Source organism: Saccostrea echinata, unplaced genomic scaffold, assembly GCF_033153115.1.
Source record: "Saccostrea echinata isolate AGI-Se365-2 ecotype Australia unplaced genomic scaffold, CSIRO_AGI_Sech_v1 ptg000022l, whole genome shotgun sequence".
Classification (NCBI taxonomy): domain Eukaryota; kingdom Metazoa; phylum Mollusca; class Bivalvia; order Ostreida; family Ostreidae; genus Saccostrea; species Saccostrea echinata.
In genome coordinates, this window is record NW_026889771.1 from 6,650,356 (window position 1) to 6,794,534 (window position 144,179).

General features: G+C 33.1%; 16 protein-coding genes across 18 annotated transcripts in view; 12 read left to right on the forward strand and 4 right to left on the reverse strand.

Moving 5' to 3' along the window:
* Positions 1–562: 562 nt before the first annotated feature.
* Positions 563–21,090, reverse strand: LOC133190316 (uncharacterized). Its single transcript, XM_061325862.1, has 2 exons — positions 20,636–21,090; positions 563–1,878 (listed from the first exon to the last, which is right to left on the reverse strand). Exon 2 carries the CDS (start codon positions 1,842–1,844, stop codon positions 1,044–1,046), a length of 801 nt encoding a protein of 266 aa, XP_061181846.1. The 5' UTR covers positions 1,845–1,878; positions 20,636–21,090; the 3' UTR covers positions 563–1,043.
* Positions 21,091–28,233: 7,143 nt separating this feature from the next.
* LOC133190663 (beta-lactamase domain-containing protein 2-like) lies at positions 28,234–34,505 on the forward strand. The gene is made up of 8 exons (XM_061326354.1): positions 28,234–28,379; positions 30,177–30,368; positions 30,946–31,045; positions 31,160–31,265; positions 31,465–31,587; positions 33,046–33,242; positions 33,787–34,038; positions 34,263–34,505. The coding sequence occupies exons 1-8, from the start codon at positions 28,234–28,236 to the stop codon at positions 34,449–34,451; spliced, it is 1,305 nt and encodes a 434-aa protein (XP_061182338.1). The 3' UTR covers positions 34,452–34,505.
* An 8,126-nt stretch (positions 34,506–42,631) lies between these two features.
* LOC133190664 (uncharacterized) lies at positions 42,632–43,914 on the forward strand. Its single transcript, XM_061326356.1, has 5 exons — positions 42,632–42,937; positions 43,026–43,104; positions 43,199–43,327; positions 43,603–43,763; positions 43,855–43,914. The coding sequence occupies exons 1-5, from the start codon at positions 42,632–42,634 to the stop codon at positions 43,912–43,914; spliced, it is 735 nt and encodes a 244-aa protein (XP_061182340.1).
* Positions 43,915–45,649: 1,735 nt separating this feature from the next.
* Positions 45,650–47,859, reverse strand: LOC133190665 (bile salt-activated lipase-like). Its single transcript, XM_061326357.1, has 2 exons — positions 46,388–47,859; positions 45,650–45,884 (listed from the first exon to the last, which is right to left on the reverse strand). Exons 1-2 carry the CDS (start codon positions 47,857–47,859, stop codon positions 45,650–45,652), a joined length of 1,707 nt encoding a protein of 568 aa, XP_061182341.1.
* Positions 47,860–55,255: 7,396 nt separating this feature from the next.
* Positions 55,256–56,594, forward strand: LOC133190666 (uncharacterized). The gene is made up of 5 exons (XM_061326358.1): positions 55,256–55,576; positions 55,668–55,746; positions 55,832–55,960; positions 56,272–56,432; positions 56,526–56,594. The coding sequence occupies exons 1-5, from the start codon at positions 55,256–55,258 to the stop codon at positions 56,583–56,585; spliced, it is 750 nt and encodes a 249-aa protein (XP_061182342.1). The 3' UTR covers positions 56,586–56,594.
* A 5,821-nt stretch (positions 56,595–62,415) lies between these two features.
* Positions 62,416–67,000, reverse strand: LOC133190312 (carboxylesterase 1C-like). The gene is made up of 3 exons (XM_061325856.1): positions 66,914–67,000; positions 63,216–64,708; positions 62,416–62,781 (listed from the first exon to the last, which is right to left on the reverse strand). The coding sequence occupies exons 1-3, from the start codon at positions 66,920–66,922 to the stop codon at positions 62,547–62,549; spliced, it is 1,737 nt and encodes a 578-aa protein (XP_061181840.1). The 5' UTR covers positions 66,923–67,000; the 3' UTR covers positions 62,416–62,546.
* A 2,321-nt stretch (positions 67,001–69,321) lies between these two features.
* On the forward strand, positions 69,322–76,082 carry LOC133190667 (carboxylesterase 5A-like). The gene is made up of 3 exons (XM_061326359.1): positions 69,322–70,451; positions 73,163–73,358; positions 75,390–76,082. The coding sequence occupies exons 1-3, from the start codon at positions 69,322–69,324 to the stop codon at positions 76,080–76,082; spliced, it is 2,019 nt and encodes a 672-aa protein (XP_061182343.1).
* A 39-nt stretch (positions 76,083–76,121) lies between these two features.
* On the forward strand, positions 76,122–77,741 carry LOC133190668 (uncharacterized). Its single transcript, XM_061326360.1, has one exon. It carries the CDS (start codon positions 76,122–76,124, stop codon positions 77,739–77,741), a length of 1,620 nt encoding a protein of 539 aa, XP_061182344.1.
* A 95-nt stretch (positions 77,742–77,836) lies between these two features.
* Positions 77,837–78,427, forward strand: LOC133190669 (uncharacterized). The gene has a single exon (XM_061326361.1). It carries the CDS (start codon positions 77,837–77,839, stop codon positions 78,425–78,427), a length of 591 nt encoding a protein of 196 aa, XP_061182345.1.
* Positions 78,428–78,520: 93 nt separating this feature from the next.
* On the forward strand, positions 78,521–79,294 carry LOC133190670 (uncharacterized). Its single transcript, XM_061326362.1, has one exon. The coding sequence runs from the start codon at positions 78,521–78,523 to the stop codon at positions 79,292–79,294; it is 774 nt and encodes a 257-aa protein (XP_061182346.1).
* A 705-nt stretch (positions 79,295–79,999) lies between these two features.
* On the forward strand, positions 80,000–81,408 carry LOC133190672 (carboxylesterase 5A-like). Its single transcript, XM_061326363.1, has 2 exons — positions 80,000–80,685; positions 81,204–81,408. Exons 1-2 carry the CDS (start codon positions 80,000–80,002, stop codon positions 81,406–81,408), a joined length of 891 nt encoding a protein of 296 aa, XP_061182347.1.
* A 6,198-nt stretch (positions 81,409–87,606) lies between these two features.
* Positions 87,607–89,684, forward strand: LOC133190829 (carboxylesterase 1C-like). The gene is made up of 2 exons (XM_061326513.1): positions 87,607–89,102; positions 89,410–89,684. Exons 1-2 carry the CDS (start codon positions 87,616–87,618, stop codon positions 89,612–89,614), a joined length of 1,692 nt encoding a protein of 563 aa, XP_061182497.1. The 5' UTR covers positions 87,607–87,615; the 3' UTR covers positions 89,615–89,684.
* Positions 89,685–93,296: 3,612 nt separating this feature from the next.
* Positions 93,297–95,203, forward strand: LOC133190830 (cholinesterase 2-like). The gene is made up of 2 exons (XM_061326514.1): positions 93,297–94,843; positions 95,002–95,203. Exons 1-2 carry the CDS (start codon positions 93,297–93,299, stop codon positions 95,201–95,203), a joined length of 1,749 nt encoding a protein of 582 aa, XP_061182498.1.
* A 7,755-nt stretch (positions 95,204–102,958) lies between these two features.
* LOC133190673 (carboxylesterase 5A-like) lies at positions 102,959–106,029 on the forward strand. The gene is made up of 2 exons (XM_061326364.1): positions 102,959–104,505; positions 105,828–106,029. The coding sequence occupies exons 1-2, from the start codon at positions 102,959–102,961 to the stop codon at positions 106,027–106,029; spliced, it is 1,749 nt and encodes a 582-aa protein (XP_061182348.1).
* Positions 106,030–113,902: 7,873 nt separating this feature from the next.
* Positions 113,903–115,272, forward strand: LOC133190674 (carboxylesterase 1E-like). The gene is made up of 2 exons (XM_061326365.1): positions 113,903–114,967; positions 115,138–115,272. Exons 1-2 carry the CDS (start codon positions 113,903–113,905, stop codon positions 115,270–115,272), a joined length of 1,200 nt encoding a protein of 399 aa, XP_061182349.1.
* A 23,186-nt stretch (positions 115,273–138,458) lies between these two features.
* LOC133190313 (uncharacterized) overlaps positions 138,459–144,179 on the reverse strand; it is a 14,697-nt gene continuing 8,976 nt past the window's right edge. The window contains exons 2-6 of one of the 3 annotated variants that reach the window (XM_061325859.1): positions 143,606–144,179; positions 142,636–142,757; positions 140,784–141,495; positions 139,979–140,603; positions 138,459–139,748 (exon numbers count right to left, since the gene is read on the reverse strand). The exon at positions 143,606–144,179 is cut by the window's right edge and continues 319 nt beyond it. In XM_061325859.1, coding sequence (XP_061181843.1) covers positions 139,545–139,748; positions 139,979–140,603; positions 140,784–141,495; positions 142,636–142,757; positions 143,606–144,179 — 2,237 coding nt within the window. In that variant the 3' untranslated portion in view covers positions 138,459–139,544. Of the gene's footprint in view, positions 139,749–139,978; positions 140,604–140,783; positions 141,499–142,620; positions 142,758–143,605 lie in introns of all 3 variants that reach the window. The other 2 variants (XM_061325858.1, XM_061325857.1) reach the window with 2 other exon arrangements.

Genomic DNA, 144,179 nt, shown 5'->3' on the forward strand with positions numbered 1-144,179 from the left:
ATTAATTGTTCACTTGCATCCAAGCTTTTTTTTCTATTAAAGAGGGAATGTACGCTTGATTAACATAAACACAATAATAGGGATGTTATTATTAAAAAATACCTTGTTTTTTTGTCACTTAGAAAAAATTCATTGTCTGTGATGGTGCTGTTGAGGTAAAATACTTGATTCAAGGACTACTTGTCCTCATTTCACTGTCGAAGAAAATGAATTCTTGGATTGCAGCAACTAATGAATTGGTCTGCAAATGTACAAAACCTATATCTGTTAGCGCTTTCACCGTTTAAAGTGTCTAGAATTCCAAATTGCGTGAAAACCATTTGAAACAAAATATATAGAGATATTTCATGTCAGTAACTTTCCAATGCATGTTTGCCGTGATATAGGATTACTGCATAGTAATGGTTGTATTTCATACCCCTTTTTAAACCAGAAAAAATTAAACATTACTTACATACATCGTATCAATGCATAATGTTCCACATATAAGTCCTCTGTCAATAATCAATGATATAATTAAGTAAAAGAATATATTAATTATTGTTATAATAGAGGATAATGGGATCGATTTGAAGATCAATGAATTTATGCAAACCATGTATAAAATTATATATCTCTTGGTAGTGGTAAAATTTGTATAATTTTCACAAGATCTCAATCTGCCTAGTTCCTTTAGCGTAAGACAATTTCGGTGACAATATCACTTTTACTTACAAAATCGTGCAAATGTCAATACTGTTTCACAAAACATTAAAAATAAAATACATATACAAAATAGGAGTGATTTCATCCTCTACTTGCTAATCGAGTTTATATCGTTATTCGATGAAATTTATGTCCGTAATTGTCTCAGAGAGGTCAACGTAAATACCACACAACAAACAATATTTCCTCTTACATCTGTACCTAATCAATACTATCAGCGTTCAGTTGAATTCATACGAGTAATAAAAACGTCATAAACAAATTACATTCCCATGGAATACATTGCATGATAATTGAATTTTCGAGACTTCTCGCATCCACACGTCTCTTTCTTCCTGCTAAACATTTGTGACGATACATCCTTTGATTTCCTTTTGTTTTTGTTCTCTAGTGTCTTCAAAAACTGTATCGTTTTCACTCATCAATTTAGCTTTTTCTTCACCAGACACATTTTCTTCACTTGCAGACGACACAGAGGAACGCTCACTTCGCCGAGGTTCCTCTTCATAATCTTTAATGGACTGCAAAGAACTCGAAGTTGGAATGCCTAGTTTAGCATTGTCTTCTATTGAATCCTCAAGGAGATACTTATCTTTTTCCGGATCTATTAATTTGGCAACAACTGCAGTGATCGATTCACCGTCCTGTTCGAACACATTGTAATCCCCTATCTCCTCATATTCGTCGACAAAATCACATTCCTGGTCACACATGTTAGGCTGATATCCTACTTTTTTATTATCCTCATTCAAATCCTTCACTTTTGTAGCATTCTCACAAGTCGCCCGCCTGTCGTCCATTATTGATGATTTTTTGTCTGTTAAGACCCTCTCCCTCTTTTTCTTCTGCTGTTCCAAGTAATTAAGTCTCGCCACTACTTGTTGTACCCTCGCATACCGCAAAGCCGTATAAGGGTCTTCTGCGTAAGATAAAAACTCGTCATATACTTTATCCTCTTCAATCTCCTGTTTCTCTCTCTTCAAATACAGAATAATTCCGATGATAATACCCAGCGAATAAAATAACAAGGTTACCACTATATACAGGACTGCTTCGATTTCCGACTCCTGTGGAGCTATATTGGCCTCTGTGGTCTGTTCGGTGGCACAGCTATGAGTCGTGTTCCTAGAGGGGACCATCTTAATTAGCTGGCGGAAAGAACATTTTCCCAAGCTGAAACAGATAATAAATCCATTAGTGGATAAACACGGCTCAAAGAGTATGTTAATTCAAATACAGAGAAAATTATCTTTTCGTTGAGATCCTAACATGTTCTTGTTTAAAAATTCCATCTTTAACGAAAGGCTTTAAGTTGAGCCATGTTTTTGTGACGAACGATATACTTATAGGTCTAAAACAAAGCCAAGCTTACATGTATGTTTAACAAACTCAAATTACTTTTTTTTTTTCAAAATGCAGTGTAGATCACGATTCATAAACTGACAAGGATGACAAAATTTTACACACCCATTTAATAAATAACAGATGATTGTTAAACACCTTTTACTTAGTATACTGTATTTTAATTATACTGAAATATACGGGTCGACATTTTATTCACTTTCCCCCATTAAAACCGTTATATAAATCAATTCCTCGGAATCCCAGTAAAAGTAATTGGTTTTTATTTACAAAATTCTTGAAAAAAATCTTCTCTTAAGCCTTATCAAAATTTTGTTTTTGCACCCTTTAGCACTTTTTCCATGGATTTAGTATACATGTAGTTCAGTATTTTCATTGTGAATATAACTGTCAAAAATACTTATGAGTTATAATAAAAATTAACTTTGTTTGTTTCGAGTCATAATATCAGTCTTGTTATTTCACATAGATTATTGTTTCCAAACAGTGTGTCCCTTAATATTTTCGTGAAATGTAAAATAAAAAATCTCAATACTTTAAGAGCGCCAAGAATTCCTGTTCATTTTGGGTATTCAAATCTATTCAAAACATCTCGAAAAATAATAATCGACAAAGGTTTGATAAAAAAAGCCCATTGTATGCTTTTCAAAATTCTTCGATCAATAATTTGATATTTTACAAAATAATTATGCATCATTCAGAATTATTCCATAGTAACACGATCTGCATATTATTTTATGTCAAACTTAGGCAAAAAAGCATACAATTAATAAAGATACCTCAAATGAAATGGAAAGTCTCTACTTCCAAACGGATTCAATCGCATCGGGCAATAACAGCCCTAGCATATTCTCTAACAATTAAACAAGGTCAATGAGTTAATGACTATCATACTGTGTTTCATTTGCACAAAACCAATACAAGAACTTGTCAATACAAAGTAGAAGAAATGGAAAATCCTCACACATATACCATAATGGTCAGCAAGACTTAACAAATGAAACAAAGGATCAATGGAACTTAGATTTGCATAGGATAATACTTTCGGCGAAATTGCTTTTCTTTTTTCAGGATTTTGGCGACAAGATTAATTAATGTAATTCATTAATCAAAGCTTAGGATGTGACAGAAACTATAGAAATTCAATTAAACAGCAACAACTCTTTATACAGAAAGAGAATGAAGCAAAAACAAATCTAATCAAGGCTGGTTAACGGATAACAAGACTGGCGAAAGTAAATATTCTACCCATTGTTTTGTAAAATGAACAATGTATTGATTCAAGAACGATGAAAAAAAAATCTGAACTAAAAGAATGAAACTCAATGAGTATTTAATAAAAGGGAAAATAACTAAAGCAATACTAGGGCCTCGACTTAGATAATCAATACTTTAGCGATATATTTTTCGTTAGTGAGAATCCATAAAATAAAAGTTTAACGGTGAAAGTAACATTAAGGAGGCATTGAAATACATAGTTAATGGCAACTCAAGAGAATTCCGCATCTTGCACGATTTACGAGCTGCATCATTACGGAGGAGCAACGAGGAAAAAAAAAACCTTTTCCCAGTATAAATGATAAAATATATCCTCATTTGGATTAAAGATTTAATGTATCAGAACCAGATCTCTCTGACGAGATTGTAGCTCTACTGGTTTGTAATTGTAATAAAGGAGGAGAAAAAACTTGAAAGTTAGTATAGCTATGGCATCACCAGTAAATAGAATCTTGGTTCAGTTTACTTCCATACCGAATTTAATTGTCTTCAGACCAAACATAGTAGGAAGAATAAAAAAAAAGAATTGGAAAGTTTTGAAAGAATTCCAACATTTACCAAGTCCTATTGAAAAGGTACCAAAACTGTAGGAGTAGTGTTTTGAAAGAATTTTACAGAAATTTCAATTTTAATAACCATGAGAAGACAGTTCGTAAATCAATAGAGAGAATTATGTATTTCAGTATGGTTAACTTTTAATGCCACGTTTTAAAAACTGTAGGAGGCGTAGCGTATCGAAAGAATTTCACAAAGATATATATTTTTACTACCCATGGCAACATCGATTGTCGAAATCAAAAAATGATACTTTATGTATCTTAGTGTAGTCTTCTTGTATATCAAGTTTATTGAAAATCTGTACTGTAGGAGGAGTAACGTTTTGAAAAAAATGTTGACAGACGACAGACAGACAGACAGACGGAACGAAGGACACTTTACCATCGCATAAGCTTTTCTGGTCTCTGACCAGAAGAGCTAAAAATTAACAGTATCAATTAAGACTAACAAGCATTCTGAGAGTATTGCATTAGCAATACTAGTCCCCTACCGGCAAGTGTAATCTGGTTCCCGTTAAAAATTGAAAATGCTATAATTCCGTCAAAAATCAATGAAGCGGGACGAAATGCAAACTTGATCTGAAACTAATCAAGGTAAAGTCACTTTTAAAAAATCAGCTCAATATCTGCAAGCGTTTAGAAGAAAATTGCGGAAAACCCCTAAAAATTGAAAAGGCCGTAATTCCCTCAAAAATCAATGAAGCGGAACGAAATGCAAACTTGATCTGTAACTCATCAAGATACACTCACATACCAAAAATCAGCTCAATATCTGCAAGCGTTCAGGAAATAAGTGCGGAAAACCAAGTGGGACAGACTGACAGACAGACAGAGGGACAGACAGACAGACGGACAGACGGACGGTCAGAGGAAACCTATAGTCCCCTCCGGTTTCACCGGTAGGGGACTAATAAAGTTCTGATCAAGATCAATAAAGCAATAGCAGTATAGTTTTATTTTGATCACTTAAGTAAATCATTTCAACATGTAGATCTAGCGATCAAAGAAATATTTAATCAAATATATAAATTCGAATATACACAGATAGCACTTTATAGGGATTTTGGTGTGTTGTCATGTTCTAAATCTTGAATTTACTGGGTGGGAGTAAATAAAAACATGTAGAACATTATGACAATAAATTGTATTTATTCCTACCCGTTAAATTAAAAATAAAACAAGATGTGTTTGTGAATCACTGATGCCCCCGTATTGCAACTTATAGCAAACATTAAACTTTCTCAAATGCAAATCAAATATGTTGGTACCCAAAGTAAGATCAGGGACCTATATACTAACGGGATTGGCAACTGTATATAGGTCCCTTGTAAGGTCTTGTCTCAAGGAATATACCTGTGAAATATGAAAGCCTGAGCAGCAACCATTGAATAGATATGGAAAAGTTTTTTTTTCAAAAGTATGTCAAACATCAAGGTCAAGGTCAAAATTAATGGTGCCCAAGAAAAGGCCTTCTCCCAAGAAATAAACAGGTGAAATATGAAAACCGAAGCACCAATCGTTCAAAAGTTATGACCAAGGTTAATTTTTTTCAAAAGTACGTCAAACTCAGAGGGTAAAGGTCAATGGAATACAATTGGTGGTATCCAAAGGAAGGTCTTGTCACAAGGATTATATATGTGAAGTATGAAAGCCCTAGCACCAACCATTCAAAAGTTATGACCAAGGTTAAAGTTTTTCAAAAGAAGGTCAAACTCCAAGATCAAGGCCATAGGGTCAAAGTTGTTGGTATCCAAAGGTAGGTCTTGTCACAAGGATTATATATGTGATGCATGAAAGCCCTAGCACAAACCGTTCAAAATTTATGGCCAAGGTTAAATTTATCCAAAAAGTAGGTCATACTCCAAGGTCAAGGTCAAAGTTGTTGGTATCCAAAGAAAGGTCTTATCACAAGAATTATATATGTGAAGTATGAAAGCCCTAGCACCAACCGTTCAAAAGTTATGGCCAAGGTTAAAGTTTTCAAAAGTAGTTCAAACTCCAAGGTCAAGGTCAAAGAGTCAAAGTTGTTGGTATGCAAAGGAAGGTCTTGTCACAAGGATTACACACGTGAAATATGAAAACCCTAGCACTAATTGTGTAAAATTTATGGCCAAGGTTAAAGTTTTTCAAAAGTAGTTCAAACTCCAAGGTCAATTCAAAAGGTCAGAGATATAGGTATCCAAAGAAAGATCTTGTCACAAGGATTACACATGTGAAGTATGAAAGCCCTGGCACCAATTGCTCAAAAGTTATGGCCAAGGTTAAAGTTTGGTAATTTTTTGCAAAACTGGGTCAAATTCCAAGGTCAAGTTCAAAAGTTTAAATATGGTGGTACCCAAAGAAAGGTCTTGTCACAAGGAATACACATGTGAAATATGAAAGCCATACAAAGTTTGTAGCTCCGATCAATCAAAAGTTATAGGCAAGATGAAAGTTTTTGTGGACAAACAGACAGACGGACGGACAGGGCATAAACTATATACCCCCGAATCTTCGATACGGGGGCATAAAAATTAGAACATGGCAGTTTTCTTTTAAAATATTAAACGTGATGCACGTGTTGAAAATCAAATTGTTGATGAAAACTAATTTTCATTTGAAAAAAAAAAATAATAAAAAATAAATTAGATAAAAAAGAAAAAGAAATATGGAACTATTCAGACATACTATTTCAATTGAGTTCAAAAAATATATAAGGAGATGCTTTTTTTATTACTCTCTCGTCTCTTAGTATTTATGGCTGATTAAAAAAAATGAAAATTTCCATAGCAAAGGACATTGAGCTCAAAAGAAGACGTCCAACGATCCAATGGAATAAACAACACTGCACATTGCAATTAAGAAAGTGAAAAGCAATTTTCATTTGACATAAAAATGAATAGGTTAATTTAATTTGATTATGACATACCTGGTACTGTTCTTGACAAAAAGATTTCTTAATTTGTTCCCAAGTTATACCTTGACTCCAACAATTACAAGTAGCATCACATAATATAGTAGTGGATGCTTCTTATGAAGCTAACAAATTTTAACATTATAGTTTTTGAACAGTTGAATTTCAAGTTTACAACCAACATATTTCTATCAAAAACCTTGACCCAGTATTTTGACCCAAATCCTAGTCCAGTGGGTCATTATTTGAATACTACTGTCTTTTATTAATTTTCAATCTAAAGTTGAAAATGATTACATGACAATATGTCATATCATTTTCAATTTTAGATTGAAAATTAATAGAAGACACTACCTATTCTGAAGATTTTTGTTATAACCTCACTCTTCCTTTAACAAAGTTAAACTCTTTACTCAAGGATGTTTTTTGGTAAGTTTGCTTGACCGGGTGATTTTTTTTAAAAGTCTAAATGTAAAAAAAATTAACAGACATATATTGACAGACCAAAAAAAAAAAGCTAACTTGCATTGCACATGTGAAGAAAAATATCTCTTATTAATATGGCAAAGCTCAAAAATGAAAATACGACTATTTTGCCAAGGTAAGTCGACTCGGTATAAATGATTAAACTCTACTTAATCTGATTAAAGAACATCAACGAAAACATGCGTCATTACGTTATTACTTTTTAATGTTTGATTTGTCGTTCATCATTCGACTATTAACGCTAAAAATATTTTAAAGATATAGGACTGATTAGCAATGCCATGTTCTAATTTATTTATACATGATGTAAATACCAAAAATGAAACACGGCAGTGATCTCTGTCAGTGATACCTGATTTAGAGAAACTTGATGAAACGAGAATTTGTATTAGAAACGCATCATCATATTAAAAATGGATCATCGAAGATGTAAGGAAACTCTTTAATAAGAAATATCAGATATTAACCTATTAACTAATGCCTTCTTTCACTGTTCTTTTGGGTCGCGACAGTATATACAGGTACATGTATAATCAATGAATGCATTAAGTATAGTAACACATAGTAACACCTGTAGACATATAATTTTTTTATTCAGTAAGTCAATAAACTATGTACAGAAAGATACTAATTTCCGGCGTGTGCCGTTAACTTCATGTTTTATTAATAAAAACAAGATTACACAAAATAGATTAATCAATGGATATACGGTTTTCTGTGATGTTTTAAAATTTCCCTTCAAATATAAATTGTTGAACCTTTTACTGTTTAGCTTTATAATCTTCACTTTCATGCTTAAGACTGCACATCATAAACATGAAATCCCCCAAAACTCGTCTTTTTCCAGAGTTCAAAAGAATTTTAACACATCGTTGAGTTGTAAATACTTCAAGCTCTTTGTAAATATTTTTCTTTTTTTCGCCATTTTTTATCATAATCAAGCTCTTCATTCTAACAGAAACACTTACATTAAACACGTATCTTTACACCACGCTAGAAAAATTTTGTTTTATTCTAACTATTGCATCCACATACACATATTCTCATTTCCAGCCACGCTCTTCGGACTTCTATTTCAGAACACAATACACAATTAACACAGTGTGTTTTACATTCAACAAATTAACCGAATATGCTGCTTAACCAATGCTCACAGGTAAACAGTTCGCACACCTGTTACACTTTGTTTAAATATATGTCAGTTGCAGAAAACAGTCAGCCTCTCAACCTAAGACTCTACTTCAAAGGAGAAAATGTTTTGCAATGCGATTAATTTTCCCAGGCTACATTCTTAATGACTTTAACGACCTTCTAAAAATGTAATGTTTCTATACAGATGACGTCTAAAGGTCGTCGAAAAGTGAATTGATTTGAAAATAAGGATAAAACATATATTCAATGCTCGTACATGTAAAGCCTTACTGAAACGAGGGAATTGAAATGTGAAAATAATGAACAGTGATCATTCTCTAAAGTTTATTTAAACATTACAAATTATGAGCAGAACCAACACGGACCCCAGAAAACAGAGGTGGGATCAGGTGCCCTAGAGGGTAAACACTCCCTGCCGACCGGTCACACCCACTGTGTGCTCTTTGTCATGATTGGGTAAACGGAAAATTCGTAGACAATTCAGTTTGTAAATAATGGCCTTACAATCTGTATGAAAAATATCAGTCAAAATTTGACCCAAGTTGCTGATACACTATATTTTTTCTATTTTTCTTCTAAGCATATCCAGCAAGAAACGACAAGAACATTCATTTAAAATCTAGAATATCACGATATTTATGACATTATATGTTAAAATAATATGGTCTGTAATTATGCATTTTGTCGAAGGTGTTTATAAAAAAATATGGTTTCAGATTGGTAGAAATTTACATTCCAAAGAAAATTATTATTGATTTCAATGCCTATGTTGACATCCACAAGACATAATTATTAAAGATATCATGGAGATCTTTTATAGGAAGAACCTCAGACGTCCAAATGTTTCGCCTATTTTTAATCCTATTCATACGTGAAATATTTTTCTGTTTACATTGTGCTATCATGCTCATGCATTGTTTTGCTCTCTAAGCCAGAGCTTAGGTCGCATAAGATATTTCAACTACTGTATAATCATCATACTTCGTGGGGGACCAATGTGGTTTACCCTTGCCCACGAATTTACATCCCCATAAAAACTTTTTTGTTATCTGATGATGCTTATCTGTTTTGGTATCTGATAATTGAATCTTCTTTATATAGGAATTAATAACGAAATGACATCCAAACAAGCCAGTGAAACCCTCGAATTATAATAATTCCACAGTAACTTATTTTTTGTTTTTTACACGAGGTCTGACATTTTGAATTTTGCAAATTTCGGAATCACCATAAACAAGGTAAACATTACAATAACTAACATGTTTTAAAATTTAAATTTACTAGGTGGAGGTAAATGCCAAATTTACATGATAGCTAGATATCATGTTGTAAATTTTGCATAAAATTACCTCCACCTAGTAAATTCAAAATTTACAACATGATATAACTAAACTACTCTTTCGAAATATATACCAAATTACAGACCATATCACTCTAAATGATTAATGCACTACCCTAGGTTAAAAATAGGTCCCGATAGCCTCTTGGCATAAAAATCAGAGGTACAGCAACATGTAAGGAATAAAAAAAAGAACATGAAAACAAATACCTGCTACACTTTCATGTCCAATGTGTTTTAGTAGTAAAGTTTCAAATGAAACGTATAGTATAGAAATTAGGGGTTAAAACCTGAAGTCATCAAATGTTTGTTTTTTGTAAATTGTCTAGTTCTTCGTTCTCGGTCATTCTTTTAACGAATAAGAGGGGATGAAGTACATATACATATAATCGATTGGAAAGCTATTCGTTCTTTGATCTTTAAGGTATCTACGCAGCTGCAGACTTAAACAGTACTGCGTTGAAGAGCTACATGATCTATAACAATGATCTATGTATTTATTGCATATAATTTAAGTCTATATGTCTAGTCTCGTTTTATGGCGTCCAAGCTTGTAACGAAGTGAAACAAACAAACAAAAGAAAATAACATGCAAACTTCTGAAAACCTCTTTACTTTTGTAAAATATTTTGTTGGCTTAATTAGATAAATCTTTGAAATTAAATAGGGCGAGTTGATTAAAGACTATTCTCGCACAACTTTAAATATAGATTGTTTGTATAAATTTTAAGACTTTCTTAAGAAAATGCAGTAAATTGGATACAGGATTACTAGTATTCTTGTTCCTTATTATATTGATACACGTTGTTTCTCGAGAATAAGTTTGGTTAACTAATGCTACAAGAAGTGTAACAATTTTGTACTGTTTTTCTACAAGCACCAACCTAGTGCAGATATTTTAATCACATCATCATCTGGCAGCTGGTTTCAAAATGCTCAATTATTCATGCGTGTTAAAAAGAAAATTTTTTTTATCATATTTGCCTATGACATTTTGAGTGTGATACTTATCAGTCGATATATTTGTATTGATTTGTCAACACCCCCTCTTTCCACACTCCCCAGAGGTTATCTATCATGATTAACTACTGATTAGCTTATTTCGTGTAGCCAGAAAGTACACAAAGTTGGATCTTTCGTTGTCTAATCCTCTTATTGCAATTTCACTATGCCAACTAATTACTTGATTATTCCTCTAGGGTAGACAACGACTTAGTACTTTTAAGGAAATGATTAATTGCGCTCTTGCATATATACTTTTACTTGTAAATATAAATGAAGTTTTTCCAAATAATTTCATATGATATCAAACTTCAAACACTTTAATTTCGTTCAGAAATGATCTTACCAAATCTTTTTTTGGTAAAATATAAGAAATATTCTGTATTCTTTGCAGATATACATGTAGTTTAAGATATAGTTTAAGACTATTGCACTATATAGGTGGATTATAATATATGTCTGCTTTTTATAAGTCTTTAAGAAATTTTGAATTCTTTTTTGGTTATATAATCTAGGAAAATTTATGATAACAAGCATTCTGAGAGTATTGCATTAGCAATACTAGTCCCCTACCGGCAAGTGTAATCTGGTTCCCGTTAAGAATTGAAAATGCTATAATTCCGTTAAAAATCAATGAAGCAGGACGAAATGCAAACTTGATCTATAACTAATCAAGGTAAGTCACATACCAAAAATCAGCTCAATATCTGAAAGCGTTTAGAAGAAAATTACGGAAAACCCCTAAAAATTGAAAAGGCCGTAATTCCCTCAAAAATCAATGAAGCGGAACGAAATGCAAACTTGATCTGTAACTCATCAAGATACACTCACATACCAAAAATCAGCTCAATATCTGCAAGCGTTTAGGAAATAAGTGCGGAAAACCAAGTGGGACAGACTGACAGACAGACAGAGGGACAGACAGACAGACGGACAGACGGACGGTCAGAGGAAACCTATAGTCCCCTCCGGTTTCACCGGTAGGGGACTAATAAATTCACATTTAAAAGAATGTAGTAATTTGAAATAAAACCATTAAGATTTTACGCTTTATTTTTTCAGAAATGTTCTGTTACACCTGCAATTATAAAAAGGTAATAAACGCGAGCCAAAAAGCTGATATTTTTTTTACGTTTCAGAGTCGATTACGACATGCCCTCAAATCAGTCTGAAGATGACTTAAGAAGATAACTTTATGATACATTCCGATGTGTTCCAAGGTTTATCTTAGGTGTATAAATTACATCTATCTGATAGGTAGATTAAAAGGAAACTTTAAACGTATTGAAACCTTAGGATGATGTAAATGCTATTGGGAAACATGGAGCATTTGCACTCTAGGCTAAGTTCATTTAGCTCATTAATATATTTTCAACAGATTCTAAAGAGCATTATCAGTATCTTATCTTACAACAAATTTAAAAGATTAGCCCAGTGTTGGTATATATATATCTAAAACAGCCATATTAACAACAGGGAATCATTGACGATAACGACACAGATATTTATGGAGGTCAGAATTAATTTTTTTTTCTCTCAAATATTTGCACATATCTTCAATATTTGTACCTATCATTATAAATAATTGAACCTATTTCCAAAGGAATTAAAGACAGGTCTAATTGAATTAAAGATATAAATGAATTAAAGGCAGCTCTAAATAATTTTACTACCCTCAATTAGCTGGATCTATTCAAATCAATTGCTCCTATCTTCAATTTGACAGATAGATTTGAAGTACTAAAAGGTTAGTTAAAATGTCCCTGTAACTGAAGTGAAAATCAAATTTTCAATTTAATCACAGTAGATAAACTTCCATGTCAATTTAATGAATATAAAGAATTCTCCATCAGACGGAAAGAAACTTTATTATTAGACAATGACAATCAAATATTGAAAGCAAAAGCAGAATTAATTCACAAGAAGGTACGATTGCATGTACATGTATTGCATGTCTGCGTAACATCGTTACCTAAAAAGAAAAAAAAAATCAACCGAATTTAATTTGGGAAGCAATAAAGATGTAAACAATACAATGGAGAAATAGTTTTCCCTGATCTGATATTTGTGTCTACTGATTTTAGGCATAAAGATCGAAGAATAATTAAACTTTGATTCACTTGAATATTTTTCTTGTCTTGATCAATGGACATGTAATCGCTTGAATTTTTTTAAAGCATACAACACGAAGGACACTGCAGGCAGAACATTTCTCGGCGTGATTGTTGTAGAAAGTAAAAAGTACTGCTAGCTACTTGTTGCATATTTAAAGATAGGTTCGATTTAGTTAGCTAACCCTTTTCCTAAATGAATTAGACCTATCTTTAATTCATGAAAAAGGAACCTTTATTCAAATCAATAATCTTATTTTCAATTTTTTGTATTTCTCTTCAAATAAAATTCCATACCAAATGTTTGGCCATTGCTTTTTTACTTGATTTAACCACGGAGTACTCTGCATACCTGGGCAATACATACTTGAAGAGCTCACTGCGAATGTGACAGGTCGACAGGGGATACTTACTCCTCATAGGCACCTGATCCTACGTCCGGTGTTTCCAGGGCTCCGTAATTTTGCCTTATTCGCGATTCGTTTTGTTTACTGGATTTCTGAGATTGATTACTCTTCGTTATCTTCATCTTTTACAAATAGACAGGTGCAGGAACCAATCTTCAATTCGTTTGAAAATTGCGGTACATTTGATTTGAAGGTACGAACATTTAATGAAAGGTGCAAATTATTTGAATATATGTTAGCTTGACGTCCATCGATTATTAATCTCATGTAAAACACGGAATTTTATGTAGTGTTCATTATTATTGTGAAATGTTTTGTAATATAATCACCGAATGACAAATGTGAATGATGAAGAACTATATTCTTGACAGTGTTTTTTCTTGTATGTTCAGTATTTCAAATGTTGAAATAGTTGATTGAAACTACAAATATCGTATAAGTTTACTTCACTTATTATTGTATTCAGTGAACTTTTTAACTTCAAATGTCAAGAAAATGATATCATTTCTCACATTAACAAGTTACATCATTAGATAAATCATTTATGTTGGCACTATTTTGCAGCCACGCGTTCTCACCGCAAAGATAACAATTTCAAAAACTTAACAGAAGCTTTATAAACCATCAGATTAGATATGCCAACATATTGTATACTCACAGCGTTAAAAGCTTCATCCCTGTCATCCGTGTAAGTACCCCCACTTAAAGGTGAACCGTCTTCATGAAATATTTACAGCCAATAAAATATAAACTGTTCTTGATGAGTAAGTGAAAAATGGCTTCATATAATGCATGTTGTATGCCACTTTTTCTACTTAGAAGGATCTAAAAACTAGTAAGATAAAATCGATAGGTACTTTGTCTTTGCAATCATTCCTTTAGGAGTTCCCGACATGAAAAGGGCCTGAAAGTGGTGTACAAAAGTCATGACTCATGATTGAAATTTCAGTAACCAGATCTCTGATGTGATTGTAGCTCTACTGATTAAGACTTGAAGTAGGCGGATGTATGTTTATATTACCTTTCTGGATTTTGAAATGACGATTACAATTAAGAATACTCTGTTAAAAAGATGTTAAGAGCGACAGCATTTAAAAATGATTTGCACAATTTGAAGGCATATTTGAAGGAGAAATTGTCTTATTTTCTACACTTATTGATGAAAAATTTAATTATAAGGAATGAATTTAATAGCTACCCAAGTTATACTTGTATAACGTGGGTTGGAACAGTTTACGCTTTTTTTTATAAACCGCTTTGGTTTATAAAGCGTAAACTGCCCCCAACCCAGGTTTCACCAGTATAACTTGGGTCGCCATTAAATTCATTCCTTAAATAATTTCAGGAATACTTATGCAAATGTCATGTTGTAAATTTTGAATTTACCGAGAAGCAGTAAATACAAAATTTACAACATGACAACTTGTCATGTTGTAAATTTTGTATTTACTGCCACCTGGTGAATTCAAAATTTACAACACGACACAAACCATATACAGAGATTCTGATTTTTAGTATTAGGCGATATAATGTTTATTTAAAAAATGAATATAATGTATTTTGAAGTAATATACATTTATGCATTTTTATTTAAAACAGACTGATACAGTAAGGAAGAAGTATTTTAACATATTAATCTAATAGATGTAAAATCTATAAAAAAAAAAACAAAAAACAAAAAAAAAAAAACGAGCGAGGAATAGCATTTTTGGCATTTCCAAAGCAAATAAGCTCTTTTGGTCTAGTGGGGAAAAATTCCAGACAAACCATATTATATGACCAGAGTACCTAAATGTATGAAATACATGGAGATAACGAACAGTATTCAAGCTCAAAAGTCCATTAAACAATACAAATTTTGGAGCATAGCAAACACGGACCTCTAAAACATCAGAGGTGGGATCAGTGCCATGGAGGAGTGAGCATCCCCTGCCGACCGGTCACACCCGCGGTGTGCTCCTCATCATGATCGGGAAATAACGGAAAAATCCGTCGACAATTCAATGTGTAAATAATGGCCTAACAATTAGTATGAAAAACGTCAGTCAGCATTTGACTTAATGATAAATTGTATTTGCTGACAAAGTCATTGTATCGACCATAGAAATTACGAAATGATGACTTTAAACGAGACTGCTGATATTCTTGTTTCATCAACTTGTTTGCCAATAACTTACCTCGTTTTAGAAATTGTTCATACGTAGAGCATGCTCTTGTGTATCGAATCAACCGAAAGATATAAACCCCGTATGCAGGTGATTAATTAAGTCATTAATTTATTTTTAAGTCTGAGAATTACTTTAGCTCTAAATTTAAGAAGGTAGTGGGATTAGGGAAAAGGTATGATTCATTTCAATTAAGCATTGAATTGAAAATTTTGGACGTTCAACGTGGCATAACACGGTCGTTTGTTCTAAATTGAATAACGCTCCTCAGACCCGCTGTGTTCCCTTTGTATAGATCAGTAGACGTAACATTCCGTAACCAAATTCAGTATAAAAGCAAAGGCATAACAATTGGTATGAAACACCTCAGTCAAAATATGTCGCAATGATAGATTATATTTGATAACAATGTCATTATAAAGACCATAGAATTTATGAAATGCTGACTTTAAACGAGGTTGTTAAAGTCCCTGTAACATTAATTTCTCTGATCAAATGATACACACCGCACTTGTAGAGCTTAATTTTGATTGACTTAACATTGCACCACGTTCCACGTTTGTGACGTCGAAAAAAAAATCATAACTTAACCTTTTGACCTCCCCGTCCATGATATGGTGTTTCTGATGCCCACACTTTACACACATCTTATAAAAATATCTGTGGAATGTAATTATTAACTGTTATACGGGTGAATTAAAAAAATGACCACCAAACTGAAATTTTTTTTGGAAAAATTCAACTACTTCTAACATATTTTTCACGTATATCTTCATATTGCACATGCATTCTAGTTTAAAATCCTGAAGTGGCAATAGAATAGACAATTGGATTAAAAAGTTTCAGAATTTTTATTAGTAAAATTTCTTTTGAAAAAAGAAAATATCATTAAACCTTAAAAGACTTTCTAAAATACATAATCACAAGAAATTATAGTTTTTTATGCTTCAAAATGGTAAAAGGGGTATAAATGACTAAATCTAGACCTTGATTGAGTATCTTCTCTTGTATGTGTGACAAAAAAATTGGCTTTTTGATTGTTATTTTACATTATTTTGTCAATTCTGGTTTGAAAAGTTTTAATATGAAAGAAATATGAAGCAATAAAATTTCCCAAATTTCACTTTTCTGTCCGTTCAAGCCAATTCTTTAAATCTAAGCCAAAAAAGAATTTGTATATACGAGTTCTCTTACAAAAAATACTAGATTTTGAAGTGACCCTATGTTACATTATTGTGTTGCACTCCTGACATCTGATATGTATTTAATTTAACATTGTTTTAAAAATTATAACACACAATAACCCATTCTTACTTTGTAAATTAATTTGTCGTTTTGATATTTTTGATCGTTTACAGCAGGCTTTTCATATATTGAAGACCTTAACACATGATTATTTGCAAAGTGTAATATATATAAATTGTATATAAAACTGTATGTGAAATGATGAAAACTATTCCCTGAATTGACTAGAAAATTTCTGTAATTTGTTGATAGACATAGTGTTTTGAACATCAAATAGTATAAAACATTTTTTTAAACTCATTTTTTAGTAAAAATAGTTGAAAAGCATTGGTAATTATAAAGCAGTTTTGTTGCACTCCTGACTGCAGTAAAATTTAAAATTAAAACCGTAGAACACAAAAATTCATAAAGTGTTGGCAACATCAAGTGGTAATGAAACTGTGCAATGTTTATAGTCCAATTCAGTTGAAAGTATTTGAAATTCGCATTTTATCTGGAATTATTCCCTATTTATGCCAAAAAACTAGCTTAAATGTATATTTAGAAGATAAAATATATTTTATAGCATATTTTCCTTTAGAGGACAAACACAGTAACCCACCAGAAAAATTCTACTCATCATTTTTCCTTTATTTTTATTCTTATTGGATGATTTATAATTCTAACATATTTGTTGCACTCCTGACCAAAAGCATTGGGACCTTTAAAGTAGAATTGTGAAGTGAAAATTGCATAAGGACTTGTTCTGTTGTTTCAGAGAAGTTGAGGAGGAATTACTTGAATTTCATGACAATATTTAGTGTGTTTATTTTTAACATTCATTAAAAAAATCACAAAAAAGATGAAAACAAATCTGAACTGACAAAATTGAGAAAGGAAGGATTTTAATAACAAAACTGTCAATAATTTAGTATTGAATTATACAAAAAGATCATTATTAATTAATGAATACGTCTAAGCATGAATATAAGTGTTTTCGTCACACAACTTGAATCTTTCAAAAAAAAAAAAAATGTGTTGCACTCCTGACCTAAGAAATATAGATCTGAAGCACAGACGGATCCGGTAATTGTTAAATCTATTTGATAAAAATGTTCTTTGTGTCTTTCGTTTCCAAAATGAAAATCAGAAAATCATATAATGATTATAGTTTTTTCATGCTTGGGAGCAAAACATCAAATGTTGCACTCCTGACATTATTGGGTATGCACATATACTTGACTCTAATTAATGCTGCTTGTGATTTATATAACATTTTTAAGTTTTAAAATGTATATCAGTTATTGTTTTACACTCCGAAAATTCTTTTTTGTCTTAATTTTCTTTCAGAATTTTACAATTGATTTTTTTTTCGCAACACTACATTTTTTCTATTGCACTCCTGACATGGTATAACATTTTTTAAACATCAGCCATGACCACAACTTGATTAAACAAAAGTTATTACAGCACACATTTAAAGCTCAATATACTTTGAATATTATCAGGAAAGTCTTTATTTTCAACATAAAGCATTATTATTTATTTCACAGATCTCCAAAGAATATTGAAATTTCAAAATGTCACAAAAAGATGTTGCACCCCTGACAATTTTAGCATCATTTTTGGGCATAACTTTTTTGTTAATTGGGATATCAACGAGATATTTGGCAGGTATTTAGACACTATCTAAAGACATATGCTGAGACATAGAAATCTATTTTCATTGCCTGTATTTTTATTGTGGGTTGATAAATATGTGTTTGGTCATTTTTTTTTTAATTCACCCATAAGCAATTGTTTCGGCACAATAACTATTATAACATTATCTTGAAAATCATTTTTAATCTATAATTTTGGTTGTAACTCTTATATAACCTTTGAATTTGAATTATTCTTATTTCACTGTCGTATAATCTTTAGCTATAAAAGTATCTCATAATGATCTAATATAATACTCAGACCTGCGTTTGCTTATTATCGATATTGTATTTTCTCGGTCAATATGAAATCGTATTAACCATTTCAGAAGTCGATAATTGTAGAATATTTAAGGAATAAATTTAATAGCTACGCAAATTAAACTGCATTGCATGGGTTGTATGAACCACGAAGAGGTATTTATAAACTGCTCTAACCAAGGATATATAACAGTTAAAATTTGGTAGCTTTTAAATTCATGACACATAAAATTTAATTCTCTTTCATCAAGTGTAAAAAAAAAATAAATGAAAAATGACTCCAAAATTAAAAGTAATGACAAGCGGATCGATACTTTCTTTTTACGCAATGCAAGTCCTTGTGAGGTAGGCAACGCAGGTTATACAATATCAACTTAATTTTCTACCGTAACAACCAGAAATTAAATTATTTGAACTTATTCTCATGACATCTCTTTTCGTGTTATCTCACAAAACACATTTTTTATTGATCAATAACATGTTTACAATTTTTTAAATCTGTGTTTGTTATAATTTTTTTTCCAATAAAACAAAGGGACCTAAAGAAATCATTTAAAAATTGTTCTCAATCGTGTGAAAAAAAAATCTTCAGAGGCATCACCAAAGAAGGAATGGCCTTACACAGACAACTCATGTAGAAAGATAACACCGTATATAGTAAAATAACACTGTAGATAGAGAAATAACACCGTTAGATACCCCCGAGTCTAGAAATTACCATGTTTCTATATCATGTATTGCAAAGAGAAAAGTCATCATGATACTAATGCACATTTAATCTGTGCGCATAGTTTTAAAACCTGATAAACATACAAGTTAAATTTCTCTAAAATACATCTCACGAGGATTAACAGATCATCTGGATCTATTATCAAGTATAATTTCAATTTTCCATTCTAAATTATTTATGTAACAATTCTCTGGGGAAATTAATGCTAATATTTTCCACTCACTGTAACTACGCAGGAATAAATCTCTCGGTGATAAACTGTAATAAGCTTGATAGAAAACATATATTACATGTCCTACCGTTCACCTTCTCCTAACGGTTTTCTTGGTAAATTATCAATTATAACTACAAACTATGCACTACGACCGAGGAGTCATTAAAGGACACAGCGGTCTGATCGTCTGGTATAATTCTAAAACCATAAACTTATCCAAAGTTTCACATCAAACGATACATGTGTTTGAAATTTTTTCAGACAATATAACACATTGAAGAGAAAGCTTCTTTCATGTTATAAACAGTGATATAGTCAAAATTACGCTATAACAACATGGCAAAGCAGTGCGGCAATCGAAAACTGATACTACAACAAGAAATGTGAACTTCAAGATGATTTAAATAATAAATGCATATTATCGGGTTAAATAATTCAAAAATACTTCATAAAATTAATTATGACAATTTCGATTAAAAGTGTTACATTACCTATTGCTAAAGAATAGGTTGACATATGTTTACAATAATGTTTTTGAGTATTTACCCTTAAAATGATCACAGAAAAGTCTCAAAGCCTAGCAATCGATAGATCAATGTTATAGCCACCCAGCTGTTGATTAGTTTAATAAAAAATATCCATAACTGAGATAACGGCGGTATTGATTATTGATCAAATGCTTTTAAATACTCATCCTTATTTATTGCTTGTATGATTCTTTAATGAAGAACACATTGAATCATTAATGGATTATACATTTTGTGTACTGAAATATATTGCAAAAAAAAAAAAAACCATGCTCCTTTAATTGATTGCAACCTTTTACAATATGCTTATGTTTGATAGCTAATAACCTGTGTTGTTACTGTAGCAGTTCCGTTTTTAATGTCTTTCTTCACTCTATAAAAAAGTTCATTACGCTGGTAGATAGATTTATATATATTTTAACTGATGTAGTGTCGCCGACTTAACTTCACAACCATTTTTTAAATTCTTAAAATGATTTTTAAAATCACAAAGAAATACAGTATTGCACTACGTGGACATACCTGTATTAAGAAAATTTCATCCCTGTTATGAACGATCATCAGAAACCTTTCAATCACCAGATGCAGATCTAGACATGAGCAACACGGCTAAGATGAGGGTTAAATGTATATATGTTTATCATATATGTTTTCCTGTAGTATTCAGTGCAGCATGCCTAGCTGCCAAACATCATTTTTACCTTGTCCAGAAGTTCCTTGTCTATGCTGGTGGTATTGCTCCACGAAGAACAATAGCGTGTCCCATTAGAATTGTTCTTTCATAGATATTCCCTGCCAGCAACTTTAAGATACACCCAGCAAGCATTTATGAATAATTGATATGGTTATACACATTCACCCCTCCCTGTCTTCTATCTATCGAAGCCACCATTGTCAAGTTAGAAATCAATGTTTTGATACATAATTCATATACTCTTCATTTTTTTTTCTTTACTCTTCCTCCAGTTGAAAAGAAGCTAGCTAGAACTTGACGTGTTTTCCTTATGTTATGACGGCTATGAATTTTTAAGCCATTAGCCTACCTGATATTGATCAGTACAACTTGACAGTTAACACATGTACACAAATAGAATGGGGATCTTTTAAGCCTTGGAGCCGTTGTTTCAAATCGGGAGGTACACATGGTAATTACACTTGATCAATATAGAACAATGTAGAACATCAGACGTAATTTTTTAATGGCATCTAATTTTTTATCGATTTGATTTGTAAAATAATTGTTAATATTCTTCTGCTGTTCGGTACAATTTGCTTGCTTAATATTTCCTCGTTTTTTGATGAAAGTGACAAATAAAAGAATTATTTTAGAACTATCCGTGTCAGCAATGAAAACTGTTAGGGGTGGGCAACATTGAAATGAAAAAGTAGCCTGTCAATAAGCTCTATCGTAATGCATTAGTGATGAGGGTCAATTTTCATAACTATACAATTAACTGAAGCTAAGGTTTGATCAGAAATGCTCTTGCAAATAATTGAATAAAAAAAACTAAACATGTCAAAACTTTTTCATTAATTCTGTTTACTTGAATTTTTCTTATGAAGAAATTATCATAATTGCAAATATAAAGAGCTAGTAACATGCAAACAGCAGCATAATTTGATAACCCTAAAACAATGGAAAGAATTATTATTCAGAAAAGCTTTTATAATATGAAAATAACTCAGGTACTTTGATTTATAAAATGCACTTGTGTTATTTAAGGGTTGATATCAACAACATGCTGATATTTTTCTCGTTTCTTAGTAACTTTTCATTAAATTCTTGCAGACAGAGACATTGTTTTAAGAGCCGTCAAATTCTTCCGTTGAGATGCATGTTTATTCGCAACTAACCCGAAAACCAGTTTCACAGCAGGCTTTGATAAAAAAAAATTACGCTATCTGCCGATTATCTTTTTATAAAAATATGTAATTTAACTCAAATAAACGATCGAGACCCCCTTTGGTATTACTAAGTTATATACCCCATACCAACGGTTCACAAATTAGATAAGAATAAACAAGTCATAAAACATTCAACTTGTTCACATCTTGAACAATATTCTACCAACGAATAACGAGGAATGCTTTGTTTGTATATGTGGTGTTTGGATTTTGCTGCCAAGGTAAAAACCTTTCTTGGTTCTTTCAAACAAACATATATCGGGAAAAAATATATGACTGGCACATTTCATGCAAACAAATGTGAAATTAGACAGGTATTCTGAGAACTTATCAAAGTTCCTTTGGTAATAGAATTATGTGGAATATACCATGTATTTTAAATATCTCAAATCATTTGGCCACTAAAGGTATAATTTCGACACGAATTACATGCACAAAACTTAACATTAAAGTGATTAAACCCTTTAGATGCCAAAACGATATTCAGTTTTTCTGAAAAATGTGCATCATTTCCCAATTGTTTTTGCAAATTGCAGATCATAAAATTTGATTGATTGATTGATTGATTATTTCTTAACTCCGATTCGGCAATATTTAACCATATTTCGGCGGTCATTAAATTTGAGTATGCATTAAATTTGAGGATGCACGCAAGCAAAAAGACTTTCGTTGACTTGTCCCTTTCTGCGTTGAAGTTGCTTCTGATATTTATCTTGTGGTTCCTTGTTTACTACAATATTTCCTTAGATTTGACCTATCATCGTATCACCTTTTTAATATATCGTGCAATGTTCCAATTCAGTGTAGATTAGAAAAATGAAAGCATTCCATATTAACAAATAATATAATTGTTCGAAATAAAGTGTTCCAAGCAAGCAAGAACATTGCTTTCCTGAAAATCAGTTTGCATCTGATTTCAAATCAAGGGAACCATTAAGGAATCTTGTGTTACTCTATAATGGATTTTCCCTGATTTCTCTTAAGACATCAAATTATGGATCCTTGTCTTCTCTGTAGGTCGATTTTCTCAACACCAAATATTTTCCAGCCATTTTTTGCAACAAAGAAAGACCAGAAATTCAAAATATAATTTCTATTCTTGAAAGAAAAGATTGGTGACAATTGTATTTCAATACTGCTGTCGAACCCGTCCATATCTCAACAGTTTTAATTATCTCAATTTCCTGCAAATGTCGTAAATTCATATTGATTGTATAATGATATTTTTTCACTTGTTAAATGCCACTTTGTTATTGGACGCGTTATTGTCTGTTGTTATTTGGGATTATATTGCTACGACTATAAAAGACCATATGCCAAGCAATAAAATCATGCAGATGATACACAAAGACTTCTTCTATTCTTTGTTTGTATGAATTGGTTTACACAGAGAAGCAGTGGGAGAAAGGGTTGTGTTCGATGCTTTACGCTTAAAAAGAGCGGTACGTACACACTGAAAATGAACTACAAAATAATGCTGTTTACGAGAATGAATGATATTATCCAAAGGCCCAGATTTTAAAATTATTCATCTAAAGCTGATGATCAATTTGTTTTTTTTTTTTAAAATGTCATATCTCTATCTTTCCTATCAGACCTAGTTTCAAATTGGCTCTTAAAACATGTTTGAATTGTTCTGCAATTTAATGTTAAGTTGAAATGAAATGTAATCCACATATAGATAAACCTCTAAATGATTATCTGAAATTATGAACATGATAGCCTTCAATCAAGAATGCAATCAGACAAACATTTTACGGTTAATATCAAGTATTTGTAAGACATCTGGTTTAACCTATCGATAAAATTATACAAGATTTGTAGACACAAGATATAAATGGATATTTTAAAATGAGAGAGAATCAAAGAAACAATATATAGACTGAGTATGTCCGAAAAGAACAGTAATATAAGTAATATATTCATTTACCATAGCTCTATCATCTTTTAGGCGGTACCAGGTATCAACTCCATGACTTGTCTTTATATTTCTAAATTGTGATTTGTTTTGTTGCTATTTCTAAATTGTCGTCGTGTGTACACTGTAAAACTTGCTTTTATGCTATTTCTAAATTGTCTTTTTGTGGAAAAATTGCTTTATTGCCATTTTTAATGACCTTCTACAACTTTGGAGCAGAATTCATGCTAAGAACGAAGCCAGAGCGTGTTAGAATCTTTTACAAAGTGCAACCTATCATGTAAAGGGAGCAACCTTTCGTGCAAACCGTTTCGTGCATTCTATGTAACGCATCGTTCAAACATTTTAGCTTTTTATTAGAATTGTGCAGCGTTAAAATTTCCTGCAAAACGTGCAGCGAGCGTGTATCTTTCGTGCACTATTTGTTTAGGGTAGTAACGTAAACCATCCTGAAGTCGTTAGGGTGTGCACTTTCTGATGTATGGTTATGAGACCTACAACCCAACGTTGATGGATAAATAAAATGAAAAATTATCCCGGAATAGAATTCCCTTGAACCTTGGGGCGTGAAACATTTGGAAGAATGGTATATTTTTTTTTATAAACAGTCAAGGGGTCAGGAAGACAAAGGTTAAATTATAGTGATTAATATGTTTGCTGAACAAGGGATCATGTATTCTCCGTAATGATCTTGAGTGCCTTTGAGGGTTTTTAATTTAGTTTAATTCGTATATGAATTACACAACTGACACCCAAATAGCTAAACAATAGGAATATTATAACAGTTTTCCCATTTAGGTGTTCTTGAAAAGAACACACATTTGCTTGTTTCGTCACCGAAATTACATCATATCCTATTTCAAGCTTTTTGCTGCAGTGATAAGAATTCTGTTCATTGTTCTGATCAAAGACAAATTATTTTTGATATTAGTAGCTGCTTTGCCAAATGAAGTCACTTTCAAAAATAGCACAATTACAACGTCCAAAGATCTTTAAAAATCTATAAACAATACAAATCTGTAAACAGGGCATAAAATACGGACCCCTTGAAACTCCTGCGGTGGGATCAGGTGTCTAGAAAAAATAAAAATACCCTATCGACCGGCACACCCGCAGTGAGTACTATGTATTGATAGAAAATTCCTTAGTCAAATTTAGTATAAAAACAAAGGCCTAAAATATGTATGAAACACGTCAGCCAAAATATAACCCAATGATAGGTTACATTTGCTGACAAGGTCATTATAAAAACCATAGAATTTACGAAATGCTGACTTTAAACGAGGTTGTTAAAATCCCTGAAACATCAACTTATCTGTCAGCAGCCTGCCTCGGTTTAAAAATTGATTCATGCTCTTGAGTATCAAATAAGATGGGAGACGTAAACACCATATGCAGGTGATAGTGGAATATAACCACATAAATAAGGAAAGTTGACGATGAAAAAGCTGAAGCATACAATTTAGTTGTTACTTGGCCCTTATCGATTATAGTCAGTAAAACATCCAAATCTGAAACAAATGTGGCAGACTCTTTGGTGTCTTTTTTTTTTTCAAGTTCACTTGGATATCGTGTCGACATATGAATGGAAATAACTATTGTCAATTTTTAAAACGTCGTTTTATATACGTCGTATACAACTGAATGTCGCTTTGAAGGCCACAGCAAGTATTTTCTTCTCTCATGTAGAAGTTTTTGAATAATAATTCTGCTTAATAGGAATACAAAAACAGGTCGGCAAATAAAGGAGCAAAATAAGTGCCGAGTAAAGGTCTAAATTTGAAGCCCTTCACCGGTATATGGTGACTTCTCTACCTGAGTGAAAAATTCTCGAATGGGACCTAAAGCAATCAATCAATCAATCAATCATTCTTAATCGTTTTAGTCATCTAAAACCATGTGCCGGGGGGGGGGGGGGCTTGAGAATCAACATTTTTATTGATCCGTCTTTTTTTCAACGCCAATAAAACATTGGAAATATTAGATTTTTAAGCGTAGATTTATAAACGAAACAATCAAAGATAAAGTAATTTTTTATGATTCATTTTGTATTCTTAAAGTATTCAATTCATAACCGCATCTGTTTCACTGTAAAGGGGTTTAATTGGTACAGTGTAGAAATAATTATTTAAAAAACAGATCGCTTCTACTAGTAGTTCATGTTACATGTAAAATGCGTGTGAAGTTACAGGAACTTACGGTAGCTTAATTTATTTATTGATTGTTTGCTGTTTTCGTCCCTTGCTAGAATATTTCACTCTCATGAGAAGTCACTTAATACCGGTAAAGGGTTTCAAACTTGCACCTATACTCGTCACTCAAAGCCATTTAGCAGTAAGGGTTATTTAGTATGCCCACTGTGACATTGGACCTTGGATTTTAAGGACTTATCCTAAAGACCCATGACCATACGTCTTTCATTTGACGAGGCTACGCGATCGAGAATCAAACCTGGGCCTCCCGATCACGAAGCGATGCTTGCTTATTCATTACACTTATCAGTACATGAAATTTACGATCGTCTGGTGATTTGTTGATCAAGCAAGCAATTCGTGATCTATTATTAATTATCAGGTATAAAACCTTACTCTAATAGCCTTTTTGCAGATTATGACTTGTGTATAGCTATCATTAGTGGTACATGTAGTTAAACGTTTTATTCTCGTAGAAAAATTTGATATACGGAGTTTCGTTATTTGATTTTTATGATAAGTGTTTTTTCGATACAATAATTTTTCTTCATACTTTTACCTGTATTCATGTGACGACTTTCGTATCTGATAATCAGATACCTGTACCTGGTTTACATTTATATTATTTTAAATCAAAAGGAGATGACACGCAAACATTTTCAGCTTTATATTATTCTTTTATTTTTGTTTTTCATAAACCAAGAGTAACAACTCATGAATAGGAAAACATGATGCAGAAGCCCTGTCAAGAGATAAATAGGGTACTGTTAGGGAAGAGAAGATATTTAAGTATATGTTGACGGCAACTGTTGGTCAAATGCATTCTTGAACATGCCAGTGTAATTATTCGACTCGGACAAACCTTCTTTATAGGAAACAGTAGTTCTTCGTTCTTGATTTTTTCCGCGCAAACATATTAATTTAAAATGAAAGTTAAGAATATTGAAAAAAGAACACACTATTGACAAAAACATCGATTGAAGTTTTAAAAAATACAAGTAAAGTAAAGTAATTGCTATTTCAGTTTTAAATTATATCTCAAGGAATTTTGATTGGTGGACAAGTGTCGTATATCATAATAACTGTATACTGTGTATGAATTCCAGGAAGCAATTTTCATTACCAACATGTTGATGATGCATACATGTACAAGGAAATATAATAGTCATAATTAATTCTCGAGAGGGACGTTAAACAATAAACAAACAAACAAACAAACAAAACTGCACACGTTGACTATTCCTCATTAACATTTAAAAGTACCTGTATTCGTATATGTGACATTCTGATATTTTTATAATGATGTGGTATTTTTCACTTGCCTGTACTCAGCCTATAATTAATATGCATCCCGAGATGCAACAATCTCATTCAAACAAAACTGAACCAATCATAATATAAACTTGTTTAAGATGGGCTTAATCTAAAAAAAAATTACTTAGACATAAAAAAACTTAAGTCTTTAAAGCATAAATGGTTAATTAATCATGTATCCTTAACTAGGATGTTTCAATTACATAAACGTGTATCAGACGGATGCTAGTTCATACATGAGTATACATGTATTATCATACATAGATAAATAATAATAATATACCCAAACAATCTTTACAAAAATACATGAAGCATAGACAAGAATGAGAATGTTTATTTAATGCCAGTCACGTGACATGTTTTTCACCATACAAACGAGGACGCGATTGTAACCCCCAAATACTTAACGTTTACACTTACACACATGTTTTAATCCCAACGAAACGGGGACATTTCATCAACATGTTGAAAAAAGAATCGTTTTTTTTTGGGGGGGGGGGGGTTAATTAGGAATCACTGGTCTCGAATTAAACGTTATTTTAAATTCAAGAGAACGGGGACGTGCCCGGTTGGAAGGTTGTTCCCGGTTGATAGGTGTGTAAATAAATAGTGGTCCCTATTGGACAAGTTTCACACACACATACATGTTTGGGTGTTTGCTCTCACTCTTTTCAGAACATAACCCCCCCCCCTTTCCTGTTTGCCCCCACACATACATTTTTTCAGCTGATATCACATACAGTAAAATGTACCCTGACCTCTTTTTAGATTATCGACTATCTTTACTCGGCATGGGGGTTTTAAAATTATCACTTTTCGTTCTGGTATTGTCCGGTTTGTTATATATCTATAAAGAATATAAACGTACAGAGAATTTACAAATACCTTTCGATGGACGTTTTCATCCAGATTTTAAAGAAGTTGTGAATAATTTCAGGTACGTGGAAAATATTGCTAATTTGAAAATATCATGACATAATAAATTTATGTGTGTTAATGCAAAACTTGCTTGTTTTGAATTCGCCGAGTTTTGTAGCTTATTGTAATATTATTGTTATAAAAGTCTACAGTGCCTAGATATCAACATCTGAAACATAATCCTCCTACGTGTTCATGTTCTTCTTCACCCTACAACAATAGTCCTGCTGAACATATCATTACTAGTGACGTAAATATAGTTAATAATGAGGACCTTAAATCACTTATTTTAAAAAGGCCAAAATTTAGAGAACCTCGATCTTACAATTGGCCTCATACTTTCATAAATATTATGAATTCTGTAGAAGATTACGTCAGGTTATGGGCTATACATGAAAAGCTTGACACTTTGTCAGAATAGGGAAAAATGTATCAGATGGATGTTGAAATCTCGCATTAATTGGTTGAGGGGAAATTGGAAAAAAATATAATCTTTCTGTCTTCAGTAATTCAGAAGTATAAAAAGAATTAGATTACACGATCAGTATGAACAGATCCCAGCTGCTAAAGCAGGTGACAACATATCTTTGTTTTTAAGGCTCAGGTTTTTGGAGATCAGGTTTTCCATCAATCTGTCGGAATTCCCATGGGTACCAATTGCGCTCCGTTATTAGCAAACCTATTTTTGTATTCATATGAAACAGAGTTTATTCAAAAACTTCTACATGAGAAGAAGAAGACACTTGCTGTGGCCTTCAACTCAACATTTAGATATATCGACGACGTATTATCAATTAACAATAGTTACCTCCATTCATATGTCGACTCGATATATCCCAGTGAGCTTGAAATAAAAGACACCACAGAGTCTGACACATCTGTTTCATATCTGGATATTTTACTAGAAAAAACGTTAATGGTAACCTAACAACAAAACTTTATGATACACGTGATGACTTCAACTTTCCTATCGTCAACTTCTCTTACTTATGTAGCAATATACCCTTATCACCTGCATATGGCGTTATATCTCCTAGTACGAACAATTTCTTAAATGAGGCAAGCTATTGGCAAAAAAGTTGATGAAATAAGGATATCAACATTCATCATTTCGCAAGTTCTATGGTTGATACAATGACCTTGTCAGCTAATAAAATCTAACATTAAGTCGAATGCTGACTGACGTTTTTCATATTAATGATTGTTGGGCCATTATTTAAACACTGAATTGTCTGTGGATTTTTCCGTTTGCACGATCATGACAACAAACATATGGTGGATGTGACCGGTCGGCAGGGGATGTTTACTCCTCGATGGCACCTGATCCCATCTCTGATGTTTTTTAGAGGCCCGTGTTTGCTCTGCTCCCGATTTGTATTTTTAATTGACCTTTGAGCTTGATTACTGCTCGCATTCTCTATATTTCATCGTAGAAATCAATTATACATTTGATTAATTAAAAAAAATTGTCATAATACTCTTCAATCACATTTTATCTAATTTTTGAAATTCTATTTCTCTTGGTTTTAAGACACCGCAAACCATACTGCTCCAAATTCCATAGTTATGTATAATGCAAAAAAATGTTTTTTAATGCGGGGATCAGTTTTCATAAGAAATAAAGGAGAACATATTCAGTGGATGTAAATATACAGGCATGCATGTATATGAAAAAAAAAACAATTTTAAAATTATTTCAAGTAAAGATTGTTTCTGTCAAAGAAAAATTCCCCGGTGTCATACATTATCAAGTTTCATCAAATAACAACGGTTCTTTGAAAAAAAAATCTATATCTTGTAACTTAATGTTTTTAAGAGAGAACTTTGAAAGTGGAATTGAGATTGGAGCCTCTCTTTCGATTTTCCACGAGGGGAAGTCATTAGTGGACGTATGGGGTGGGTATGCTGATGTGACCACAAAGAGACCCTGGACAGAGGACAGACTCTCCATTCTTTTTTCCGCCACTAAGGGAGTAACTGCTTTGTTGATAGCAGTTTTTGTGGACAAGTAAGTCATAGAAAGCTTCCAGGATAAAACTTCACCTTTCAGTCGACTAAATGGTCTCTGAAAGGGCTGGAAAGGTCACTGAATAGCAGAGCTCTGCCCTTCAGTCACCTTTCTTTAAATGGCAGAGTTTCATCCAGTGGCTTCCATCGATCAGTTAGCGAATCCAGATTAAAAAGGAACTGTGTGTTTCTTGCAGTTCTGTTGTCAAAATACTTATCAATTCATTTTTTTCCTAAATATAATATCTTCTCATTTTGCTATTTAAAACAATGGCAATGATATTGATATATAACCCCAATATGCACAACTTGTAAGCAAGGGTGATAAAACTGCAGGTAAACGGAGGGGTGGGTGTGGGGTGGGCGTGAGATTCCTCTGCTGTATCTCTGGTGAGAATGTCGTGCAGAATTTGTTATGTTTTCAGTTTACTGTGACCGGTATTCATAAGTGAGTGGAGTTACATTTACAAATTATATGCTAATCTACTTAAAGATAGTATAGCCCAGCCCCTTATAACGAGATCTCTCTCACCTTAAATATGTACTTGTACTAGTTAAATAACATGATTTTTTTTCAGAGGATGGTTAGATTACAAAAAGCCTGTGGCGTACTATTGGCCGGAATTTGGGGAAAATGGAAAACATGAAATAACCGTAGAAATGCTCCTTAGCCATCAGGTAGGTTTCAAAGAATTTTAAGCTAATGATTTGATTTTAAACTGACATCGCAGCATTCCGAGATTTTAAAAATACAGAATAAAGTTGCTTTAATTTTGATATATATTTATGCAGGGAGGTCTATCTATAACAAATGGAACATTTCCAATACAGTGGATAGAGGAGCAACCAGAGAAAGTCTATAGGTTTCTAGAGCAGCAGACCCCTTACTGGAAGCCTGGTACATATTTATGCTATTCAGAAGTGGTAAATGATGTCTCAAGCCGGAAAGAAGTCTCATATTAATTGTACTTAATGCTCATACAAAATGAAAAAGAAAGATCAATGGTAATCAATGACCATCCATGATTTAAGTGGAGGAGAATTACACTGAAAATTATAATCCATTTTAATAAATGAATAAATAAATATCTTTTCAGGAACTGCTTATTACTACCATTCTATCACATACGGTCTTTTTGTTGATTCCCTGTTAGCAAAGGCGGATCCAAAACACAGGAGGGTGGATCAAATTTTTAAGGAAGAAATAGGAGATAAATTTGGTAAAAATATATCCACTAATATGACCTCTTTATGAAAAATGCGTTAAGATATATATTTTGTTTTAGTATAGTAGAGTATATATGCAATCTATGTGATTACAAAAACGATAATGGTAAATCTTCCTCTTTCAGAAAGTTTCGTCTAATTCAATTTAATTTTATTACGTCCAAAACAATAGAATGATGATTAAAACTTTATTTTTCTTCTTTTAAGGAGATTAGATGGTAGCTACCTTTATATGCTTTTTCTATCTCCTGACTATGAAGATTTTATTTTTAAGGGAAATTAATTCAGTACTTCCACTGTAGTCTTTTTTCTAGAGTGTATTAGCGCCTTGACCTTTTTATGTTGCATCATGTCCTTTTTTGTGCAGCGCCATGTCCTTTCTCTTTTTGTCTTTCAAAAATTAAAAAAAAGTACGATTTCACATCAAACAAAATTTGTGTATACCAAAGACTAGCTCCTTTGTTTATTTAATACATACAAATTTACAATGCTTGTCAAGTTGTGAATTTAGAAGTATACATGACCACAGGAAATCTTTCTCGTAGCAGATAAGGTAACTTAACAGTAAAAGGGGATAGCAGATAAACATGCAATGGTTGTGCATGGAGAAGGACCTTGTCAAAGAGAGATTAAAATGGTGAAATAAATTATGATACCGAAACATTTATTAATTGAAATCGGAATCTTTTATTTTACCCAAAAGTGGAAAAAATGGTAGATTAGGAAACGTGAATAAGAAGTATATCAATCAATGACAGGTCATTATATAAATTGATAAATGTAATTACACACATGGCCAATGTTTCTTAACCATAATGTTCTAAACAGTTTGTAAAACTGAAAGTAACACTAAATTTTCATTTAATCAACGTGTTTTTGCCAAATACATAATTTTGTTATATTAAAAATGTACAGTTTGTAAGGAGAGCCCCCCCCCCCTTCCCTGTAAAAATATGTTTATTTTTTGTGTATTTGATTGATATATGCTAAAAAACCACACAAAAAACCAAAACCCCACAATGCAAGCAGGCAAAACAAAAAATGATAAAATTCCCTACCTACCGACCCCATTTTTTAAGACATGAACAGGAAGCATAGGTCTAACTTATGTGTTAAGAATTAACCTTTTTACATTACTTTTTCATTATATGCAAGTAAAAGATATCAGTATAATAATAAAATAAATGCTTAAGTAAAAAAAGATGTTTAAGAGTGCCCTTATGAAAATTTGTTGTGACATTGTGACTGTCCTTTCCATTCTCGGATTACAATGCCCTTTTTAAGGTCTAGAAAAAAGTCACTTTTTACTGTGCCAAAATATCAAGTGTGATAAGCAAAGTCAAATTAATAAGTTGAAGACTTTGCTAAGTATCGTATCAATTATGTACATAGCCTCTTCTAAAGAGAGCACAATTTGAAATAAAGGGAAATGATTTGAAAATTCTTTTCAGGCATTGAATTTTACAATGGGCTTCCATATCATCTGTACTATAGGACAGCGAGGTATGAACCAACTCCATTCACTTCTGTGTTGTGGAAGACTCTTACTTCTCTTGACTTTGAGCCACTCCTGACCAGGTACAAATTGATGGACCCGGAATCCATTATGGGCAAATCATTTATCTCCGGAACTGATGCAATTCCAGTGGTATATCTTCCTGGCTTTCATTATATATATATATATATATATATATATATATATATATATATATATATATATATATATATATATATATATATATATATATATACATACCTCGGTTATAACAAACTACGCAGGTTTCTGATCTTGCCACCTAAAATTTAACTAAATCATACTGTTCAAGGAATTTGTAACCGATATACATGTACGGCGGTATGTTTTTCAAACCATGAGATATAGGGTTCATATCACTATCAGTATGATATGTGTTTTGATTGTCTCGAGACTTTTCACAAAACAGCAGAGTTACGTTACTTACATCCAGACCTTGCCTTTTAATCATTAAAAATCATTAAATTTGTTGTATATTATGCTATCACTACCTAATATTCCTTGGAACATCTTAGTTAACAAAAATTTGGACATGTTTCATAATATTTATTCCGACTAGTATGGATGTAGATAAGTCCCTATCAATATCTTCAGAAAGAATCAAAACCAAAGATTTACAGAGCACTTCTAGACTCTTGTTATGATTTTCTAAATTTAGGATACAGCATTCAATATCCCAGAGTATACTAAAATTCCACAGTCTTCTTTAAATGGATATAGTAACGCTAGAAACCTTGCAAAGCTGTATGGAATCATTGCAAATGGCGGAAAAAACGACGAGGGAACTCTTCTATCAGAGAAGATAATTCAGGTTCTAGAGGAACCTCTAACTTCTGGAGTCAGTTTGGATGGAATGACAATTTCCAATTTTGGCCGTGGAGTTATCGCTTTGATTGAGGATAATCAACTGGTAACGTGTTTCTCTTACCACTCGATAAATTTTAACAAATGTATGAGCATATCTTAAAAGTTGTTTTGCACTTATTATAAAATCAAGATTAATCTAGAAATAAGTGATGATACTTCAAAATATTACCAATTGTTAATTTACATAAATTGATGTTTTTTTCAATTCTGATGACAGAAAAATATAATCATCATCTTTTCTTTTCTTTTCTTTTTCTTAACTTACAGATTGGGATCGGACATCCTGGGTATGGAGGACAAATAGCATATGCAGACACGCGAAGGAAGACGGGATTTGCTTACGTCACTTCCCGAATAAAGGAAGTCAGAAGGGGGGCCTTTTATGAAGAAGTCAAACAGTATAGAGATATATATTACAAGTGTCTAAAGAAACATTTGCAAAACAAGAAAGCTTGATGGTTGTATGAAAAATAATCTGTTTAAAGGAATAGCGATTATACTATGTAGGTTTCTCAGGAAGGTTAACAAATACCATATGTACTAGACTGGTGGATAACGATAATAGATCAGGCAATTGAAATGTAAACCGAGGTCTGATTGATGGTGTAAATATTTACTACAATTTTACTAAATAATAATAATGCAAGTAATAATAATTATAATATTTGAACAACTTCAATAAAAATGGAACTCGTGAATTTGTATACCTTGTCATTGGTCATATGTCCCACTGTGGGACGTGGAGACCGGTCCTTCGGATGAGACTGTATAAACCGAGGTCCCGTTACACAGTAGGTGTTGGCACGAAAAAGATCCCTCACTGCTCAATGGCCGTAAGTGCCGAGCATAGGACAAAATTTACAGCTCTCCACTGGCAAGTGGTGGCGTCTCCATATGAGTGAAAAATTCTCGAGAGGGAAGTTAAGCAACATACAAACAAACAAACAAAACATTGGTCATATGCAGACTTGTTTTGTTAAAAACATTCTGATTCTACAGAGTACTCCGATGTTGATATTAAAAAGATGCCTGAGGTTCTCATTGACAATATTCATGTGGTTTTGAGTGACCAGGTCTTCCAACAATCTGTTGGAATTCCCATTGTTACTTATTGTGCCTCTTTATTTGAAGATCTATTTCAATTTATATTCATATGAACCAGAATTTATTCAAAAACATCTACATGAAAAAAAAAGAAGTTTCTTTCTGTGCCATTCAGTTCGACATTTAGATATATCGATGACGTTTTATCAATGAACAACATTTATTTCCATTCTTACGTTTATGCGATATATCCCTTTGAACTCGAAATAAAAGACACCACAGAGTCTAATACATCTGTTTCATATTTGGATGTGTTCCTAGAGAAAGACATTGATAGCAAACTGACAACTAAATCTTATGATAAACTTGATGATTTCAACTTTTCTATCATCAACTTCTCCTATTTATATAGCAATAAACCATTATCACCTGTATATGGAATTTATGTTTACCAGTTGATTCGATACGCAAGAGCTTATTCTACGTACGAACAATTTCTAAAAAGAAACAGGCTATTGACAAATAAGTCAATGATACAAGAATATCTACAATCTCGTTTAAAGGCAACATTTTGCAAAATCTATGGTCGGTACAATGATCATTTGTACAAATGAATCTATCGTTGGGTAGAATGTTGACCAAATTCTTTCACACAAACTGTTAGGCCATTATTTTCACACTGAATTGTCTACGAAATGGTTGTAAAAAGTGTTGAAAAGTCCTATGTTTTGGTGTAATTACGTTTGGTAAAATTTTGTGATTTCTTATTTTCTACATGTAAAAGTTCCTTAGACTTTTTAAATATCCTCACCTGATTAACACAACTTTCCGAATATGTTATTGTAAAGGCCTCCTAAAGTTTCTCTTTCACTGCTGTTAACATTTTCGTGAGGAGTAGAGAAAGAGGCTTGGTAGAACTTTACTGGAACCCGCTATGTATATATGTATGTTTGTATGGATTTTTATGAAGCTTACAAATCCAGTAAAAGTATGGTGTTCAATTCAATTTTGATGTTGGGAATATGATTTTTCTCCTTAGAAATGAAACTATGAGTGTAAGTTGGATTACCAGTGACAGAATTAAATTAAAGTTCCTCTAAAATGCAATTTTAATCATGAGTCTTGCAAACAAAGACTATGTTGTTATCTGCTTTGTCAGATGGGACCAGTGCATATTGATCGTGTAATTTATCTAATTCTTTTTTCACCTCTGAATTATTGAAGAAAGAAGGATATATGGTTTTCATATTACCCATGAACCGTTTAACACAAGATTTCAACATCAATCTTACAGTTTTAATCCATTCTGAAGAGTGCCAAAGTCTTCTCTTTTATATTTGACCCATTGTCTGACATAATTTTCGACAGAATTCATTAGAATTATGGAATTTTGCAACCAGTTGAAAGATCGATGTTTTCTGAATTTTTACCCCTTCAAAATAAGTGATTTAAAGTCCTAATTGTAAGTTTATGACTAATATACATTTGTATATGACATAGTGTAGAATGAGAGAGAGCATCTGAAAGAAAGCACTTTTATTACCTATTGGAGTCAACATTTAGTTAGTCTCAAACATGAAGGCAGGCTGACCAAGGATAAAAAAGTAAAACTTTATCAGCTACCTGAACATCCTACAGATGCTAATAATTAGATAAAATTATTTGAATACACATGGGTATTTGAATAAAATATAGGAATTAAAAGTTAGGAAATTGAAATTCTTAACACAATGCTGGGTATCAATACCATCAAGCTTCCGTTACTTAAATCCTTTAAAGATTAACGTGTGCCGTTTTGGGAAGTAATTTTTATTTTAAATATATGATGACGTATTGATGGCATTGTCTAAAACTTAATTAGAAAAGCTTAGTTTTTTTTCAACGCAAGTGTTAAACATTAGTTATAGAGATGCTGTAATATTAAACTTATTCATTCATCCTGTCTATCACTACAGCGAATTCTTCAAAGGCATCTCAAAGCTATGTCTAGCCAATATCTTGAGTCATCAGCGTCTATTTCAACAGTCAGCATCTGTCTTGTTTTGGGGGGTTCATGTACTTCCATTGTTTTCATTATGCGCTTTTGCCAACACATCGGTCAAAATACTCACACTGACTGAACTTTAAATCTATTCATCGTCTGTGCATCATGTGTTAATTCCACTAATCAGATGTGTATGTAATAGCAGTCTCGGTAGATACGTGAAAACAGAAAATTTTTGTCAAGAATGAACGTTTTCATGAAGTATTGCATAAATCTTGTCATTTTTTGTAGAGAGTGTGTTAATAACATTATATAAATTTAATTTTTAATAATAAACTGTTTAAGCAGCTTAAGGCAAACTAACATGTATGTCAGCATAATCGACAGCCTCCGCTGTAATTAGATTTCGACTTTTAGAATATGCTCCACGTTAGTCTTGAATTTGAGACAATCTTCATACCTAAGTATGGTATAAGACTTAACATTTACGTTACTGGCTTCAACATCGATTTGTCATTCGTTTCCGAAAATTGTTCTTTTTATTTGTCTGCCTCTGTCGATTGCGCTTTCTTTCCAAGCATTTACAACTTCTTAATTAGAACTTATTGTATCAACCATTTTTTGATGTATCTTTGGAAAAACCGCACCCGGCAATTTTCATGTTTTTTCAATATTTTTGTTGTAATAGACAATGTTACCAAATTCGGAAGACGAAATGCAAAATATTTTCAAAAATCGTTATGTACATATCTAGCATTCGTTACTGTATTTGTTTAAAACACTTTTTACATTGGTGTAATTCTGTGAAAATAAAGTGATGAAATATACACCATATTCCTGCTATTTTTTTTTTTTCAAAACAGCCCTGCCGTGGAATATTTATATATATATATATATATATAATATACAGAAATAAATTTTGCTTTGGATACACTGAAACCTCTATTAACTTAAACGAATCTACATGTATTTACAGTTGTACAAATAAACATATAGAAGAATAATGCGATGAAAGTATTTAAATTGAATCCATGAACTATGAACAATTTCAAAATTTTAATACTGGGCATAGATTGTTCATTTATGCATTAGAAAAATGAATCATAATAAGATTTGTACTTGTTGATGTATTTTTAAAGCGTTTCATGTGCAGGTTCGACCTTTTGAATTCTAAGAATTGATTGAATTTTTATGCTCGAATGTGTTTATTCTATTGCTTAAAAAGTCACATAAAACTAGAGCTCTGCACTTGAAATCAATTCTCCCCTAAAGGAAGGTGGACCATTATTTCTTGGTGTTTTTTCTGATGAATACATTCTCTTGCCTAGATGAAATATTAACTTCGAAGACAGAATCGGATTGTCAAGGACTACGATCTTAAGAAATTGGATATCTGTATACCGAGTAAATTTAATCAAGATATTGATGAGTTAGAAAATTATCTGTGAAATTTTTCTCTCAGATTAAATATAGTGAAATGAAATATCCCAAATAAAACTACGAATTAGAAATACTTGTCTTTATTAAAGTTCAAATAAAAAAAATATGTAATCAACTTTTTCTCTTAAACATTCGACTGAATAGGAAGGCCACCTTTTTCTTACTTGAATATAAGTACACCAAAATTAAAACAGAAAATAATAATAAAAAAAAAAATACCCCACTGATGATAATAATCAAATTACACATTACAAAAATATTGATAACATATTACAGAGCCCTGAACTTGACACTGAGTTGGAAACTTTCCGTAAGTTTTAAAACAACTGAGACAATTTCTTGCACCATGAACTGTCATCTCAAGACCTTAATACGCCTTAATTAAGTGAAAGGCGTTACCTTATGATGTGCAATATGAGGACTAAAACTGACAGAGGTGGTAATTCCGAAGATGAAAAACAATATATCTTTTTATAGTGTTATGCTATACGAATAGTTGTTAAACTGAGTATTTAGTGTATTCTATCTATATGATTAAAAATGATTAAATATGATTCATTGAAGCATTATTTGACGACTTGCGACAGAACTATTACGATATATAACTGAATAAATGAACGCTTATTACTTAGATGAGAAAAATATGACGTCGATTAGTGTTACACAGGAATAGCGAGTCAAAGAACGAAGTGATATTTAGAACAAAAGAAATAGTATCTCAATTACTCTAATAAGATTGATAATTATTTACTGACAATTCATAAATAGACAAACTACATGTAAAACCACATGATTATTTCAGATTATCTTTATTATGAAAATCTTAACCAAACTGCAAACAAAGTGACGTTGTTAATTTCTTAGGAAACAAACATAAGAAATTAGGTGTGATAATTTAGTAATAGACAGTTAGCTATGAAAAATTTAAAACAAACCCCATCTTCTAATCGTAAACACCTTTTGTGTTCTGTGTTCAAGATTTCTTGTGCTCACTGCTCATGCAGCTGATATTATCTTCTGTGCACAGATTTAAAGCCAATTGCAGTTTTTGGCATGCACAATAGTTATACCACTGATTTTCTTAACCATAGGAAACTTTAAGCAATCTTTTGAAGTATACTAGATTGGTTATGGAATGTTTATACAACTAGTATTTCTAAATACATAAACTATTTGGCCGTTATTGACAACAGATTTATCAGATCTCAATGGTGGTACAGTTCAAATTCATGAAATATGGAGAAAACGAACAGCAAGCTCAAATGTCCATTGAAACAGATTTGGAGCACAGCAAACATGGACCTCTAAAACAGAGGTGGAATCAGGTACAATGGCGGAATAAGCATCCTCTGTCGACCCGTCACACCCGCCGTGTACTCCTTGATATTATCTTGGAAAAATCCGTAGACAATTCAGTGTGTAAATAATGGCCTAATAATTAGTATGAATAACGTCAGTCAGCATTTGACTTAATGATAGATTGTACTTGCTGACAACGGCATTATATTGACCATAGAATATGCGAAATGTTGACTTTAAATGAGACTGTTTATATCCTTGTTTCATCAACCAGTTTGTCAATAGCTTGCCTCGTTTTAGAAATTTATCGTACGTAGAGCATGCTCAACTGGGAGACATAAACTCAATATGCGGGTGATAATGATATATTGCTACATAAATAAGGGAAGTTGACAATAGAAAAGTTGAAGTCATCATGTTTATCATGAAGTTTTGTTGTTAGGCTACCATTAACGTCTTTATCTAGAAAATATCCAAATATGAAACAGATGTGTCAAACGCTGTAGTATCTTTTATTTCGAGTTCGAAGGGATGTTTCGAGTCAACATAGGAATGAAAAAAATATTGTTAATTGATGAAACGTCGTCGAAATATGAATGTTGAATTGAAGGCCACGGAAAGAGATATCTAAAGGCCCTCAGTCTGCATCCTATTTAGATACTCAATGTTCCTATCGGCAAACATTTCACCATCATCCTGCATCTTTCTAAGGTACATAACATACTTAGATACAATTCAGTCAGGCGCTAAAGAACATACGACATATAGGCAAGCATCCTTGTCCTCAGTCTGCATTCATATTCCTTTATCCAGAGTATACAAAGCATAAAAATGAATGTATACTTATATATTCCAGTTCCGTTCATTTTACATCTTATTTATTTAATAAACATTTATTTAGAGATCAGTATTTTAAAAAAAAATGCAGTAGCCCTTTTCACAAATAATCTTACGATTGATTTTCATCGTTAGAAAAATCTTATGATTTTATTCCTTTTCACAAAAAAATTCTTACGAGATTTTTGTCGTAACTGTACGAGAGCTCTAACCCTCTCGTAAGTATCTTAGAGCCAATTTGAATTTTAAAATATAATTGGTTAAAACCCAAATAAATGTTTAATAGAACTTTTTTATGCTTCCTTTAATATAATAATAACGCTGTCAAGATAACCAATAAGAAATAAGAAAAATACAAACACAGATTGATTCATTTTTCTTTTAGTGAGTATACTAGAATTTTGTTTATCAAATATTAAACTTAAATATATTCACTTATACACATATTATTAAAATATAACCAACCAACCCCCCCCCCACCGAAAAAAATCCTAAATATATACAGGATATCACAAATATATACTAGAATAAATTCTACTGCAATGTCCAAAAGACCACCCGGGGTGCTATTTATATTCTTTGATTACTAATTAATGCATCAACGAAAGTATTTTTTTAAACTTCCTATTTGTATATTTTCTTAATTTTTTTCCTTCTAGATGTTATATATGTAAAATGTGCTTTGGAGTGTTCGTGAAATGTGGCAATTCAGCCAAGGGGCGAATCGACTAGCGCTACTCAATGTCTAGAGAATGTTTTCAGTCAATCAATCAAGTTACTAAACTGGGGCTTTTAGAATTGATGTCGACTGGTTTGGAAATTTGATATTTTGAATATTTGAAGTAAAATTCTAAAAACTCAAGATGAAAAAAACGTGTTTTGATTATTTAAAATTTGAGTGTTTCAATCAAAGTTCTAAATTTCTGAAAATGTAAAAAGTTTTGAAAGCTGAAATTTAGAAGTTTAAAGTAAATTTTAAAAATATCAGAAGACAAAAAATGGTTCTGAATTTTAGATTGTTAAGGTTAACTTTCTGAAGAAAGGATAGATTAAAAACTCAAAAACAGGTTTTGGAAATATGAATTTTGAAAATTGAAAGTAAAAATCTAAAAATTTTAAATTTTAAAACGTGTTTGGAAATTTGAAAATTTAAATTTTTAACCTAGAATATCAAATTTCAAAATGCGAATCAATATGCGTTTTTAAAATTAAGAAATTTGAACTAAATATTACAATTCTAAAACTCTAAATCATTTTAGAAATTTGAATTGTTAAATGACCCATCGTGCTTTATACATGAACACATTACCATTTTATGAGTAAATTATAGATTTCTTGTAAATATTTTCAAATATATCATTTCTGATAGATACAAATGAAATCACTTAAATTCATGTTATCTTGTTGCTTTTCTATGAGAAGACAGTAGCTGATTCATGTTTGGATGTACAAAGTAAAAGCAAAGAAGATATAAATTAATATATCCCCTCATATTTGTCAATACACATGTACTGCTTCTAAATACTCTAAATACAATTCTCAGATTTGATGATACATGTTATTTTAATATTTGTCAATATTTACTTATTTGCAGTTTTACTAATGGCATCTAAATTCTACATATTGCTGCTCCTTTTTGTATGAATCTGGTTACCAGTAGCCATGATATTGTTATTTTTACTACTTGTTTACACTTGTCATCGGTATTATTAACCAAAAAATCTTGCACTATCAACCAGCTAAACTATGTGAAATGATTATATTTCATGCATATTATTCTTACATATTTAATCAAATAATTAAATGAATAAGATAAAGAATTATTCAGTCAAATTTCACAACGAAGCATCCAATATTCTTTCAACTAACTGATTCATTAAGACTGTAAATTTAAACTGATACGTACAGGGATAAAATATGTAAATATTGACTTTGATTATCAGTATCTTCAAAGTGATTAGATCTGTTATATGAGATCCATCGAGTTAAACATAAGAATATTTTAAAATATTTATCAATGAAGGTCGTTGAAATGAACGCAGTATATATCATTGTATTGTCTACATGTATAGTAGTCAATATACAACCTAGCATCTCTCAAGTATGCTGCACTCCCGATCAATGGGTTGCCGATATGTTTCTAGACTATGGAACAGTATTTATCGACGAAAATCAAGATGCTCCAAAAACAGCTTACTCTTATATCAATGGGACTGTCAAAACAGCGTATGATTACCTAAATCAAAGGACTTATCTCAAATTGAACGGAGCGGAAGTGTCTCCGCTCATTCCGGGCCCAGCTCCTTTCGACACAACCATTATAAATGACTACAAAAATGTAAGTTATGTTTATTTTCAAGTACCTAGGATAAATTTTCATTAAGAAATACACAAATGTATTACTTTATTATGATTAAATATTCTAGGGTGTTCAGTACAACATCGGACCAGATGGCAGCTGTCAAAAGAGTACTATTGAGAACATGACAAAACAATGTGTACCAGGTACAATAATTAAATTTGCCGTTTTTAATTATTTATATCAAAGAATACAAAGTGTTTCAATATACATGTACGATTCCTCTTTTATATCTGGCAGATGACGCAAAATTGGTTAGCACCGGCTCATTGGCTTCTAGTTGGAATAAGGTACAGAATTACAGGTTCACTGCCAATGATGACTTACCAAGATCAGTTGACGCAACAATTAGCCGAAATTTACCAACGAGTAAGAGATTTTAACATTATCTTTCACATAAATTTACAGTAAGTATGAGTGTCGCTTTCAATATTTGGATAAATTTTGAATGACTTAAAGCAATGAATATTATTTACTGCCAATCGTTCCTTTGTTACATTGGGTATAAATGTTTTGTGGAACTTTATATTTCACAGTTTCATATTCAATATTTAGGTACATAATAGGAAAATTTTATACACATTTTTCAATGCCACGCATACCTACAAATGTTTGAAGTATTATTTTAAAAAAAAATATTTCAGACTCCTGCAACCCAGTACATGTTGTATATTTTGTGGGGAGCGCAGAGAAGGGCAGTGGAACACTAATAAATTTGGACGCCCTAAATGTTGTACCTAGCATTCTTGACCCGAGTGTATTCAAACCTCCCCCGCAGTGTAAAAACGCCATGTTTACGGGAAAAGTAAGCATCAAGTCAAATAGTATATACTGTAATGTTTTTGTTGAAGAATGTGAAAAATTGTAAGCATTTATGCATTATTCTCTATTTTCAGGAGGAAAATGAAAGAAATACAGTATTGCACCGCTTATTTAGAAAGGGACTCTTCATTTAGATAAAAGGTAACCGAATGTTCAATATTTATGCATACCTGGTCTGTATGTACATAACTGTGTTACTAAGATACGTACTCATGTTCATAGATTGTTAATATTTTATGTCGAGGATTGTGATTGACTGTGAAAACTTTGTATTTACAATATGACGATCTATCTGAGACAGTTGACAAATGTGATCATTTGCACGTAAATGCTACTATGAACTACTTTGCTTCTTATGCAAGTTCTATATCTCTACATATTTTTTGCTTTTTAATATATAATTAAAAATAAATAAGATTTTCTCCTGTATTTTTGGACTAGAATTTCTTTATTTCTCAAGCAATGTAGCTGGGTTTTTGCTCCTGGGGGAAGCAATTTTTGTTAAGAAAAGTTGCAGGAAAAATCAAATTCATTAATACTCAGATAAGAGAGATAACTCTTAATTGAATAAATGTCCATTATTCCTTTAAAAAAGTCAAGTTGAAATATTGCTTTTTGACAAAATTTGCCTCCCAAGCTATTCTAAAATGGTTTGCATTCAACTTATAAAGTACATTTCTTTTGGAAAATCATAAGTGCTAAAGCAGCATTTTATATGCGTGAACGAAGGGTTTATGAACCTTAATTCAATATTTGAAAGTTAAGATAAAAAATAATTCGTTCTTCGCTTATCGATATTCTTTGTGTAATTTTCTGTGCTACATGTACTTCTTAGCATTAAAAAGATATGAAGGAGTCAATACACATCTGAGTTGCTCGATTTCTGATTGATTCCTTTAAAAGAAGTCTTTGTTTTTGTACCTATTAATTATCTCCTGTTTATAAAAGTATGGTTGTGGGGTTTTTTTATCGTCAATTTTATCAAGGTTAAACTTATTTACGAAATTTCATTAAAATTCATGAAAATAAAAATGTAACTTAGTACCAACCATTAAAAGTTTTCATACAAATTTGTCTGATGATGCCTGTTTGTCCCAGTATTTTTTCAGATTTTCAATATCAATAATGATACGCGTTCAAGAAAATTTCAACAATCTTCTGTGGAAACATTTTAGATAACACAGAAAGGAGAATTCAACAACAGTACCGCTTAATATGCATGCACCCGTAACATTACCTTCTTGCATTAAATACTCAATTAATAATAATCTGTACCTTAATTCAATGTGCAGAGAAGTTTTTCGATTATTGCAAATTTTGCTTACCACGCATTGTTAAATTTTTTGCTAGTAGTACATTTTGTAACAAAAATAACAACATATTAACTGGGTATACTGGTCGACGTAATCGACGGATTTTGAAATTGATTTTTTTTAATTGAAAGCTGAAATTCGTCCTGAAATTTCATACAGAGATCAATTACATAAAAAAGATTCAGTTCTCCTTTATTAGAAGATTCAACTCTGTATGGTAGCCCTCCTCTTCTGTTTATGAATGTTGTACTATTAAAATCAGTACGCTTAACTGGAGCATTGCCAATAGAAAAATATTACAAATGTGATATGTCATTTCTTAATTTCCAAATAGGCAATCTATGGGTCTTAACGATGGAATAATGTATATTTGCTGATACGAATTTTCTTTGCATATGGATTTCAGCGACAGTGCCATTTAACAGGAAGAAACACAGAGTTGCATTAAAAAAGTTACAAATAATAGTATTTAAAATCAGACGTTTGTTTCTATTGAAAGTTTAAATTTTTTAATCGACTGAAGTACATGTAATTATTTCTATAAGCAAGTAGACATTCACAGAAACAATTTTAAACCATAAAAAAGTACAACCAAGATCAAAATGATTCTAGATTGCATATTTCCTCCTGTCGACGTTAGGAATTTATAACCGTTGATCGTGTTATATAGTTTGACATAGTCCTTTCTGTAATGGTTTCCATTCGTCATATTCCTTATGCTCAGTTGTTTGTATGATTCTGTGTTACTGAGATAGGGCAACCAGTCTGCTTTGTTGGGACCGTTTGGATTTCTGATGGAAATAATTAATATCACCGAGTAAGTAAACACACAATGAAAGGTTCATAAGAATTATAACAAAATTATACTTTTTAACTTACATCTCTCCCGTTTTTTATAAGCTTTATAAGAATCATAACGAAAAACATACTTTTCTTTATTTATAACTTACGTCTCGTCTGTTTTTTTTTTTAAAAATAAATACATGTTTGTCTTTTGATATTCGGAAAGTCTAACTTTTTTTGTAGTTTTTATATCAATAAAGGTTATGAGTTTGAATTTACCATTGGTGAAACATTTACGCAAACTACGTTTTGAACACACATAATATATGAGTTTTTTTTATACACTACAGCTCACATATCTTTTGAATAGCTAAAAATTAATGAATTATTATAAAACAAAATATATGTCTTTTCCTTCTGCATATTTTTTCGTTAAAACATGAAGTAAGGATATATTACAGCATTTCAAATTCATATGAAGAAACCTTATTTCACAGAAATATTTTCTTACCCTGTTTTTGCAAAATTTGTCCAGTATTCAATTAGCTGTAGTGATAATGCCGCCTGCTTCGCAGAGAGAGTAAAATTAGAATTTGCCAACTTTCTAGCATCGAAGAGATATATCAACTCAGTTCCATGTCCCGCCCCATGAAGCCAAGATGGGAACTTTGGATAAAGCGAGTGTTCCCCTTCCGAAAATATGAATTGATATGTTGAGGAGGATTTGCTTGAGGCATGAGCTTGTAACATGTTTATAGTTGGCAAAAGAAACGGAAAATCCGTCAAATAATGTGCAACATTCAAAGATTGAGTAGTTTTGTCTTTACTGGTATATTCTTGACATATTAGATCAGAAATTGTTGAACTATTTTCATAGTAAGTTTGAACAAATCCTGATATCAACGCATCACAAAGAAATCGTTTTGGAATTCCATCTGACATATTGAAATTAAATTCTCTTTCGAAAGGTTTACCTGTGATAAAAACATACGCTCCCTCCATATCACAGGTACCCGCTATCAAGTCAATTGATTCAAAGAACTGAAATTCTTCCGAAGATTTATCTCTAATCAATTCCATAGGTGTTCTTTGAAGTAAGTCACCATCTAGTACTGGGGTAAATACAAGTTCATAAAAGACGTCAATGCCAAGCGTTGCAGAATATTCATCAGTTTTGTTGACAATGATACCAGCGTCCAAATTTCGCAAACATCGTAAGAACATCGATTGGTCTTGATCATTACAACGAGAGTTCTTTCCTATCAGGCGTCCAACATTTGATGATCTTTTCATAGCAATTAATGAATTTGCTGTGCCACTTTCAATGATTGCACGATGGAAAAGACCCTTATTACGGGGTATAAGCATTTGAAAATTGACGGAAAATCCTCCAGCTGATTGACCAAATATTGTAATAGCAGACGGGTCTCCACCATAATCATCTATGTTGTCTTTGATCCATTTCAAAGCTAATATCTGATCCCACAATCCGACGTTTTCATCAACTCCAGAGTACTGCAAAGATGGAAATCCAAACATACCCAGGCGGTAATTTATTGTCACAACAATTACATTACCATGGGAGGCTATCCTAGAACCATCGATTGAAATACCTGATCCAAGCATGTATGCCCCGCCATGAATAAAAACCATAACGCTTCTCCTCAGATCTTGAGTAATATTATAAGGAACATATATATTCAACTGGAGACAGTCTTCTGAAAAATAATTATGATATACACTAGCATAGGTGTATGATTGCATGCAAGCAGGTCCAATTTTAGTCGCATCGAGAGTTCTCTTCCAGGAACCGTATGGCTGCGGTTTGAGAAAACGTTGGCTACCAACTGGTGCTTTACCAAAAGGAATTCCTGTGAATCTGAAGATGTCACCCTTTGTTGTAGGAATTACTAAGCCATTAACATTTCCAAGACGCGTAATAACGGTAAAGTTTTGGTACGCGGAGACTAGGGTAACTGCCATAAGGAATAGGACTATGTATTGCTGTAGAATTAAAAATAAATTAATGATAAAGTCTATTTCAAAACAATTTTTTTCGTCCTCTTATAATTGGAGGTTTGGGGCATATAGTTTTTGGAGTGTCTGTCTGTTTGTCTGTGTGACTGCAAAATATTGATCTTTACTACCTTTTTATAAACTTTAACCCTGGATCTAACATTTGACTGGTTGGTGCTAAGACTTATATTTCACAGGTTTATCCCTTGTAATGAAGATCTTTGGGTTTTAAAACATTTTTTATCTCATGACCTTGGCCTTGGTGGTTAACTTGCAATTGATTAACTTTGATTCTGTCCATGGCTGCAATACGGGGGTATCAGTGTTTTATAAGCAGATCCTGTAACTACAAAATTTAACATAGAATAACAGTATTATAACTAATGTCAAAGACTTGTTACCTTCAATTATATGGCAAGTTTCAGCGCTGTTTTACATATGTGTAACAAAGTTTTAACCAAAATATAAACTTTGCATATTTTTTAATCCGTAAACTTGAAATAACTCAAGGAACCGCTGTCCAAGTCAAGTAAGATCATTAGCCAACTTACTTTCAAATATGAGCTGTAACTGCAGATTTCACATTTTCCCAACATCAACTTCGAACTTGTCGAAATATCATTTGTTTAACAGCATAAAATCTGGTCAAAAGCAAAAAGCAGTTGTGTCGCGTATGAATATTAGCTTCTCCGTGACAAAAACTTAATGAGTGTCCGAAATTAAAATAAATTAATGTCAAATAAAGCAGAATAAAGGACTCCATTGCAAATAAAAAAAAATGTACATAGTTTTCTACACCTAAAGAATTGATTTTAAAAAGCGATAAAATGCATTTTCATACTGCCTTAACAACAAAAATCAAGCCAATAGTCTAAATTCAATTTCATTATATTTGATACATCATTTGACCAATACGCAATTTCTGATATCTTCGAAATGAAAATGTTCGTATAAAGATACCTTTACAAATTTGAATGAAAGTTCAGAAAGGTATAAATGCAGACTGTGAATAATATCTGAATTATTTAAGACAAAGAGTTAAGGACAGAATAAGGTAATTTTTTTGATGTGCAACAACAATAAATTTATACTTACAAATGACATTGTTTCGGGTCGGATTTATCTTCAGGAAAGCTTCGTGTACTACGGGTTTACAAATTGTTTACCTTTTCTATCGCGATAACATATTGTATATCTCGTGGTTAAAATAAAGATACCACCGCTCCAGAGGTATAAAGTGGCCTTTACAAATTTAAACATTTTCTCGTTTAAACTTAACATGAAATATACATGTTTGCTTTATGGAATGTATTGCATTTTTCTGGTGTAGGCGTCATTTGTCTCTCAATAGACAGAGTGAGATAAGTCAAAATAAGAAACTTCACTGTTGAACTAGTAATAAACCGCTTGTCTATAGTCATTTTTTTAAAAAAAAACTTAATCAGCATAAAATTTTTATGAACTGGTAAAATTTTATATTATGATATCGATAAAATCTTTGGAATTATATTTTTTAAATTTTTGTCACTCCGAACGAAGTTGGAGAAATATATTGTTAATGGTCCTTGTATAACTTTGTACTCGATTGTTCTTGCAAATGCCTTGGACAATTTTCATAAAAACTTCATATAAATGATAGCTCATTTTTTTGTGCTTTCAACATTTTGAATTATCAAAATTGTAATCTTAGCCTTAGAAACTCGAAAAAATGAGACGTTCTTAAGTTTGTTATTCTAAAAACTGCTCAACCAGTCTGTTTGAAAGGTTGAAGGGTTTTCCTTGCATCATGTCGTTGTGCAGAGAATATGACAGAGGTTATAAAAGATTTTTCGTTGTTCTTTCGGGATGAAACAGCATTACTATCACGTTGCCATTGTATCTTGTAGAGTACTGTGCTGTTGGCACATACATTACATATTATAGCCAGTATGCATGATACTTGAAGCATCTGTATGTAAATATCGAAAATGAAAGTGTCAAGTGTTAATAAGTTTTGAGTAATCAAATTGAAAGCATTTCTCTAGAACATCCTGGACTGCTGTTTGAGATATTGGAACTGTCAGTGAGATACTGGACATCCTTGAGGTTTTATACATCACACTGTAGGCGAGATCAGCTTTATCTTTTGTCGTTTTTTCAGTTTATTATTATTTTTTTTTTTTTACAGATGCCTGCGATGACAGAATGTGCCAATTTTTTTCAGAGATTACCCAATGGGTGTTACAAGTCTAACATGATGTGCTGGTAACATTAGCCTTGAAAACAAAAGGGTCATTTCGGTCATAACCCGGAATATACGAGGGGTGATAAAAAAGTTCGCGAGCTATCATTGTAGCTGCATAACCACAATTCAAATAAGAAAGAAATTTGATATATATTTTGTCATAAACATGATCTATAAACAGCATGTGTTACATAATTTTTTGTTCCATGTTTATGACGTCACAATGTGAAAATGACGTCATTATGTAATGATTTGTGACAAAAAAGGTTGACTCGGACGGTTCTAGCAAGGAACGGCTGTAAAGTTTTTAATTAAATCTTGGAAAATCTATGACAGTAATGTATAATAATTTGTAGAAGGTTTATGAAGACACAGGACTTTAAAAGTTCAATTAGTAATTTGATTGATTGTTTGTGGAGGAAATGAGATTATTAAAAAATGATGTTCGTTCTGGTTGCAAAGTGAATGTAAGTTGGGAATGAGATGTGTCCCTAGTGTGAGCAATTTGTAAATAAATATCACCAAGTCTCAGATTGTAAAAACAAAGTTTACTGAACAATGAATTAATTCTTAATCCCACAAAATTTCAGTTACTTAAGACTGTTAATAGATCAGTTATGATATAGAGAAAGCGCCCATACTTGATCCACATTGGATGCATGACACACCCACGACAGAAGAGTCTGGATCTGATGGACACCATGCTCATAACGGGAAAAGATATCTTAATCCACCCATCCTCTTGCCGAGTTTTTGGCAATTTGTGAAAATGGACTATTCTTATTCTAAAAATAACCTGCAACGTAAGAAATATAAGACCTGGGAAAATCTTTGAGCTGTTCTGAATATTACGCTACGGAGAATGTCAAGTGACCGCCTGGTCCACGTGTTTCGTGCATGGACAGAAGACTGGCATATATGCATTAAAACCGGAGGGGTCTACTTTAAACAATAATAAACAATGAAACCCAGTTTGATTTCTTTTATGGAAGTAATTCAATTAGTTTGCAAACTTTTTGATTACCCCTCGAAATAATTTCGTTTCATAATGATTAATAACTTTTATGAAAATTATGAGATGAACTGCTACATGCATATAAATGTAAGCTATGAATGTGTGGGTAAGATTCTATGCAGCCAATCTTTCTGAAATTTTAAAAGATTTATATTCTTTGCATAACGGCAAAGTGGCCTCCGCAAACATTAGTATCGGTTGGGGAAGCGTTTTACATCGTGATTAAAAAAAAAACGGATTAAATTTAATTTTTATTGTTTGCATTAGGAGAAATTTTAATTATATAATTGTTGTAATTTTATTCAAATTGTGGTAAAATTAATCTTTTATCTGATTTTCGAATCGTTTATGGTCTGTTTCATTTCACATACTGAATTAGAAGATAAAACTTTACCCTTTTATCTTGTTACGCAATGTTGACAGACATTTATACCTCAGAGGAATTACTGATGATATGCCACATACCTAAGTGACCATTCTCTCTTCATTTTTAAAATAAAATAATAGATATTCGACGATAATGGGAGTGAGAAATTTGTAATCTTTCTCGTCTGTGCTTTTTTTACCATTGGAGTTTCCTTGTAAATTTATCATTTATCCTTTTATTCTTGTGTATTATATTTTAAACATTCTTTTGCACTTTGCAAATTCACTATTATTATTATCATCTTTCTTTTTTTATTTTTACAGAGGACAGTTTTGTGGGTTTAATTTTACTTTTTTCCTAACTTGGTGCATATTTCTCAAAGTATAGAGGAGACTGGAAGTGATTTTCACGCACTATTACGGCTTGGTGCTATTACAGGAAAACACTTCAATTGGTATAAAAGTCAAGGAATATTATACAAATATCTAATAAAATATCGGTCATTTAAGATTTGCAAAACCAATACCTTATGGCGCATGGTCCAGAACTCTCAATGCTAAACCGTGGTCCTGTCTGTTACCAGGCTGACACAGAGTTATCTAATAATTTCAAATATTCAGACTTTCAGAAGATTGTCTTCAGCTCGATATTATATGTTTCAAATATTTTCAATCATGCCAACAAGAAAAGCGTAATAGTTTGGATTAATGATGAAGGGTATATTATGGGAGTAGGAATATCCCACGATGGACACATTTTGGCCTTAAATTGTGACGTCATCGTTGTAAACATTCATTATCGCTTTGGGATTTTCGGATTTCTGGCGTCAAAATATTATAGAGCAAAGGGGAATATGGGATTTCATGCTATTAAAAGGATCCAATCAAAGGGATGTCACAATCTTCAGGGAATCGGCAGGGGGATTCAGTGTTTCACTATTGACCTTGATACCTAACAATAGAGAACTATTTCATAGGGTGATCATGGAAAGTGGAGTTTCTAGTTCACAATTTGCTACAGTAGACGCCCCTTTGCCTACAATACAAACTGCAGAGAAGGTGGGTTGTGTGTTCAACACATTGTCGTCTAATGTTGCCACCTGTCTGTGATGCCTAATTAGTATAGACCGAATGAAAATAAGTGAATGCAACTGATGAGTTCATTACTGACTAGGGGCTTCGAGCAATCTCGCGCACGATTTTTGCTCCCATATTTAATGGATAGTTTTCAAGAAGAGAGCACACTTCTTTTACAAGATAAAAGTTCATCAAAATTTTCTTTCTTCCAATCACTAGATGTAATGATAGGTAACTGAGAACGAAGGCTCTGTAATATGGGGCATTCCCTTTCTTTTAAGACCTAACCTTCAATATAAAAATTGGTGTTCCACCGGTGGAAATGTGTAAGGTATTTCTACCTAAGTTATTAAATGGAGAGATGAATTCTAATGCTTGCTATTGCAAGGATGTGTGACATGTACACCGTAAAAGAGAATGATGTAGCAGAGGAAAGGCGCCAATTCTTATGTCTCATTAGTGACTTTCTTAGACCGTTCACTTCAACATCGCTTGAACACTCCAACAATGTCCAAGCGTCTTCTGCTTTTCAATATGTATTTTTAATGACCTTTTATTAATGCTTCTAAATGCTTCTTTGTGGTATCACGAACAAGAATTAGTTTACTTGTTCTTCTATGAACAGTAATTGTCACATGTAAAACTTCCTGAAGGCGCCGAAATATTAGTAAATTAAATATGGTCATATTGGACGAACTTTGCCAAATTAGGGTAAGGGTAATTCTAATTTGGAAATAATATTGCTCTTTCCTTTCTTCCACTCTAGAGTTTGATTAGCAATTACTCCTTAAGCAGCACCTCTATTAGTAATGTTTTGTTTTAAAATATTCAAACACTAAATTGTCTACAGATATTTCTCTTTGCCCGATCTAGACAAGGAGTACACGGCATGTGTGGCCGATCGACAGGGTATGCTTACTCCTCCATGGTACCTGATCCCACATCTGATGTTTTTAGAATTTTTTTTGCATTCTTGTATTTTCAGATGACTCATTTATATACAGCTAATATATTTTATATTATAAATAGTTATATGTTTTGCAAGAATAAATGTGAGGATATTTTAATTTATACGAATAGTTGATATATTGAATACTAAGTGTATTATATTCATTACACCTTTTTGATTTAAAACCTATCCATGAATCACTAAAGTATCATTAGACGACTCGGGTCAGAAGTAATAAATTATAGTTAATAATTATAGAGCTAAATTAATGAACGATCAATTAAGATTGCTGACATGAACGCAGTTATTATTTCATTTTTTATGTTTGCATGGATGAAAAAATTGAAAGCAAAGAAGATACGAAAATATTGCTCCTCTGATTTGCCAATATTCTCAGATTTGATGATATATTTTCATTTCATAGCAGTGTTTTTCAGTATTTACTTGTAGGCAGATTTTCTGATGAAATCAAAATTGTACACACTTTTTTCTCTTTCTTTGTAAGAATTAGATACCTAATAGCCGGAGCATTGTTATTTTTACTACTTGAAACATTTTTTCATCAGTATTTAGGCCTTTCAACTGCCGCTAGGGTTCGATGAAAAGAACGATAACCCGTTACCGGAACTTGTTTACAGCGGGTCCGAGGAAGCTAACTGTTTTTAAGCATGTCAAGTTTTAGCATTTCCAAAGTGTTCCTTCACTGTCAGCGGAATCCAGTGGTTTTAAAATTTAGCTCAAATGTTAAACTTATTTATCATGTAGTTACCGACACTGCACAATAATATATAAGTGAAATTTTTAATAAAAATAGAAAGTGAAATCCATCCCCCTTCTTAATTTTGACCTGATTTAATTTTTATACTTGTTGATTCTTCTTCGTGCTTAGTGAAAAGAATAATATAATTTATTGTTGCATTTAATTGTAGAAATATATATCTTTATAGATGAAGCACAACAATACACACACAAAAAACATGGCATTATATTTTCTTCTTCATAACAACTGTCGGATAGAGTTAAAAATCTTGAATATAGTCCATTCCCCATTCATTGATCCCGTTATTCCGGGTATAGAGTGAAGACATTCTCCTTGTTTTGGTCAACCCTTTTGTGTACCAAAGAATATAATGAACCCTTTTGTGAACATAACAATACCAATTGAAGCAGCCTATATGTCATTCCTATAAACGATAACTCAAAAATCGGCACTTTGTTGGTCGTTTTTTTTACACTTGGTTACCTGTCCTTAAAACACAACATCTTACAAATCAAATATTAATAATTAATTTTTTTATGATTAAATTAAAGGTATGTATAGTTTATAATCTTCTTTTGAGAATTTCATGTACCTACAAAACTATCTATCAACTGTTTTTTACCATATGTGCAAATTGAAAAATTAGTTGAAAGGCCTACAGTATTGCATACCAAAATGCCAAATCTTGTACTATTTACTAGCTTAAATATGTAAAAATGACAAGATTTCAAATATTTTTTTTTCATATATTTAACAAATATTGAATAAAAAAGTAAGATTGAGAATCGTTTTACGTCAAATTCTATAAAGACAACTTATTTGTTCAACTAATTAAACCATTAGGGCTGCGAATTCAAAACTGATATGTGCAAGGGTATAATATGTAAATATTGACTTTGATTATCAATAACTTAAATGTGATACAAATATGAGCTCATACGAGTTAATAAATCAATCTAATATTAATCGTTTATGATTGCTGAAATGAACGCAGTTAATATTATTACATTGTCGGTATGTTTAGTAGTCAATATACAACCTAGCCTTTCCGAAGTATGCTGCACCCCAGATCAATGGGTGGCCGATATGTTCCTGGACTATGGAACAGTGTTTATCAACAAAGATCAGGCAGCGGCTCCTAAAGCAGCTTACTCTTATATTAATGGGACTGTAAAAACTGCGTATGATTACCTAAATCAAAGGACTTATCTCAAATTGAAAGGAACGCAAGTGTCTCCGCTCATTCCCGGTCCTGTACCCAGCGACACAACCATTATCAATGACTACAAAATTGTAAGTTATGAAAATTTTCAAGTATTAATGATGCATTTTAATTTAAATCTACACAAATATTTTATTTATGTATTACCTTATAAATAAATAGGGTATTCAATACAACATTGATCTAGACGGCAGCTGTCAAAAAAGTACTATAGAGAACATGACAAAACAATGTGTACCAGGTATAGTAATAATTTCTGTTGTAATTAACTGCTTTTATAATACAAAACGAAAGTCTAAAGATACAATTCTTCTTATATTTGGCAGATGAAGCAAAATTGGTGAGTACCGGCTCATTGGCTTCTAGTTGGAATAAGGTCCAGAATTACAGGTTTACCACCAATGATGACTTTCCAGCATCAGTTGACGCAACAGTTATCCAAAATATACCCACGAGTAAGACATTTTTAAACACTTCACTTAAACACTATCTTTCACGTAAATTTACCGGAAGTATGAATGTCACTGTCCATATGTGAATAGTTTTTGAATGACTCTAAGCAAGGAATATTTTACACTGCCACTCTTTCATTTTTTTTGCACATGGACTTGATGGTGTCAAAACATTTTGCTGAAATCGCATCCTTGCATCTATGTTGCAGTTTCATATTCAATATTTGAAAATATGAACATTTTGTACATAACTTTCAATGCCAAGCATACCTATTTGTTTGAAGTATTAATAAATATATATTTTTAAAAATAAGAAGCATGCAACCCAGTACGTGCTGTGTATTTTGTGGGGAGCGCAGACAGAGGCTCTGGCACACTGATAAATTTAGACGTCCTGAATGTAGTACCTAGCATTCTGGACCCGAGTGTATTCAGTCCTCCACCACAGTGCAAAAACGCCAGGTTCACGGGGAAAGTAAGCATCGAGTCAAAAAGTATACACTGTAATGTTTCTGTTTGAGAATGCGTAAAAATTGTAAGCATTAATGCATTATTTTTCTATTTTCAGGAGGAAAAGGAAAGAAATACAGTATTGCAGCGCTTTTTCAGAAGGGGACGGATCATTTAAATAAAGCTCTATATATTTAGCAGAAGTACTGAATTTGCAGTATTTGTACATACCATGTCTTTATGTACATAACGATGTTAAGTTTTGAATTCACTGGACTGCAGTGAATATAAAATGTGAAATATGGCAGTTGTAAGTTTTGATTCTACTTCCACCAAGTAAATTCAGTATTTACACTATAGCTATTCTGTCTAAGGCATTTGACAAATGTAAACATTTGTTCGTAGATGCTACTCTGGACTTTTCTTCCTAAGCAGATTCCAGATTTCTTCATATTATTAAACGTATTTGATACTCGTACGTAACAAAGGCTTCACTTTTTGATATATATGTAATACAGTAAATAAGGATTTTCCCTATATATGTAGACAAGATTAAATGAATAATGTAGCTGTTTTTCTAGGTTTGTAAGAAAAAGTTGCAGGAAAAAATTAACATTTATTCATACTCCAACAAGAGATAATAATAATGTCAATTATTCCTTTATATCAAGTTGAAATGCATGTCATTGTTGACAAATTTTGCATCGAAAAGTTTTCTAAAATTGTTTGGGATTCAACTTATAAAATACCTTTCTTTTGGAAAATCACAAGCTTTAAAGCAACATTTAATATTAGTGAACAGTTTGAATCTTAATTCATTATCTGAATGTAAAGGTCAAAGTGACTATAATCCTCGTTTTTCGAAATTCTTTGTGTAAATTTCTGCGCTACATGTTCTTTTTGCATTAAAAGATTGTGGATTCAATACACATCTGATTTACAAAAATTTCTGATGCATGGTCGAGGAGATACAATTTGTATTTATCAAGTTTTTTATGTTTATTGAAGAAAGCTCATTAAAATTCTCGAAAATAAAAATATGAATGAGGACAAACCATTAAAAGTTTTCAGACAAATTTGACTGAGGATGCAAGTTTGTCCCATTATTGTTCACAATTTCAATATCAACAATTATATGTGTTCAAGAAAAGTTTAGCAATTTTCTGTTGAAACATTCTAGATAAGTACCGCTTAATATGCCTACACGCGTAAAATTACATACTTAACAATTTATAATCTCTAATGTGCAGAGATGTTTTTTTTTTTTTGCTTATCGCAGACCTTGCTTACACCGGACTAATGAAAATATGCTTGAAGTAATACAAAATAAGACATATCAAATGGGCATTTTGGTCTATGTTATTGATCTTAAAAGTGATGTTTTTTAAAATTGAATGCTGAAATTTGTCCTACATCAATAATATACAAAAATTCAGTTCTCTTGAAAAATTTTACTCTTTATGGTAGCCCTCCTCTTTCTCTATGAATGTTGTATCCAATGATACAATATATGTTTTGTATTATTTAAATCAGTAAGGCTTCACTGGAGCATTGATAAACGAAAGTATTAGAAATGCGATCTGTCATTTCTTAATTTCTAAATTGGCAATCTATAGGTCTTAACGATGAAATAATGTATATTTGCTTAGACGAATTTTCTTTTTTACACATAAAACTCAGCGACTATGCCATGTAATAGCAAATAATGGGCAGAAACACGGAGTCGCATTAAAAAGGTACAAAATACTAGGATTCCAAATCAAAGGTTTGAATCTAATGAAAGTTTAAATTAATTTGAATCTACTGAGGTATTTATTTCTATAAGCAAGTACAGGAACTTCACAGAAACAATTTTAAAGCATACAAAAGTACAATAAATAAAAAATCATTCTAGATTGAACATTTTCCTCCTACTGACGTTGGGAATTTATAACCGTTGATCGTGTTATATAGTTTGACATAGTCCTTTCTGTAATGGTTTCCATTCGTCATATTCCTTATGCTCAGTTGTTTGTATGATTCTGTGCTACTAAAATATGGCAACCAGTCTGTTTTGTAAAAAAATTAGAGCAAAAAGGTAGTGATTAAAAGAGCCATAAGCAAACATACATGCTGTTTTCGGGATGTATGTTGCCGGCCACCCGAAAATAATTTTTAGTGCTTACGGTGAAATAAATTTCAACGAAATTGTAACTTGAATTCGGAATAAATTCATAAGATATTAATTATAATACATATTTGACATGAAGTCATTTAGGCATCGGGACATGTTTGCAGGACACGGAAGATGTTTGATTACTCGCTTTAAAAGATGTAAAATCTTCTTCACTTTTCGAAAACAAGTAACTGTTTAGAGGTACTCGGTGTATGTCTAATCAAATTTGTGTATTTAATGACAATTTATTTCAAATTTTCATATGGAAATTAAGTTAATCTAAAATTTTTATCGAATGGGACATCCTAAAAATCCTTTGTTTCAGTGGTTTTCCATATCTTTTCTCTGAACAGAGGCTCTCAACAAAATGTTAGATCTAAATTTGATGTTATAGAACAATCCTATGAAATTTCTAAGAGCTGTGAGGAGATTTAAACTATTTCGAGAAAATTAAGGTATCTGTTGAAGGTGTTTCCCTGTTACAACGGGACAATGCAGAAAAAGACGTTATTCCCGAATATTATGGCCTGTAAATGAATGAATGCCCTTGAATACCTTTGAATTTATGTTTTTTTTTAAATTATATTATTATTGGAGAGAAAAAAAATGTATTTTTTAGGGATGTCAACGAGTACCCGGTTAACCGGGTACTCGATCGAACGTCCGAGTATCGAATACTAAAAATGGTACTCGGTTACTCGGATGTGTATTTTTTCTTATTTCAAAGTACATATTTTTATCAAAACTTATCAAAAAAATAACTTTAATATGCATACGGTAATAAGCGTGTCGTTATTTACACCTGTAAAACACCCCTTATCGCCTGTGGCAGTGTGTATACAGTAATTAGTGACCAATCACCTGGTACACAGCTGTTCTCACCTATTGTGGTCCTTAATTTTTGGATGGCTTCAATGATTGTTTTCAGTGAACTTTAAAATATGGTCCATTATCTTCAAATCATTTTAAAATTATTAAGTTAATATACGGCACCGAAATCGGACATGCTAGTACCCACTTCAAAAGTTGAGAAATATTTAGAAATAATTAAAGATTCAAAAAATATTGAAAGTCAGTTTGCGTAATAAGTTTAATGTATACGGGGGAAACAACCAGCATATGAAATAATATTAGATTAGCGATCCCAACAACGTCCGTTCCTTCTCTTTCGCTAGTCTAACCACCACAAACCTGCGTAACAGATTGTCCTCCTTTTGCGTTGATGAGAAGAACTGTAAACAATATTTTCTAATTTTTGATGTATTAATTGTGTCTTTTGTGTTTATTTGATAAATAAATATAGTACCAAAAAATCATCCCCGTTGGACTCAATGTTTATATACATTTATAAACATGATAAAACAGCTTTGGAGTTTAATATAGCTTAACGGGGCTCAAGAAAATTAACACACTTGTATTTATATTTTTACCGAGTACCCGGGTACTCGATCGGAAAAACGTCCGAGTAACCGATTATCAAAAATTGACCGATTTGACATCCCTAGTATTTTTGTATAAAACACTTCATATTTATCTTTAAAACTGGACTAGAAAGTTTAGCTGAAAACGGATTAAAAGTACATTTTTTTGAAGGATTTCCCCATACTCAAATACTACCGGTGTTTGAGGTAATGTGGGTACTGGCCAACTCATTATGATAGTTGATTCACGAAGCTAGTTCCTTAACCTAATTCCATTTTCTCTGCTAAGATCACTGTATTTATTTTTCTTAGTCATCCTTTCAGGTATCGAATTAGGAGATAAAACTACCCAGATTTACGTTGTTATTTAATCTCGACAAACAATTTGTACAAAGGGGGGATTCCTAATGATAAGTCACATATCAAGGAGACCCTTCTCTCTCCCTATCTCTCTCTCTCTACTTCAAGCTTTAAATTTTACTTTGCAAACTTTCATTTCGAAATATAACCAATAACCAATGATTCAATTTAAATTTTATTTTATATACATTAGAATTTTTTCTGTGTTGTAAAGGATTTTGCCACCTTGCAATTAAACTTAATTTTTCAGATTGCAGTATCATGAATTTAAAATTCCATCTTTTTTCCTCAATGGAGCAAATTTCACAAAGTGCAGAGGAAAGTAAAAGTTATTTTTGTTTTCAGGCAGAAAGAATTTTAGTAACTTACTATAATGTTTTTGTTTGAAAATACGTGAGACTTCACTGATATTTCTTTTAGCAATGCCTTTGTTTTTAATGAAATACATAGGTTTGATCCCAATGAATCGATGTGTATATTAACCAATGTATGAACAATACAGCCTGATTTAAAGACATTTCAATGTTTCTGAGTTGCATAAGAACTTGAAGGCAAAAAATATACTAAAGCTAACTCTTTAAATGAATTATACGAAAATTAAAAGGGAAAAATTATAAAAATTGTAAACATTAATGCAATTATCATTTATTTACAGGTGGGCTTTCTATATTGGGGAGGATAACTGAATGTGCGATTTTACCTTCCTGATCTGTATGCACATACAGGTTATATTCAGTTACGGACATGTACTTATGTTAATAAAAAATTAATATTTTATATGGAGCCTTGTGACATGGGTTGCGGCCGATCGCAGTTGTATTACATTACATATAGTGAATTTTGAATTATCGGGTTGCATAAAATACAAAATTTAAAATATTACAATAAAAATTTTGTATTAACTGCCCTTTGGAAAATTCAATATTTACGACAATTCTCTCTGAAGCATCTGACAACTTACACTATATGTAGTGAATACTATGAACTGCTTTGCATGTTATATAAGTTCAATTATACTTTTATTTATCGTGTTTAAAATACTGAACAAAAGAATTCTGTAATACATATACTTTTGATATACATATAAATGTTGCATGGTTATAATTTCCCCCCTGTATGTAGGCAAGGATTTCTTCATTCTCAAGGAAAGGAAACCGTTATTTTTCTCATGGAAAAATAATTTTTGTAAGGCAAAGTTGAGGGAAAAAAATTTTTTTTTAAAGAATTTTAGATGATAGGTAAAATTCGTTCAAACGTTTTTTGATATTTGTATAAAATTTTATGCTACCTTAAAAGGATTCAATGTGGGTAAACCTAGGATTTTGATACAGTCTTCGAAAAAATTATCAGAACATATTTTTCACCTTTGCGATGTAATTCAATGTCACGCTAAAAATAAAAATAGTGTGACATTCACATGGACGAAAACAACGATCCAGTAGATCATTGTTTTTCCGGCACATTCATTTTGAAGTTGAAGTGCAGTTGAGTTTGTCAAAACTTCACTATACTCATGTTTTTCATAAATCTCTCACTTTATAATATTAATATCTTTTAAAAAACCCAATATATTGGCTCATTATGTAACTTTAATAACATGTACCCGAATTCAATGTGCAGAAATTTCTATCGGTATACTTAAATCTAGTTTACTCCAGATTATGAATAGATGGTTGAGGCAGAAACATTTTTTTCATAATTTTCAAAACAATACATCAACTTGATATACGGGTCGATTCTCGACGGATCTTAAAGATGACTTTTTAACTGTGTAGATCTGAACTTAAACCAAATAAAGTCTTGAAATTACACATAAAGATCAATTTTACATATGAATTCAGTTTTCTTGCATCGGAATTTTTTTTTATTAATTTATACTATTCCAATCCTTTTTTATTTCTGATCTGTTGTACTATGAATATATATAGGTTCTCAAAAGAGTATCGACGATAGAAAAGTATTATAAATGTGTTTTTACTTTTCCTAAATTAACAAAATCAATATATGTATATAGGTCTTCACTATTTGTGAAATAATTTAAAATTCTGTAGAGATAGAAATTGTAGTGACAGTGTCATTTTATATAAAATATATTATGCAGAAAACGGTTTACAAAAAATAGGAAAAACAGTTTTGTATCTTTGGCAGTTGTATGTTTTGAATTATACTACTGTCAGTGTTACAATAAACAGGCTAAGGAAGTTTACGTAAACAATTTAAAAGCATAAAGAAACACAACCAAACTAAATCCAATTCTAGATTGCATATTTGCTCCCGCTGACGTTGGGAATTTATAAGCGTCGATCGTGTTCCACAGTTTGACATAGTCCTTTCTGTAATGGTTTCCATTCGTCATATTCCTTATGCTCAGTTGTTTGTATGATTCTGTACCACTTCGATAAGGCAGCCAGTCTGCTTTGTTGGGACCGTTTGGATTTCTGATGGAAAAAAATAATAAGCTGATAGAGTAAACCAATGGAACTTTCACGCAAATTCTAAAGAATGATATATTTTCATTAATTTACATAAATAAATCTCATCTGTTTTGCACGTCTCTTTATAGTCAGGAAGGTTAATTTTTCTAGTATTTCTCGTATCACAGAAGTATTTAAAAGATCTCAATGAGTTTGAATTGCGTCTTTCCTGACAATTCATCTTTCTGTGACCATTTGAGAAACATTTAAGCCTACTACTAGTATCTAATGCATTAATTTTTTCATAACCTTCAGTAACGTATCTTCTGAATAGTGAGCAGAAGAGAACGACTTATATTATATGTACATTTTATCGTTATATAAAAAAGAATAGGTTACAATGTTTCAAATAAATAACATGAACATGGAATGATACTTCGACACAATAATTTTCTTACCCCGTTTTTGCAAAATTTGTCCAGTACTCAATGAGTTGTTTTGAGAAGGATGTCTGCTTCGCAGATAGAGTAAAATTGGTAACTGTCATATTTCTGGCATCAAAGAGAAATATCAGCTCCGTTGCATGCCCCGCCCCATGAAACCATGACGGCAGATTTGGATAAAACAACCGCAGGTCCTCCGAAAATATAAATTGATATGTGGAGGAGGATTTGCTTGAGGCATGGGACTGTAAAAGGTCCACAGCTGGTGCAATAAACACAAAATCCGTCAAAAAATGAACAACATATAAACTTTGAGCAGTTTTGTCTTCACTTGTATATTCTTGACATAGAAGATCAGAAATGGATGAACTATTTTCATAGTAATTTTGAACAATTCTTGGTATTAGCCCATCACAAAGAAATTGCTTTGGAATTCCGTCTGATATATTGAAACTAAATTTTGTTTCGAATGCTTTACCTAAGGGAACGACATATGCCCCTTCCATATCACAGTTACCTACTATTAAGTCAATTGATTCAAAGAACTGATATTCTTTCGAAGACTTATCTTTAATTAATTCCATAGGTGTTCTTTGTAGTAAGTCACCATCTAGTACTGGGGTAAATACAATTTCAGACAAAATGTCAATGCCAAGATTTGCAGAATATTCATCAGTTTTGTTGACAATGAAACCTGCGTCCAGATATCGCAAACATCGTAAGAACATCGATTGGTCTTGATCGTTACAACCAGAGTTCTTTCCTATCAGGCGTCCAACAACGGATGATTTTTTTAAAGCAACCAATGCGTTGGCTGTGCCACTTTGAATGATTGCACGATGGAAAAGACCCTTGTTACGAGGTATAAGCATCAGAAAATTGACAGCAAATCCTCCAGCTGATTCCCCAAATATTGTAATATTAGACGCGTCTCCACCGTAATCATCTATGTTGTCTTTGATCCATTTCAAAGCTAATATCTGATCCCACAATCCGACGTTTTCAACAACTTCAGAGTTCTGCAAAGATGGAAATCCAAACATACCCAATCGGTAATTTATTGTCACAACAATTACATTTCCATGGGAGGCTATCCTAGAGCCATCGTATGAAATACCTGATCCAGTCATGTATCCCCCGCCATGAATATAAACCATAACACTTCTTCTCACATCTTTAGATATATTATACGGAACATATATATTCAAATGGAGACAGTCTTCCGATAAATTATTATCATATATAATAGCGCCGGTATATGACTGCATGCAAGCAGGACCAAGTTTAGTAGCGTCAAATGTTCTGTTCCAGGAACCATATGCTTGAGGTTTGAGAAAACGTTGGCTACCAACTGGTGCTTTGCCAAAAGGAATGGCTGTGAATCTGAAGATATCACCCTCTGTTGTAGGAATAACTAAGCCATTAACATTTCCAAGTCTTGTAATAATTGTATAGTTTTGGTATCCAGAGACCAGGGAAACTGTCGTAAGGAATAGGACTAAGTAATTCTGAAAAATCATGATAAAAAAATAACAATTTATAATGATATAGTCTATTTCAAAACAATACAGTATTTCTATCCACGTAATCAGAGATTCGGATCATATGATTTTGGTCTGTCTGTACATTTGTTTGTCTTTAAGAGTTTAACCTTGCACATTACTTTTTAATGGTTGATTCTAGGGCTTTCATGTTTTACTTGTGTATTCCTTGGGACAAGATTCTTCTTCTTTTTTTTACCCCAAGAATATGGATTTGGAACATATCTAAAATATATAACCTTGGTCATACCGTGGGTTCTGAGGCTTCCATATTTCACTTGTATATTCCTTGCGTTAGAATCTTTCTTCGGATTGCAACAATTTGTCCTCATGACCTAACCTTAGAGTTTGACACACCTCTTTTACACTTTAACCTTGGTCATATCTTCTGATCAATTTGTGCAGTGCTTTGGCTTTCATATTTCACATGTACATTTTTTGTGTCAAAACCTTTCTTTGAGTACCAACATTTTTGACCTCATGACTTTGACCTAAGACTTTGACAAAATACTTTCACACTTTAACTTTGGCCAAAATGTTTGAATCGTTGGTGCTAAAGCTTTTATATTACATGCGAATTCCTTTTGACAAGATCTTTCTTTGAGTACCAATATTTTTGAAATCTTGATCTTGACGTTATACATTCCGTGTATCTAAAAAACATTAAACTTGCCCATAACTTCTGAAAGATAGGTGCTAAGACTTTCATATTTCATATTTGTATTTTTCTAGTACTTTTTTATTTTGGTACCAACATTTTTGACCTGATGATCTTAACCTAATACTTTGATCTAATACTTTTACACTAACTTTGACCAAAACGTTTAAATTGTTGATGCTAAGCATTCATGTTTTACAAGAGAATTTCCTTTGACAAGATCCTTTTTTGGGTACATGTACCAATATTTATGATATAAAGATCTTGACCTTGAAGATTAATATATTTTGAAAAAATACTTTAACCTAAGCAACACTTTTGTTCCTACGGTTTTCTTATTTCACCAGATGTTTTTTGTGACAAAACTTTTCTTTTAAGTACAAACATTTTTTTTCGTTCTGACCTTGACCTTTGAGTTTGACCTACTTTATAAACTTTAACCGTATCATACCATTTAAACTGTTGGTGCTAAAGCTGCCACATTTTACATGTGTACTTCTTGTGGCATGACCTTTCGTTGGATTACATCATTTTAACCGACCTTGACCTTACTTTTGATAAATTTTTGCCTTGGCCATGAGCTTCCATACAGGAGCATCAGTGTTGCACAACCACATCTTGTTTTTATTTACTTGAACATAGGAAAACAATATTATAACTAGCTTATGATAATGCTAAATCGCTCTCGTCTTCACTTCTCCCCGTCTACTTGTAACATTTCTGTGTACCGTAAATGTCATTGCCTAAGTTAATTCATATTCATTCCAAGGTTACAAATGCGCGGAAGCTGTTTATGTGTCCTCGTAAGAAATTTTAATTACTTTTCGTCGGTGAGTTTCAACTTGTTCAAAAGATAACATGTATCTGTACGACTGTGTGACAAAGTTTTGACCAAGATATAAACTACGAATATTTTTATCTGTAAACTGGAACTTTCTCAGAGAACTTGTGTCCAAGTCAAGAAACCCTAAGATAATTAACCAAGTTATTGTCAGATATGAATTTGACATTTTCCCACCATCCACTTCGAACTTGCCGAAAAAGTATTTGATCAAGAACATAACATCTTGTGGTCTAAAGCAGTTGATGTGTAATGTATGAATATTAGCTAAAAGTTTCTCCGAGAAAAAACTTTAAATAGCGTTAGGCTAAATAAAATTCAAATGACGCAGAAAGAACTACTTCATTATAAGAAAAATATATAAGATTTCAACGCTAAAATTTTAACTTTTAATGTATTGATATTATACTGCCGTAAAAACGAAAACCAAGCCGATAATCTAAAATTTGATTATATTTGATACATCAATCAACTTATGCTATTGCTGATATCATCAGAATTAAAGTGTTGGTATAATTTTACTCTGTACCATTACAAATATGAATGAAAGTCCATGTATGCATGAAAGTATGAATAAATGCAGACTGTGAGTAATTCATGAATTATTTATGACAGAGGATTAAGAACAGAATAAGATATTTTATATGTATAATAACAATAAATTCATACTCACAAATGACATTGTGTCAGGAGAGCTTTATCTTTAGGATAGCTTAGTGTACACAATGTTGTTTGTCTTTTTTATCAGCGATAACAAATAGTGAAAATAATGATTACACCACACCAGTGAAATAAGGTGACCTTCGCAAACATTTCCTCGCTTAGCCAAAACGTAAACTTTACAGTACATAAAATAGGACAGAGAGGAGACAACTCAAAATAAAAGTATTTGCTATTAAAATAGGAATAATCCGTTTAACTTTGATAATTATTAAAAAAAAATTAATACAAGATATCATGATAAGGTTATATATTTTATCATGTTGCTTGTTTCTCTAAACAGAGCATATATAGATTTTTTTCTGCAGTAAAGAATAATAACAAATTGAAAAAAAAAATGTGTCACACTAAATGACTTTGGTCTGAGATAAAGTTATAATTCCATTTATATAATTTTGGAAATGTTCTCAAAGAGGGTTGGGCAATCTTCATGGCACTTCATAATAATGAAAGTCACCAATTTGTTTTGTGCTTACAACATACTCAATTTTCAAAATCTGCACATGCAGTTGCCATGGAAACTGACGAAATTCAACACCTTTTTGAATTTTTATTTTCTTCTTTATTCTATCATTTTGAAACAAGGAAGGATTGTTCCTTGTATTATATCAAAGTTGTCTGTAAAAAAAATTGAAATAAGTTGCAAAAGGTTTGTGGTATGGAAAGAAAGAATGGATTGACTAACAGTTGCCCGGTTTTATTCGGGATGTTGCAGAATTACTATTTCGTGACCATTGTGTCTAGTAGAGTACTGTGCTAACTTTGTGTTTGTACATAACCGTACTTCAATGTCCATTTAGACAATACAAATCGGGAGCAGAGCAAACACGGACCTCCAAAAACATTATTGAATGTGAAAGTATCAAGGGTTGACAAGCTTTGATAACATTTCTCTAAAAATCCTGGTGCCAATGTTTCGGCAGAGATTTTTTAAATGTTGCCTTCGATGATAGCATGTGCCGATTCTTAGCAGCGATTTCTCGGTGTCAATTACAATTCTAATATATGTTATGGTAAACTATTCTTGAAAACAGAAGTGACATTTCGATGCTAAGTCATCAACTAGAATATTTTTACTTCGGTTCAGGCATACCTTTCATGCAAAATGTGTGACGATGCTACATGGATGGAATCGTAAGTAAGAACTGTGTAGGTAAGTACATGTAATTAAGCAGCCAATCTTTCTGAAAATCTAAAAGATTAATATTCTTTCGCATAACGGCAAACTGGGTTTCGCAAAAATTAGTGTCGGTTTAAGAAACTGTGGTCATCGTAACAAAAAGCGGATTATGGTTTGAATTTGATTTATTGCACTAAAAGTATGTATAACTACATATAATGATAAGTAAATGACCTCCTAAGATTCTGGGATTCAAAATTCCAAAATGCCTGTCGTTGACACGGAAAAATTCTGACAAATTCATTTTGGACAGCCTTTGAAAACAGTATTTGCTACTCTACTTTATTCCTTATATTGTACCGTTGGGGTCATTCCAAGGAAAACAGAGGAGATCAGTTTGGGGTGATATACACTATTGCTGAGATTGGCTAAGTTTCTAGTTATATAACTGTTGTAATTTTATTCAAATTCTGAGAGAATTTTAATTTGTCCATTTTCGTTTACAGTCTGTTTTATTTCACAAACTGAATTAGAAGATAAAATTATATCCTTTTATCTTGTTACGCAATGTAGACAGGTATTTATACTTCGGAAGAATTACTGATGATAAGTCACACATCTAAATGACCACTCAATGCCCATTTTATAATAGACATTCAACGATAATGGAGGTGAGAAATTTGAAAGCTTTCTCTTCAGTGAAAAGACTTATTTCATTTCAAAGTTTCATTTCCTTGTAAATCTTGCATTGTATATCCTATTGCACATGTGAATTAAGATTTTAATCATTCTTTTGCACCTCGCAAATTAACTTTCATTCTTTGCAGACGACAGTTTTGTGGCGTTTAAAAATTCTTCTTTTCTCTTACTTGGTGCATAATTCTCAAAGTGCAGAGGAAACTGGAAGTGATTTTCTTGCACAAACACGGCTTGGTGCGATTGTAGGAAAACACTTCGATTCGTATAAAAATCAAGGAACATTATACAAATTTCTAAATATACCATTTGCAAAAGCTCCTGTCGGCCATTTAAGATTTGCCAAACCAATACCTTTTGGAGCATGGTCCGGAACTCTCAATGCTACAAACCTCGGTCCTGCCTGTTACCAAACTGTCACAGATTTATCTAAAAATTTCAAATATTCAGAGGATTGTCTTCAGCTTAATATTTATGTTCCAAATAATTTCAATCCTGCCAACAAGAAAAGCGTAATGCTTTGGATTCATGGTGGAGGGTACACTATGGGATCAGGAATATCCTATGATGGAGGTTTTTTGGCCTTAAACGGTGACGTCATTGTTGTAACCATTAATTATCGCTTAGGGATTTTCGGATTTCTGGCGTCAAAAGATTATAGAGCAAAGGGAAATATGGGATTATGGGACCAGATTCTTGCACTTAATTGGGTACGTTATAATATCCATGACTATGGTGGAAATCCAAGGGATGTCACTATCTTTGGCGAATCAGCAGGAGGATTCAGTGTTTCACTACTGGCCTTGATACCTAACAACAGAGGACTATTTCATAGGGTGATTATGGAAAGTGGGGTTGCTAGTTCACAGTTTGCGACAGTGAACGCCTCCTTGTCTACAATACAAACTGCAGAGAAGGTGGGCTGTGTGTATAACACTTTATCGTCCAATGATGCAACCTTTCTGCGATGCTTAAGAAGTGTAGATCCAATGAAATTAGTGAATGCTACTGATGAGTTCACTTCCGACTTAGGCCTTCGAGCAATATCGCGCGCAATTTTCGCTCCCATAGTTGATGGAGAACTCTTAAGAAGAGAACCCACTCTTCTTTTACAAGATAAAAGTTCTTCAGAATTTACTTTCTTCCAGTCATTGGATATAATGATAGGTAACTGTGAGAACGAAGGCTCTGTAATAGTCGGTGCATTCCCTTTCCTTCAAGATGAACTAACCTTCAATATAAGCATTGGTGTTCCACCGGTGGAAATGTGTAAGGTATTTCTACCCAATTTATTAAATAAAAAAATGAATTCTAATGCCCGAGTCTTCAAGGATGTATGTGACAAGTACACCGTAAAGGAGAATGATGTAGCAGAGCAAGGGCGCCAATTTTTAAGCCTCATTAGTGACTATCTCTTTCTTAGACCATCCACTTCAATGCTGCTTGAACACTCTAACAATGTCCAGGCATCTTCTACTTATCAATATGTATTTTTTGATGAACTTTCATTCATGCTTCCAAATGCTCCTTTGTGGTATCGTGGCTCTGCTCACGCAACGGAATTAGTTTACTTGTTCTTCTATGAACAGTTAGTGTCACATGTTAAGTATCCTGAAGGCGCCGGAATATTAGTAAATCAAATGAGGTCATATTGGACGAATTTTGCCAAAACAGGGTAAGTGTAATTCTTTATTGGAAAGAATAGTAAAATCAAAGTCCTATTGCCCTTTCCTTTCTTCCATTTGTTTGAAGATATTCAAAGTCTGAAAGCGCTAGTAATCTTTCGTGGGAGTATAGAAGTAAATTCGATGTACTGTCTCTTTAAGGATGTACAGCACACCTACCCCAAAAATTTCCTGTTATTTCATTTTCGCTATTTTTGTATATTTTATACATTTAAAATATATACTATGTGTATGTACATTCTGGTCAAAATCGTTCGAGCCGAATTCGGACAGGACGTTCCTAAAGTTACCCCTCTTTGGCTGATCACGAGTACAAAAGATTTTCAACCAACTAACTATTAAATCCCTTATTTTAAAATATTTAATGTTAGCCTAGCTGTCAAAATTTGCTGAATCGTTTGTTTAACTATTAAACACACATATAAAGTGATTTTGTAGAGGTACACTTGGAGAAAAACGATTTCGAAGAATTTAAGCTGAAAAACTATGGTTCATTTTTGCATTGAAAAATGCATGATTTTCAAATGAAATTTTTTTTTTATAAAAAAAATCTGTCGTTTAATTTTGAAAAAAAAATTACTTCTTGTAACTGATATTCAAAATGTTCTTGATAATTAGCGGAAAATCTCTCCCCCCCTCTCTCTCTCCGTAAGTTACGTTTCTCACAGCGTCTTTCAGACTTAGGACGAAAGCAATGCTATGATTCTACAAATACAAATAAAAATTCCTAGCTGGAAAAATCTTTTAATTAAAAAACGTAATGTACATTATATTTATCACAAATATAAAACTTAACATCTGCATTTAAATGAATATGAATAAGCAATTTCTGAAATTTTAAGACCCCCCCCCCCCATTCTTCTCTGCAATGCAGGACATTCGAGCTTGAAAAAAAAACATCGGTTACGTCTGCATAATATATATAATTGACATATTGAACTCCTAAAGTAATGTCCTTCATTCGTGTATACAGATTAAATATTGACTACAAATATTTCTTGTAATTCTAAATATTATTTTTTTTTATATTTATATTTCGTAAAACTATTTTTCTAAGGATTTTATGACCACGTGTCCGGTTTGGAGTTCATGCACACAGGTGCAGTTTCAAACCTTTATATGACCTCTACTTGCATTGAATATTATTTTTAAGTGAACTAACAGTGATGTATGTACAACTCTCTTGAGACGAAAATGGAATATACAATGTATGTACATATAGGTTTTAAATTATTTCTGTTTTCAAACAAGAGGGCTGTACCCCCACCCCCTACCCCCGGATATTGTATCCTTCTGCTGTTTCAATAAATGGAAATGATGTATTAGTCCATATCAAGTTTAATTGTTCCAAATTGTAAATTATTTATCAATATTAAAATTATTTATGTGCCTGAATCATCTACAATGGTATCATCTACATTGGTATTAATCGTTTTGTTTTTATTCAAGGAAATGCGAACTGAAACTGTTTACAGTAAAAGATTTTCTCAATGGGGTGCAAACCGTTGTATTAATTTCAGTAAATAATTTTTCACTGTTGATACTTACTTTAATTTGTATAAACTTTGGCTTTCAGTTCTTGTGTTCCTTGCAACACACTGTAAATGTATCTGTGTATTTGTGATGGGAAAAACCCATAATTCTTCAGAAAACAGGAGGAAAAACTCAGCTTTTTTAGATCTAGAGTTGTTTCTCTTTGATCGGTGACCTTCTGAAAACGGTTACTCTTTATTTTTTTTTTCAAAGAAAAGAAAAGCAAGAAAATGTTTATTTTCGTAATATGATAATATTTAGACATACCGGTAATATTTATTCTCAATGTTATGCGGCCGATTGTAACGGGAAAAAGCAATGTAGAGTAGCATTAACGTTTTTAGATTTAAAAAATGCCTTTGTGTATATCATAAATACAATATTAAAGAATTAATTAAATTTAAACTAAAGAAGTTTAAGGAACCTGTCCTTTTTTTCTTTTTTATGGAGGGGGAGATTTATTGCAATTGCGCAAATGATCAAGGACAAGAATTGGTATTCCTAAAGAAACCACAATAAAAACCTCTATTCTATTTTTTTTTTTTACATTAATTACATCGGGATCGTGTCACTCGTCATTTTGACCCTTTGTAATTAACGTCAAATTTAACGGTATGTTAAACGTTTTATTGAAATCGCAAGAGTTATCTCCCCCAGTTACAATTCACCATTACGACACCTGCCCACTTAGGCCTCTTTTAATTCTGTTGTTAATTAATTTTAAAGGCTACTTTACCAGTGTTTACAATTGTGATAGATACCTAGATCAACATTTCACAATCTAATTATAATTAGATGTTCCGAATCCGCTACCGCTTCTTTTGAGATGCGGTAACGGATTCGGAACATTTAATTTTAATTAGATTGAACATTTCATATTCACATAATTTCAAGGTCATGGTTTTTTATCATTACAGCCTAATTAAGCAGACTTAAATAGCAATGAAAATTACAAGATACATGTAAAAAAAAAATTAATTACACCTTTGTAAAATCACTAAATCTAGAAATTTGCTTTGAATTTCGTGTAGAAACACATGTATATGGTCCACGTATTGCAGTCCTTTTTTCATATACGCGTTTGAAAAGCGATTTGTAGATAAAAGTCATCAGTTAATTTCACAATATCTAATACTGACAGCTGTGTATTTAAATTGTGTATATTCAGAAACCCAAACGGTCCCGGACTTCCGGTTTGGTTGCCTTACGATCGCAATTCTAGTCATCCTTATATGAGGCTGAGGTCACTAAATACTGAGATGAGGCAAGACTACAGAAAAGAGTACATGGAGTTCTGGCTTCATAAGATCCATAGAATGTTGTTCGAAGCTGATTGTGATCAAAATAGCTGTGCTTTACCTGTTGTTGGATAGAAACATTTTTATATTGTTTATTCATTAGATAGATATTTGAATTTTTAATACTTTTTACTAACATGTTTAAAGCGCGGTAGTTTGAATAGAAGGAATGAAACACGTAATAAAATTATATATTAATATGTGAAAATTGTTCATTCAATAATAAATGTTATAAAATGATTTATAATAGAATGTTATCTCTTTTCCTTGTTTTTATATTCAGTGGCGAAATGAATAAATATCATTTTAGTTTTTCAAACATTCAATACGTTTCGACAAAATTTCTTCAATTTCTTTTAAAACATTTTTGAAAAGATAGCAACAATTTGACCTCATGGCCTGACTTCAGAGTTTGACACACCTCTTTAACACTTTAACCTTGGTCATATGTTCAAAACAATTTGTGCTTAGGCTTTCATATTTCACATGTGCATTTTTTATGTGCATTTTTATGACCTAATACTTTTACACTTTAACGTTGTCCAAAACGTTTGAATCATTAGTGCTAAAGCTTTTATATTTTACACGTGAATTCCTTTTGACAAGATCTATCTTTGGGTACCAATAATTTTGATATAATGATCTTGACCTTGAAGTTTTATATATTAAAAAAAAAACTTTAACTTTGGTCATAACTTCTGAATGATTGGTGCTAAGACTATAATATTTAAGATGTGTATTTCTTGTATCGAAACCTTTCTTTGGATACCAACATTTTTGACCTCATGATCTTAACCTAAGACTTTGACCTAATACTTTTACACTTTAACTTTGACCAAAACGTTTAAATTGTTGGTGCTAAGCTTTCATATTTCACAAGTGAATTTCCTTTGATAAGATCCTTCTTTGGGTACCAATATTTATGATATTATAATCTTGACCTTAAAGTTTAACATATTTTTAAAAGATACTTTAACCTAAGCCATAACTTTTGTTCCTACGGCTTTCTTATTTCATCGGAAAATTTTTGTGATGGGACCTTTCTTTTATGTACAAACATTTTTTTTCTTCTGCCTTGACCTTTGAGTTTGACCTACTTTGTAAACCTAAACCTTTTTTCATAACTTTTAAACTGTTGGTGCTACAGCTGTCATATTTCACAAATGTACTCCTTGTGACAGGACCTTTCTTTGGGTTACATCATTTTAATCGCATGACCTTGACTTTGACCTTATTTATGATAAATTTTTTGCCTCGGTCATAAGCTTCCATATGGGGGCATCAGTGTTTCACAACCACGTTTTGCTTTTTACCTACTTTAACATAGGAAAGCAATTTTATAACTAGCATGTGATAATGCCAAATCGCTCTCGTCTAAACTTCTCCCCGTCCACTTGCAACATTTCTGTGTACCGTAAAAGTCATTGCATAATTGATTCATATTTATTTTTAGGTTACAAACACAGGTGACAGCTGACTATGTGTATCGTAAAATTTAAATTACTTTTTGTCGGTGAGTGTCAACTTGTTCAAAAGATAACATGTATCTGTATTACCGTATATACTCGCCTATAAGTCGGTTTTTTGGGAGTTAAACTTTGGTCAAAAAACCCTTGCCCGACTTATAGGCGAGTTATAAAAAATATTGGTATCATAGCAGATCAATCCATTTAATGTAAATTTAAAAAATACAACCGACTTTTAGGCGGACCGACTTATAGGCGAGTATATACGGTACATCTGTGTGAGAAAGTTTTGACCAAGATATAAACTACGAATATTTTTTCTGTTGACTGGCACTTTCTCAGAGAACTTGTGTCCAAGTCAAGAAACCTTAAGATAATTAGCCAAGTTATTGTCAAATTTTAGTTTGACGACTTCGAACTTGCCGAAAAAGTATTTGGTCAAGAACATAACATATCTTGTGGTCTAGAGCAGTTGTTTGTTTATTGTTTAGAGAATTTTTCACTCATATGGAGACGCCACCACTTGCCGGTGGAAAGCTGCAAATTTTGACCTATACTCGGCACTCATGGCCATTGAGCAGTGAAGGATCTTTTTCGTGTCAGCAACTACTATGTGTTGCTCGATGATCAGAGCAACCACACCCTAGCTCGCTCTGAACTTTTGGACCAACTTGAAGTCACATCTGATCCCATCCCTTACAGACTGAAGTCTTGTGCTGGAGTGACTGAGACATCTGGGAGAAGAGCAGTGGGATTCTGTATTCAGTCTATGGATGGATTTGTCTGTCATCAGCTTCCGCCCGTTATAGAGTGTAATGACATTCCAGACAACTTGATGGAAATCCCAACTCCAGAGGTTGCGCATGCTCATCCTCACTTACGGCATATTGCTAAGGAACTTGCCGCCCTATGCAGAGATGTTGGTATACAGCTGCTGATTGGCAGGGACTTGGTGGATATGCATCAGGTGCAAGGCCAGGTGACTGGGCCCCCAGCATCCCCCTTTGCACAGAAGCTCAGCCTTGGATGGGTCGTAATTGGAGAGGTATGTTTGGATGGGCATCACAAGCCAAGTGATCTCAGTGTCTTGAAAACCAATATTCAGAATGATGGTAGAGGGTCAATATTTACCCCATGCCAGAACAGCCTTCATGTTACGGTCCAAGGCCCCCTTACTTACATGCCCCCTCAAGCTCAAGACTTCAAAGGTGATAATTTGTTTTACACTGACAGACATGACAACAAGGTGGGAAATTCTGTGGAAGATCGCGAATTCTTGTCACTAATGGACCAGACTTTCCAGAAGAACTCTAGTGGTAATTGAACATCTCCACTTCCTTTCAAGAATGCACGTCCACACCTTATGAACAATAAAACTCAAGTCTTCAAACGGGCTTGCAACCTAGACCACAGTTTGAAGAAAAATCCTGAAAAGCTAAAACAGATGTGTGAATTTATGGAAAACATATTCAACACAGGAGCAGCGGAGAAAGCACCAGAGGTAGCCAGGGGACATGAGTGTTGGTACATCCCAATATTTGCTGTGACGCATCCTAAGAAACCTGGCAAAGTTCGTGCTGTATTTGATTCTTCGATAGTGTATCAGGGATGTTCATTGAATAATGCTCTTTTGTCAGGACCCAACTTGACAAACAACTTGCTAGCAATCTTGTTACGATTTCGCAAGGATTTGTGTGCTATAGCAGGAGACATCCAGCAGATGTTTTACCGTTTCTTTGTAAACGAGAGAGACAGAGACTACTTACGGTTCTATTGGTGTGAGAACAACGATCCACATTGTCAAATGGTAGAGTACCGTATGACCGTCCATGTGTTTGGGAATCGGCCTTCCCCTGCGGTGGCAACATATGGGCTTAGACGGGCAGTACGAGACGCGGATCACGATGTAGTCAACTTTGTACACCAGGACTTTTATGTTGACGACGCATTAATGTCTAGACCTACTCCTGAAGAAGTGATTGACTTTATGAGACGAACTCAGAAGGTACTTGCTGAAGAGGGGAAAATAAGATTGCATAAGTTTGTGTCGAATGTACAAGAAGTGGTGGATGTATTTCCTCCAGCTGACTTGGGAAAGGACGTTCAGGACTTGTCGATTGGTGGGGATGATGATGTAGTTCAGCACAGCCTTGGATTGGCTTGGAATCTGAGATCTAACTGTTTCGTCTTTCAGAAGCCAGATGCTGATGTTCCCTTCACTCGCCGTGGAATTCTCTCAAGGGTCAACAGTATCTTTGACCCCATTGGCTTTCTGTCTCCAGTGACAATATGTGGTAAGATGATTCTACGTGAGATGTGTACAGGGAGTCCAAGCTGGGATGATCCTCTACTAGAAGAGTACCGAGATAGATTGGAGAGTTGGAGTAAGTCGCTTGATCAGTTAAGCAGTCTACATATTCCCCGGATGTTCGTTCCACAGTCGCTGAGCTTAGCATCAGACCCACAACTGCTGATATTTTCCGACGCATCGGAAACTGCGATTGCAGCTGCAGCTTACCTGAAGGTGAAGCATGACATTGGATTTGTCATGGGAAAGTCTAAACTCGCACCTCTAGCAGGGCATAGTATTCCACGTCTGGAGCTATGTGGTGCTGTGCTGGCAGCGGAAATAGGAGAATTTGTGTCAGATCACCTCCCTATCGCTTCGTCATCAATCCAATATTTTACAGATAGTAAGGTTATATTGGGATACATAAAAAACAGGACAAGACGATTTTACAACTATGTAAGTAATAGGATTGCTAGGATCCATGCTGTATCAACCCCTAGAAAGTGGAGCTATGTGCCCACTCACCTGAACCCGGCCGATGCAGCGACTAGGGGATCAGTTTCTGACATTAGTCATATGTTAGACACATGGTTTGTTGGACCAGTGCAGTTTTGTTCAAGGTTCGCTTTGAACCTAAGGTTGAATACCCACTCATCAGCCCTGATGACGATAAGGATGTTCGTCCCGAATTGAGCACCTTTAAGGCTGATGTACATGTATCGACTAAGCTACCCCCGATCGAGGATCGTTTTAGTAAATACTCTACTTGGGACAGTCTTGTGGCCGCAATGTCCATACTTCGACATGTAGTTGCCTCCTACCGAGGTTCCAATGACTGTACTGGTTGGCACATGTGCCAGAATACCAAATGTGAATCTGCGCGCAAAGACACTGAACGCTTCATTATTAGATGTGTACAAGCTCAGGCCTTTGGTGCTGAACTCGAAGCAATTGAGAGAAAACATGACCTACCTAGGGACAGTCGTATTCTGGATTTATCTCCCTTAATTGATGACAAAGGTCTGCTCAGAGTTGGAGGTCGTTTGAACAAGCTGAAGAGTACAGGACTCTCGTCGCTTAACCCAGTTATAGTTCCTAACGGACATGTGGCAGTACTACTGGTACGTTTCATCCATAACAAGGTTTTCCACCAGGGCAGAACGATCACTGAAGGCGCCGTACGTTCTCATGGCTATTGGATCCTGGGAGCAAAGAAACTCGTATCCTCCATCATTCATGGTTGCGTTGTGTGTCGGAAGCTCCGTAGGATGCCCCAGGAACAGAAGATGGCAGATCTCCCTGTTGATCGGCTCACCCCAGGACCCCCATTTTCCTCTGTAGGACTTGATGTGTTTGGTCCGTGGCCGGTAGTTACTTGAAAGACGCGTGGTGGATCAGCTCAGAGTAAAAGATGGGCCGTCTTGTTTACTTGCTTAACTTCACGAGCAGTACACATTGAAGTGATTGAGGACATGTCTAGCTCATGCTTCATTAATGCCCTGAGACGCTTTATAGCCTTGCGTGGACCAGTAAAGCTTTTTCGTTCTGACAGGGGAACAAATTTTATTGGAGCTGTGGAGGACCTTGATGTGAATGCCATCAACGTTGAAGACAATATGATGAAGACATATCTGAAGGAGAACAGAGCAACCTGGTTGTTTAATGCCCCTCATGCATCCCATATGGGAGGTGTATGGGAGAGAGTTATTGGTAGTGCTCGCAGGATTTTGGACTCTATGCTGATTCAAGACAGAGGCAAAGAACTTACACACGAAGTACTAGTCACGTTCATGGCAGAGGTTTGTGCCATACTTAACTCTCGCCCGATAGCGCTTGATACGGACCCATCATCACCCATGGTACTGAGCCCAAACGTACTCTTGACACAGAAACAGGGGGATATCGGATCTATCTCGGAACATTTGGGTATCAAGGACATGTACACAGCCAGCTGGAAACATGTTCAGGTGCTGTCTGATATGTTTTGGAAGAAGTGGCACGTTACCTACTTGGACAGTTTACAAAAGAGACAGAAGTGGTACTCAAGTAAAGAGAATCTGAAGAGCGGAAATGTTGTACTCTTACGTGAGAAGAATGTCCATAGGAACCTGTGGCCGATGGGGATAGTCGAGCGCCCGATTGAGAGCAATCATGCAATGGTCCGGAAAGCTGTTGTACGTGTCGCCAAGGACAAGAAGGTTTACACCCGACCCATAACCGAGATGGTTCTTCTGCTTGAACAGTAACTTTGTGAATAAGTTTATTGTAGTTATGCAGTAACAGTTTGAGATTTTTGTCAATGTCAGTTAGTGACTGGTTATATCTATGATATAAGACGGGGAGTGTAGTGTTCACGAATTAGTTTATGTACAACTTATTTTAAGTGCAACCGGATATTTCCGGGTTTGCAGTTTTTTGTTTTGTTTAATACATTAAAGTTCTCCATGCTGGTGCGGGATGCAGCACATATTTGCAGCTATAACGTCAATATTGTCCATCCGGCCGAGAGCACATTGTAAGCTTTTATGTTTGTAAATGTTTACATGATTATAGTATTTGATTTTGCTTTAATGTTTGCATAGGTGTCATACGTTTTGTGTATTTCATAGTCGTTTCTAAAAATAGCAGATACCGCCAAATTTACATGTATGATATTGCATTGATATATTCGCTTAGTTTGCTCAATGAAATATTGTGAGCTATCATTACTATGTATTCTTATAACTTTCAAAATGTATGTAAGTCAGTATATATGAATAAATATCTAGTCAGCATGTATGAATGTCCTATGACTGTCTGTTATGTGTTTGTGTACAGGTTCATTTTGTTTGTATTTCAGCCTTTCACCACGTTCTTCAATAAAGTTGAAACTTGAAACACAGTAAGTCAGTTTGATTGTGTGGTTAGCTGCCTATACGCAGTGACAGCGATGCTTAAGAAGTGTAAACCCAATGAAATTAGTGAATGCTACTGATGAGTACGCTTCTGATTTGGGGCTTCCAGCAATCTCGCGCACGATTTTCGCTCCCATAGTTGATGGAGAACTGTTGAGAAGAGAACCTACTCTTCTTTTACATGATAAAAGTTCTTCAGAATTCACTTTCTTCCAGTCACTGGATGTAATGATAGGTAACTGTGAGAACGAAGCTTCTTTAATAGTTTGTGCATTCCCATTCCTACAAGATGAGCTTACCTTCAATATAAGCATTGGTGTTCCAACGGTGGAAATGTGTAAGGTATTTCTACCCAATTTATTAAACGAAAAGATGAAATCTAATGTCCGAGTCTTCAAGGACGTGTGTGACATGTACACCGTAAAGGAGAATGATGTAGCAGAGCAAGGGCGCCAATTTTTAAGCCTCATTAGTGACTATCTCTTTCTTAGACCATCCACTTCAATGCTGCTTGAACACTCCAACAATGTCCAGGCATCTTCTACTTATCAATATGTATTTTTTGATGAACTCTCATTCATGCTTCCAAATGCTCCTTTGTGGTATCGTGGCTCTGCTCACGCCACGGAATTAGTTTACTTGTTCTTCTATGAACAGTTAGTGTCACATGTTAAGTATCCTGAAGGTGCCGAAATATTGGTGAATCAAATGAGGTCATATTGGACGAATTTTGCCAAAACAGGGTACGTATAATTCTGCATTGGAAAGAATAGTAAAAACAAAGTCCTATGGCTCTTTCCTTTCTTCCATTTGTTTGAGGAAGATATTCAAAGTCTGAAAGCGCTAGTAATCTAACGTGGGAGTATAGAAGTATGTAGTTTGATATGAATTTGATGTACTCTCTCTTTAAGACACCAATGTAAAGAAATTCTCCTTGAACAACACATTTATTAGTAATGATTTGTTTAAAAATATTCAAACACTAATTTGTCGACGGATTTTTTGCTTTCCCAATCATGACAAGCAGCACACGATGTGTGTGACCGGTCGACAGAGGATGTTTACTCCTCCACAGTACCTGATCCCACCTCTGATGTTTTTAGAAGTCTGCCTTTGCTCTGGTTTCAATTTGAGCTTAATTACTGTTCGTTATCTTCACATTTCATGTACGTGTTTAAAAAGTGGTTTGTAGGTAAAAACCATCAGTTGATTTCACAATTTCCAATTTTGACAGCTGTATATTTAAATTGTGTATTTTCAGAAACCCAAATGGTCCTGGACTTCCAGTATGGTTGCCTTTTGATCGTAATTCCAGTCATCCTTACATGAGCCTGAGGTCACTAAATACTGAGATGGGGCAAGACTACAGAAAAGAGTACATGGAGTTCTGGCTTCATAAGATCCATAGAATGTTGTTCGAGGCTGACTGTGATCAAAATAGCTATGCTTTACCTGTTGTAGGATAGAAACATTTTTATATTGTATATTCATTTTTTATGTATTTGAGTTTTTAATACTTTTTACTTACATGATTAAAACGCTGTTTGAAGGAATGAAACAAGTAATAAATTATTTATGAATATGTGAAAATTGTTCATTCATTGATTAAATGGTACAAAATAATTTACAATAGATTATTATCATTTTCCCCTGCTTTTATATTCAGTGGCGAAATGAATAAATATCATTTTTACTATGCTTTTTTTAAACATTCAATTCACGTTATTTCGACGAAACCCTTCAATTTTTTTTTCATTACACATTTGAAAAGATACACTTTCAGACAGAAAACAGTAAATGTGAATACACATAATCCAGACTTGCCTATCCCATGGAAAAATTAACACTGTACAATGAAAAAAATGATCTTGGATCCCCTTGGGATACAAGTCATAGATATGAAAGAATGCGGCCTTGTCCAAAAGAAGCCCTCGCCCCTATGAAATAGGCATAATTTCGAAATAGTACTTGGGCTTTCATATTTCACTTGTATATTCCTTGTGTCATGACCTTTCTTCGGATACGAACATTTCTGACCTCATATCGTTTACCTTCAGGTTTAACTAATATTTGAAAAACTTTAACCTTAGCTTTCATACATCACACGTGTACGTTTTGTGACAATACCTTTTTTGGGTACGAAGATATTTGACCTTATGACCATGGATTTTTTTAAAAACTTTATCCTTGGACATAACTTTTGAACGTTTTTGTGCTTTCATATTTCCTTTTAACAAGGTCATTCTTTCGGGACCAAAATTTTTTACCTTATGACTTTGACCTTCGAGTTTGACCTACCTTTGAAAACATTAACGCTGGCCATGAGCTGCTATAGGAGAGCATCAGTGTTTCACAAATAAAAATTGTATTTTTTTTTGTTATTTTTTTGAAAGACCGATTTTGTTATAAGATCATTCAAGATTCTTTCACTCATATGAGACGTCTTCATATAGACCTTTACTCAACACTCAAGGCCATCGAGAAGTGAGGGATTTTTTTTTATAATATCCGAAGAATTTCAGAAAATGATACTGTTACTTATATTAAATTGTGTGATTTATTATTCCTATTGCATGAACATGTTTCACTGACACAAAATTAAAAAAAAACTTATTCGGCTGAGAATTAGTATACATTTCTTATTTCAAAAGTAAATGCGTATATGTAGCACACTTTTTGCCTGAAAAATACCCATGATCGATTATTTCCACATGTTTCTTTTCTCACTACCTGAATACACTTTGGCCCATTTAGTGCTAAAAATAGTATACATGATCTCATATTATCTATCACCTTTCTTATTCTACATTGAATGGAACAATACAAAAGTATACTTTCATGTAAATAAGTTGAATCTGATTCGTCGAGAAACATTCGGTGAAAAATACTAAGAATGAAATCACGCCCTTCAGCGTGATAGAAGGTAGCAACAGTTAATATTACTTGACGACGGGTGTTATTCCAAAAAATGTTGACTGTGCTGAATCTATGCTTGTACGGTTCATCATAGCATGTATTGTATAATATAACAAATACCATATGTAGTTGAAAGATATATTAAAATTTTCAACCCCCAAAAACCATGTCATTATGTGATAGCTGACCATGAAACCATGCTTCCACAACAGTGACTAATTACACTAAGTTAAAAATCTTTTTACGCGCTATTGTTTAAGAGAGTAGTTTTTTTTAAATATGAAAATTTATAAAATAAATTATCGACCGAGTGTAAATAATGAGGCGTTAATATGTCGAGACAGGCACAAAGTACTAGTTAGTTGTGTCATAAGGAAAGAAAAAATACAGCATTTATTATCTTGAGGGGAACCTTAACAAATGCATTGGTGTTTACTCGAAGGATAAAAATAGAAGGAAACTGATGCTAGACAGAAGTGTATGATGAACTTTTCGCCGCTCTGAGATGTCTCTGTGAGGTTCATTATTTGTAGATACTTAGTAAAGAACGAAGGTGTAACTAATCGAATAGTATGATGCGAGTGACCAGAGGTCATTCGTCTGTATATTATCAACAAGGAATATTAAGAGGCCCATGGGCCACAACGCTCACCTAAGTAACTATGGCCCTAGCTTCTCTTCTTCATCAGAAGATTCTTTGTCTTACATATTTTTATGAAAAACTTTGATCACATATAATGGCCCCACCCTACCCCAGGGAGTCATGTTTTGAACAAACATAAATCTACACTACCTGAAGATACTTCCATATACATATGACTAATCATGGCTTTGTTGTTCTGGAGAAGAATTCTTTTCAATATTTTTCCTATGTATTCCTATGTAAAACTTTGATTGCCCTTTTTGCCCACACCATTCCTAGGGTTCATGATGTGAATAGATTTGAATCTATACTACCTGCGGATGCTTCCATATAAATATGACTAATCTTGGCTTTGCTGTTCCTGGGAAAAAGATTTTAAAAGATTTCTACTGTATATTCCTATGTTAAAGTTTGACCCCCCTTTCTGCCCACCCTGCACCAAGTGGTCATGATTTAAACAAATTTCAATCAACACTACTGAGAATGATTCCATATATGAGGGGTGATCAAAAAGTTCGCGAACTAATTGCATTACTTCCATAAAAGAAATAAAATTAGGTTTCAGTGTGTATTACTTTTTAAAGAAGTCCCCTCCGGTTTCAATGCACATCTGTCACCGTTCTGCCCATGCGCGAAACATGTGGTCCAGGCGGTCACGTGACATACTCTTTAGCGTTCTATTCACAGCAGCAAAAATATTTTCCGAGTCTTATAAATATTACCATGGAGGTTATTTTTTATTACAAGAATAGTTTCATTGTCACAAATGGCCAAAATCTCGACAATAGGATGGGTGGATAAGGATAACATTCACCAGAATGAGCATGGTGACCATCACAACCCGACTCCTCTGTGTTAGATGCGTCGTATTTTAATGTGAATCTAGTATAGGAGCGTTCTCTTTATCATATCTGATATGTTTAAAGTCTTAAAAAAATGGTATTTTAGGGATTTAATGATTATTTTATTGTTAAGATATTGAACTACTTTTTTACTGTAACTTGGCGATTTTTTATAACAGATTACTCAACTACGGATGCATACTTTCAATGGGCACCAGAACAAACATCAATTTTAACCATCTCCCTTCCTTCACTAAAACAATCAGTCCAATTAGTTGTTGAACTTCTTGCAAGTCCTTTGTCTTCAGAAACATTGTACAAATTCTTATATGCCACTGCAAAGGAATTTTCCAAGATATACCTTAAACTTTACCGCCATTCCATGTTCGAGTAAAACTGAGTCACACATTTTCTGTCACAAGTCATCTACCTTTTGACGTCATTTTAACATTGTGACGTCATAAACATGGACCAAAACATTACTGAACAGCTGCCATTTATAGAAGACGTTTATGACTATTTGTGTGCCAAATTTCATTCTGATCTGAATTGTGGTTTTGAAAATATAGAGATATTTCGCGAACTTTTTGATCACCCCTCGTATATATGACTAATTATAACTTTCCTGTTCTTGTTAAGAATATTTTTAAAAGTATTTCCTTCATATTCCTAAGAATAACTTTGATCCCCTGTTGTGGCCCCAGACTTTTCCAAGGGGTCATGATTTGAACAAACTTGAATTTACATTTAGTGTACCTTAAGATACTTCTTTGTTACATGTCATATGACTAATCATGCCTTTGCTGTTCTTGAGAATTTTTTTTTCAAGATTTTTCCTATGTATAACTTTAATCCCCTCTAGTGGCCCCACCCTTCCCCAACCATCATGAATTGAACAATTCACTTAGATATTGAGGATGAATTTCATTTTATTTTAAAATGCCCTCAATTTAGTGATATTAGATGTCGATATATTAAGAAATATTACTGGAAAAAACCTTCAGTTTTCAAGTTAATACAACTGCTCAGTAAAAATTTTAAAGAACTGTTCAATTTAGGTATTTACCTCCAATGCGCTTTTGAAGTACGTGAAAGTGTCACAAAATCATTTTCTGTCTAATGTATATATGGTCAAACTGTATATTACCAAAGTCTGTTACAATTCAACATTATATAATACATATGTTTATATTACCATGCCACACAACCTTCTTTTGATGTTTGTTATATTTACTCAATGCTATAAGATGTGTGTCTTGGGCAATAAAGATTATATAACAATCTCGAACCTACCTTACCCGAGGATGCCTCTATATTAATATGACAAATCATGGTTTTGCTGTTTAGAGAAGAATTTTTTAAAGAAGATTTTCCTTTATATTCCTTTCTAAAGCTTTGATCCCCTATTCTGGCCCCGCCCTACTCCCGGGGGGGGGGGGTCTTAATTTAAAAAAAAAATTAGAATATACACTACCTGAGGACGCTTCTGTATTAATATGACCTAAATAACTGTTCTTAAAGACGATTTTTAAAGACATTCATTATATATTCTTATGATAAACTTTGATCCCCTGTTGTGGCCCACCCCTACCCCCAGGGGTCATGATTTGAACAAACTTGAATCTACACTACTTGAGGATGTTTCTTTATTAATACGACTTATAATCGCTTTGCTGTTCTTGAGAAGATTGTTAATGATATTTCCTATATATTCCTATGTAAAAATTTAACCCCCTGTTGTTGCCCCGCCCTACCCTCGGGGTGATGAAATGAGCAAACTTGATTCTACAGTATTTAACTTTCGCATAAGTTTCATCTTTTCTGGCCTAGTGGTTCTTGAGGAGAAGATGTTTAAAAGGTACCTTCAAATTTTCACGAATTCTTATCTCCCCTTGAAAGAAGGGGTGGCACTTTCTGTGAATAAACGTAAATTCCTTTTACCCAAGGACGCTTTGTGGCAAGTTTGGTTGAATTTGGCCAAGTGGTTCTGGTGTAGAAGTCGAAAATGTGAAAAGTTAACAGAAACAGACGACAGACAGACGGATGTCGGACACTTTTTGATCAGGTAAGCTCGATTGAGCCTTTGAATCAGTTTCAGATAAAGAGTAAAGATTGTGCAAAAAGTTAAACATGTATATTTAAGTGCAATTACAATTCAAAGACTGATGGAAGACAGAATAATGTCTGATTAAACTCAAATCAAATTTTAAGGTCGGTGTTACAAATTCTGAAAAAAAAGCAGATATGGTAAGGAATTTAGATGCTTGTACGGAGGGTATAAATGCTGGTGAGGAAGACACATTCACGAGTGGCGATGCATTTATACAGGTAAGATACTTTTGTATGCTTGAGGGTTTCTGGTGCACTGTTGAAATTTTCAGATGGCTCATTTTATTTACGGGCTAATATATTTTATATTATAAATATAGTATTATGTTTATTATAATGTTTATTATATTGTGTAATTTAATAATTATATAGTATATAGTATAACTTCTGAGGCACTATGGACAACAAGGTCATTAAGCACTGGAGGTTAAACTTTGAATCTGGAGTGTCATTTCGAGAAAAAAGGAACATTGACAAAATATTCCAGGAATATTAACTGGCATGAGTCTCTCTGGTCAGGTACAAAAAAGAGTTATCCTCATTGGTCTATAACCCTTTCACTTGCAGAGGCGTACAGAGAATCAAATTATTACGTAACAGGACTAATCATGATATAATGCATAACAGACCTGGATACATAATAAGGATTTCCCCATTCTAAAATTCTAACGGTGTTGAGGTTAAGCCGGTACTAAGGGGCTGAGTCCGTTATGGTGCCAACCATGTTTTGATGGTTGATTCACAAAGCTACTCCCTTAACCTACTTCCTTTTTCTCTACTAAGATTACTGTCTATCTTTATCATTCTTACTCATTTTAGCCTGGTTCCTTTCAGGTATCGAATTAGGAGATAAATATATACAGGTTTACGTTGTTATTTAATCTTGACAAACAATTGTACTAAGGGGAATTCCTAATGATAAGTCACATATCGAGGAGACTTCTCTCTCTCTCTCTCTACTTCATGGTACACAACAATTATGGTAAGAGAATTAACCACATCTATGTTAAAAGCTTTAAATTTTACTTTGTAAACTTTCATTTCATGTTAATAGACATTAGAATTTCTTTTGCACTGTGAAAGTTTTTTTGCAGTCTGCAATTAAGCTTTATTTTTTGCAGATGGCAGTATTAATGAATTTCAAACTCCTTCTTTGTTCCTTAATGGTGCAAATTTCACTAAGTGCAGAGGAAACTGGAAGTGATTTTCACGCACAAACACGGCTTGGATCAATTTTTGGAAAACGTTTCAATTCGTATAAGAATCAAGGAACGTTATATAAATTTCTAAATATTCCATTTGCAAAAGCTCCAGTCGGCCATTTAAGGTTTGCCAAACCATTACCTTATGGTGCATGGTCCGGAACTCTCAATGCCACCAAATTTGGTCCTGCGTGTTACCAAACTGAAACACGGTTCAATTTGTCAGAGGATTGTCTTCAGCTAAATATTTATGTTCCAAACGATTTCAATCCATCAAATAGAAAAAGCGTAATGGTTTGGATTCATGGTGGAGGGTACGTAATTGGATCAGGAATAAGCTATGATGGCGGGTTTTTGGCCTTGAAGGGTGACGTTATTGTTGTAACCATTAACTACCGTTTAGGAATTTTCGGATTTCTTGCATCAAAAGATTATAGTGCAAAAGGGAATATGGGATTATGGGACCAAATTCTTGCACTTAACTGGGTACGTTATAATATCCATGACTATGGTGGAAATCCACGGGATGTCACAATTTTCGGTGAATCGGCAGGGGGAACCAGTGTTTCTCTTTTGGCCTTGATTCCTTACAACAGAGGACTATTTCATAGGGTGATTATTGAAAGTGGAGTTGCTACTTCAACGTTTGCAACAACAAATGCATCGTCATCTACAATACGAATAGCAGAGAAGGTGGGTTGCATTCATGATACTCTGTCTTCAAATGATGCCACCTTTCTGAGATGCCTAAGAAGTGTAGACCCAATGAAATTAATAAATGCAACTAGTGAATTTACTTCCGAGTTAGGGCTTTTGGCACTGAAATTTGTAACTTTTGCTCCTGTAGTTGATGGAGAGTTGTTAAGAAGAGAACCTGCACTTCTTTTAAAAGATAAAACGTCATCAGAGTTTAATTTCTTCCAGTCACTGGATGTTATGATTGGCAACTGTGAAACTGAAGGCTCTATTATAGTTAGTTTATTACCTCTCCTACAAGACGAACTAACATTCAATATCAGTATTGGCATTCCAACAAAGGAAATGTGCAACACATTTCTAACGTATATATTAAGCGAAGATATAAAATCGAATGATATGGTTTTCAAAGCCGTGTGTGAGAAGTACACAGTTAAGGAGGATGTGGCAGAGCAAGGGCGTCAACTCTTAAGTCTTGTGGGTGATTATGTCTTTATCAAACCGTCCATTTCAACATTGATTGACCATTCCAACAATAACCAGGGATCCTCTACATATCAGTTTATGTTTTTTGATGAAAATTCGTATTTACTTTCAAAGGCTCCTTCGTGGTATCATGGTTCCGCCCATGGTACAGAATTAACATACCTTTTTCTCTATGAACAAGTTTCTTCAGTCATAAAGTTTCCGAAAGGTGCCGAAATCTTAGTAAATCAAATGAGGTCATACTGGACAAATTTTGCCAAAACTGGGTAAGAACAAAAAATTTATCGATATTGCTATCATATTTTATGAGTGTAAAATTTGATTAAACTTGCAAAGTTCAATTAATTAGTATAAGGACATGTCCATTAAAATTACATGAAGAATAAAGAAGTATTGTAGAAATATTGTACAAGTTACAAATAGGTTCCTTTATTTCAGATTCAAAATTGCATTATCATATTTTTCCTAAGAAAACCATAAGGATGTTTCGAGACAAATTTCTTATCGTGCTTAAACAAAAACGGAATTCTTCAACATAAATATTTTTTTCTTTTTCTTATTGTATAATTTCAGAAACCCAAACGGTCCCGGACTTCCGGTTTGGTTGCCTTTTGATCGTAATTCTAGCCACCCTTATATGAGGCTGAGGTCACTAAATACTGGGATGGGGCAAGACTACAGAAAAGAGTACATGGAGTTTTGGCTTCATAAAATCCCCAAAATGTTGTCTAACCCTGACTGTGATCAAAATAGCTGTGCTTTACCTGTTGTAGGATAGAGATTTTCCTTGTATATTATTTATCAATTTTATGCGGAAAACTATTTTCATATTTCATCTTAAACTTTGGAATTGGAGGCAGAAAAAGATTTATGAACACAAGATACAATTTTCTTATGTAATTTAGTCTTAAAATTGATATTAAGAAAATAATAAAGATATTTATATATATGGATATTTTGCCGCATTGAAGAGATCCAAGATTTTTCAAATCATATTACGAAAAGAGATTCAAATCTATCTGTTTTTTCCTATAGTTTTTGAAGCTATAAATATCCTTTTTTAAGAAAGATCTTAGATTTTTTTCTTTAAACCTTTTAAAAAGAATTTTTAGATTTATTGTCCACTGTAAATAAAATTTTGGAGACCTTCAAAAGTTCATTGTTCAAAACTAATACATACTATGGAGAACGAAATAGAAAAAGAAAAAACAACATGATCAATCTCTTGTTTTTTCCTGTCTATCTAGTTCGCAAAGTCAATTTAATTTAAAAACCTAAACATAATCTAGTTTTCATAGATTAAGTATTATAGTTTCCAGTTTAAAGTAGGATAATCTCATACTCAACTCATATTTGAGCCAATTTCATAACTTTTTGAAAACATTAAAATTCATGGGTACAATAAAGCCCAAACCGTACCTTCTTCCTTCTAATATAAAACCGTAAACATAATCTCCTTTTTTATAGATTAGGTATTATAGTTTCCATTTTGCCGTTAGATATTGTTATCTTTGTTCTAGTTGTTTCTCCGACTATTTCAAAAGGTCAGAGTAATTGGGTCCCTTGGTTCACTTATCATTACCTCTAAATTCTTTATTATGTAAAGGGGGCATTTAAGTTCTGAAATTTATATCCCAGAGTATGCTTGTTTCAAAGGATAATGGCATGCCCTTATACATATGACACCATATAAGCGAGGACTCTGATGGAGGGGTTAGAATACCGCGGGATTTGGTGTATTCAAAATGGGTTTTCTACATTTTTGGCACACTTAAATGTAGTCATCTTTTGCTAAAATCGATATCGTAGTATGGTCATTGTGTAATAAAAATTTTGAATTCTTATTTTGACCCTTGACAGTTAACAAATGAAGTTGTTTATATTTTGTCACAAAGCAAAGTGGACATCTTCGGTGGACATATTCGCTTTCTTGCAAAAACGTTTTTTGTCATTTAATTTTGAAAATGGTTCATTTTTAACATTCTGGAAAGAGAACTCTAGATTAAGGTCTATTATATATATTATGCATAAGATTAATGCATGTAAAATCCTATTATTTGAATCATAAACCAGTAAAATACATGTGTCATGCACGTAGGATCGATTTTGAAATTTGGGGAGGGGACATTAAAAGGGAAAAAATCTTTGTCCAGCGCCAATCTCTCGGAGGAGTAATTTACAACTTCAAATTTTATTTCGGGGGTGGGGGTGAGGGTGAATGTTTTGGTTCATGACCCCCCTTACCCCGGGGAGGGGGTTGATCAGCCTTTCAATTAACATTTACATACTAAATAATGAAAACTTACGTTCAGAAAAAAAATTGAGAGGGGCAGGCTCCCCTGCATCCCCCTTCACCTTCAATCCCGATTTTACGTGCCTGTTTGCTATGTTCACTTGACTGGAAGTAGGGTGCAAATGAATAAATTCCCAAAGCTATTTGTTTCAATCTTGAAGTTCTCAATCTATTTTAGTCTAATGTAGGAATAATAAATATTTATGTTCACCTACAAGGTAAAGTGCAGGTGAATAACGCAGTATTTTTCAACAATGTTGGAATTCAGCCAATCAGAGAGCTAGGAATTATTCATATAATAAAACACACTAAATTTTCAAAGCAAAACACTACTGTAGATTACCAAATTTTCACAACACCTTACTTTTGCGAAATAGGTTTTTAGTGTTTTTTGACGGGACAAATATTCACCTATTCTGGTTATTGTTATATATAAAATAAACTAATAAAAATATACGAGAGGCTGAATTTTGGTAAAATGCCGCGAAATAATGTTCTCGCGAAATAAAAAGTAATTTACAGTATTAATAACACTTTATTACCAAGGCAACGGAACACGGTCGCTCTTTTTGCAAGCGGGAAGCCAGCGCCCTGTTTTACAATTTTCGATCCCGACGCCTCTCAAACCTATGACGTTTAACATAGATTAAACTGATCCTTCGCCAAGCGCCCAGCTTTAAGACGTAGGTCCCATGTCACAATATCCTTTGGCCAATAAAGGCTCTTAATTCTAACCTATTGCCTTGCATAGTTCTCTTGATGAGTGACATATTCACACAATATAAGACAGGCAAATTCCCAAGGAACAAGGAACACACATCAACATTCGCCTTTACTGTCATAGATACGATAGAACGTTGCATATAAGGGAAAAAAGATGTACTACGAAAAACAAACGATTGGCTATTTTAGTTTTCAAAATCCCCAATTTTAAGAGGCTTTGATAAATAATCCTAACATTGTCCTGCTTTTTACCGATCTTAAAATATCACTTACGAATGCTCCAATATAAAAAATGTTTTTTCACTCGATTTTCATATGGCATACTTCAGATTAGCATTTTTGTCGAGAGATGTAAATTAATCGATTATATTTAGCTGTGTATTCTGTTTAGCGCTTTTGGCGGACAACAGCTTCCGCTTAATCAAGTAGATCGCTAAATGTTTTTTATACATATATATTACATGTAACATAAGTTTAATTCAGAAATGTGCTAAATCAATTGAAAAATACATGTAAATTTCCGCAGAATATTGTATACACGTTTAACCTCATACATTTACAGTTTATGAAAGGGGGTTAGGGATTATATACATGAGAGAGAGAGAGAGAGGTTATCAACAAAAACATCCTTGGAATAGTATCTTCGTAAACTTTTTTTCTGATTGTTAATTAGTTCATAAAAGCTTAAACTAATTATGAAATAAGACGTGGTCCCATAATTATGATTGGATATTTTATTACAAAAGCATTAATTATTGGTGAATCATTTTTTTTTCTCTCAACAATTTAGATATCAGCTTTGATTAAATGCTATTCTGAAACAAACGCCGAAAGGGGAGATTCTTCTATTTGTAGTTAAGAAAAGTGTTTCAGAGTGTCTTAAGTTTTTTTTTTTTTTTTTACATCAATAATTAATACTACCAGTTTTAAGCTTTTACTCAGACATGACAACCAGAGTATGTGTTGTATAATTTATCTTACGAAATTTCATTTCATTCTTGCAAGGTATCAGTGTATTTTGGTCGTTGTTCTACTTTATAACTGACTATATATTATATAAGCACCTCGAGAGAATCATATTTTATCAGTGTTACCTAGATACTTCTCCTGAAGGTACGTATTTATCTTATTTTTATCTTCATTTTTGTTTTCTTTCATATGAAAACAATAAATAAAAACGAATGTTTAATAGTTATGTGACCAACTTGATTAATTTTTAGCTGAACATCCTTTTTTTCATTTTGTTCTTAAAAAAAGTAATCACTTAAATTTTTGAGTTACTTTAGTAAATAGTTTGTCCGATTTTTCGTATTTTTTTTTTAAAATCACGAATGGGAATGTATACCAAAGAAGACACACACACACACACACACACACACACAATTCTAAATGAGTTTATATTCAGCTTCTATATACCTCTAATTTTACCAGATTATTTATTGAGATGGGAAGCAAAGGCTCACTCACGTTCCTTCTTACGATAACGCTCATATCAGCAAAGTGCATTATTGATACCACAGCTGAGGAAAGTGAAGTTGAAATCCAAACAAGACTTGGAAATGTATTAGGAGTACGGCACAGCACTTTCATGAATAAGGGAACAATTTATAAATTTCTCGATATACCATATGGTAAAGCCCCGGTAGGTCATTTACGGTTTCAAAAACCTCAGCATTTTGGAGCTTGGTCAAAGACCCTTAATGCAACGACACTAGGCCCTGTTTGTTATCAATCACAAAACCAGTCAACAACATATCCAGGATTTACTGAAGATTGTCTCAAGTTAAATATTTACGTCCCAAATGATATAAACTCTTCAAACAGCAAATCAGTTATGGTTTGGTTTCATGGGGGTGCATTTATATCCGGTTCCGGAGGCATGTATGATGGAAGTATGCTTTCTCTAGTAGGAGATGTGATTATAGTGACAATAAATTATCGTCTGGGAATATTTGGATTCTTTGCTTCGAGAAATAACAAGGCAAAAGGAAATGCCGGGCTTTGGGACCAGAAAATGGCTCTAAACTGGATAAGATATAACATAAAAGACTATGGCGGAAATCCTGATGATATAACAATATTTGGGGAATCAGCTGGAGGATCCAGTGTGTCCTTCCAATCTTTAATACCTAGCAACAGAGGACTTTTTCACAGAGTAATTGCTCAAAGTGGAACTGCCAATTCTTACCTTGCAGTATCCAATGCAACAATATCTACCATTGCAGTTGGCAAAAAAGTTGGTTGTACTCACGATTACCACTCAGGGAATGATCATAACTTTATTGAATGCTTAAAAGCTGTAGATGCAATTGATCTTGTAAAAGCAATGGATATAGTTTGGATGGACTTAGAATTGAACGCTCTTGTAACACTTCCTTTTTCCCCGACAGTTGACGGTGAACTCATTCGTAAGGATCCAATTCATTTACTGACAGACAGGTCGTCACCAGAATTCAACTTTTTTCAATCACTGGACATGATGATTGGAATTTGTGATAATGACGGTTCCCTGGCAATGAGCTTCTTACCTTTTTATCAATCAAAATTAAACTTTAATTTCAGTGAAGGTGTACCAACAAGTGAGTTGTGCAATGCTATCGTACCTGTATTCTCAAAATCTTTATACAACAGCAGTGGCGATGTTTCAAATGCAATTTGCAGGAAGTACTCTACAGTAAACAACATTGAAGAACAAGGTCGAGAATTTTTGCACATGTACGGTGACGCTACGTTTATTGCCCCTGCAGCACTTGCTCTAGAATATCATGCAAATAGTATTCAGGGAACAACAACATATCAGTTCGTGTTTTCCGATGAATTACCTTCAATTAATCCCTTAGCACCTTCATGGTATCGTGGATCTGCGCATGCAACTGATGTCTTTTACTTATTTTTTTATGAACAAGTTAAAACAATCTATGACTGGCCCAAAGGAGCTGACGTATTAGTGAACCGGATGAGACAATACTGGACCAACTTTGCAAAGACTGGGTAATCTATTTCAAATTAAATGCATATTTTAAAGTAAACTTCTATTACATGTACACCAATTTAAAAATTAAGTCATATAAGAAAAAGAAATTAAGGATATAATGATACCGAGATAATTGTGATTTTTGAAGATTAATTTTTTCTTTTTCTCTATCAAGGAACCCTAACGGACAAGGTTTGCCAAACTGGAATCCATTTGATGACAGCCCGTCACGTCCATACATGAGCCTCCAATCCTTGATGACATCAATGAGCACAAGTTACAGGAAATCCTATATAGATTTCTGGAATAATGGTTTGCCTAACATACTGCAAAATGGATGTAACCCTAAAAGTTGTATTATGCCAGTTGTTGGTTAATTTTTTGGTGATGATATTTCTGTTTTAATTTCATAAAGGTAATTATATGAATTTTAAAAAAATTCCTTATCAAATACTTGAAAAATCACTAAGTCAGGGAAAATGATTCAAAAACTTAGTAACTATAACATCAAATAGGCAAACCTGTACCATACCATTATACTGTAAATCATATTTTCAACGGGTCAGCTTCTCGTGGTTTGAAGAAAAACTATGGGTTCTATTGATTTCTATTTCTATTGATTTCGTAAAAGAAGAACTGTTGAGTAGTTACGTATATTTTGTGATGGACATGAATTCGTAGGTTTCTTCGTACCTTGAAAACAACGAAAATTACCCCCCCCCCCTCGAAAATTAGTGATTTCACAATATACAATGATATATCTTTTTACTACTAATTTTTACTTTGCACACTTTTATTGAATGTCAGAAATCTTTTATTACACGAATTTCCTGTTAGCACGATGTACTCAATTAATAAAACTGAATTCTATTTTATTCAGACAAGATCGTTTGAAGTTTACCCTGGTGACGGAGTTCATTGTAATTTACGCAATTCTAATCGATTAAAGAAAAACCATGTGGCTTATTCTGAAACAATCACATAATCTGCTGAAATGATATTGTAAACCTCGAATTTAAAAAAAAAAAAGAAAAAAAAACTGCATGATTGAGTAAGCATGATGTTATTTTGTAAGTAATCAGTTACCATTACGGAAGCCCATTGAAGCCAGTTCAGAGAAAGAAGTATTTTTTATTGCGTTTAAACGCAAAACATTGCATTTAATCGCAAAGTTATTGCGTGTAAACGCAAAAGATTGCGTTTAATCGCAATCTTTTGCGATTAAACGCAAAGTGTTTTGCGTTTAAACGCAATATACATTGCGATTAAACGCAATCTTTTGCGTTTAAACGCAATGATTATTGCTATTAAGCGCAATGTTTTGCGTTTAAACGCAATAAAAAATATTTCTTTCTCTGAACTGGCCTCAACGGGCTTCCGTATAACATTGATAATTTTAATACAATTTTTTAAGTCTGCACTCAAACAGTAAAAATAATTTGTTTTAAAAAATGTCTTGAATAAAATTAATAACTGCACAGCCAATATTGCTTTATCAAATTACAGTAAATTGAAATAAAAATTAAATCACTGATAGCAAAATTCATCGCATTTGAGTTTAAGAATTTACAAAGTTCACGGACCTACCTATATCTGTTCTTCTCTCTCGATGATGCTTAAGGTTTGTTGACAATTCCTTTTGTTAGTGGTCAGAAAAAAAAATCAATTTTAAATACTAAATGAACATGAACCTAAAACTTGGGAAAAAAATTAAGATAGACAAGGTAATAATTCTTTCAGCTGGGTCATATTCCGTAATACATATCTATGGTGGACAATTCCTTACAGTCGTTTACAATATTAAGGAATAAATTGATTATTGCTGGATAAAGTAAATTATTATGTAGTCTATAAATAGTCCCTATATAAGCTATACAAGCGCAAACAGTTCATAATACTACATATTCACTGGATTTGAGGCCGTATTCACCGGAAGGTGAGTGCGCGTGCAGCGGCATTGTGACGTCACAATCAATACCTCAAACACTGTTGAAAACAATGGTTGCAACGGCCGGAGCCAGCTGTATATCTGAACAGGAAAAATGTTGGGCAAGTCTATCGCAGAATTATTTTCCAAACATTTCGATGACTTACACACAGCAAAAGGAAAACACGAAGTGTTAAGCCAGAAAAATATCAATATTTACCTCGGCTTCGCCTCGATCAATATTGATATTTTTCTGGTGAACAATAAACCATATTCACCACCGAAAGAGTCCATAATTGTATAATATTCTTTCCATTATGAAATAACCCCTTACTGATTATTCAGTTTTATTTATATACTCAGTATATATGTATGTGTAACTTTTATGAACATTCTTTTCTGGTGTTATATACTATGTTTTATAATACTGATGATTCAATGAAAGATTTATTGTTTCTTCAATATTATTTTCTCCCTTTTTCTACTCAATTTTCAAAATCTATCGAATCGATCTTAATCAAATTAAATTTTTCAACGATAGTTAATCTGACATCAGAGAGATTTTTTTGACACCAATTCCAGTTCTGATTGGTCGCCTAATATCAGATATGTAACCTTTTTGTGTAGAAAAGATCTCAGAACTATTTAAGGTAAATGCTAGGAACAGGTCTAAATTTGCAGTCCTTCATCAGCAAGTGATGGGGTCTGTATTTGAGTGAAAAATTCCCGAACGTTAAACAAGCAAGCAAAAAAAAAAAAAAAAAAAAAAAAAAAAAAAAAAAAAAAAAAAAAAAAATGGAAAGAATCTCCCGAGGCAGGTCAATTTGAAAATCCACATTGAAATTTTTTAAGCATTCCAGTTTTACCACACAATCGGACAAATCCAGCACCTAAAAGCAATTTATCGACAGATGAGCCAGGCAGGCACATACATGCATGAATAACATATATCACATATATTTACACCCAATCTCGTATTATTATTTTTCAAGCTCAGATACGCCATATATAACTTTAATAAGTTCTAAACTTAAACAAGGGTATCATTTTTTAAAAAACAACGTAAATATTACAATGTTTTCGAATTATCAATAAATTATGATTTTTTTCGATCACGTTTCAATTCTCTTTCGTGAGGAGGCTTGATATGATTATGCTTAACAAAGGGAAATAATTCAATATCATCTCAGACAAGTGCATATCAAAACACAAAGTATGTTTAAGAATTTAATTTTTTGTATACTGGACACTGCTGTAGATCAGTCTAGAGACACAAATAATAAGATGCGTGATTATCAAAGTAGACAACGGATTGGCCGCCAACACAAAGAGCAGGTACTGCAACTGAACAATAGACTGGCCGCTCAAACACAAAGGGAAGGTCCTGCAAAACATCAATGCAATATTCACATAAACATCATTTTCAAAAGGTTCAAAAACATAGCTCAGTTTTAATTATTTTCAATATTCCCAACAACCAATTGAATTGCCATACCTGTACTGGATTCCAAGTATTCATTAAAATCCTTACGTAGTGAGATCTAGTAAATGCTGTACCAAGCCTTTTTCTTTAATCCTCTTGAAAATATTTTCAGCAATGATAGAGAACTTCAGCATTTCTTGGAAACTACATATTTCAGAGGTGGTGTTTTATCAAATGTAGATACTAAAAACCTCCAAAACACTTTAAAGGTTCAGTTCGCAAACACAATCTGACAAATGGTATAAGCCTTGACCCTGGAAGGTGCAAAGGTCATATACCTTTGACCCTGAGAGCTACAGAGGTCAAGTATTCAACTGGAATATTACTTTAAATTTTAACAACAATTACAACATTTATACATGTATCTCCATATTTTACCTTCATATTTAGAAGTGACACTAATGAAGGAGAAACATCAGGAGTACTGTACAACAACATGTTCTAGAAGTGGTTTAATCAAACGTGGATACTCAAAAATTCCGAGGAACTGTGACAAAATTTGAAATCACTAAATTTTATGAAAATCAATAGCATAAAAACGTGGGAGTTTTCAATACGTAATTCAACCATTACCCCTGGATAAATTTAAGACCAGCTTTTTGACTTCACAGAAAACTGCTTCTTCAATGAAAATGGAACTTTCAAACCTTGTCTTTGGTCATCTGCAAACTTTTTTGTTAATAAAAAAAAATTCTGGTTCTTCATATAGCTATCATAAAGTCGATATTAAAAGATGCTTCAATTTCTAATTGACAATATCTATGTAGATTTTGGAAACCAGTTCTTCGACCAATCTTTTGAAGTTCCATTGCGTACTAATAATGCCTCGTTCTTAGCTGACCTGTTTTTGTATTCATATGACGCAAAATTTATGCAATACCTCTACCTAAAAAGAAGAAGTCTCTTGCTAGGGCCTTCAATACGACTTTAAGATGTATCTATGACGTTCTGAAAATATTCATATTCTTTCTTACTTGATTCGATATATCCCATTGAACTCGAAATACAAGACACCACAGTGTCTGCCACTGAAATCATTGGTGACAAACTAACTTGAAAACTTTAACGTTTCTTTCGTCATCTGTAGCAATATACAATCAATAAATCCTTTTTTGGCTATATAGATTGTTTCGGTATTATAAAACAGTTATGGAATCGATACTCGGGAAATAGCAAAGAACAAGGTACAGTTTCAATACAAATCTGGCCCTGTATTTTTCTAAAATATGGAAGCGACGTAAGAAATTAAAATTCTTTTTTTTTCTGAATCGTTGAAATTCCATGCAGTAAGAATATACAAATCGATTTTCTCACATGACCTTCTAAATGCTAATTGTGACTTTATGAACTTGTGTATTTTCCCGTGTTTTCTTAAAAAAGTTGCAGAAGACATCAAATTTCAGTGAAATTTTCTTTGAAATAATATATAGAGCACATTTCAGTGAAATTTTCTTTCAGATAATATATAGAGCACATGCATCGCCCACAAAGATTTTGAGAAATGTGATTTATAAAAGGATTTTACACAAAATATCTGAAAATTGAAGCAGGTGACGGCTGTGGTCATTGTTTTCTTTAAGGAAAATAACCCCTGAAATGAGTCATTTTGAGGCTTTTTCTGTTTAAAACTAAGAAAGGTACCAAATTAATGACGTCATATTTCAAGAATGGTCTTTCTTCATGCCATATTCTTTTATGAATTATCACATTCATATACTCAAATCAAATTTAAGCCAATTTCATAACTTTTTGAAAATATAAAATTTTAAGGGCACAATAAAGCCCAAATCGTACCTTCTCCTTTAAGGTTCCCCGAGGGAGGAACCTATTTCACGAGGCGACGATTAATGTTTGAAACTCTAAGTATCTTCTTTTTTTTTAAATGAAGATCTTCAATATTTCTTTTTGATTATTGCGATTTATCACCAGTATAAATGAAATGGAAATAATAAGTTCATTGTGCAAATCTAAAACACAATAAAGAGTATGAGATTTTTTTTAAAATCCCAGACATTTGGTTCTCCAATTTCAAATCTAATTAAATCATAATCTTGTGTTCAAAAAAGGTAGGTATTAAATTTTCCATTTTGAAGCGGGCCTCTGGTAAAAAGTTGATGCTATAGGGTTTTCACCTATATTTGAAAGTCAGCATTTCGCAAATTTAATGGTCGTTATAATGACCATAATATCGTTTGCAAGTACAAGTTGAGTTGCTTGTTGACTGACATGTTTCCCATCGATTGTTAGACCATTGTTTTATTCAATTTTAACTATGTATAATGAAAAAGGTGATGAAAACGAATAGAGATCGATTTGAAAAAAAATCTACAAACAATACAAAACTGTGAACAGGGCATAAAACTCAGACCCGCAGAAATTCTAGAGGTGGGATCAGGTGCCTAGCTAGGAGAAGTAATTTAAGCCGGTTTACCTGATCAATATAAAGGGCTCATGGAGGTTGTGACCGGCCGAAAGGGGATGCCTGCATCTACTAGGCACCTGTTCCCACCTCTTATGTTTACAGAGATCTGTGTTTTTTTGTCCTGTTGACGATTCGTATTTTTGTTGGATTTATGAGATTGATTACTGTTCGTCATCTTCATCTTTTACATCAAATAAAGCTATTTTTGTTTTAATTGTTGCCTTGAAAAATTAAAAAAACATCTATTTGCCAAAATTCCATATAATAACATTAATACTATGCCCTTTCACTATTGTTTTTATATCATTTGGCCAGATTGATGGATGTTTCTGTGCTTTACAAACGCATCTTGTTTAACATGTAAAAAGAGCTCTCAAGTATTAATTGAAAATGAATAATAATGTATCATATAACAGACATGCACCATTTTACAAGACATAAAATATACTTTAGATTTGGAATTTTGTCGATTACTTATAGAACTTATTCGCAATGTGCATATGAAAGAGATATTAGAATTATACATGTATGGAGACAGAATATCAATCTGGATATACTTGGAAAAGTTTCTTCATAACATAGAATTAGTTCCAAAATTTCCTTCTTACCTGAAAAATACTAGATTTGTTGCTGGAATTATAATAAAAAAATTTCATTTCAAAGCCATTCGTACAGTGGTTTTCTTCAATTGAAATCTCGAATCTTTTGGGATGTCACTCTGAAACAAACTGGAAAAGAGGGAAATATTTTATTTAGATTCTCCATTGCGTACTTTTGTGTGAAAGAAATACTTAGTCATAGAGTTGTATTTCTTATCTTAGGGAATTTCATTTCATTATTGTAAAGTGTCAGTCTATTTCGGTCAGTGTTCTACTTTATCACTGACATACATTTTCCCCTATTACCAAGATAATACTTAGCTGAAGGTAGGTACTTATCTAAATATACATGTATGTATACTTATTATCTTACATAATATTTTCACAGGAAAATTACAATTAAAACAAATGCTTGGTAGCTCTGTTATAATCCTAATTATTTTATCTACAGCACATATATTTTTCTTGTTTCTTTTTAAATAACTATGCGTACTTAGTGTGTCATTTAACAAACATTTTGTTTCCCCAACTTAAGACGCAAATGTAATCGTTTTCAACATGAATTGAAACGTATAGCATAAATCCAAAACATTACCTTAGATTTAATTTTTGTGAGGCCTTCAGAGTAGTGACACTTTGGGAACACGTTGCCCGGCGTCTGTCTGTCCGTCCGTCTGTCACATCCAATATCTTGAGACTGGAAAGAGATGAGTATTTGATATTTTACTCATATTTTTCTTGAAACAATGGCCTTTGTAAATAATAATGGTTACCGACCTCGCCTTGACCTTTGACTTTCTTTTCAAAATACACAATAGTGCCGATTTGTACATATTCTTTGACTTTTGAGGGGTACGCCTGCACATGTAGCATTTGCACTTCTTGTAGTAAGAAATACCAAGGTTACAATCCACTTGATCTTGAACTTTGGCATCCTTTTGAATAATACTTCGAACCATTAATAACATGTCTTTTGAATTCTGAGAACTGTACTTTGATAACTAACATCTATATTGTATATTTATTAAATCATGACACTTTATTTTCAAACTACATGATATACATGTACATTTCCCACACAAATGAGTTCCGTTAATTCCATGAAAATAAATCGGGATTGGTTTACTGACTTCTTGTAAAAAGAAAGTGTACTAAGAATTTCAGAGAGGATAATAGTAGCATATATTTAGCATTTTTTGACCTCACGACACTTTACTTTTCGAAATGTATGATTGACATTAACCACACAAACAAAAATGAAAATGAATTCCTTTGGTGGCATGAAAAGAAATCGGGATCGGTATACCGACGTAGTTTTGTATGCGGGCTGACAATTGCAGGGAAGATTAACAAGAATTTGAAATAAATAAATATTTTTATTATAATAATTTCAATTTGATTATTCATTTAAGCTTTGACGGTTGTTGGATTAAATTTCTATTTGATAGTCACATTTTTTGTAAATACAATTTTATCGCAGTCCTGCTATCTCTGGATGTTTTTCTTTGCATGAACTCTTATATTAATTTGTAAATTTAAAAAATACACTCCCTTTAGAGAATTGCACACACTTCAGCTTATTTTTGGCTTTATTTATGTCTTTAATGATGCTACATGTATATAAGGCGACACATGCATTCATTGGATACTCTAGTTTATTTTAATACATGTATCTCTTATTTAGCAAACTTATTTAGTGAGATGGGAAGCAAAGGAGCTCTCACGTTCCTTTTTACCATGTTTCTATCATCAACAACGTATATTACTGATATCACAACTAGGGAAAGCGAAGTTGAAATCCAAACAAGACTGGGAAATGTGATAGGAGTACGCCACACCTCTTTTATAGATAAGAGAACAATTTTCAAATTTCTCGACATACCGTACGGTAAAGCCCCGGTAGGTCAATTACGGTTTCAAAAACCTCAGCATTTTGGAGCTTGGTCAAAGACCCTTAATGCAACAACATTAGGCCCTGTTTGTTATCAATCACAAAACCAGTCAACAACATATCCAGGATTTACTGAAGATTGTCTCAAGTTAAACATTTATGTTCCAAATGATATAAACTCTTCAAACAGCAAATCAGTTATGGTTTGGTTTCATGGGGGTGCATTTACATTCGGTTCCGGAGGCATGTTTGATGGAAGTATGCTTTCTCTAGTAGGAGATGTGATTGTTGTGACAATAAATTATCGTTTGGGAATATTTGGATTCTTTGCTTCGAGAAATAACAAGGCAAAAGGAAATGCCGGGCTTTGGGACCAGAAAATGGCTCTAAACTGGATAAGATATAACATAAAAGACTATGGCGGAAATCCTGATGATATAACAATATTTGGGGAATCAGCGGGGGGATCCAGTGTATCCTTACAATCTTTAATACCTAGCAACAGAGGACTTTTTCACAGAGTAATTGCTCAAAGTGGAACTGCTAATTCCCACCGTGTAGTATCCAATGCAACAATATCTACCATTGCAGTTGGCAAGAAAGTTGGTTGCACATACAATTACCACTCAGGGAATGATCAAAACTTTGTTGAATGCTTAAAAGCTGTAGATGCAATTGATCTTGTAAAAGCAATGGATATAGTTTGGATGGACTTAGGATTGAACGCTCTTGTAACGCTTCCTTTTTCCCCGACAGTTGACGGTGAACTCATTCGTAAGGATCCAATTCATTTACTGACAGACAGGTCGTCACCAGAATTCAACTTTTTTCAATCACTGGACATGATGATTGGAATTTGTGATAATGACGGTTCCCTGGCAATGAGCTTCTTACCTCTTTATCAATCAAAATTAAACTTTAATTTCAGTGAAGGTGTACCAACAAGTGAGTTGTGCAATGTTATCGTACCTGTATTCTCAAAGTCTTTATACAACAGCAGTGGCGATGTTTCAAATGCAATTTGCAAGAAGTACTCTGCGGTAAACAACATTGAAGAACAAGGTCGAGAATTTTTGCACATGCACGGTGACGCTACGTTTATTGCCCCTGCAGCTCTTGCTCTAGAATATCATGCAAATAGTATTCAGGGAACAACAACATATCAGTACGTGTTTGCCGATGAATTACCTTCAAACAATCCCTTAGTACCTTCATGGTATCGTGGGTCTGCGCATGGGACTGATGTCTTTTACTTATTTTTTTATGAACAAGTTAAAACAAAATATGTCTGGCCCAACGGAGCTGACGTATTAGTGAAACAGATGAGACAATACTGGACCAACTTTGCAAAGACTGGGTAAACTGATTTAATTTGTTCTATTTTTCTTTTACGATATAAAGTTCTCTAAAAGTTTATGTGCAGAAATTTTTAAAAACACAGCCAAACCTGTCATAGCTATCACTTGTATTTAACAACTTAATGTCATATGCGACCATTAAATTTCCTCCATTGAAATTTTCATTATATTTTATCTGAATTCAGCTACTCCCTGTCAACACGACATAGGGCAATCGTTTTTTGCCCCAAGCAGTTTAAGGCCCTGGATTCAGCGACTTTCTTTGATAACAAACGTAATGAAATATTTCCCCCTTGCCCCCACTTTGCAGAAAGATGTTTGCAAAAAAGTACATGTACTTATTATTGGAGTATTTCACAGTGTGAAACTTGGTATAAAATAAAAACTTAAGAAAAAAACAAGAAACAAAGTAACTACTGATTATCTTTGAAGTGGTTTTGATTGATGGTTTTTTTTCACTCATATAAACATGTCACCGTACCCGTAAAGGGCTTCAAATTCAGACCTATACTCTGAAGGGCCATTGAGCACTAAGGGCCATTGAGCAATGAAGGTTCTTTACCGTGCCAACGACTACCGTGACATGTGACCTCGGTTTTTTAATGAATGACCCGTGACTTTCACTTCTAATGCCGGGCGCTTGGGGAAGGAACAGTCACTACCCATGTTAATGTCTTAGGCTTGAAGCGGCGCGGCGAACGAGAATCGAGAACGAGAACCCGGGCCTACCGATCATGAAATAAATTATTATCTGGTGGCGGCCATATAATTTCTGGCGGCGGCAGATAATTATCTGGCAGCCGCCAGAACTATTTATTTGGCGGCCGCCAGATAAAATAATTTTTCTACCTGGCACCTTCCGGCTTCCGTACTTAAGAATATGCTTCTAAGACGATCAATTCTTAAACAAAAGCAGGCTACAGACAAATTACAGGGATTTCATCAAACTCGTTTAAAGTTCCCATTTTGTAAATTCTTTTGTCGTTAAATTGACCTATTTAACAAATACTGCCTATCACTGGGACGTAATTTAACTGTCATATTTCATACCATTTGTAAGGCCATTGTTTTTGTTGTGTATGTGCGTTTTTTGCTTAAATTAACTACGAATTATTCCTTCTACCTGATCAGTACGTTGTAAGACTGGTCGACAGGGGATACTTACTCCTCCTAGGCACCTGATCCGATATCTGAAATTTCCAGGGGTCCGTGTTTAATGCCCTTTTCAGAGATTTGTGTTGTTTGTAAGATTTTTAAAAAAAATGATCACAGTTCCTTATCTTTACAATTTTCATTATGATATCATTTTCTCTCTATAAAGAAACCCTAATGGACAAGGTTTGCCAAATTGGAACCCATTTGATGATAGTACATTACATCCATACATGAACCTCCAATCCTTGATGACTTCCATGGGAACAAAATACAGGAAAACCTATATAGATTTATGGAATAAGGAATTGCCTAACATATTGCAAAATAGATGTAATTTAAGGAGTTGTGTTATGCCAGTTGTTGGTTAATGTTTGATGGTGAAAATTTTGTTTTCATGTCACAAAGATAATAAAAAACGGAAAAACTAAAAAAAATCTCATGATCTTTGCAACTGCAGAACACAAACAGTCACAAATATATTTCCTTGTCAAAGATTTGGAAAATCTCAATGTCAAGGGCAAAAATGAATTATAAACTTTTTTACTCTATAAAAGAAGGCAATGTTAAAAATTTATAATAAGCTGTTATATTCTTTTAATTTCCTTGATTAATTGTTAACTTTAGCTCACCTGAACCAAAGGTTCGTCAGATTTTCTGATCGAAGGGTGTCCAGCGTCCGTCTGTCGTGCGTCGTCTGTAAACATTTCAAATTTTCGACTTCTCAAGTACTACTCGGCTAATTTCAACCAAACTTGGCACAAAGCATCCTTGGGTAAAGGATTTTTTTTTTCAAGTGAATGACCATACCCTCTTTAAAGGGGATATGATTAAAAATCAGTAAAAAAAAAAAATAATAATAAGGGCATCTTGAAAAAATCTTCATAAGAACCACTGGGCAAGAAAAGATGAAAAATCTAAGAAAGCTTCATTACTAAGAATAGATTCAAGTTTTTTTTTTTCAAATCGCGACCCCAGGGAATAGACTGGAGCACAAATGAAGATGAAATTTTTACATAGAAATCTATGGGAATAATCTTGAAAAGTCCTCTTCTTAATACAGTTAAAGCATGATAAGTCATATTTGAATGGAAGCATCCTCAGGTAGCAAGTATTCAAATCATAACCCCAGGGGCAGGGAGGGGTCATAATAAGCGATCAATGTTTTACATTGAAATACATAGAAAATATTCTTTAAAAATCTTCTCAAAAACAGCAAATCCATGATCTGTGGTATTACAGCTGTAATCGATTAAAGTTTGCGGTGTAATCATGAGTAATCAGTAATCATCCATTTTTCTGATTAAAAGTAATCGTAATTTAATCGATTACTCTGAAAAAAAGTCTTTGTAATCATGATTACTTTTTTTATAACTTTATGATTATAATTTTTAAAAATGATGGTTTTTTTAATTAAATTCAGTGAATATTTTTCAGTGTGCAAATTTGTTTATAATCAAAAAATATTATAAAAATTATAGGCTACATGCAGTTATATCTTCTATTGCCTTCAGAAATGTTTATTATAAGGTCCATTGACAAGAATGTGAGTGAATCATCTCATACTAGCTTTATTTAATGGTCATATTTCAAAGTACTTAGGCAGCTTAGAAATTCATCTTGTTTGGCTAGAAAATTACATGGTCATCTTAAAGTTTGGATTTTTTCAGCAACATGTATGCAATGCAGCATTTGGTTTTACTGTAAATCTTTAGATATACAAGTGGATTTTTTTTTTTTTATCAAAGGTACCTTTGTGAAGTCTATTTCACAAATCACAACTTTGTTCGATTTATAAAAAAAAATGTCAACAAATTTTGTTTCATTTACAAAATAATGTCAATTAATTAGCTATAAAACACAGGTGTGCTCAAGTTAGGTCAGCTTGGGTAATAACAATAGAGATATAACAATGCTTGTCCAATCAAAGTGGTAAATTCTAGTAAAAATATCTAACAATTAGCATGTTAATTGAAATGTTCATCACTTATATCAGTATGGTCAATTACATATATCGGTTTTCTATTGAATCCCTCTAACTATAATTATGTCCAATTATATTGATAAATTAGTTATATTATTTTGTTTTTTCTTCAACAATAACACAAATATTTACTTGTATATAAGATAGAAACCAGATGATCAGATGAATCATCAAGCATCTATACAAGGACATGTGACCAAATTTTGTCTGAACTCTACCTTTAAAATGTAAATGATGATAAAACGCAATTAAAAAGTGTGTAAAATGAGCATTGATTTTAGAATATAATGTCCTATGAAAAAAAACAGAGAAAACATTTCTTTCCCAAACATTAAACTAAGAATTTATAAGAAGAAAAACTTTTTAAAAATTTAATGTAATCTAGAGTATTCACAAGTAATCATGATTACATGATGGAAAAGTAATCAGATGTAATTGATGACTTTAAAAGATGGCTGTAATCAACTTGAAATCGATCGGTTTTAAAATCCAAAGTAATTGTAATTTAATTGATTACTTTTGAAAGTAATCGACCCTATCCCTGTCATATTAATATGCTAGCATCCTTGGGTAGTTTAGATTCAAATTTGTTCAAATCATGACAGCCCTCCCACCCAAAGGGGTACAATAGGCAATTAAAGTTTACATAGGAATAAATAAAAAAAAATCTTATCAAGAACAGCAAAGCCAAGATAAGTCATTTTCTTAGGAATATATGGGAAAAAATTTCAAAAATAGCACGGCCATTATAAGATATATTTATACGCAAGCATCCTCACGCTGTGTAGATTCAAGTTCGGTCAAATCATGACCCAAGGAGGTAGGGTGGGACTTCAATGGGAGATCAAGTTTTACATAGGAATGTATAGGAAAAATCGTTAAAATTCTTTAATTCTCTAATGCACAGCAAGGCCGTCATAAATCAAACTGATATGTTATGCAAGTATCCCCAGGCAGTTTAGATTCAAGTTTGTTTAGATCAGGACCTTCAGGAATAGGTTGAGGTAACAATAGGGATTAGAGTTTTACAAGGGTCTATATAGGAAGACATATTTTCAACAGTTGCCAGACCACAATAAATCGCAGGCTCGTAGAACGCGGGGAGGGGGCACTTTTTTTCTGAGAGTTGTATTCTGCTATATTAAATTTTCCTTTAGATGCTGGTTGCCCCCCCCCCCCCTTTTTGATGTTGTTAGGTCAAGCACTGGTAAATGCCCTTATTTGAACAATAAATAAGCTTTTTTTAAAAATAATTTTATTTTGCTTGTCAGATTCTTTTGGGAAGTTGAGCGCCCCCCCCCCCCACTTTTGAAACCTTTGCTACGGGCCTGAATCGTAATAAGGAAAAGATTCCTAAAATGTAGATCAGATTTTACTTTAAAATTATAAGCCCTTAAATTGGGGTTGGGCCGAAATCAAGAATCTAAATATCTTCCAAATTACATAATGAATGTGAACTGGAAAAAAAAAAACAGGAAAAGCAGGCCATGTTGATTGTTTTGATATTGTAGGATCCCAGTGATGTGTGGATTCAACATGAATCATAATTCCCTTTGGACTCGATTTTCGTCAACAATATGGAGTCAAAAATTTTTATGAAATTAAAGAGGGAAATTAAGAAAGATACAATATGCAGCATAAAATAAAATAAGATAATTGAAAATAAAAATATTGATGTAATTACATGTTTGTTATTCAAAAAAATATAGTAAAGAAATTGTAACATGTTAATTGATATTGGTCAATCCATAAGGTCATTGTACCAATCTTTTACATGTATCTTTGTCGGTGCAATAAATTTAAAATTTAGGATCAACTCATCAACATGCTATAACTGTATAGTTTTGTTGTTATTTACATAAAATATTATCATGACTAGCAACAGACTTCTCTTACCCATTTTTCAAAAGTGAGTACAAAATTTAAAAACTTAAGTCTTTATATAAAAAGGTCAGAGAGAGAGAGAGAGAGAGAGAGAGAGAGAGAAATCTGAAAGTCTTCAATGTCTCATTAGTTCAGGTGCAAGATTAGGGTACAGAATTCACTGATCTAATTTTATCCATTCCTTTCTGCCGATAATATTTAAGATTCGTTGAAAATCCCTTTTTGTTCGATGTCAATAAAAGAGAAAAAACCATAAGCCAAAACAATTTCATACATTCAAATTTTATGCAATAAAAATTCTAGTAAAAGAAAATTCACGATTAGACAAAACTCATGACACCCCATATTGTGGGATCAGTATAAAGGTGGATTGAAGTGCACGTGATGGTCATGTTTGGACATTTTTTATAAACTTACTCGATAATACTCTACAGTATTTCAATATATTGTAGCATTGATGACTATAAGTAGAATTTAGAAAAACATCTGACGTATTCTATGTATTTTTGCTGCAAGAAGATCTCAATCGTAGTTCTACATAAATTGGAAGTATAAGAGCTGAAAAATGATCCCCCAGCCGTAGAAAAATGTATTTCTTGTAGAAAAAGAATCATAAGGGTCAGCTTTCTACAGGTGCAAGCTATGAAAAATTGACCCCCTTTGAAAAATGACCCCTATCCCAACAGAGAAATACAAATTTAAAAGAGAATGAAATATGAAGATTACAAACAATATTCAATCTCATAGATGATTAATGACAAGGTTTTGGTCTCAACGTTTAATTATCTCGCGTTTGTTTGTTTGTTTGTTTGTTTTTTTTGACGAAAACTGGAGAACACGCAATTAATTAAAATGTAATTCAACGGCATTACATGTGTTTAGATCTACTACACCTATTTGGATATTTTATATGAAAAAGATACTAATGGGAAACTAACAACAAAACATTACTATTAACGTGATGACTTCAACTTTTCTATCGTCGACACTTTCATACGATGCGTTCATACTAATTGTTAGGCCAGCATTTGAACACTGAATTGTCAACGGATTTTTCCGTTTGCCTTATCATGACAAGGAGCACACGCCGAGTGTGACCGGTCGACAGGGGATGCTTATTCGATGACACCTGAACCCACCTCTGATGTTTTAAGGAGGCTGGGGGCTCAACAAATTAACCATCAGATATAACTTATTTTTTTAGATATGATATCTTAAGCTGTCAACTATCATTTGGCAAACAAAAATTTCATATATTTTAGTTTTAAAATTTGATCATTTTTGTATATCTTTATATGGAGCTCTTCTTTTAAAGGAGATCAACATAGTCTGAAAATGGCCACAACCACCCAGCCCTCTTAAAGGTACTTGTTTGCTCTGCTTCCATGTAATATTCCAATGGACTTTTGAGCTTGATTACAGCTCGTTATCTTTATATTTAACCTATTGTGTTTTCAGCACACAATAAAAATAGATACGCCACAATGACTACAGGTTAAAACTGTCATCACAATCTTTCTTTATCATCCGTTTCAAATTTACTGATTATAGACGCTTATTGCCAACTAAAGACTAAACTATTTAACAAATAGAATAATTTCCCAATCGGCTTTTCTTCTCCAACTTCTTGCATGTATTTATGTAGTAATATTCCAAAATCACCTGCATTTGGTGTTTAGTCTCCGAACTTATTTAGTACGCTAAAGCATGCTCTGAGTATGATCAACTTTTAAACAGAGGCAGGATACTGACAAAAAAGATGAAGTTACAGGGCTTTCAACAGTCTCAACCAAAATCAGCATTCCGAAAAATTTTGGTTCATTATAATGACCTTGCTAGCTGATACCTTTATTTATCAATTTTTTATGTTTTGTAATTTTGTACATTTTGTCAATTTAGATTCTTAATAACATTAACAAATTTAAAAAAATCATCCATGAAAGTCATAATTTTTATAAATACAGAATATAATATAATAGTGCCGTTGAAGCAAAGAAAAAATATAATTATTATAATTGTTGTGACGAATTTGATATATGTTCTGACAAATAAGGTAATAGATCTGGCAGGTGTGTTCTTCGTTCTGACGAACACGATACTTGCGTAGACAAATGCACTTAGAAGAATGTAGATTAAATTGTTTTTGATCGGAATTGTTCGGACGATCTGGATATATGCTTGGAAAACTAAGCAAATTACATATTTGTTCGAACAGATTTAATATTTCTTCTTTGTGCAAGATTTTCATTTTTATGATAAAGGAGAGCACCCAAAATATCAAAATTGGTACATGAATAAGGCACACGAATTAATTGCACTTTAGGAATGAGATATGGATATCAGCATTATCAAGTTTATTATTGACTCCATTTCTTTGAGGTTTCTGGGGTTTTATGGAAATTTTACTTGCAGTTAAGCTTAAAATTGGTTGCATCTCCACTTTATTTTGCCTTATATGATGGATAGTTAATTAATGCTTGTTCTTTCGGTTTTAATGAAAATGTACCAAAAGTATCTAAAACACCACACAATTCTTCTCGTTCAAATTGTGAAAAGCTTTTGCAATTTGATTTAGGTGTGTGCTTCGTTCCGATGAACACGATACTTGCGTAGACAAATGCACTTAGAAGAATGTAAATTAAATTGTTTTTGATCGGAATTGTTCGGACGATCTGGATATATGCTTGGAAAACTAAGCAAATTACATATTTGTTCGAACAGATTTAATATTTCTTCTTTGTGCATTTTTATGAGAAAAATACATGTTTGTACATTTTTAAGCTAATTGACTTAAAAACGTATAGACTCAAACGCAACTTGATTAACCGGTATATAGATATTATAAACAATTCCATCTCTCCTCTGGAATATATTAGGGAGTTTTTTTTGTAAATCTTCATAAAAACAATGATACATTTGTCAAAATCAAAATGGAAGCATTTCGACATGTGTAGATTGAAGTCGATTAATGTTGTCAATTTATCATAAAACACAGATCATTTTACTCGAAAGATTAATGAGACCAACATCCCTGTATCATCATTTTATGTATACCTCAGATGAGCATTCAGATCTACGGGCCTTTTGATTTATAATTTTCAATCTTTAAAACCAACAAGAAAAATACATGTATATCTCTAACAAAATCTACAAGGAGTCATTATTCTACGGGGGTCAGTTTTCTTCGCGTAGGGTAAGCAGATTTTAAAGTTGACACTTTTTCTACAGGTTAAAGGATAATTTTTTGACGTCGAATAATACAACCGGTGGTTATTTTTCGATGTTGAGAAATGACCATGAGTCACTCTACGGGGGTCATCATTCGTCTTTACACAGGCGTTATCTCTACTGGCCTTGAGAGAATACTATTATAAGAGCCATTTTATGTGAACCGTTTCTTGTGACGTTTACTCGGTATTTTTCGTTTACTTTTGTCTGGTTGTCTCAACTTCATCTGATGTCGAGCACTGTTAATGAAAACATTGAAAATTTTGCACCTTTCTTACTTTAATAGTCCTTGATGGTGTTTCAAATGTAAAGGACAGAGTGTCCAAAAATAACATTGCTTTATCTTAAATGCATGATATTAAGAACTTGCGATAAAGGTAGGATATTGAATAATTGTTTTGAGTATAAACGCTTGCAAAGAACAACCTTATATTTCGCTCAAAGTAAAAAATTGTAATGCTATATACGATTCAACATGGTAATTACATATTGAAATTTATTATACCCAACTGTGTATCACTGTTTTACTGTTGATTTCATGCAATCAAGTGATGGTGTGGTGTGTCTCACCAAATCTCCACACTGTGGTTTTCTGAATCCATATCATCCCTCTCTGAAACGAATGACGTTCTTTTTCTTCAAGGTCAAACATTCCTTTAAAATGTGTTCTGTCTATTTTTAAAAAAGTCGTATAATTGATCCCAAAAGCTTTATTTTATTATATTTAGCTTTTAATAGTGGATTGTATAATAAATTTATCATTATACAGTGTAACAGTAACCTAGATCCGAAGAACCTTATCACTCTCGTTGAGAGGCGCGAATCATCACATCAAACTCGACGCTTCTGATCTGCTGATCCGCGCCTGTCAACTCGACTTGATTAGGCTCTTCAGATCAAGTTACTGTTATAATGATAAATTACATGTATCGTATTGAATGAAACAGATTTTAATTAGAATATGCTATATGTAACAATTTATGTGACATTCGCTATATAAGTGTGTACAGACTGAAATACGGGATATACGTATTTCCAGTAAGTTACCGTTTCTTTTTTTATTTTCATAATGTGTTTTCGTCATATTAGACCTTCAAAATTTTGCCTCGAATTACAGAATGACGTACTAATTTTTTTTTTTTTTACAGATGTGGTCCCAGTGCTTATTTCTCTTTCTTATCACCATTTCGTTGATAAATGTAAAAAATATCTCTGGGCAAGAGAAAATAACCCTAAGGACAAGACTTGGGAATATATCTGGGATACAGTTAAAGAATTTTACTATTGGAGGTGTGAGCAAAGGGAACTTATACAGGTTTTCAAATATTCCATTTGGAAAACCTCCAGTTGGACAACTCAGGTTTGCTAAACCACAACCATTTGGGTCATGGCATGGAATCCTTGACGCCACAATCAAAGGTCCAGCTTGCTATCAAAGCCCTTCCAAAAACTTCAACGGGACATCTGAGGACTGTCTGCAGTTAAATATATACGTTCCACACAGTCTTGCATACACAAACAGCAAAAGTGTCATGGTCTGGATACATGGAGGCGGATACATAGGGGGATCTGGAACAACTGATGATGCAAGTATGTTTGCATTAACCGGAGATGTGATAGTGGTCACTGTTAATTATCGTTTGGGTATTTTTGGATTTATTGCATCAAGTGATCCGGATGCTAGAGGAAATGCGGGTCTGTGGGACCAAATGATGGCTTTAGATTGGATAAGGTACAATATAAGAGATTATGGTGGAAACCCTGCATCTGTTACAATCTATGGAGAATCCGCTGGTGGATATAGTGTTTCTTTACTGTCTTTGATTCCAAGAAATAGAGGGCTTTTCCAGCGTGTTATTGCTCAAAGTGGAGTCGCTAACTCATACCGTGCGTTGTCTAATTTTACTTTCATATCTACCACTAAAGTCGCAGAAAAGGTTGGTTGTTTGAAAAATTTGTCATCAACTAACGACCGCGCCATGGTGCAATGTTTACGACAAATCGATGCAAAATTGTTGTTAGAGGCAACAAGATCTTATCGACGGGAAATTGGACTGAAAACATTATCTTACCTCCCATTTACTCCTGTTGTGGATGGAGAACTATTTCGAAAAGAACCTTCTCTGCTACTTAAAGATAAAGCTTCTTCAGAATTCAACTTCTTCCAGTCTCTGGATATGATGATTGGAAATTGCAATAATGAAGGTTCTCTAGTACTGAGCTATTACCCACTGTATAAAAATAACTTAGACCTCAACATAAACCAAGGTTTTTCCAAAGAAGAAATGTGCAATATATTTATTAATTCTATCACAAGGACTTTATTTAGGAATAGTACAGAAGTGAAATCTGCAGTGTGTGATAAATATTCGGTTAATGATAGCATTGCACAACAGGGCCTTCAGCTTCTTCATTTTTATACGGACGCTTTCTTTATCGCGCCAGGGGTATCCATGCTAAGAGATCATTCACACAGCATTCAGGGATCAACAACGTATCAGTATATCTTTTCCGATGAGCTTCCAGACGCACATTCTACAATGCCTTCATGGTACAGAGGGTCCGCTCATGGAACCGACGTGTATTACATGTTTTTTTATGAATCGCTGAAAAGTGTAATGAACTTTACGGATGGGGCAAGGGATCTTGTAAATTTGATAAGGAAGTATTGGACAAACTTTGCCAAAACTGGGTATGAGTTTTTTAAATCTTACTATTCACCATAATTATTCATTTTGAAAGTGGTGTACTGAACACTATTTATGAACATACCTAATTTAATCACTTTTTTGTTTTACAAAAACAGAAACCCAAATGAATCCGGCTTACCTTATTGGCCTGCATATGACCAGAATTCATCTCATCCGTACCAACAATTAAAGTCCTTGGATACATCTTATAAACTTAATTATCGTCAATCATACGTAGACTTCTGGGTATATGATATTCCAAGGATTATGAAAAATGTTAATTGTAATCAAAAGAATTGTATATCATTTGTATTAGGGTAAGAGAAAATTTCTTGAAGCATTATTAGTTTAAATAAATATCAATTATCCTTTTATCTTAATTACGTAAAACGATTCGACTTTGAGAGCGACAAGATGAAACACGCATTTAACAACTAGTATGTGATTCGGTTTTTGCCATCTCGTATTGTACAGAATAATTTTCTTGAGAAATGCCAACTAAGTGCAGGACATCATGCATGTCGTAGTAATCATTAGTTGTATTAGTTTTGAAACTGTGGGACTGTGTGCATGGCTTAAGGCCCTTTCACAATTGGCGCACGAGTAGACGCGACAAAATATTCGTGCGACCAAAAAAATTTGATTCGGATCGTAAGCTGTTGCCGAAATAATCGCATATGAAAAAGTGTTCGTACGAAATTCGCAGGATCTAAAGCGACCGTTGTGCGATTCAAACGCATTAAATCTTGCGATATATCTTGAGTCTATATGCGACTGATATACAACGAAAGCGAGTGTTGTAAGATAATGCGATAGGATCGCGCGAGTGATCAGGTGATCGAACGATTGAACGTGCGCCAATGCGATTGGACGTGCGGCGCTCGTGCGATCATGCGTTCCATGGTACGAATGCAACACCCATCAGCCACGCAATTCTAAATTTAGAGAACCCGACACAGTGCTGTGATTTTTCTCATTTCTTCCAATATTGTTATCGTTTAGAATGTGCGTAATTAATTATTGACTGTATTATTATGACAGGAAAGTGTTTAGGCGGTTTGATATCTTATTGGTATATAAATATAATAAAGATGGTGTATATATATAGTATTTGCATGGCAAATTGAAGCTGATAAATCGTGCAATGATAGTAAAACGTTGCAAGATTACATGAGACACGTTGAGCAACAGTCTCATGGTCGCAAAACACTGCTGTGATTCATCTTACGACCTTTAAAAATCGTGCTTCACTCTGACGAGTACACAAAACGTTGTAAGACGTTCGTACTAATGTTCGTGCGTTGCATTGCGATAATTTGGATCGCATTTGGTCGCGTCTGAATAGTGCGCATGTCCACTATTTTGAAGAGATTTGATGCGACCACTAAAACTCATGCAACGAATGCGAGACATCGTGCAACAAATGCGAGAGCTCGTGCGATGCTAAGAAATTCCGGTCGTTGTCGTCGTCGTTAACTTTTCACAATTTCATCTTCTTCTCCAGAACCACTGGGCCAATTTCAAACAAACTTGAAACAGAGTATCCTTGGATAAAAGGGATTCAAATTTGTTCAAATGAAGGGCCACGTCCTCTTCGAAGGGGAGATAATTACAAATTAGTGAAAAATTAATGGCATCTTTTTAAGCTTTTCTTCTCAAGAATCACTAGGCCAGGAAAAATGAAACTCATAAGGATTCATCCTCAGGTAGTGCGGATTCATGTTTGTTCAAATCATGTGTAGGGTTGGGCCACAATGGACGATCAAAGTCTTACATAGAATATATAAGAAAAATCTTCTTCTCAAGAACAGCAAAGATTGAATAGTCATATTCTCATGTATGTGGAAGCATCCTCAGGTAGTGCAGATTCAAATTTGTTCAAATCATGACCCCCTGGGGTAGGGTGGGGACATAATGGACGATCCTATGTAAAACTTTGATTGTCCATTGTGGCCCCACCCTAACCCCGGGGTTCATGATTTTAACAAACATAAATTTACACCACCTGCTCCATATGAATGGAGATAGGGTGGGACCATAATTGATGATCAAATGAAATGTGTGAAGATAACGAACAGTATTCAAGCTCAAAAGTCCATTAAACAATACAAATTTTGGAGCAGAGCAAACACGGACCTCTAAAACATCAGAGGTGGGATCAGGTGGCATGGAGGAATGAGCATCCCCTGCAGGTCGGTCCCACCCTCCGCGCTCCTTGTCATAATCGGGAAATAACGGAAAAATCCGTCGACAATTCAGTGTGTCAATAATGGTCTAACAATTAGTATGAAAAAAGTCAGTCAGCATTTGACTTATTGATAAATTGTATTTGCTGACAAGGTCATTGTATCGACCATAGAACTTACGAAATGATAACTTTAAACTAGACTGCTGATATTCTTGTTTCATCAACTTGTTTGTCAATGACTTACCTCGTTTTAGAAATTGTCCATACGTAGAGCATGCTCTTGCGTATCGAATCAACTGAGAGATATAAACCCCGTATGCAGGTGATGAAGGTATATTGCTGCGTACGTAAGGGAAGCTGACGATTGAAAAGTTAAAGTCATCACGTTTATCATAAAGCTTTGTTGTTAGATTACCATTAACGTCTTTTTCTAGTAAAATATCCAAATATGAAAAGATGTGTCAGACTCTGTGTTATCTTTTATTTCAAGCTCACCAGGATATGTCGTATCGACGTACGAATGGAAATAACCATTGTTAATTGACAATACGTCGTCGATATATCTAAATGTCGAGTTGAAGGCCACAGCAAGTGTTTTCTTCTTTTCACGTATAAGACCCTTTTCACGTATAAGACCCTAAACAAATTCTGCTTCATATGAATACAAAAATAGGTCTGCTAACAACGGGGCGCAATTGGTACCTTTGGGAATTCCAATAGATTGTTGGAAGATCTGGTCTCAGAGTTATATTTAGGAATACATAGAATTTTTTTGGTAAAAAAATCTTCTCAAGATCAGGAAAAATCTGTTTCTTGACGGATCATGACTGTGTAATTACATATAATACCTACTACTATATTAGACTCTGTAAAGAAGTAAACGATATGGAATCAAATTTGATAAAGCATTGCATTCACTGAACAAACATGTCTTTTGATAATACAGGTACACCCTTTTTGACTATTTCAATTCAAAGTTATTTATTCAATTTCGATACATAATAGGTATTTTTAGTATTAGTCAATTGCGAACACAATTGCACGATGGCTTAGATACAACATTGTGTTTTAGTGAGACATCTGTCTGTCATCAAGTTTGTAAAAATCAAAGAAGAACATTAATCAAGATGTGAAAGTTTCCCAGGTCAACAGATGACAAATGTAGCTGCTAAAACGTTGAAACGGAATGTGTGATCTTTCAAAGTGCAGAAGACGTTGATGTTTCCATCAAAAACATCATGCTTAAAGCAGAGTGACTGAAACTGGGATAGGTACAATTCAAAATATCATATAAGAATTTTCAGAGCAACCATATTTACATGTAGTAAGTAATCATTTAGAAGCTAAATGTTTTTATTCGAACTCCCTTTTCTTTGAAAAATAAAAAAAAGTAGTTTATAACTACAAAGCAACATGACTATTTTTTCTTGCTTATTTATTTATGTATTTGCAAATGTTTTGTAAGTAATAACTATGACAATAAATATATGTACTCTTCCTTAGATAACAAGCCTTAGCTAATACTTAAATCAAATTTCCATAGGGAGAGAAAATGTCAGAACGGGGTGGAGACAATTAAAAAGGAAAATTTATGAAATGTTTAAAAAAGGCGATTAGTTTTTCTGGACGTCTTTAAGAATAATAACCAGTCTTAGTGCATGTGGCTATCCTTGCATGATCGGCAAAATCTTTGTAGCCTTATGCAAATCATCACGTGATCCAAGGTTTGTAATCACTCCATAACACCAAAAAAGCCACAATAAAAAAATCATGTATTATCTGATATCAATATTGCATATTACATTAAATTATATCTACAAAAAAAAATTAAAGAAAGATTTTTTTTTAATTAAAAAAAACGGTAAACTACTTTAGTCAAACGTTCTGTGATTTGCACATGATATAACTTGTATCAATGAAAACTTCTGAAGAAGAACAGTATAATCATCTATCGAAAATCGCATTGTACTCACTTTACGATGTTTGTAAGACATAGTCGAAGTAACGTTTAAAAGAGGAAGACGGTATGGTCGATTAGCATTCCATGTACATCTAGATATCTGATTAAGATCATATTTTGAATCTATATGTTTCTGAAAAATCATTTCTTAAAATTCTTAATTTTTATGGAAAATAAAGAATGTATGAACTTACGAAAGTTGTTTTACCATTGAAAATGTAGAAATGCAACACAAAAACTACATCTCCACGTATGAATGTGTTTTTTTTTTCTCCTCCTGTATATAGATCAATTTGAAACAGTAAGCTTTTACTGAATCTCTCATAAACACAAACATTATTACACACTAAAAGTACATCTCGGTTGTGTATAAATTGGTACATATATGTGTGTATGATCTGTATTTTGAAGAAATATCAAAAATAACGATCATGACATATGAACACTAATATTTAAGCTTAAGTAACAAGGGTTAATAACTCATAGGCATAAAATCTTAAAAAGGTAAATAATTAGAGAAAGAGAAAAAATCGTTGGTTGTTAGTTGTGTATCTGCCTAGATCACCTTGATCAATCGAAGTAATGGCACAGTATTGATAGATGGGGTCATGTTAATCAGGAGGATCATATGAAGGTACGTATGAAGTTACGAAAATCTTTTTAAAATAAAAATGAAAACATCTGAATGTGTCTTACGATTTCTCATCATGTATATTTACCAGGATAACGTTAAATGGAAAGTTTTGACCCAATCGCACAGGTATTTGTGTTCAATACAAGAGGTCCATGGGCCACAACACTCATCTAAGTCACTTTGTCCTTGCTGTTCTTCATCAATCCATCTTGATTTTCATAAAAAAAAAATTTTGACCCCATTTTGTTACCAAAATCTAGACCTAAGAGAGCTATGATTTTATCAAAGTTGAATCCACACAACACTGGGATTGCTAGCAATACGATCAACATGGCCATGTTGTTCCTGAGAAGATTTTTGTCCTGTACACATGCATTATGTACAATTATGATCTCTCATTTCAGCTCAACTCTTATCCCAGGGTTCATGATAAAAAAATGATTTCACATATAACTTAAGTTTACTTTGCTTTTTAATGTGTGGTCTTGCCACTTTTGAAAAGATTTCTTCCTATATATACTCTCGTAAAATCGTGATCCCTATTGTAGCCTCAACCTTTTCCAGAGGGCCCTGATCTGAACAAAATTAAATCTAATCTACCCGAGGATGCTTGCATATTTTATATGACTAAAATAACCTCGCAGTTTCATATAAAACGTTAATCCTCTATTGTGGCCCCACTCTACCCCGAGGGGTCATGATTTGGAAAAAGCTTCAATCTACACCACTTGACGAGCTTCCATTTTAATATTAGTAATAATGGCTTTGCTGTTCTTGAAGAGAAGATTTTTAAAGATTTTTTCCTTTATATTCCTATGTAAAACTTAAATTGCCTATTGTGGCACCAGCCTACCCCCGGGAGGCATGATTTGAACAAACTTGAATCTACACTATCTGAGAATGCTTCCATATCTATTTGGCTAATTATGGCTATGCTGTTCTTGAGAACAAGACTTTCAAAGACTTTTTCCTATATATTTCGTATGTTAAAACTATAATCCCCTGTTAGGACTTTCCTACCTCCGGGTTCGTGATTGAAAAACAACTTGATAATGTTTGTTAATATATAAGCATTTCGTAAGGGATATGAATTGGTGGGTCCCGTCATACCTCCAAAACACTGAAAATTAAACCCCCACGAAAAATTTGATTTCACAGTAATGAAGAATTAAACGATTAAACTCAAAATAAAACGTGATCGGGAGGTCATGAGTTCGAATCTCGGCCGCGACAGACCTAAGTCGATAAAAAATAGGTAGCAACTGTTCCTTCGCCATGCGCTCGGCACTTTGAAGTGAAAGTTGCGGGTCCTTCGGATGAGACCTTAAAAACCGAGGCCCCGTGTCACGGCAGGTGTTGGCACGATAAAGATCCTTCACTGCTCAATGGCCCTGAGTGCCGAGTAAAGGTCAAAATTTGAAGCCCTTCACCGGTATATGGTGACGTCTCTATATGAGTGAAAAATTCTCGAATGGGACGTAAAACAACATACAATCAATCAATCAATCAAAATAAAAGACATGGACAATACAGAGTCGGACACATCAGTTTTATATTTGGATATTTTACTAGAGAAAGACATTCATTTATGGCAAACTTATAACTAAATTTTATGATAAATATGATGACTTCAATTTTTCTATCTCTAACTTTCCTTGTTCATTAGCAATATCCCGTTATCACCTGCATTTGGAGTTTATCTTCCATTTGCTTCGATACACAAGAGCATGTTCTACGAAAAAACGATTTCTGAAGCGAGACAGACTATTGACAAATAAGTTGATGATAAAAGGATATCAACAATCCCGTTTAAAGTCAATTTGTTATAAATTCTATGGTCAAAACAATGACCTCATTTGCAAATACAATCTATCGTTAACGCGAATGTTGAGGTCTTTCATACAAATTGTTAGGCCATTATTTTCATAATGAATTGTCTATAGATTTTTCCGCGTACCCGATCATGAAGAGGCATACGGCAGCTGTGACTGATTGACAGGTATGCTTACTCCTCCATGGAACCTGATCCCAACTCTATTTTCAGAGGTCCGGGTGGTTCTGCTCACAATTTGTGTTGTTTAAGTGGACTTTTGAGAATGTCACTGTTCGTTATCTTCACATTTCATCTCCTAAATAGGTAAGATTTTGGTGGATTCTGGTGTATTCTGGAAGTCTTTTTTTTTTAAATATTAGATGAACAAACTTATTTTAGACAGATGAAGAATGAATTTATTCAGTTTGAAAAATATATTTGAAGTGATTTTTTTTTTCAAATGCGCTGCAATCACATCAACACGCCCCGCTTCCAAAAGATTTTGTAAATAATTAAAGAAAGGGAAAAAAATATTTGGTTGTTAATTTTGTGCCTAGATCAAAAGTTGTGTGGGCAGGGAGAAGGGGCGGGGTCATATTCCTTTCATAATATGAAGACAGATACTAGCTTTCAAGATTTGTGAATATACAATCATGTTAAATTGATGGGATTATATCCTTAAAATGCTTCAAAAATGCAAGTGATTGATAATTTAGTTTTGTCGTATAACTTAAAAACAGATCCACATCGTGATTCAAAGACTTATTCTCCGTTAAGTTAATGTCTTATCATACTAAAACACGAAGTATTAAAGTACACTAGGGAAGAATCAATAAGGTGTAGGATCTAGCAATACCAATTTTCTTTCCCAAAATGCTATAAAATGAATTTTATTTCTGTCGATGGTTTAAATTTGGCTTCAATAAATGACTGAATTACTGTCTGAAGGAAGTGAATAAAGATTTCCAAATGAGATACTAATAAAGAGAACATCATCATATATTTGGTTACAATCCGGAATAAGGTATGCTGACGTACGAAATACTTCTTGTTTTATTTTTCGTGTAATAAACTCTATTTTAAGAATTGTCCTATATCACTGTATTTGAACAAAGTTTTATATTTCCTTTGCCATCAAATGTATACATGATTTACATCATTGTATTTACTTTTAACGAATGCAGTATAGCCTCGTAAATCCGGAAGTTAATAATGCGGACACGGTACCTTCCGGGAGCAATTTATAATTAAATATACCAATTTCAGTAATCCGGACGCCTCATTAATCCAGTCAATTTGCTCGGAAACACAATTTTCTGGATTGGCGATGCTCGACTGTACTTGTATTGAATATCGTGCTTTTTTTTTTTTCTTTAATAAACGGGTGCACCAAAGACATCAAAACTGCTCATTGGGTAAGATTTTTTTTTTACATTAAAATGCGATTTTTGTTAAGTGGGGTTACTCTGCACAAATACTATGTGATCTTGCTACAGTGTAAAAGTTGTCTTAAACTTTGCTTAACAAATCTCTGTACGGAATTGTGTGATATATTTAACATAAGAGAAGTGTGTTAAATTAATTATGTAAAATGTTCAAGGAAATACGAACCATTTTTTTTTCACTTATTGAGACTAAAAAAGGAAGAAGATTAGGTAATAATAGAATACGGAAACAGTCTCGACATATATATCTATAAACCAAATTTTTACAATAATTTTCTTAGTTTTTCTTCCCTAAAATTCATTATCTTCTTTAACATCTGTTCATCATTCCGTTCATACAAAGAGTATAATCCTTTAAGAATTAATCAAAACAGCGTCTTTAAAAGTTGTGTATGATGTAATAAAGCAACTGGCCACAAGTACATATACTTGAATTTCCATGTGCAAAAGCTCGTAAAAAATATATATATGCATGTATATAAAAATCCTTAGGTGACACAAGACATAGCTTTGAGATTCATAAAACAATCTTCTGTCAATTTCACTGGAAGTAAAATTTTTTGTTGTGTTTACGAAATACGTGTACATGGGCTTCTGTTTTATTTTTGAACACCAACGTTTTGCTTGTAATGTATATACGTATGTTTTACAATTTGTTCTGTTATTTCGTACATTATTTTGACATGTAACAGGGGAGATCATAATACAACTTTACTTTGTTATGTAAAAGAATATTTGTATAAGGTTTTTGGATCTCCCCATTTATTGTATTGTTAATATTCATTGTCATTTTCAATAAATGACAATTCACACAAGTACTGTGTTGTGCTATTTTATCCAGGAAGGAAGCTGTAGGTATATTTGGATCTTTATAGTATATGAACAACATGTATTACATAAACATTTATTTGTGATTGTAACTCCAAACAATAGTGTTTAATCGCTGGAGAAAGAAAGCTTTACATTTAAAATATGATTTAAAATAGCGTCTCTGAAAAGAATTAAATAATATGCTTCATAGTTCAGCAAAAATATATTTTTTTAAGAAAAATAACATTTACCAATTCAAAAAGAAATATATCATCCAATAATTTAAACAGATCTATGATTATTTTTAAAAATTTGTTATTCTTTTTAAATTTTTTTATGCAATGATTGACATTTTTTCGATTATTATGCCATGCCTGGGGAAGTATGTATGGGGATTTACGATATATTTGGAAAACACAGAAACACGTATCCGTATGACAAAGTTGAGACTTTCAAATAAATAACTGGTTAATTTCCTTGAAGATATTTTTAAACATACGATACTGGTAATATTATACTACATTGTACTCAGTCTAAAATGCTCGAAGTTACAAAATCCTTAGCTCTGATGAACATGTTTTCTTTTACCTTCCAAAGTCATTGATGTAATCCTGGTGTATGTGTGTTTTCTGTCATTTTTTGAAGCAATTTTCTTTGATTAATGGTAATGAAATGAATTTTATTCCCTTTACAGAAATAGTACTAATTTCACTCATATAATACAAATAAATGATATCACCCATTCAAACAAGGAATATTTTTTTTATTTAAACATAACCTATTAAACATAATCCATTGTAATTGATACAATTTACTCCAATCAAGAGTGTCCTTTTCAACAAAACAAAATAAACATATTTAAACACATGATGTACAAACCCCACAAAATTAGAACTGGAAAGAAATAAGGGTATTGCAGAAAAGAGACTGATGAAGAAATTAGAGGATAAGGTGTAAGAGAAAGCATGAATGGTTACACTTGGTCATTCAAATATTTTCGATTTTTAAAATATATTTATAGACAGCTTAACAATGTAACTATTATTTCGGCCCACAAACAATATTGTTTCAAGGTGCGATATTCCTTTGTTATGGTATGAAATAAATGAATTCTTTCTATTTTTGAATAAAGATATCATCTATTCAAAAAGGTGAAATAATTCATCAATTTTGAACCGGTGATATCACTTTTTCAAATAGGTGCTATCACAAGTTTAATTTTAATTATATCACTAATTCATATTGGTGAATTAGTGAATGAATCAATTTGAATTGGTGATATCACCTATTCAAACGTAAAATAAAGGAAAACACCTATGGAATATAAGATAATTACGGATGCCGATCGTTTTTGTTTGTTTGTTATTTAACGTCCCTCTCGAGAATTTTTCACTCATACGGAGACGCCACCACTTGCCGGTGGACAGCTGCAAATTTTGACCTATGCTCGGCACTCAGGGCCATTGAGCAGTGAGGGATCTTTTTCGTGCCAGTACCTACTGCGACACGGGACCTCGGTTTATACGGTCTCATCCGAAGGACCGGTCTCCACGTCCCACAGTGGGATTCGAACCCACGACGCAAGGATCAACTCCTTACTCCGCGACTCTAGAGCAGACGCTCTACCACTGCCCCACGCGGGCGACCGGATGCCGATCTAAAAATTTTTGTCACCGGTAAGTCGTATTTTTTCCGACCGAGTAACCGGTTAATTGAACAGGTCAGACTTCTTTGTAATATAATGAATTGTTCTTAAAAATCAATTATCATTGAAAATACTAATTTGAAATAGTGATATTAATAATTCCAGGCCTGTGTTTTATAGCGAAAGCCCCCTTTGTAGAAATAAGATTTGCTTTATAAAAAAACCTCCTCAAGATTATGTGCAATTACTTATAGAAAATCTTCCCTCTGCGGAAAAAAAGACGATATCGCAAATCTTCCCCAGAAAATGATTGCTATACAATATACCCCCGGACATTTGTGGTATCCCTAACAAAAAAAAATACTATAGTATAAGTTACTATAGTATACTAAAATTTATAGTTATTTATAATTCAATACTGTGTATAAAAGAGTTTACTATAGTAAATCAATGTATCTTTTTTCTATAAATTTCCTCTTTTTTTCATTTTTTAACTCTTACGAGCATTTATTTTAATATTAAAATCATAAATATTACTGGTAATTCACTTATTATTTCTAAAATTTGCATCATTGCTTTGTAATTAAATCTATAAAAAAAAGGTGCAAAAATAAAAATCCATATCAAAGCAAAATATTACAGCTTTTAATGGTTCAGCTATTAATATAGTTAACTATTATAGTAAACTATATAGTAATTTTTTGTTAGGGATACTTAATTTCCTCCAATTATAATTGTAACCAGATTTATTTTCTTTTTATTACAAAAAGAAGTAATATTACCTAAAGACTTTAGTAAATATTCTAATTTATTCATACATGTATCTACGTTTGTTTTACTACAATTAAACAGATCAGTCCGTTGAAAATATGAACTGTAAACAAAGCTTCTTCAGTTCGCCTTTTGGGCTTGATAATTTTTTTTTTACTCCTCAAGATTCTGAATCATCGCATTGATCTAAAAACAGCAATAATTGTATAAGGTAATGAGATCAACATATCAACGATTTATTCCAATTTTATTCCCAATTTAGCTCAGGTGAGCATTTTGGCCAACAGGTCTGTCTCTTGATTTATTATATTTTTATGCCCCCTAAAAATTTCAACTTTAATCTACAAGGGGTCATTATTCTACGGGGGTCATTTTTCTTAACGTAGGGTATGCAGATTTTAAGGGTGATGACACTTTTTCTACGGGCAATAGGGTCATTTTTCGACGTCAAATAGTGACCGCGGGTCATTTTTCGCCGTTGAATAATGACCGGGGGTCATGACCTGGGGTCATTATTCGACGGCGAAAAATGATCCCCGATTATAATTTTATGGGGATCATTATTCGTCTTTACACAGGCTACAACATTTAAGAAATAACATGGAATATACTAGCAGACCAATTGCTTTTCATAACGCCATGCTCATTGAATAACGTTTTTATTACATACAATTGCATTCCATAATATTGATAAGGCAATGCTAACTGTTATTTGTTAAATGGGTGCTTGTCATAAATAGAAATATAATAACTGAGGAAAATAAATCAGTAGTAACGGTTTCAAAAGTTGGGGGGGGGGGGGGGCGCCCGAAAAAATTCTCTGACAAGCAAATGAAATATGGAGATAACAAATAATAATCAAGCTCAATAGTCCATTAAAAAAACATCAGAGGTGGGCTCAGGTGCCATGGAGGAGTAAGCATCCCCTGTGGACCTGACACGCCCGTCCTGTGTTCATTGTCATGATCGGGGAAACGGAAAAATCCGTAGAAAAATTCAGTGTTTATATATTGGCCTAATAACTAGTATGAAAAACGTCAGTCAGCATTTGATTTAATGATAGATTATATTTGCTGACAAGGTCATTGTATCGACCATAGAACTTGCAAAATGTGACTTTAAATAAGACTGTTGATATCCTTGTTTCATCATCTTGTTTGTCTGTAGCTTGCCTCGTTTTAGAAATTGTTCGTACGTGGATCATGCTCTTGCGTACCGAATCAAGTGGGAGATATAATTCCCATATGCAGGTGATAAGGGTATATTGCTACATTAGTAAGGGAAGTTGACAATAGAAAAGTTGAAGTCATCAGGTTTATCATAAAGGTTTGTTGTTAGGTTACCATTAACGTATTTTCTAGTAAAATATCCAAGATGTGTCTGACTCTGTGGTATCTTTGATTTCAAGTTTATTGGGGTATATCGAGTCGACACATGAATGGAAGTAACTACATGTATTGTTAATTGATAATACGTCGTTGATATATCTAAATGTCGAGTTGAAGGCCACAGCAAGTGTCCTCTTCTCATGTAGAAGTTTTGAAAAAAAATTCTGCTTCATATGAATACAAAATAAGGTCTGCTAACAACTGGGTGCAATTGGAATCCATGGGAATTCCAACAGATTGTTGGAAGACCAGGTCTCCAAAAACAACATAGATATTGTCAATCAGAAACTCAGGAATGGTTGTATACAGAGTTGAAAGTCGTAAGTTTTTATGTTATTGATTTTGGTAAAATTTTGTGATTTCAAATTTTCCAAAAGTTACTTGGGATTTTAAGTATCCACATGTGATTTACACCACTTCTCGAATTTATTGATACACACTTCTCCTGAAGTTTCTCCTTTATTGCTGTTAATATTTAGTGAGGAGTAAAGAAAGAGAAGTGTTGAAAGTATTGATGTTATTGATTTTGGTAAAATTTTGTTATTTCAAATTTTTCCCCGCTATGTATCTTTGTTTGTAAGGATTTTTATGAAGTTTAGGAATCCCTTATAACCAGCTTCTAAATGAAAATTTACTATAGCAAAATACTATACTCCAAAAAAAGGGGGGGGGGGCATCCCCGAGTTCTCGGGCCTGTCAATACACACTGATTACAATACTCACAATATTTCTTAACATCCATTTCATGCTATCTAATTACACGCCGTCTTAACCAAGTTCTTGTTCTATCAAACACACGACTGACGTTTTTGAGAATTCTACAATATGCTGTTCAGTAGTATATATAGTAAACATATAAAAAAAATAAATTTAGATAACAATAAAAATCTCAAAATATGAAATTATAAGAAATGTTGTTTACCACTATTTTCAAATTTTTAAGGTCAGACGACACATTCCTCGAAAATATGTTTGGTTTCTCTTCATAATATATAGAAAAATATTCATAATAATCATTCTGGTGTGATTTTTTAAACTGTTTTCAAAATGTCTTAATAATAAATACAGCAATTGTGATATTGACAATTCAAGAGATTTTCAATAGGATTATATAGAAAACACCACCATCTGGTATCTTGCATAAATGCCTGGTGAGGTACCTCAATTTTTTGTGAGGAAACTTGTTAAAGTTGCAATACTTCAAGGACAAATTCTTAAGAAAAATCATATATTATTGAGGAACGTGTCGTCTGACCTTAAAGAATAATTGTTAGCAACGTTCAAAATTTACAATAAAATTTTCTCCAGAAAAACAAATGTGCTAAAATAAATAATAAACAAGTATAATTTCATACATTAAAGGACAGGCAACTCTTCATGGATGACTTAGCGAAAGGACGTCACAGTAAGTGATATGACGTGAAGTTTTCATTGTTCTCTTGATGTTTGTATTTCAAAACTTATTTTAGCTCCATAAAATGGAGAGGAAAAAAAAACATCTAAAAACTTACTTAAGGCATAAAATTCTTTTCTTTTGCGATAATTATCTATCACAGAGGTAAAATACTTCGAATGATGACGTCATACTGTTTATGAAATATGAAGCCGAATAATCTTGACATCAATCAAAGCTTGCGTCCGTGTAGCTTACTTGCAAACAACAAACGACAGACAAAAAATGCTTGCGAGTGCAGAAATAACGGAAGGACTCTTGCATACAAACGATAGGAGGTCGGTTAATCTTTTCGGAGTTTTCTTATTGAGAAAAACAGAATAGGGGAGTTTGAAAGCTTTCTAGACGTGAACTTATCGACGATTAACGATTTTTGCTGACATCCTAAATCAATAAGACATTCAGTATAATAAAATTAATATTGCATGTTTTTGAGGGTAACAGTTGAAATTGACACCCCTCGGAAAACCATTGTCAACCGACGCGACAGCGGAGTTGAAATTGACGCGACAGCGGAGGTTGACAATGGTATTCCGAGGGGTGTCAATTTCAACTGTTACCCTCAAAAACATGCAATATTTATATACTGTCACAAGTCCCGCTGTGCAGATTCTTTTTATATATATCAGAACTTCTCAATAGCGGAGAAATTTGCCATATAGTAATTCACCCAAGGTGATTCTTTGCTATAGGAGAGGTTTTGCTTTATAACACCTGAATTGGTGATGTCACCAATTCCAATAAGTGATATGAAATAAGTTTTGTGTGACATTTCAAAACACGGAAAAAAGAATCGAAGAATTTTGAATGCAGCTATAGTTCATTACAAATGACCGACCGTTTCACACTTATCCTTTACAACAAAGAACAAAAAAGGAACTTAAAATACAAGAAACAAAATTAATAATTTCATAAAATTAAAACAAAAAGCGACAAATCAAACAACCAAACAGAAAAATCAAATAAATATTTAAAAAAAAAAATAGAAACTATTAGTCTAGATCACTAGGAATTGATAAAATACAATGTACTAGTACATGGAAAACTCTGAGAATCTTGTTTTCAATTACTAGATTGTTAACCTACGTGAAACTGCACTATATTAAAAATATGCAATAACAAAACAGGAATTAATAATAATTTCATTCATACAGAAAATTTTTGCATTCGTGGTGTTTTGAAAGACATAACACGAATAAATTTTCAAATACTAGCATTCAGAAATAAAACTTCAAGTAGTCAAAAACAAAATAACAAAAACAACAAATGAACGAACACAAAGAAATTATCCAACGAAACAACACCTGTGAAGGAAACATATTAGCAATGTTTCATCCAATCTCGGATTCAACATAGTGATATTGGCTGACTTTAGAGTCATAGACGAATGAAAAAATCTTTATCAACAAAGTCAAGGTCTGCACTGTATTCATGTACTTTCAATATTTTTCATAAGGAAAAAAAATGAGTTAAGCACCTACAAAGTTACAGGGTAATATAAGCACGCCTACTCAAAATTACAGCTTGACTATTGCCCATGATATTTTTTCTGTCTAATGCTGAACAGAAGAATATCTCGTCTTCGAGTGAGATTGACATAGTATGCTTATATAGGAAGACCTTCCAAAGTATCGGAATTCTTTGACCTGATGTTATGTTTAACGTAAAATGAAAATAATGTCTGCTGTATAATACAAGCATGTTTCTTAAAAAAAAAATAAATATGAATGTTTATTTTGTTTGTTTATATAAAAATGTATATTAAGTATTATTATAAAATATGCTTATGATAGATAAACACTGTAAATATATACATGTTTCCTCTACAGAAATTTAGAATTTTTCAATGTCAATTTGTATATGACAATTAATTGTCATATACAAATTGACATTGAAAAATTCTAAATTTCTGTAGAGGAAACATGTATAAATCAGTTAGAAAGCAGGCGAGCTTTTATACTTTAAAAGATACAGACTAGAATGGAACTTTTCGATAATTTTTGATTATGACTATTTCGTTTTACTTGGAGATCAAGCTCATCAGATTTGGATGACTTGCTATTTCAGGAATGTTGGTTAAGAAGGAATAATATATTACAATTACTCAAAAAATTACATCCCTTTCATTTAAAGACTGAATGTCAAACTATTTACCATACCAAATTATTTTATTACTCCTTGCAAATCGAAGTAAATTAAGTGAGAAAATTAATATGGAATATAGAGATAACAAACAGTAATTAAGCTATCGTATCAGAAAATATAAGCAATAGTAATTTAATGTTTCAGTGATATCTGACTCTTTTGTTTATCAAATCAACAGCTCGTCTTTAATTTTTTTTCTTTTTTTTCTGTAGAGAAACAATTTCCAAGATTAAAAGTTGGCTTGGTCTGTTATATTACAGTCTGATTCACGAGAGCTTCCCTGTATAATTTGGTCGTACCAGTCGCTTGATATGTCTATTTCCTTTTCCCCCTCCCTATCTAAATTATACGTGCAATATATAAAAGTAAGGAAGTTTACTTCTTATACAAAAAGTTGTGGTCTCATTCTCTTTATACAATGTAATAATTTAAAAAAAAAGGTTCTTGCTCCATCTGATTACTCACGTAGACAAATTTATATAAATGTAATTTATCACTTTTTGGTAAAAAGGATATTGAAATCTGAACTCAAATAACGAAGAACAAGACCAATATATTTCTTCATTGCCCAGTGAACATTCACCAAAAATTCCCATACATATCAAACATAAAAAAAGTCTGTGCTACTGGGTTGTTTCTGTGAAACAAGTTACGGAGAATTGATATATAGATATTGATGAATTTCATATATTTGAAACCTTTGATGGTACATTTTTGTTTAAGCAGGAAAATGCATTTCAAATGATTCTAAATACCATCACTACAACAAATTTATAGCATTCACGATGGTGTTTTTTGCTTAAAACCTTAATTAAATTTAAGTATCTGCGATGTCGTGTGCCAGTATAGTCCAGATTAAATTGTGCACCTCACTTTACCAAAGTGCATATGCTTAAAAACCGTTGTTCTAGTTAAGTCTAACTAGCAAAATGCCATGACTGTAATTATAAATTCGTATTTCTTATTGATTTTTTAAAAAAGTGTAACTTTACATTTAGTAGCTCAATGTAGTAATTTAAAAACAAGATTCTTCACGCTTTGTGCACCTTGTCATGATCGAGAAATATCGGAAAAATCCGTCGACAATTCAGTGTGTAAATAATGGCCTAACAATTTGTATGAAAAACCTCAGCCAGCATTTGACTTAATGATAAATTGTATTTGCTGACAAGGTCGTTGTATCGACCATAAAACTTACGAAATGACGACAATAAACGAGACTGCTGATATTCTTGTTTTATCAACTTGTTTGACAAGAACTTACCTCGTTTTAGATATTGTTCATACGTAGAGCATGCTCTTGCGTATCGAATTAACTGAGAGATATAAACCCCGTATGAAGGTGATGAGGGTATATTGCTGCATAAGTAAGGGAAGTTGACGATTGAAAAGTTAAAGTCATCACGTTTATCATAAAGCTTTGTTGTTAATTTACCATTAACGTCTTTTTCTCGTAAAATATCCAAATATGAAACAGATGTGTCAGACTCTGTGGAGATAACGAACAGCATTAACGCTCAAACTCCATTAAAACAATACAAATCGGGAGAAGAGCAAACACGGACTTCCAAAAACATAGGTGGGATCAAGAGCCATGGAGGAGTGAGCATCCTCTGCCGACCGGTGTGTTCTTTGTCATGATTGGTAAATAACGGGAAAATCCGTCAATTTAGCTGTAAATAATGACCTAACAATTTGTATGAAAAACAAAAAAAAAAAAACATCAGTCAGCATTTGACTTAATGATAAATTGTATTTGCTGATAAGGTCGTTGTATCAACCATAGAACTTACGAAATGACGACTATAAACGAGACTGCTAATATTCTTGTTTCAAAAACTTGTTTGTCAATAACTTACCTCGATTTAGAAATTGTTCATACGTAGAGCATGCTCTTGCGTATCGAATTAACTGAGAGATATAAACCCCGTAAGAAGGTGATGAGGGTATATTGCTGCATAAGTAAGGGAAGTTGACGATTGAAAAGTTAAAATCATCACGTTTATCATAAAACTCTGTTGTTAGAATACCATTAACGTCTTTTTCTCGTAAAATATCCAAATATGAAACAGATGTGTCTGACTCTGTGGTATCTTTTATTTCAAGCGTCTAAGATTTTGCTTGTGCTTGTCTTGTTATTGTTTGTTTATTTCAATTGCTTTGAAATGATCCGTTTTGTTTCTTTTCTGAGTTTTTTTTTAAATTCTTATTTATTTATTTATCTATTTATTTACTTATTTTTGTTCTTCAATGATATGAATGAAGTGTGCAGTTTCAAATGAAACAGTCGGGTATTCTATGAGTTATAACTGCAACAGCAATTTCGTCCTTCGCGACATTTATTCGTTGAGAAATTGTCAAATGATAGTCCTTATTTTTCAAACTTTCGAGCAAGATGTCATTAAAGATAAATAGATAACATCACTTAAGGAGGGATTCTTGTCTGGTTTCTGACTAGATGAAATATTCAAAGTATATTTGCTTATATGTTTTATATATTTAGATGTAAGAGATTAAAAGATCATATTTTTCTTTCCTCATCACAATTGTACAACTTTAAGTAGAAATGGTAAACTGAGTTTGAAATCTAGCAGGGACTATATTTTTGGCGGAATGGCGGCGTTTGAAAATATCTTCTTTTCTGCCTCTCAAAATAATTATAGAACAATGAATTTAGTTATAATTTTTACACAATCAAAGACCTGGAGAAAATTTTTAAATGTAAGTTAAATTAATAATAAGGGACTAAATATCAAATAAATATGATTTTCCAAACAAACTACAATTATGTTAGCTTTTAAAAGCTTCCAATCTAAGTTCAGATTTGAGCCAAAAATCCGTAAAAAGTGTTTTTCTCTCTTAGTAAACGGTCAAAACTTTTTTGTTTTTATATCATTTTGTATCTTTATGTGACAACTTTACCATTTGTGAAAATAAGAAAAATTTAAATATAGGAAGCAAAATAACTAAAATATCTTAAAACTTTAAGAAAAATAGAGAAAATTCGGATTAGCCAATATCCATTTTAGTTAAATTAATTATGTCAATTTGATAATATCATCTTATAGACCCTATATGGTAATATCTCTTTATGCAAAAAGAAAAACATTTAACTTATTGAAATAGAAGTAGGCATCGCATGATTGGCAACAGTATTTTTTTTATTCTTAATGTCCAGGGAAAAGGTACTAACCTTGACCTGACCTTGCCTCTAATATAAAACGGTCAAATTTAATCTAACTGATACCATCACTTAGTGTTATGGTCTTCTTGATTCTGTGAAAATTTCATTGATTTTTAAATATAAGAAATAAGTGTTCTTATGAGAAGAATCCCTCCTTAAAGAACTTATTGACAATTCCAGTTCAGGCCTTCGAATAAGTATTATAACCGATCGAATCAGTGATATATTTAAAAATAAAAGAGTGGTATCACCTATTCCAAAAAATAAATAAATAAATAGCATCAGCAATGGAGTCGCTGACATCATTTTCTCAAAATTAATGAATGAGTTCACCAATTCGTATAGGTGATATCCCTCATTCGAATATAATAAATGAACACGTATTTCATACCATAAGTATTAAAATAAGAATTCTAGACTTTGAAACAATCCTTATTAGGGACCCAAACGTGACTCACATAAATAATATGAACACCGTCAAAGGTATATATATAAATAGATTTGAAAAAAAGAAAAAAAAAAATTCGATTGACTAGCTTAACCATTCGTAATTTTTCCAACACATAACCTTTCCTTCTCTTTGCTCTCTTTTTACTACCTTATTTCTTCGTACTTTATACTGGAATAATTATATACAAAATTGTATTTGTTTGTATATCATGTGTCTTAATATATATTCATTTTCTTTTTGTTGGAGAGGAAATCTAAGTTGGAATAACTTGTCCTGTATTGATACTGTTTAATAAGATATTTTAACAACAAAAAAATTACTGGAATAAGTGATGCATGTATCATCTATCTGTGTTAAATGAGCGACATCACCATATCGGTAAAGAGAATATGATTCACTCCGTTGTTATTAATCGGAGAATGCTTAGAAGTAGTAATTTTATTCAGCCATTTAGACTTTTTCTTTCTTAGCAAAAAATCGAGAAGTTTGTTTTTCCTTTACATATACACTGTTAGACAAGAATATTAAAGATCTATATACATGTATGGCATAAAATAATTCAACTTGTTGTTGAGTCATTTTACTTACAATTAAATAGGATCTTATTTTTTCTGTAATTTTGTTTTGTTTTTTTTTCTATTAAAAAACTGTTTTATAAAAAGTCCTCCTTTTATTTTTTCAACAAAGCTGCTACAAGTTGTTTCAAATCAATTATTAAATGCAACATAATATTATATGTGCAATCTAGAGAAAATATTTACGATATTATTCATTTCCGAGCCCCACATATCAAATACCACTAGACGAAATCCCGCGCAAGCGCAGGGAATTGAATTTACACCACTACCGACAGAAAATATATTGTAGTTTCTACTGACAGCCTACAGGCGTATAGAAGGAATACTTTGTTCAAAATCCCACAGGAAGTAAATGTACGTCTCCACCCCCACCCCACCGCCCTTTTTGTAAAATCTTGAAAATAACAATATTTAATTGACATTTATTGTGAAACCTGTTATACAATGTTGTGGATACTGTACTTCAGATGCTCTTATTTCATTTCCGCCAAGGATAAAGGGAGTGAATATGCACAATTTTATTGATAAATTGATTTTTGCCCGGGGGGGGGGGGGGGTTCACAAGTTCTTGGGTCTTGGTTTATAAATATGTATGCACCTTATTGATATGTAAAAAATGTACTTTACCTTTTTGACATATCAATAAGGTACCCGGTACATACATATTTATATACCAAGACCCAAGTACCTGTGTAAAAATTAGCTGTTTAACGCCCTATGAATAGGCCGAGTATTTGATACAAAAGACTGTATTCAGAAAAAAAAACTGAAATGTATTGATTAAAGCACAAAATTTCACAGCTTTAATTATATTTGAACAATACCTTATTCATTAATTTTCTCCTTTCATATAAGCAAGTTTATTACATTTTCAACAGTGAAATACTGTGATTTATTTATTGAATAAAAGTGATATTCCCTCACAGTGTGAAAGGATCCCAAAATGATATTCTCTCACAGTGTGAAAGGATATCAAAGTAAGTAAAAAATAATTTCTGGCCTGTCATAAGATAGAGATAGTAACTACGCATCTTGATAGAGCTAAAACTGCAAATTTCTTCCCAAATATGTTGCTAAAATCCATGCTATGTAATGTTTTCAATCACACAACTGCTAAGCTATGACGTCTCAACCGCTCAACTATGACGTCAAGCCTTTTGCTGTGTTATGAAAAGACAGAGGCAAAGGAAAAAATCAAAGAAAATGTAATAAACAGAAAATTCAATGTTTTGTAGATGAATATGGAATTTATTTCACTCGTGAGACAGGATTTTTTTTATATTTTCACTCGTGCTTCGCACTCGTGAAAATATCAAAAAATCCTGTCCCACTCGTGAAATAAATTCCATATTCATCTACAAAACATTGAATATCCTCTATTTATTACGAAGTACAAATTGTACTTCGGGTTCGTTGCCACGATGCTCTCAGTAAGGAAAATACAAATTTTACCGATAAATTTACATATTTTACCGATAGATTAATTATAGAAAAACCTACTACATATATGTAATAGTCTTTCGATATATAAATATATTCACAACTTATAGTGTTATCAATGATTTACCATTATTTCAATGACCATTCACACAAAAGCTATTTTTACGTTCATGCAGCTACAATCGCCTCGTTTTTCTTTTTAACATCGGGCTCAATGCTATATGATGTTCTAGAAGCTTCCGTCAATATTAAGATTGGCGAATGACGAAAATAATTTGCACATTTCCCTTTTTAATCGGATATCACAACTTATTTCTTTTACATCTTTAAATCCAGTTTTGATTGAATAATAAAGTGATGACGTTTTATGAAATAAATAAACGATTGCTTGTTGTCAGTTTCATTAAAAACTGCCAGTAACTTAGATCCGCCAACCGGAAACGCCACCGTACTCACGTTTTTGCTATTTCATGGCTGTTTATAGAAAATAAAAGTAGACTTTTTATTTAATGTGCGACACTTACTATGCGAGTGAAATCTGAATATAGTTTACGGACATCATCTTGTATATAGGGTATTGTCAGAGGAGTAAGTACGAACTCTGGTGCACCTGTTTCGGAGTTTGTTTGCAAAACTTATTAATTTATAAGTATAGATGAATCACGACATTTTTTCACTAGGGACGGCAAGTTCAAGAAACAGGGAAACCTTATCATATAAAATTGTAAATAAAAATGACGAAAAGTGATATATTCAATCCAAATTTGAGATTTCACTTAGATTCAATTATTGTTAGTAAATCACTAATGCTGATCAGGAAGGAATCCATTGTTCTGATCAAATCCACAAAAAGGATCAGGAAGAAAAAAAAGAGTTTTAAAAAATTTCGCATTTATGTTGAATAATAGTTTTCTTCCTTATTATTTTAATTATCTATTTTAAATAAAATTTTAAGCAGCCATACATCTTTTAATGCTCAACACATGTACAGGCAGTAATTTTCCGATAATTTCAACCTTTGATAATAAAAAAATAAATGTTACGTAAGGTTTAATTTTACCAACAGAACGATTTTGTAAGCAGCGTATCAAACTAAAAACAAAGCACAGTTATAGTCTCTAATCTTTATTGTCAACATCAATGTTTTTTCTGTCAAATAACAATCAAGTTTTGTACTTAATTTTTGTTGCATATACATATACGATTAAAGACACAACATTTTCAACATATCAGCATGACGCTCACTATAACACACATGACAACATGTACATGTATCTACTAGTTCTGGTACAAATTCCAAACAATCTGGAATATGTCAAAAAGAATGTCAACATAGTATTAATCCTTCTCACACATCTACGACTCTACAACTATACACGGATTTCATTTGAAGTAGGTTCTCCCCCTTTAATTACTTGCATAGTCATACACTGTGTATATAGTGGATTTCATTTTTTCTGAATAATGATAAGAATAAAACTGCAAGGAATCAGAAAATGCAATTTTATTATTAATTTTTTTTTATTAAACATTTTAAAATGCTACGGAACATATGACAGTACCTTTAAAAGGTAAAATAATGAATTATAAAACTTTTTTTTCATTTGGAAATGATTTGCGTGCTTCAATTTTATCTGCTGCCAATATATATAATAATAGTACCTGCGTCATTGTGACCAAACTTAGTTAGGGATATTGCATTTCCGTTGTAATGAACACCGTTCTAAGTCTATTAAACTAAGACAATAATCGATACTGCTACAAATTGTTCATTATTGTCTTAAACGCGTATCAAAGAAGCATTGATCGAGAATTTATAGGTGAAACAAGTTCCTTAATGTCGACTAAAAAAAGACAAAAACGACTTATAAATAGGCTTACAATTTGATATTGGAGCTCTAAAAACTTATTTATTTTTTCCCCACATCATTAGCACTCTATTGTTGTATCAGCACCAAAAATATTCACTTAAATCTCTTAAAACACACACCATCACTACACTGCTAACAAAATCACAATGTCTATCCTCATTTAAACAAATATCACGTTAAATTCTACCACACTGAAGGTTTCATTGTGCATTTTTCGTAATACAATGATTGTTGCGATTGTCGCCATTTTTAGAGATCATTGAAATATTCAAGAAAAAGAAACAAACAAAAAAATCTAAAAAGTACAATTTTACTATAAACATTCTAAAAACAAACACGAGACTGCAGGTCATTCTTCGTTTTGCAGTATGCACATGGAATGGAGTATTTACGCAGTTCTAGCACCTTGTTCGTGACGGCCTCACAGAGGATTCTGGCAGGCTTGTCCTTCATACCGAGATGAAGCACCAGCTGATCAGTTGTCAAGAGAGGTAAGTATTTCCCGGATATTCTGCTTTCATGGAAAACCTGAAAAATAAATTTCATTCATTGAAAATTATTTTTAAGAAATTTTTCATGGTATGAATTAAAGTACCAGTAAAGTATCAGAACTTGGCGATTTTCAACCCAGCTTCAGAAGTTAGGGCAATCGTAAAATCATATGACGAGATACAGAGAACTCAACATATCAATATAAACTGTATGAAGATATCGGTAGTAAGTTTCGCATTGAGCATACTGCCATATTGGTTAATTACCTTAACGTAGGAGGAACAACCCTCCAGACTTCTCAAAAACTGTCCAACTCTTTCAACTGACCAATTTCGGATGTCCTTTGAACTGTTTTCAGCACAAAGACAAGAGGATCCATTAAGATTCGACACCTTTCCACTGCTGAGGTGTACGTGTTTTGAATCTGACAGAAGGTGTCCGCTTCGCTCCGAGCCATACAGCTCTTGATGCAGACGATATGCATTGTTATTGAAGGGACTTTCAATATTGCACTTTGGAATGTCAAAAATGCTATTTGAATGAAGCTTTGGACGTTTGACGGATAAATCCAAAACTGACTCGGACGACACTGGTGGTCGTTTTACCGCTTTTTTTGATACAGCAGGACTCGTCGTGGAGCTATTTGTGGTATGGAATGGAGGTGCAATATTATGCGGTAATCGAGTCAAATCTAATACTGCCGGTGAAGCGACTTTTGGTGACGTCACTGACTTTGATTTGATCGTCTGCGGACGTGCCGCAGCTGCGAATGATTCAAGATGATGACTGTGTTCTGTGAAGGCGGGAAACATATACGGATGTACGTATCCTGGATGAAAAGGGATTTCTGGAGATCTGAAGTAGTGGTCATAGAACGCTGGACTTGGTAGCCTACAGTGGAAAGACAAAACAATACTCAAGTACTCTTCCAACTAATCAAAATGTTTAAGATTCTTATAAATCAAGAATTTTCTCTTTTTTTCTTTTCAAGATTATATTAAACTGAATATGCAAACAACAGTAATTTACTTCCTGGATAATGGAAAAACAAGAGAAATTTTGTCAACTTACAAGGAATACGTTGCAGCAAGGGTTTTCATATACTCGTTATAATGGTCGGTATGACTGGACTGTGGTGAACGTACCCCATTCCGGGGACTGCCAGTTCTCTGAAGAATATGGTCTTTTCGTGAGAGAGGTGAATTAGTTCTGTTAGGTGACGTAGAATTCGGCGATCTGCTGAAAACATTATAATCTGTGGGACTGTGTTCTGAGAGGGTGATTTTAGATGATGGGGTGGTGCTAGGAATAGAAATTGCTGGTATAGCTTTTTTCGTTGATTCAAATGCAGGAGATTTGTTTGTCATAGTTTGGCTTGATGATATGATGCTATCAATACTAAACGTGTTAGATAGCTTATACTGATTTCTATTTTCGTCAATTTTCTCCGTATGGGTAACTGACAAGCTTTTTGTGTGATCTGGACCTGAAACGGAAGTAGATTCCTTTTCCTTCGTGACACGGGATTCCGGATGTGTTTTATTCTCTGGGCTGTTTTTTGCTGGAGCTTCATCTTTTCCTGGAGTACTTGAAACCCCTGTATCTCTCTCAAATATTTCCAGATACTTTTGTTTTGCTTCCTTTTTCATGAAGTAGGGCGAACGCTTCACTTGATTATGTTTACGAGGAGATTTCTCCCGATTTGCACCTATTTTCTTCCCGCCATTTTCTGCATCCTTTGTTTCAGATGTTATACTAGGAATGTTAACATTTCCTAACTTTCCTCCTGTAAAATGATAATTAGAAGCATGAATTCTGTATTTTCATTTAGTAATTATTTAAATACGAGGGTTGATCCAGAAGTTCGTGGAATTCCTTTATATTTTATTTATTTTTTAATGAAAGTGATTTAAAATTACAGGTGAAAATTTATAAGCTTGTTGAATTTTCTTAATAAAAAAAATATTTTAAAAATTCATGATTTTTTACACAATAAATTTTTCATTAACTGTGTGGCATTTAACATTCATAACCAATCGGTTAATTCAAAATATTTAAAAAATATTTGTCAAATGCATTTTTCGTGTATAAATCGTTTCAAAGAAAGTAATTTTAGATATTTCAATCGAGGTTTTCACAATTTGATAAACGGAACCAATAGAAAAGAAATCGCTGATTGGATGCCTAGTAATTATTTATCCATTCCTAATTCATAATCCGAGAATATGATCACCCACTTTGTCTGAAAATAATTTAGGGAAAAAGGTAATAAGAAGCATTTTGTGGAGTAGCAAATAGTTCGATCGCTTAAGCAATTTATCGTGTGATCGGGGTTTACCAAGGTCGTTCGGTCTTTAAAGCTCGATTTATTTCTTCCGTGCGTTTCAACCATCAGCTCAATAAATCAATAGAGCAACAAAAGCATGGTTATAAGAAATTTTACAATCTCTGCTGAGCGAACACAATGCCGTACCGTGCACTACTACTAAATACGCAGGTGATCACCTCTCCATTATGATTTAAAAAAAAAAAAAAAACAAAATTAAAATAAATTTTGACTTCAGAAAAAAAAAGCCTATTAAAATAAAAAGTTTTTTGGGGAAAAAAATAAAAACAAATTTAAAAACAAATACACGACCTCAGACTCTCTCCTTTGAAAATGATGAAGCGTGATAGTGCAATTTTGGAAACAGGCATGCCACAAAGTACGCGGCCCGATATAGAAGGCACGCAACAATGAAAGCACGTGGGGTTTCCAATATCAGTGGCGAGCACGTGTGTCGGAACGTCCCACATTGTCAATGATATTATCTGTTAATCGGCGCTCTTTCATATTTGACAAGCCCTAGTAAATACCTCTCTTTTTCGCTTATATTAAATTTCAAATAAATCGTGATTAAAGCAGAACGCTCTCTTTTAATACCTTTTTCTGTTGTATTGTTTTCGCCGTCGGGAACATCGTCGTCAGTTTTATCCGATTTTCTTTTTTCTTTGCTCTCTCGTAGTTGATTAATTATGCTTCCAAGTCTCGACTCTCGAGGACAACTACAACAAAGCCATCAATATTATACATCAGGTGTATATATATTAAAGAATATTTTATTTATGCCAGCAATAAAATGTGTCTAAATCGCAAGTATTCCGAACATCATTTATCGCATAGAAAATGCGCAATAAAAATGATACACTAAAATTAGGTTAGGAACAAAGCGTGTAGTCGAGTCATTTTACGTCGCTTTTTAAATCACCTTAAATAAATTTACATTACAGACATAAACTAATGTCCCTATTTAGCTACGAGGAAACATAAGCTTTGAACAATTTTGAAAGTCTAAAATATTACGTTAAATGTTATTTGCATTCTGCTATAAAAAGTGTCATACGAGGAAAGAAGTATTGCCTGTCGCACTTGAGTGTACCAAAATGGGGTAAACAATTAGGCGATAAAACGCGTGTGCATGCCTGTCGACTCAAGCATTCACCATCTTTTTATCATTATGAACGTGATATATGTCAAACCCATTTCAGAAATGTACGTTTCAGTAATCTTTGTAATCCAATCCCAAAGGACATTCGAGGAAATTTAATTCTACGAGGCCTAAAATTCTTTCGTCGTTACATGTTTTTGGTTGAAAGTATTTCCTTATTTTCCGTAAAATGTCAATATTCGTCGAATCCATTTCCTAAAATTAGACATGTATGTTGTTTTAAAATTTCTGTGTATACCTAAATCTACTCAAGCTATTTTCTTTTGTCCCTTCGAACTTGGTGTTGATATCTTTAAAATATGATTAAAGCAATTTGAGAAGTTTAAAAGTCAGTCCTATATGACGTCTTTCATCCTACTCAAAAGCAATGTAGCTATCTTCAACAGATAATATAATTGTTTATACCTAATTCTGTCATTTGCTGAAACACTGTTGTCGTTTTTGTCGCTTGGTCCTAAGCTGTCGTCTGCCTGTTTCCCGTAGCTTTCTCCCCTGTCGCCATCTTCTGACGCAAGTTTCTCGCCTTCAGTATATTTAGCAAATTCGGGGGTCGATACTGACAATTTACGCTTTCTTTTTCTAATTTTCTCCGTCATAACACTTTTGGGATGTTTTATGTCCGGACCTTTCGTCTTATTTTTTTTAGCGATCCTTCTTTTCTTTATCTTCAGGACAGGAATGGCCGAGATTTGTTTCGCCTTTTCCGTCGAAAAGCATTTGGTTTCATCAGAAACATCATTATCTCTTGGTTTGTTATCACTTGAACACGTTTCGCTTTTGCTCTCGTTTTTTCCACCATTGATTTTAGCTGAAATGTGGTTACAATCAAAACTTTGCGCTTTCCGCTCCGAGTCATTCCCTTCTTTCTGTAGAGTTTTATCGGGGTTTGATGGAGTTATTTTCTGAGTGACTTCATCTGAGACGACGGACTTTGATTTTGCTTGGTCCACGTCTTCTGTTTTTAATTTGGCTACGGCTT

Bases quoted from the DNA above. Each gene is read 5' to 3' on its own strand.
- LOC133190316 (XM_061325862.1), bottom strand. From the start codon at position 1,844: ATGGTCCCCTCTAGGAACACGACTCATAGCTGTGCCACCGAACAGACC.
- LOC133190663 (XM_061326354.1), top strand. From the start codon at position 28,234: ATGGGGGTTTTAAAATTATCACTTTTCGTTCTGGTATTGTCCGGTTTG. The intron at 31,266-31,464 runs GTACATATTTAT...ATATCTTTTCAG, and splicing joins GACCCCTTACTGGAAGCCTG to GAACTGCTTATTACTACCAT. The intron at 33,243-33,786 runs GTATATCTTCCT...TTCTAAATTTAG, and splicing joins GAACTGATGCAATTCCAGTG to GATACAGCATTCAATATCCC.
- LOC133190664 (XM_061326356.1), top strand. From the start codon at position 42,632: ATGAACGCAGTATATATCATTGTATTGTCTACATGTATAGTAGTCAAT. The intron at 43,105-43,198 runs GTACAATAATTA...TATATCTGGCAG, and splicing joins GACAAAACAATGTGTACCAG to ATGACGCAAAATTGGTTAGC. The intron at 43,764-43,854 runs GTAAGCATCAAG...CTCTATTTTCAG, and splicing joins ACGCCATGTTTACGGGAAAA to GAGGAAAATGAAAGAAATAC.
- LOC133190665 (XM_061326357.1), bottom strand. From the start codon at position 47,859: ATGGCAGTTACCCTAGTCTCCGCGTACCAAAACTTTACCGTTATTACG. The intron at 45,885-46,387 runs GTAAGAAAATAT...TATTTCCATCAG, and splicing joins ACAAATTTTGCAAAAACAGG to AAATCCAAACGGTCCCAACA.
- LOC133190666 (XM_061326358.1), top strand. From the start codon at position 55,256: ATGATTGCTGAAATGAACGCAGTTAATATTATTACATTGTCGGTATGT. The intron at 55,577-55,667 runs GTAAGTTATGAA...ATAAATAAATAG, and splicing joins TTATCAATGACTACAAAATT to GGTATTCAATACAACATTGA. The intron at 55,961-56,271 runs GTAAGACATTTT...TTTAAAAATAAG, and splicing joins TATCCAAAATATACCCACGA to AAGCATGCAACCCAGTACGT.
- LOC133190312 (XM_061325856.1), bottom strand. The intron at 62,782-63,215 runs GTAAGAAAATTA...TTTTTCCATCAG, and splicing joins ACAAATTTTGCAAAAACGGG to AAATCCAAACGGTCCCAACA.
- LOC133190667 (XM_061326359.1), top strand. From the start codon at position 69,322: ATGGGATCAGGAATATCCTATGATGGAGGTTTTTTGGCCTTAAACGGT. The intron at 70,452-73,162 runs GTAAGTGTAATT...GTGTATATTCAG, and splicing joins ACGAATTTTGCCAAAACAGG to AAACCCAAACGGTCCCGGAC. The intron at 73,359-75,389 runs GTTGGATAGAAA...CTCGATGATCAG, and splicing joins ATAGCTGTGCTTTACCTGTT to AGCAACCACACCCTAGCTCG.
- LOC133190668 (XM_061326360.1), top strand. From the start codon at position 76,122: ATGAACAATAAAACTCAAGTCTTCAAACGGGCTTGCAACCTAGACCAC.
- LOC133190669 (XM_061326361.1), top strand. From the start codon at position 77,837: ATGTCCATACTTCGACATGTAGTTGCCTCCTACCGAGGTTCCAATGAC.
- LOC133190670 (XM_061326362.1), top strand. From the start codon at position 78,521: ATGTCTAGCTCATGCTTCATTAATGCCCTGAGACGCTTTATAGCCTTG.
- LOC133190672 (XM_061326363.1), top strand. From the start codon at position 80,000: ATGAAATTAGTGAATGCTACTGATGAGTACGCTTCTGATTTGGGGCTT. The intron at 80,686-81,203 runs GTACGTATAATT...GTGTATTTTCAG, and splicing joins ACGAATTTTGCCAAAACAGG to AAACCCAAATGGTCCTGGAC.
- LOC133190829 (XM_061326513.1), top strand. From the start codon at position 87,616: ATGGTGCAAATTTCACTAAGTGCAGAGGAAACTGGAAGTGATTTTCAC. The intron at 89,103-89,409 runs GTAAGAACAAAA...GTATAATTTCAG, and splicing joins ACAAATTTTGCCAAAACTGG to AAACCCAAACGGTCCCGGAC.
- LOC133190830 (XM_061326514.1), top strand. From the start codon at position 93,297: ATGGGAAGCAAAGGCTCACTCACGTTCCTTCTTACGATAACGCTCATA. The intron at 94,844-95,001 runs GTAATCTATTTC...TTCTCTATCAAG, and splicing joins ACCAACTTTGCAAAGACTGG to GAACCCTAACGGACAAGGTT.
- LOC133190673 (XM_061326364.1), top strand. From the start codon at position 102,959: ATGGGAAGCAAAGGAGCTCTCACGTTCCTTTTTACCATGTTTCTATCA. The intron at 104,506-105,827 runs GTAAACTGATTT...CTCTCTATAAAG, and splicing joins ACCAACTTTGCAAAGACTGG to AAACCCTAATGGACAAGGTT.
- LOC133190674 (XM_061326365.1), top strand. From the start codon at position 113,903: ATGTGGTCCCAGTGCTTATTTCTCTTTCTTATCACCATTTCGTTGATA. The intron at 114,968-115,137 runs GTACTGAGCTAT...GGTTAATGATAG, and splicing joins GCAATAATGAAGGTTCTCTA to CATTGCACAACAGGGCCTTC.